At 31.8% G+C, this 144,179-nt stretch overlaps 2 protein-coding genes across 3 annotated transcripts; one reads left to right on the plus strand and one right to left on the minus strand.

Moving 5' to 3' along the window:
• Window positions 1–354: 354 nt before the first annotated feature.
• LOC129218639 (uncharacterized) lies at window positions 355–15,877 on the minus strand. Of its 2 annotated transcripts, none has more exons than XM_054853057.1 (9): window positions 15,808–15,877; window positions 8,661–8,847; window positions 8,314–8,505; window positions 8,083–8,154; window positions 6,345–6,407; window positions 6,102–6,209; window positions 4,624–4,826; window positions 1,755–1,914; window positions 355–610 (listed from the first exon to the last, which is right to left on the minus strand). In XM_054853057.1, exons 2-9 carry the CDS (start codon window positions 8,845–8,847, stop codon window positions 483–485), a joined length of 1,113 nt encoding a protein of 370 aa, XP_054709032.1. In that variant the 5' UTR covers window positions 15,808–15,877; the 3' UTR covers window positions 355–482. The 2 variants fall into 2 exon arrangements, with proteins under 2 accessions (XP_054709032.1, XP_054708963.1); XM_054852988.1 differs by lacking the exon at window positions 15,808–15,877 and adding an exon at window positions 14,258–14,315.
• Window positions 15,878–39,101: 23,224 nt separating this feature from the next.
• LOC129218792 (GTP-binding protein 2-like) lies at window positions 39,102–60,860 on the plus strand. The gene is made up of 6 exons (XM_054853147.1): window positions 39,102–39,294; window positions 40,201–40,388; window positions 45,515–45,869; window positions 49,033–49,235; window positions 53,811–54,011; window positions 57,866–60,860. Exons 1-6 carry the CDS (start codon window positions 39,102–39,104, stop codon window positions 58,454–58,456), a joined length of 1,731 nt encoding a protein of 576 aa, XP_054709122.1. The 3' UTR covers window positions 58,457–60,860.
• The last annotated feature ends 83,319 nt before the right edge of the window (window positions 60,861–144,179 follow it).

Raw genomic sequence — 144,179 nt, forward strand, 5'->3', positions numbered from 1 at the left:
AATAATTATATATGAAATTAATCTTTGAAAACTTGATTTTTTTTCATTTCTTACATATAAAATTTTGTTTTAAAAAAAATCGTAAGTGGAAATATTGAGACATTTTCGGATTTAGCAGAAAAAGTGCACAAGGTTTTATTAGAAAAAGTTAATGCAGAAGGATGGTATTACTAATAGCAAATCACTTAAATTAGTAGCAAACTAATTTTCTAATGCTTTTAAATTGTTTTATAAGAAAAAAAAAAGCATACATAATATGTAAAACCCAAAACAGTTCTATGAAAGAATATTGATACAATTTAACATTTAAAGTGAATTATATTTATGCAGCTTTACCATTTGTACTGTTACCAGTTTTTCATTTATTTACTTATTTTTTTATGATATCTGAAATAACTTCTAAGCTTTCCAAAACAGATACAAAAAATTTATATTAAAAAGATTTTTTTTTTTTAATTTCAATCACAATATACATAATTGATTCATAATAAATTCTTTGATGATCTTCCTCTGGCTATCCTAACAGGGGCATATTTCAGCCACTCCTTTACATAATCTTCCACTTCCTTGGCTACAGCATTTTTAGTGTTAATATTTTCTCGAACAGCAACTAATAAAATAAAAGAATTCCACATGAATAATTACCACACAAAAAAATAATACAGAAACGATTCAAGTTTACCTTTTTAAATTTTTTGAGAACTCTTTATTGCCAGCAGACATTAACATTTTTAGAAGAAAAAAAAATGAAAAGTTTCATTAAAAATTGATTTGTAGAATATAAATAAAAGCATTAGTCAATTGCCAATAATATATTTAGAAGGGAGAAAATATATAAAACCAAGCATAAAACTGGATTTTTAATTTTCATGTAACATAATTAAAAAATTAATTTAGAAATGAATACTAAAATTTGAAAAAGAAACCATCTTCCTGAATAACCTTGTAATAGACAAAAGGAATCTCTCATAGAATGAAAAATTCACATTTGATACATTCAAAAGCCAAACCAACTAACCAACCATTATTTAAAGTTGTGTAAAGGCAGTCAGAGAAAATAAAATATAACCCTAACAGAATTAATATTCTACTCATGGCTCTGGATAGAGGGGGAAAAATGGATATTAGACTTAAGAGTGAGATTTTTGAAAATTGGGCGAGATTTTAATCTTTTTATAAATAATATATCCTTATTTTACAAAATATTAAAGTTTAAAATATTTAATTTTGAAGATACAGTAACGATTACCACTTCTTGCATATTTTGGCTGATTCAGTGTTTGCAGACCTAGATAATTACTTAGACAATAGCTAATAGACCAAATGTGGAAGAGAATGAGTAAAGAAAAATTAAATGAAAAGAATAGGGTTCAACTTGGGCAAAATCAAGGTTTAGAAAATTGTTGGTTCAGCTTTTCCAGCGTTGTTATGCATGTAAATTTTTCCATCCCTCTTTCTTTAACTTCCTATTAGTGGTTCAATTGGACAAGCGTATCAAAATTGCAATACCCTACATTGATATTAATTTTCTGTGAGATTTCTAAAAAACAAGCACGATTTTAGCGCTTGATCTAAAACCCCCGCCTCTACTTATATTTTAAAAGGAAATATACTTGGAACAATTATTGTATGATCTTGGCATGTGAATTAGGCTAGGTTTTCTTTGTTTATAAAGAATAGAAGTTCAACACCAAATAAATATATAAAAGGCCACTTAAATACAAAATACTTAAGAAATAATAAAAATACACTACATAAAATAAGGTTGCTCATTTTTAGTTTTTTAAATTCCTCTTTATTTCCCCGTCTGGCCCAATTAAATAGGGCTGCAACTTCATCGGTGAGAAGGCACTGCAAAATGTTCCTGGTTGTTGTCTTGATATTGTGGCCCCCACGATGAGCTAGATGTCTAACCTTAAAAATGAAACAAATTTTTATCTGGAAACACAAGCTTCAAAAACATAGCATTTTAAAAGATTATATTTAAGAATGATTCAGGATGCATTAATACACACCCAAACATTTTTAAGAAATCATAACAGGAAATTAATTTATACACAAATACAGTATACTTTCAATATCTCGAAAATCTTGATATGACGAAAAATTATCTTCCCCCTCGATTTTGAATATATATATTTAATGTTATTTTTCATTCTTATGTTGAAGAGTTTTTAAACAAAAGCTTGTTATGCGCCAAATATTTTTCAAAGTCAAATATAATTTTTGCGGAAAAACCGCAGTTTATTGTCTCGTAGCAACTCATGGAATGCTTCCAAAAATTTCTCACTCTTCATTATTTCTTGCTGGGGTTAGAATAGGAATGATTGGGAGAAGCTTATTTGCTGTCATTTTCCATTCTAGAGCCCAGGGGTGTCAGAAAATGTAAATCCTGAGAAGCCAAAAAACCTACCAAAGCTTTTCGCCCCCTTCTCACCCCATTTTGTTGGACCTTTGACGCTATTTCCATCCCTGTAAAAAGGGATGAAGAAGTAAAGATAAATGGAAAACCCTTTACAGACACAGAGAATGGTGCAATCCTTTGTTCCACTTTTTTTGTTCCGGGGTGCTCCAAACTCGTTTGAAACCACTTTCTCTACCGTGGTAAATTACTATGTTTTGCTACTTCACTAGAGCATTCTTTTTTATTCTTTATTCTCTATTATTTTTGGCTTGGTTTTTAAAATTGATTTTGTTATCTCGAAACTCGGATTTTTTTACTGTCCTTCGACTTCGAGATATTGAGAGTATACTGTAGTCTTCTTAATCACAACATGTACATAAGATAAGCTAAATTCTCAATGAAATATAAAGTTTATTTTTGCAAAACCTGAAAGGATAATTTTCATCGAAAATGAAGGCTAGTTTTGGCATTTTGGGCAAAATGCCCATAATTCTTTTTAAAAAATTACTAAAAACAACCTGAATGAAAAACGTTATTGAACTACAAGATCAGGGCGGTCATTCCAAGCTCGTCAGCTTGCGAGATCGAGATTCTCGCTTACGGGATCCGTTGTGACGTAGAAATGTCGCAAAGTAGCATTTTAATCTACTCGAACTTAGCTTGCGGCTAGGTTCGAGTAGATTAGAATACTACTTTGCAACATTTCTACGTCACAACCGATCACGTGAGCGAGAATCTCGATCTCGCAAGCTGACGAGCTTGGAATGACCGCCCAGATTAAATGCGCTTGCATCATTACTTAGTAGTGTCTCAAACAAACTCTCTGTACAGATCGTCATGAATGATAACTTAAGCAAGTCATGTATATCACCTCAAAGCAACAGAAGGATGCAATGATGCCTCGATGGGAGGTCACTGAAACCTTCTAAAAATTTCTTTGTTCAGCAAATTTTGTCTGATGATTTGGCAAAATTTGGAGTTCCATTTGACAAATTGAAAGTTTTCACTCTTCCAAAAAATTAAGAGCAAGGCATCCCAAGTGGAATATCTTTATCTCATACAGGGTTCATACTCAATTTGGAAAAAAAATTTCCATGACTTTTCCAAGATTTTCATGGATTCATAAAAATTTTCATGACCTTGTTACACGAAGAATGTAGTACTATTTAATGTCGAACTTGCAAAATTTCAGAAATGGGCTTTAGAAAAACTTTTACCTGAATGTGAATACTACACACCAGCACTTACTTATGACTGAAAAAATATCAGTGCACAATGCAGAAACTAATAAATTATTCATATTCATCTTTGTCATATAAATTCAAGTAGAGAAAAAATATAACGAATACAATACACTGATGTTTAAATGTTAAATAACTATTTTATAAATGGGGCAGAATAGTAATGAATGGGACAAAAATTGAATGAGTTATTATCAAGTTTCAAATAAATTCACTTCATAAAAACATTGCCCTTTGGTGTCAATAGTGCTTCTAATCACTCATGTTATTTGACAGTATATTCGTTTATTAAAGCAAAGCCACGTTTTTCAGAAAATTCATTTTTCTAAACCAGATACATTTCAACAGACCACAAGGATCAGTTATGCAAGCTGTATGTTGGGCCCCTCCATTTTATAGTATTATAATTCCCCTATTTCTATGCTATATTGCCTGACTTAAGTCTTCATTTTCTAAAGCCTTCAAAATACTGAGATAAACTCTGATACATTAAATAATGAATTTTTTTGCTAGTAGTTGAAACGAACTTGGATGCAACTGAATTGCACTTTTTGAGGGGCGTGGCAAATTCAAGAACGTGCATGTCCACTACTACAAAAAATAAAATAAAAGAAGTGCCGAAAATAATGGTGAATTTAAAATTAGTGATGCCCCAGTAGTAAAATCACATTACAAAAAAAAACGCGAGCGGTTGTTACAGAAACGAATGAAATTGGATTCCAAAGCTTGAATTTGTTTTTGAGATAGTTTAATTTATACGAAAATATTACTAAATCACTCAACATTTCCAGTGCTTCAACTATCTGAATTTTTGATTATATGAATGAGGGTTTGGTCCTAACTGATTCGCATTACTTGAGTTTGCTGTGTATTCCAAATGTATACACTTTATTCGCATTATTTATCCTTATAATTTATTACCTCAAAAAGTTTCATGGGTAAGAATTGCAAACTACAAAACAATACATAAGTACTTACTGCTTTAACAAAAGTCTCTTCAAAACTTAAGGATTGATCAAACTCCTTCAATGATGAGAGGGTTTGCAATGGCAAGTTAGGGAAAACTTCCAGATCATTAACTGGCACACTTTCCTTCCTAACCAAATTATTGAGAAGTGAGACAATTTCTGTCAGTGTTGACTGCACAGTCAGAAGCATCTGTAATAAACGCTTTTCAATACCTGAAATCGCAGGAAAAAAAAAATTTTTTTTGAAGCATTTTTTAATTAAATCAGTAAAATATACAAACAGATTCAATAAAAAAAAGCCATGACGGAAAGTAATTTTCATGAACTTGATCAGCTTAATCTACACCAACAAAATAAGAATGATTGAATGAAATCGACATTTATAGCTATATAATATCACATATATGTATTTCTATTTAGTACTTATATTTAAATTACTAATCCAAAACCACTTAAGTCATTCTCTCTTCGAAACACATACGCGGTAGATGTCAGTACTGCTGTTGATATGAAATTTACCTCACTTAATGCAATAGCTCATAACAAAACCAAATTTCTCGAGAATCAAGGGCCAATACCCCCCCCCCCCCAGATGTAATAACTTTGGCTACATTTACTGGACAAGTTAAAAAAAGCCTTTTCACATTTTATTTTGGTACAGATGCAGCACAGTCTCATGCCCCCTGGACACTCTCCAATCGGTCTAACGTTTTCATTGGAGGATCTTATCTTCAATTTTGAATGAAATAAAAGACAAAAAATATGATTTTCTTAAATGTTAGACTAAGAGGCTTATCTCAACTCAAACAAGACAGAAATTTGCTTAACCTAGAAGTAAATTTCTTACTATGCTACCGGTAGATAAAACTCGGTTGAATCGACCACATTGAAATTTACAATGGTACTGGACATTTCAACAGTTGATATTACATTCATCTTACTATTCATGAAAATTAGAAGCTGACAAAATGCAGTGTAATTAAACATACCAAGTAATTATGAATTTGTTGATTTATTGATCTGAAAGCTGGCCCCCTGCCACGGGCCAGATTTTGTATGCTAGTTCAAAAAATGTCTTTCTGGGGGGAATTAGATCCATTTTTATAATACCAATTACAGTTACAAATACTGTATCATTTGAAGGAATAATAAAAAATATAATTGAATTTGTATATCTTACTGTACCCCTTCTTCCCTTACTTAAATAATTAAATTCTAGCATTATTACAACTTTTTGATTGATAACCACATACCCTTGAGAAAGTTTGCTGTTCTCCAAGGGGTACACATACCCCTGATTAATAACCACTGCAATAAACTATGAGATACATTTATCAATAACATATTAAGCCATAAGGGGAAATAATTTTGAAGATTCATTGGAGTTCAAATGTTTGGGTAGATAAAGAACTACTTAATTAAGGCAAGAAGGATCCTTTAAATAAATGACAAAAATGATACAACAAATGATTTTTAAAGCAAACTTACTGGTTGGCTCATCTGACACAATCCTCATGGGATGATCTGTCAATGTGTGAAGGCTTAATGAGTCAGATGATGCATGAGATCTGGGGCTTTGCTGATACCACGAAACATCTAAGCAAAACATAAGATTTGATTTAACATTAAGGTTTTTCTTTTACTACTGTATGGATATTTCTCTGAAAAGTCAAAGAGAGAGAAAAAAGCTCCTAAAAGTTTTTATAAAATGTATGAATTTAGATAACTTACCAGCAGACTCATTTACTTGCTGAAGTACAGCACGGCTTGAACCCCCAGAGAAACTTGTAAAATCTAAGGAAAACATAAGTTTGACTACTATAAGTTTATGGTTTTTTTTTTAATGTTAGGATATTTTTCTGATTAGTGAAAACTAAGTAGGTTAGAAACAGAGAGAGAGAAAGAAAAGTTTTGAACTGTGAATTGTGAAGAGATGGAGAATGCACTGTATATTCAGTTGATATTTGGTATACTGCATATTTGGCAAACAAAACAAAAATTTAATTCAGTCGAATACTTTAACATTCTGCAGCGATTAGCAAACATTTAAATATTAGTCAATAAGTAACAAATTTGACAACTAGTAAACCAACACAAATTATAAAACTATGAAAAAAAGTTACACAGTAAAACACCTTAATAAAACAATTCAAATTGTTACTCACTAATATTGTCATATTTAAACAAATTTTAATTTAGCAGATAACTCTCAAATGTAAAATTTGAAGGTTTATTACTTTTTACTGCAACATTTATGAGAGATTACATTATCCTTGATACTACTATTTCATTTAAATATAAAACTGAAACCAGGGGAAAAACACACACAAAATTACGATTATTATTATTTTTAATTTATAAGGTTATTTTTGATTAATATACGGGAAACATTTTAATTTGCAGTGTTATTTTTTGAAGTTTTGCACTATACAAAATACTAAATATTATTTAAAAACAAATTAAATTTACATCGTAATCAAAACTTAATAATAATAAACACTGTAGTAAGAACATTAGGCATTCTGCATTTTTAGGTTAGGGCCATTTCACGAAAAAGAGAAGCTTATCTTGTATGCTACGGTTCATGTATTTCATTAAAAAGTAATAATTTCAAAGGGTAATGTCAAAACTTTTTGCCTAAGATATCACACATTAGTTTTTAATTTGTAAAGCAGAAAAATTTGCTCATTAATATTTTAAAATACTAATTTTAATGACATATATGAGGCATCCTGGGCAAGACAAAAACAACCATGTTGCATGGTATTGCCCATTATAGCCTATCTCATATTTTGGTTCATAAACATTCCCTGCTTTGAAAACAGATGTTCACTACAAATATAAAAATTTTAAAAAACGCACACACACACATCAAACTATCCATTAACTACATAGGATTAGTTTGCTTTTTCAATGATTTATTCCATTTTAAATTAACCTTTGAAACTATTTTTATGTCTCCATCTTAATTCGCAGCTTTTAACTGAAAATGAATTCATAGCAAAAAAAAAAAAAAAAACATCACTCTTAAAAATGCACTCTGTCATGCAAACCATGAAACTAGCAGAAGTGTAGGATAATTCACTTTGTTTTGATTTTGATACATATTTATTTGTGAATGACAATATAAATGATGTATAATTAGTACTTGATTACTCATTTCAGTTAAAACTTAGTCTAAAGAGGAAATATACACCTGTAGTCTGAATATTAGTTGCAAAACTTGTGAAACTATTTATACACCAGAACCAGTATAACACAAAAATTGGTCCTGAGGTGAGAGTTATAATGGTCTTCTACTGTATTTTAAATCAGTATAAAAGAAATATGTTACTGTTAAAAGTATTAATCGGATATTTGGTATTTAGCCTAATATTTGAATTTCAATTAATTATTTGGTATTTGGGAAAATATGATGTTTAGTACGTCTTTCTTTAAAGTTAAAACATTTTTTTTTCAAATAACTCACCAGCAGGCTCATTAATTTGATGCAAAACAGCATGGCTTGTGTTAGGCCCAGAAATTAGAGAAGGACTAAAGCCTGTAAAAAATGTGATAGTTAAAAGATCAATATTAAAAATATACAGATTTTTACTAATTCAGTTACATTTGAAAACTCATGACTTTGAAAATAAATTGTTTTTAATTATGCTTCAGAACAAGTTTCAAAATAAATTTTTGTAACAAGAGAAAAAAATACCTTTGTTGGTGTAAAATGGCTTTTTAAGTCTAGAAGGTAATGGCAGGGAAGAACTTTCCTCATCAGAATCAGAAGAAAGAACAACTTGCTTTCTTCTTTTTCTCGATCTTTTCTCATCCTCGGAGCGCTCGCTTTCCAAACTTGACTTCTCCTCTGACATAACACATTTTCTTTTCGCTATTTCAAAGGTGTCTAAAAAAAAATTTTTTTTTTGTATAACAAATTAAACAACTAGGATATGCCTTCATCGAGATAAATACATCAAGAAATAAATTAGTAAACAAATTCTGAACATCGAGTTGTTTCATCATTTTCCATTAATCAGAAAACTTAAATAATTTACATACCATATTGGCCCATTAGCTTGATGGAATGCATTTCCCAATCTTTATCAGGTGTTTGTGCAGATAGGAGGGCTTTTTTCAGCTTGGTGTGCTTAAATGGCGGCCATGCACAGCAGCCTTCTTCAACAAGCCAAGCAGAGCTTACAACTTCAACCTCATTCGTAGCTTGAAAATGAACAACCGAAAACATCTATTGATTAAAAAAAAAAAAAAATGCAATTCTTAGTTTTTAAGTATACACAAAGATTATGAAGGTTTTCACATTTTCTAAAAATAACTATTTATAACTAGGTGTGAGAGTTTATTTACCTTAATGTAAATTATTCCTCTTCACATTCAATTCTTAATCTTTCAAATATGCCTAATAGCAACATTTCCAAAAAAAAAAAAAAAACACACACACACACAATGATCATGAAATTTATACATTTAAAGCATATTTTCTTTCTGAAAAAAACCTGCAGAAAACTTTTTTCAACCAAACCAAAATTTCTGGAAAATATATAACTTTCATTCAGATAAAATCTTTTTGTTCAATAATTCCTAAAATACACATTTAAATTAAAAAAAAAATACCTTGGCATAGATTATAATTTTAAAATATTGTACAAAAAAACAATGTTACTTTAAAAATTGAAAGTATATGTTAATCACTTTGTCAAAAGAGAACCTTATAAAATTAACTACTATTGTAAACTCCCAATTATCCAATTATCCGCGGAATAGGATGGTACAGTAATTGCAATTTAAAATGATGCTAGTGTATGCAATGGCTTAAAAAGATCAATAACATTTACATTATAGATGAAACAATAACAGTGTGTGTAAAAAATGCATGTAAATGCTAAAAACAGGATCGCTCATTTCTCTCAAACGGAAATTTCACACATAAAGGACAAATAAATTAATTGCCACAGTTCAAACTAGGTTAAGACAAAAGAAAAAAAAAGACAGGGCAGGAGAAAAGAACTTTTTTAAGACTGTTAAGTTCACTTGTTTACAAGTGTAAGTTATGTAGATTTAAACTACAATAAGTAGGATCAGTGGATCTAAAAATCATTATGTAGCGTAGATCTGATGCAGTAAGGGGCGTGATCTAAAAACCAGGTTTTGACAAATCAGATGTCAATGGCTTTGAAAGGTTTAATGTCATTGGAATGGAGGAGGAAGAAAAAAATAGGAATGTTTAAAAATGGATCTTGCACTGTTAAGTTAAAATGTGTACGTTTATATACATTCATTTAACCATCGCAAAATTTTATTTTCTCCTCACGTCTTTTTTTTATCCCAAGTCTTCATTTTTCAGCGAGAAATGTCATGGATAATTGGGAGTTTACTGTACATAAACATTGAACAATCTTTCTTAATTATTTTGATAAATTTTTTAAAAGATAACAAACATATTTGTTTTCCTTGGGCAAAAGCATACATTTAAATTTAACATCTGATGATGAACAACATCTTAACTTATTTTCTACATTTGAAACTAAAAAAATTCCTAAACTGCTTGAGGAACAAGGATAGTCAAAAAAATCCTCCTTTGACATAAACATTTGATACAATATAAAAATCTTTTTGTTACAAAGAACAAAGTTTCGAATCAATGCCACACATTCATTAGTTAAAAATACACAGTTATCAGAATCTTTTAAGTTTAAAATAAACATTGAAAAGTTCAACTGTTGATACTGTTGTCCTTTAATTCCATCAATGAGAGGCCCCATACTGTGTCTTCTCTTTAATTCTGTTCGAGGAGAAGTTGCAGATTTTTTTTGAAAAGATTTCAGTTCGATATGTCTGTAAGTAACTTGTTGAAGAGGACGATAAGATGATCTTAACATCCTCTTCAATTTACTCAAAAAATTTTCGAAAGCAAAGCAGCTAAAACCGTCAAGAGGGCCAAACATTCTAACATCCTCTGTTATGTGCAATAAATTATGAACATTATATGTCAGAAACCCCAGTCCATAGATTTTCATACAATGCTCAACAAAAATCTTTAACATGTTTTCTGCTAAGGACAGTTCAGGATTGGGATTGATCAGAATATGGACAGCAGCATGTAAAAGTAGGAAATTTTCGTATACTGCCAAATCAATCACATTCATCAATGCAACTGGGCCTGTATAAATTAGGAAAAGCCTAAACTCAGTTGCTTTCCACCTTTTGTACTCTCTTAGACTCCGTGGCCTTCGATTGAATTCTCTAGGAATATAAGGGATAAATTGGAGGCACAGATTAGAAATTTGTTCTAATTTCCGGGATGGGACTCGAACGTCAAAATTCCCTTTAAACCAGTGTGATATTATTTTTTTGGTTACACCTAAACAAATTAGGTGCATGTAGTCCAAAGGGAACTGGCTTACAAGGCCAACAGAAAGAGATGTTAGAGGGGATAGTTCATGATGATGATCCTCATCAGTCATGTTTAGAAAATTCTCATCTGTTCTTTTCACAAAAGAGAGCTTAGTCCACACAGTTCGGCAATCATATCTTTCACCTTCCTGTGTACATTTTTCGCAGCTAGAAGTTCCTGAATGAGACTTGATGCATTTTAAAAATGCTCTGGCAGGAGCATCGCAAATGAAGGCCCTGATAAGTGGCTTGAAATGATAATTGTTACACTGAAATCCATTCTTCATTAGATGTTGCATTTCAGTAATGAATGGTTCCAAATATTCATATAATGGAGTTGGCTTTCCTGATCCACAAAAAATTCCGATAACAAATATATCAGTGGTGTCTACGATTCTGCCTAGCAATGGCCAAAAACTAGTACCAGAACTTCGAAACAAAGGAAGGCCATCAATGTTAATATCGATAAACATTTCACCGTTTATGACATTCAAATCCAAAGCATTTTCAAGTCCATTTTGAATACCGAAATGAACATACTCACCATTATCTAAATTAATAATGTCAGGCATTTTTTTGGGTGTTTTTAACAATGTCCTTGCATCTTTTGGTAATGATGGATGATAATGACGTAAAACTTTTAACAGGTCATTAACTGCTGCATGAGAAACTTGGCTGTTCAAGGCCCAATGTTTGATATCAGTATTTATGTTATGATTTGCTTTAGCTTCCTCAAAAAAAATTAATCCATCTTGTTTTTCACTAGTTTGTGTTTGTACATTAATATTATTATAGGACAAATCAACATTACTCCTTGAAAATTCAGTTGCTGAACTATCTTTGTGAAGGATTTGGTCAGTTTCTTCCTTATTTAATGAACTACAAGAAACAGCAACTTCTAATTTTCTATTATAATCTTCAGAGTTTTGAATACGTTTCAACATGTTTTCAGTTTTTATTTCATTACAGAACTTCTTTAATTTTGAAGCTATCATACGAGATTTTTTCCTTTTTTTGGACTGTGAAGTTTGAAATTCAACATTCATCTAAAAATTAGATATAAGTTCAATTTTAGTTATCTGCTATTTAATATAATTAGTAAGATTTTAATTATTATTATGCATTTATATTTAAAAAAAAAACTGACTTCAAAATTGCACTAAAAAGTGAAAAATAATTTTATTTTTTAAACACCATGGGTAAGACTTTTAAACATAATTATTTAAGTTGGTACAAAAACAAAAATCCAGTGTAACCATGCTTCATTCATGTTTTTTCAGAGAATCATCCAAAGTTAGGAATGAAACATTTATATCGTTACTTACATATGGTGCATACAATGCATAATGTAGGTGATAGTGAAGAAAGTGGGCCTGATTAAATTTATAGTTTTAATTTATTTATGGTTGTGAATGATTTTATCTATCATTTTTGCGCCAACTTCAAAAATTATGTTTAAAAGTATTATTGATGGTGTTTAAAGAATAAAATTATTTTTCACTTTTTAGAGAATTTCGAAGGTTTTTTTTTTTTTTTTTTTCAAATTTTTTTTTATTTTGTTCTTTTTTGTGTAAATGTATTTCAGAAATAGTAAGAGGTTACCATCATGAAACATCACATTATAATAATTATTTTTTTTAATGCTCCATACTAAAAAAAAACTATATTTTACATTTCACAGCATACAAGTTGCTTGTGATGCAATCCTGTATCTCCTTACTTAGCCCAGATCATCTGTTATCGGCATAGATGATAACGATAAAAAATACTACTATAGTTAAGGTAAACCTAATTTGGTAGCATTGTGAAGGCTAAGCAGATTTTAATCATTGCATTATCTTGATTCCAGATTAGGTTTACACCCACTAAGCAAAAACACTGAAGAAACTTGAGCTTGCTTTAGAGAAGCCTACATTCGAAATAATCACCACAATAACTATTAATATTACTGTTGTATGGCACCAAACTTTTGTAACAATGGGTTTCATATTTAATCATTTAATAGGGAAATAGTATGAAATTTACTGTCTTTCGACCACAACTTTTTTTTGTAGAGAACAAATATGGTCAAACAAAGTAATGGGACCTAAGTTGAGCCATCCCTTACCCATTAAAAAAAGAACCATCAAAATCGGTTCACTAGGTGAGACGCTGTGAGTGGAGAAACGATAAAAAATAAAAATAATTACGGTATGAACAGATAACCGCCTCCTTTTTGAAGTCGGTTAATTAGTACATTACCCAATGAAACTGATATTTTACCAACTCATCTTAATCATATTTTAGCACCTATCTAAGCTTTACTTATAACAAGAATTGTACCTCTCTTGTTCTGTCTCTTGGAATGCATTTACACATCCTTAATCTATTGTAGATTTTTCCAAGAATGCATTTTTTTGCACAATGTTTTAGTGTATTATATTGATCTTTAATTTATTTGTTTTTCATGATAAACAAAAAAGAACATAAGTTAGGTACAATTTTGAGGCTCAGCCAATAAATAACGAGGCAGAGGCTATAAAACAGACTTTATTCGACATTCTTCAAAAATACTGACCAAAATTGTTTAAACACTTTTCCTTCTGGAAAATCAGTCGCATAATTCAATGCTCATGAAGTCTTTTGACTGGCCAATTACGCAGGCACTCCTTTACTACATAGTCCCAATGAAATTGTTGTCCCTAAAGTGCCTTCTTGAGTTTCCCAAAGATGTAAGATCATATGGGGATGGATATGGAATACAAGGGCCAAAGTTCAAGATTTCCCACTTAAATTTCCGCAAAAGTTCCTTTTTTGCATTGGCTCTGTGTGGTCTAGTGTTATCGTACAACAGGATAACAGCACGTGTAAGTTGACCGGAACCACACACAGTCAATGCAAAAAAGGTACTTTTGTGAAATTTAAGTTGGAAATCTTGAACCACCTCCCTTATAGTCCAGATCTATCCTCATATCTTTGGGGAAACTCAAGAAGGCACGTTGAGGACAATTTCATTCAGACAATGAAGTAAAGGAGTGCTTGTGTAGTTGGCTCCAGCTGCAGCCAAGACTTTCATGAACACGGAATTATAGGACTGATTTCCCAGAGGGATATGTGTTTAAACAATTTCGGTCAGTATTTTTGAAGGATTTTTAATAAAATTTATTTATAGCCTTTGCCTCATTATTTATTGACTGACCTTAATAGATGATATTTGTCATTAGCGTTGGGAAAATAAGTTCTTTTCGCAATGGGGATTGACGTACCCCACACTTAGTGCACATTGGTCTGCTTCAGAGTTCAGCTACAAAAATTAATTTGAAAGACTTAATGAATTGAACATTAAAAAAAAAAAGTGGGAAGGTGAGATACATTTTTTAGACTTATGTCAGAAAATTAAATAATTTTTTGATGAGAAGAAAGATGAAAATAAACCAATGTGTCTTATCTCCTCTACATTTCAACTGTAGAAAAGAAACTGGTGTTCTTACTTTACTTTTGAAAGCTGAAATAAGCCATTGTGTCATGTTTTATATGAGGGTTCACTTTTTTTCTTAGAGGGCTTTAATAATTAAGTTTAGAAATCAAATAATGTTTTGAACCACTGAATTTTGTAAAACCATACATGTTAAACTTATTTTATCACTAAAGAGCTGATGTGTAAAGCAGGGTTGGCAAAAACTCGGGTTTTTTTTAAAAAGCCCATGGACCCAGGGTTTTTTTTAAATAAAACCCAGCTTAATCAAGACATTTCTTTGAATTTTATGCTGCCTGTTTTTCTATTTCTGTGTACAGAGTTAGAAATATTCAACTTTTTCGTAAGATAATGAATATACTGTATCTGTTCTGTCGACCGTTTGAAAAATCTGTATTTCTAAAAAATATACCTTGTGTTTATTCGAGATTTGTGATGTGTTGGTTAGCAGAAAATAATTCACATGAAAGCCTTTTAACTAGATCAGTTTCCTCTGTACACATATTGAGAAATCAGACGTGACAGGACTTGGTCGAGATAATTTGAGTTATTTATTGACCAGTTCAAGAAAAAAGTTAAATACATTTATTTAAAATCTTTGAAGTATTTTTTTTAATGCTGTTAAGAGTTAAGAAATACTATTAAAGTTCAAAATTCATTTTTTATGTTCATTGTCTGCGGTAAAGAACAAATAAGAAAGAAGTTTAAATTGTGAAAGTATTTAAATTAATTATTTAAAAAAAAAATTCTCAGAAAATTTTAAAAAACCCAAAAGTGGGCTAAATAATGGGTTTTTTTGAATGGGTTTTTTCAAGAAAACCCATTGGGTCCAACCCAATTGGGTCCAATTCGGCCAACCCTGGTGTAAAGCAATCTAAATGTTGATCCATTTTTTTTTTTTTTTTTTCATAAATATATATGCTTTTGACACTTGCATTTGCTGAAATTTATTACTTTGTGCTTCCAATTCAACAGAATAACACATACACTCACACAGACAAAGGCCGCAGAGAGGGATCGAAATCGCTTTATTCATTGAAGGGATTTAAATCAACATATTTGTCATATAGAATAACGCCTTCAGTATAATAAAAATGTAAAAAAAGATAATAATTTTAATCAATACTATTTTTTTTAAATATTTTCACTTGATTCAAATCAAGGTGATTTAAATCAGAGTGATTTATTAAATCCCGGTGGTTGAAATCAAAGAATCCTATTAGGGTTACCGGCTCTAAAGGAATTTTCCAAGTACAAAATAATTATGTTTCCAAAACTGAAAATAAGATCACGGAAACGAGCTAAAAGAAAAGACGTTATTAAAAAGAAAAGATTACATACGTTTAAGTCAGAAGAATTCTCAGAACAATGCTACTCAAAGAATCACAAAACTTCACTAGCTAGATGGAAGATGGAACCCGACAGAGACAGAAGAAAGAGGTTATGATATTCCCGCTAAAGAAAAGTTGAGATGTAGCAAATTGAAATGCAGTAAGCAACGGTAAACAACGTGTTGTTGCGTTACTTTTAGCAACTACCTGTCAACGTTACAAGTATAAGAAATTTGCAACGTGATGTAACGTTTCAAAATTATGCTTTTTGTAACGAATCGGTAAAGCAACGTGATATCACGTTGAGTGGAAAACGGTCACGATGTTTCAACCAATTGCAACGTGATGAAACGATGACATAACGTTTCAATGTTACTTGGGCTCATAACATTACAACTAAAAGGAATTTTGAATTGAAATTTTGGCAACCTATTCTTGAATAGTTCTACTAACATTTTATGGCAAAAAAAATTGATTTTTTGACCCGTCTAAACTAGTTTTCCCCCTAAAAAAAAGAGATCTTTTGGAAGTTTTTAACCAAGAAACGTTGTAAAAGTATGATGAACGATTCATTTGGTACGAAATACTTATATTCGTGCATAAGTATATATAGGGCAAAGTGGGGGTAAAACCGGGACCCTAAGGTTTTCAGGCTTTTAGAAATCACAGTTGGTTAGCATAAAGGAACAAAATTTTGCAAAAGTGTGCACTCATCTATTAATGCAACCGCAGTTTCAAAAACATAAGAGTCTAAGTTTGTCAGGTTATGCAACCAAGTCTGTTTTTTTTTTTTTCTTTTTCTTTTTTTTTTTTTTTTTTCAAATTTTATTTTTATTTTTGGACAATTATAAATATTTGTTTTCTCTTATATGGGGGTTGAAATAGGTTTTTTGCAGATAAAATCCCAATAAACATCTTAATGTGCATATAGTAAAGTTCTAATCAAGGGAATTAAAGTTCAAACTTTACTGTCTGTTTTTCGCATTTATCCTTCTTTTCACGCAACAGTATTTTATCACCAAATTTTTTATTTATGCCTTTTGATTTTTTTTTTCAAACATTCCCATGGTTCACAGCTGTATTTTTGTCATAAATATCTGTATGAAAGTTACCTAAACAAATACTTTTGGGGGCACGGCAGTGCCCCCGCCAAGTCGAGCGCGAAGCAAACACTGCCGTACCATCTTTACTGGAACCATTTCGCCGCATTTTCGGGCCCCTATTTGAGAACCTTCTGGTGAGACTAGAACGCAGAAATTTTCGTCATCCAGTAAGCTATAATCACATACTTAAAATCCGAAATTTCAAGTCTGTAGGTCATTTAGTTCCGAAGTTAAGCGAAAGCAAAGTTTCGCATTTATGACACTCACTCACTCTGATCATCAAAATAGAACTAGTACTTCCCATAAACTCAGAGAGGTGAAATTTGGTACAGAGTTAGGGTTTGATGGCCACATAAAGGGAAAACTATAAAAACTAGGCTAATTGAAGATCTCGAGTGACCCTGATTAGAAAACACAAGAGCCCAACCAAACTATTCGAGATCGACATAACGCCTTTATAAAAAATATTCAACTTGGCGGGCCGCTTCATTTGATGTCAAAAATCGAAAGCTGAAGTATCTAATGAAGAACCCTCAGGTGTATTAGAGATATGGTAATGCCCCCTTCTACTATTGGTACATAAAAAAATCGACTGTCATTGCTAAAGTCCAGCGTAGTGGGACACATCTTCTAATTTAATCTAGCCTAACTTTAGTCTACTCGAACATTACACAAATTAAATGTTTCTACAAAAAGAAGTGAAATCCCACCAAAAACATTCTGTAAAAAACTAGCCAAGTCTCGATGGAGCTGCTTGTTTATCTCTAAAAAGTAGTGAAATCTAGACAAAGTCATGACAAGTCTAAGGTTCCTTACTGCGATTTCTTTATTATTAATGTTGTGTGACTTGGCCGTTAAAGGGTACACAAGGGTATAAAACCAGGTGCTCCATGACACCATTGCACCAATCTTTCGCCAGAACCGCTACCCATTGACGATGGAAAATTGCCACTTGGAAAACGTGTAAACAAAATTGACTTGTACCCACTAACGTATAATGTTTAACGGCCAAGTCACACAACATTAACTATAATAATAAAGAAATCGCAGTAAGGAACCTTAGACTTGTCATGACTTTGTCTAGATTTCACTACTTTTTAGAGATAAACAAGCAGCTCCATCGAGACTTGGCTAGTTTTTTACAGAATGTTTTTGGTGGGATTAAATTTACTTTGAGTGATTTGTAACTAATATTTAATGTCGCACAATTGTGGATATGCAAATTACATTTTCTTTCTCAATAGTAACTTGTCAATTCATCCTATGGCTTTTGGTTTGTGACACAAAAACTGTATCTCCCATTTTAATTTTATAAATGCATTTATTCTCAGTCAAATTATCATGAGACAGATGAAAATGTTAAAATTTACAGCAAATGCAGTTGTTTTTTTCATTGTTATGTACTGAATTTTAACTTTAAATCAATAATTAATTTATTTTTAAAATATCTTATCATGAAAAAGGTTATTTTTCCCATTTCCACTTCAAGTACTTCACATGCGATTGTGTCTAGATACATTGAGAAACGTGTGCTACCTTAATTTGAAAAATATCCTTAAATGAAAATAATCGAAATAATAATAAATTAATTTTAAGGGGTTTAGCATTTTTAATTATAACTTTCATTTTTCAGAAAAAAAAGTAGCTGGACAAAATATTTTCTCCGGGGCAGTTTTTCTTGGAAAGTAAAAAACGAGAACCCTGGTGCCAACGTACACCACCCTTGAGGACATTGGTCTGCTTCACAGAGTTCTGTTAAAAAAATCATAAAGAAATATTGAAGGTTAATGAATTGGAACATTTTGAGAAAATTCTTTGATGATGAGAGATATATTTTGAAACTGATGTCATGGTAGAAAATGAAACTGCTCATTAACTTTTTTAATAAGATGAAGAATTGAAAAGCGGACCAGCGTGTCCCATCTCCCCCCATTTATAGAATTGCAATAAACGCTTGTAAGCTTCAAATATTAATTAATATTGTACAATGATTTATAAAAATAATAAATTTCTTATAAGTACGTTGCTAATGTTTGCAATGAAAATTTACATTTGATAGATGTAAGAAATGTAATGTTTTTTTTTTTTTTAATTTTTCTTACATATGAATATACATTTTACGCAAAAATTTACTTTAAATAATATGTAAATCTAATATTTACAATCGGCTGGGAAATGTAGTTTTGTGATGTTTTAAAAATAAATTATAACTGATAATGATGTTGAGTATTAGATTGGATATTGACCATGTATCCTCAGTTAAACTGATTAAATATAATACATGTGCCCTTAAAAATAACAGAAAACTCCCACAGTAAGATATAGGGTTGACCGACCAGTGAGTGAACACTACCCAGTGAATGAACAGTGCGTCATTTTTTAAAAAAAAAAAAGCTCCCAAAAATTTTTTCCGAATAAATTCACTGCAAAAGCGTTCTTTATTGATATTCTAAGCTATCTGACACCTGATTAGTTACTTTGGATACGTATTTTTTTCCTGGAAAAAATTTGAAATTTTTACTGCCGTGAACCGTTCTTTCTCTCTTTCAAAGTAATAAGACTGGTTTCGTGCTAGCAATTGTTTTAAAACATATTATTTATATCGATAAATTTTATTTTTTAACTCTACGAAAGAAAAATTAAGTATACATATTTAGGCTATGGATTTAAGTTGTTTCAGTCAATGCAGAATGCATAGATTTTCAGGTAGAGGGGTGTTCAGTCACTGGATACGAAAAATTGCGAAAAACCCAGTGAAAGAACAATGGCAAAATTTCTTTTGATTTAAAAAGAAATTGGAAGTTTCTTTGAGACATTTTCATTTTCGTACTTTTTTGCAATGTAGATAGTTTTATATGCTTATTTATTTATGTATTTCATTATATATTTTATAATTTCTTTATTTTTGTCTTTGCAGACAATGCACTTTTTACTGAGTTTTATCTTTTATCTATCTATATCTCTATCTGTGTATTAACCTAACTATACCTACATCTATCTTTCTATATCTTTAACTCTATTGATAGATAGACAGGTAGATAGAGAGATAGAGAAATAGAAATATATATACAAAGAGAGAGAATAGACAGGTAGATATGTATGTATGTTTGTATATAGATAGATAGATAAATAGATAGAGGAAGATATAGAGATAGATATATAAAAAAAAGATATAAATAGATATATAGGTAGATAAATATAGAGATAGAATAGGTAGGTAGATAGATCGATCGATAGATTTATTGATAAGGAGATAGATAGATAGATAGATAAGTAGGTAAGTAGATAAATAAGTTTGTAAGTATATTTTATATATATAAGTAAGTTTTAAGTATATAGATAAGTATACATACATACATCCATCCATACATACATATATATATATATATATATATATATATATATATATATATATATATATATATATATATATATATATATATATATATATATATATATATATATATATATATATATATATATATATATATATATATATATATATATATATATATATATATATATATATATATAAATAGATAGATAGATAGATAGATAGATAGATAGACCTCAAAAAACTTAGTTTTTTTTTAATCAGAATTTATCATGTTCATTCACTGGTCGGTCTACCCTACATAAATATAAAATATGGTTTAAAGTTGATCCATGAAAAAGTTATTTGAATCCGTATGTTATGTTTGTAGAATTGTTTATTATAGCAATATGTAAAGTTTACATGTATTTTAGAATTAATATTTTATCTTAAATTTGTATTAATTTTAAATGAGTTAATTAAGCATTTGCTGCTTTACTCAGTTTTCTTTTGTTAGCTACTTTTACAAAATTATATAACTTAGAAATAAAAATACAAATTGGTCAATGCACAGCCGTTAGACATGTTAATTTTTCTGATGGACTTTTAATTTTTAGCTGTGAATTTTTAGTCTGTATTAAAAATGTTACATCATTTCATCATTTACAATTTTATAGAGATAAATAATATAATGTTCTTATTTTATTTTATGAATATAGCATGTTACTTTCTTTTGTTATTTTTAATAATATGATTACCACATATAATTTTTTAATTACAATTATCAGTTCCAACAGGGGTGCCCCCCTCAAGAGCTAGCGCACCAATAACTATTGCATCGATCTTCCCCCCAAAATACCCTCTCAAAACACCGCCCTCTCCGTCCCTCTAAAAATTACAATGGCGCAGTCTGTGTCATGATCCCCCTGGATGAGTATCCCTGGTTCAAAAAATACATATTGAAAATAGCAAAATATGAAGTTTTCAAAATAAATACCAAATATATAATGTGATTTAAATGAAATGATATAATATTGGCGAACCTTAATTCTCAGTACTCAGCAGCTAAGTTATGAAAATTAAAAAACGATAGTTTTAATGAGGACAGCAATTTTTAATTTAAAAAATGGTATTTAAATGTAAATTTATTTTAGGAAATTATTTAGTACTGCTGTACTTGTAAAATATGACCATATTATGTTTATATACGTTGTAAAAAGCTCCAGATGCAACATTGATAAAAAGTATTCGTCGTTTCTCTAGCATTGTCTTGACAGATTTTCAACAGTTTTTTTTTTTTTTCAACATGGTGCAGCTAGAGAATATTTACATTTTAGATTATTCAAATGTTATCATTATACCGACAAAAATCATTTATGACGGTAAGGTTTAATCCTTTAAAGAGCTATAACAAATTTTAAAATTGGTTAAGATTTCATCTCATTTATGATTGTACTTTCTCCCCCATATATTTTTAATATTTCTCCACTGTAAAATTGCTGACTTGATATTTTTAAGGTACCCTTGATTAAATTTCAAAGAAATTGAAATTAAAAAATGATCATTTATTCTAAAGACATACAGTGAAACCTGTGTATAACTCTACTGTGTATAACGATAACCTGTCTATAACAATATATATATTTTTTTTTGGCCCCAGTAAAATGTCGGCATGAATAATCAAACTGTCTATAACGATAACCTGTATATTACGATATTTTTTTTAGGTCCCAACAGTATCGTTGTAGACAGGTTTTACTGTATTGCGTTCCTTAATTTTAAAATTCTTCACATGTATCTCAATAGTTCCTTCTTTAAACATGACTAATACTTAGTAACTCAGTACTTGGCCAAATTGTTCCTTGGTGGGGCACTACAACTGCAAAATGCCAGAAAATTTTGTTTTTCTTTTTACCTGCCTACATTTATACTTATTTATGCAACAGTTTTTAAAAAACATTTAAATTTCATTTGAACTACTGTTTGTGTTTAAGAGTTTTATATGTGCTAAAGTAAGCGATTAAAAAGTTATGCCAGAGTTCTCAAAATCGACTTATTAATGAGAATGAAATTACTAAATCACATTTCCAAAAGCATAAGATGACTTCATTGAAGTATTTAAATAACACATGTTTTAATAATTGCTGATTTATTGTACGTAAGAATGGTTCACCATTTGATTTAGTATTAATCGTGCACACCAAATAGACTGGCAATTAACCTGAAACGAGCTGATGTGTGCATCACATGACTTCCTTTTACTCCAACTTAATGTCATTTCCCCATTACTGGCAATTTAAATGTGATTCAATAGTTTACTCTATAAATATCACCAACAATAGCCAAATTGAAACCAAATTTAAAAAAAAAAAACAGTGGCGTTCATCGCCAAGTGTCCGCCCAATTATAACACCACTTGAGTTTACATCGAAACTAACAATGATTTCCCCCCAAAAAGGGGCAAAAAATCCCTTTAGAAACACCCGAATGAAACCAAAAGGGGAGGATCACAACTAGGCCCTACTAGGAGTCTACGTACCAAATTTCAACTTTCCAGTACATACCGTTCTTGAATTATGCAACATACATACACACATACATACGTACATACAGATGTCACGAGAAAACTCGTTGTAATTAACTCGGGAAACGTCAAAATGGATATTTCGGGCTTCTATACGTTCTTAGGTACATATGTATGTGTGGTCGGGTCGAAAAAAAAAAACTCAACATTCATTTGGGGGTGAGAAAAATGGAAATTAAGGCCGATTTTTGAGTGAAAATTTTTTTGCGAATACAATACTTCCTTTTTTGTAAAAGGAAGTAAAAATACCGTGTCATTTACAGCCTCCTGCATGAGATATGATTTTAGTTTCCAGGCCATGTGAAGCGTTAGCCCTCGTTCGTCAAAAATTCGCGATCCTTTTTACTTCCTTTTGCAAAAAAGGAAGTATTGTATTCGCGAAAAAAATTTCACCCAAAAATCGACCTTAATTTCCATTTTACTCACCCACGAATGAATGTTGAGTTTTTTTTTTTTACGACTCGACCACACGTAGATAAGGGCCTAAGAACGTATAGACACGCGAAATATCCATTTTCACGATTCCCGAGTTAATTACAACGAATTTTCTCGTGACGTCTGGATGTACGTATATGTATGTGCGTATGTATCTCGCATAACTAAAGAACGGTATGTCCTAGAAAGTTGAAATTTGGTACGTAGACTCCTAGTGAGGTCTAGTTGAGCACCTCTCTTTTTGATTGCATTCGGGTGTTTCTAAAGGGTTCCTTAGTCCCTTTTTGGGGCGAAATCATTGTTAATTTCGATGTAAAATCGAGTAGTGTTATAATTCGGCGGATACTTGGCGATATATCGCCAAGTTTTGTCGCCAACTTGGCGACAAATTTGGCGATTTTTTTTTAAAATCTGATTTCAATTTGGCCATTGTTGGTGATATTTAGAGAGTAAACTATTGAATCACATTAAAATTGCCAGTAATGGGGAAATGACATAAAATTGGAGTAAAAGGAAGTCATGTGTTGCACGCATCAGCTGGTTTTTTTTTTTTTTTTTTTTTACTTTATTAGCGTCCTCGAACGTGTGCGCCTCCGTTTTTTTTTATGCTCCCTCAAACATGTGTGCTTTCGGTTTTTTTAACACGCTCTCATTAACTTCACCTGTATGTATGTATCTTGTAGAGCAGTGGTTCCCAACCTTTTTCCCCTTGCGAACCCCTTCCAATATCTGAAAGAAGTTGGAGAACCCCTTATGCAGTAAGAAATAAGTGAAAAGCAAAAAAAAAAAAAAAACACACACACATATACACACACACACACACACACACACACACAATGGGGTTGCTTCCATCACTCAAAAGTACTACTTTTAGTCACTGAAGTTGATAGAATGAGCAATAATAATAATAATAATAATAATAATAATAATAACATGGAACGAGGAAAAACTGAAATGATATTTGAAAAATGAATTAAAAGAAAAAAATAATAATAAATTGCGAAAACAAAATTATAATTTTTTGAGCTACAGTCAAGTTAAAAAAACCCCTTAAAATACGGTTTTTTGAAGAATAAAGAAGCTCATAGTTTAGCTCAATACATTACAATGCATTAAAAGTGCGGAATAAAATACACATATTGAAAAATAATAGAAACGCTTATTAACTCAAATTTTTCACTAAAGGTGTTTTTTCCAACAAGCATGTTTTTAACTTCTCACCAGTGAAATTTCCTGCATAATGATTCGTGAGTCTCTTTTTACTTCCTTTTACAACGAGCTGATGTGTGCATCACATGACTTCCTTTTACACCAATTTAATGTTATTTCTCTATTATTGCAATTTTAATGTGATTCTCTCTCTAACTCTCTAAATATCACCAACAATGGCTACATTAAAACCAGATTTTAAAAAAAATAGCCAAATTTGTCGCCAAGTTGGCGAAAAAATTTGGCAACAAAACGGCTACCAAAAGACTGGCGATATATCGCCAAGTGTCCGCCAAATTGTAACACCACTTGAGTTTGCATCGAAATTAACAATGAATTCCCCCCAAAAAGGGGCAAAAGTCCCCGTTAGAAACACCCGAATGCAACCAAAAAAGGAGGTGCACAACTAAACCTCACTAGGAGTCTACGTACCAAATTTCAACTTTCTAGGACATTACGTTCTTGAGTTATGCGACATACATACGCACATACGTACATACAGACGTCACGAGAAAACTCGTTGTAATTAACTCGGGAAACTTCAAAATGGATATTTCGAGCGTCTATACGTTCTTAGGTACATATGTACGTGTGGTCGGGTCGAAAAAAAAAACTCAGCATTCATTTGGGGGTGAGCAAAATGGAAATTAAGGCCAATTTTTGAGTGAACATTTTTTCGCGAATACAATACTTCCTTTTTTGTAAAAGGAAGTAAAAAAGAGTCACCACTGAGCTGAATATATGTTTTTTTAATCTCATTCTTATAAAATAACAAATCAGGAATGGCTAGGTATATTTGGCAGGAGAACAATTAATTTATAAGAAGCACAAAAAAAAAAAAAAAATCGTCGCCAAGTTGGCGAAAAAACTTGGCGACCAAAAGCTTGGCGATACGTCACCAAGTGTTTACCAAATTATAACACCACTTAAGTTTGCATTGATATTAACAATGATTTCCCCCCAAAAAGGTGCAAAAGACCCCCTTAGGAACATCCGAAAGCAACCGAAAGGGGAGGTGCACAACTAGACCCCACTACGAGTCTATGTACCAAATTTCAACTTTCTAGGACATACCATTTTTGAGTTATGCGAGATACATACGCACATACGCACATACGCACATACACACATACGCACATACATACAGACGTCACGAGAAAAGTCGTTGTAATTACCTCGGTGATGGTCAAAATGGATATTTCGCGTGTCTATACATTCTTAGGCACTTTTCCGCATGTGGTCGAATCGAAAAAAAAACTCAACATTCATTTGGGGGTGAGCAAAATGGAAATTAAGGGCGATTTTTGAGTGAAAATTTTTTCGCGAATACAATACTTCCTTTTTTGTAAAAGGAAGTAATATTGATAAATTATTATTATTATATTATTTCTAAGAGGAGATTATTGTGAAGTCAAACTTAATAACTTGCAAATATTTTACTATAAATTTACATCAAAATATAACTTATCAACATGGATAGAAATTTCATGTTAATAGTATTTTTTGTTGACTCTAGTTTTTTCCATGCCTGAGACTCTTGATTTTTTTTTCTTTATCATTATTTTTTAAAGATAGAGATATGTATAAAATTTCAGACAGAAAGAATATTTTGAACACAAAATTATTTTAATAAAGCATATTAGTATTTGGTTATGCTGTTTATCCAGAAATTTATAAAATGGATTACATTTAATCTTATGACGTTTTATTGTCAAAAACCACAATCAAAACTATTTTTTAGTGGTTGAATATGAAAGCAATGGCCTGTCGGTTTTTTGAATTTGCCTTGCAGCTCTTAGTTTTATTTTCTTTCAAATAATTTTAAATTTCTTGTGTTGAAATTGAGTTTGAAAGAAGTGGTGCCTTTTTCCTTACCATTATAAATTATTCAAAACTACTTGGGGTGAGTGAAATAAAATGTATAAACAAATTTAATGATGGTAATGATTTTTTAAAAACTTTTATACATGTTTTATTGATATTATTACAGTGAAATTCCGTTACAACGAATACTAATACAACCAAATTTCTGTTTCAAAGAAATACATTTTTACTCCCTATATAATTGCCATTACGTTATTTGAATTCCATTACAACGAAATTCCCATTGCAACGAACAAAATTTGCGGTCCCTGTCCCTTGAAGTTCGTTGTAACGGGATTTCACTGTATTATAATGTTGTTTAGTAGATTTTCAGTTAAAATATTAAAACTTGATTGAATTAAACAAATTTTACAAAAATAATAATTTAACTCTATGATTTTTTCATGCTCAATAGCTAGCTACAATGTTCTTAAGTTTGCAAAAGATCATGATTTAAATTTATTAAAAGCTTTTGTGGTAATTCTTTCTAAATATTTTATAATTTTTATTCTACATTGCATATAATAATTTATATTATATTTAAACTGAAGTTTTCACAAAGGGGGGTGATGAAAAAAGTGATAAAATGTTTTATGTGTAATTTATGCACATTTGGTAGAATTTTAAAGGTTCTACTGAGCAAGAAATTATTTGCTTTTAAGTCTTCAGATGTTTTCTTTAGTGACCTAATGTATCTTACCACAGGTCAGTAATTTAGTGGTGTTGTTTTTGACATTTGTATTGAGTGTATAACCCTTTGCCCTCCTCCTCCCTCCATGGGAAATGAGTCCTGCTTTTTTAATAATTTTAATTTACTGACATCTTTTTCAAGGTAAGAAATTTGAAATTTTGCATTAATAGTAAAATCTTTTTTTTCCAAACTGCTTGGCATTAAAGCATAAGAAAATTCAAACTGAATGTTCAATGCTACTTATAATTTGAAAAACAGTAAACCATTACCATAAGTAGATAAATATGACATGATTGCAAAATGCATCCCTCTCCTAACAGGGTAGATGTTTTCTTTAATGACCAAAAATATCTTACCACAGGTCAGTGATTTAATGGTGTTGTTTTTGACATCGGTATTGAGTGTATTTCCTTTGCCCCCCTCCTTTCTCCATGGCAAATGACAGTCCTGCTTTCCATATTTGTTACAGGAAGAACATTCTTTATATTGTCTGTGATATACTATTTTGTATGTCAGCATAGAAATTTCTTATTCATACCCTATTAAGAGATTAGTAGGTTAGATTCCCCACTCGCAACTTACATGCAAACCTAATTGTTTTTTTTTTTTTTTTTTCAGATATTAATTCAAAAACTGGCTTAGAAAGGAATTATGCTGAAGATGACAATTATTGAAGAACAATATTTTGTACTCTTGATTGTTTCTCGCTTTAACCTTTATTGTTGTAATATAATCTTGAAATAAAGTGATTAATGAGAATAAAGTTTATTTGTTGTTGATGTTATTTGAATTTTTATAATTCAGTAATTTCTATACATGTGTATATTAAATATTTTCTTTTGGAAGTTTAAAACAGTCATTTCCCAGGTTAACTTATTTGATGTTGCTATAAAATATTAAGCTTGATGTTTCGATGTGCAATTTTATTTCCCCTCTCTCTAAAACAGAAGATTTTTAATCAATGTCATGTTGAATGTCTATGAATTTTCTCATTGTAAAACCAATAAATTAATTTTTGACAATTTTAAAAATTCTTTTCCCTTCCTATAAAGGCAAATAAAATGTGTACTTAGAAATATTTATCTCCAAGGTTTGTAAAGATATTAAAGTGAAAATTACAGTGCATAATTTATTGATGTTGCAAAGCAATACTCCCCCCCCCTCATAAAAATTCATTTTTGCTTATTGTTTCCAGATTTACAGCTCTAATATTTTAACAAATAATTATGATATAAAATTTCAAACATGAAAAGAATTTCAATGTGATAGGCACTTTTATTATCATTAAATTCTAGGGCCTCTATTGTAGGCAAATTTTTTTACTGATATCTTTTTAAATGTAAGGAATCTGAAATTTTGCATTAATAGTTACGATCTTTTTTGAAAATCACTTGGTATTAAAACAAAAGAAAATTCAAACTGAATGTTTAACGCCACTTATAAATTGAAAAACTCTAAATCATTACAATAAGTAGAGAAATATGACACGTTTGCAAAATGCATCCCTCTCCTAACACAGTAGAACAAATGAGCCTTAGAAAATGTTTGAGAAACTAATTTGACAGTACTTATCTAGCTTTCATGTACTTATCTTATATGTTATTCCCTTCTCATTTTAAAACTTATCAGGCTGGCTAATGACGAAAAATAAACTTACGGTCGAAAAATCAAGTTTTCGAAAACGCACTTTGCTGTTTGAAAACCTTGATGCAGCCTGTAGTTCTTATGCATTTTTTTTTTTTTTTTTTTGCAAAGTTCTAATGCAGTTTTCCAATTTTTTACGTCACTTTCGGCAAAAAAAAAAAAAAAAAAAAAAAAAAAAAAAGAGCCTGTGTATGTGTGTGTGTGTGTGTGTGTGTGTTCATATTTTAATAAAGCTTAAAAGCACTGGAATTAGTTGTTTGGTTAAATAGATAAGTTTTTTTCAGTAGAGCGTTCGGCTATAAACTATCTGAACTTCGGGCAAGCTTCGGCTGTCCGACATAATATCAAATTTATATTAGTATTACGCATTACATGTACTCAAAACATACACACGTAATAAAATAAATGCAGTGGGAATGCTACTTGGTGTTTCTACTCCTTTATGCAAGCTACAGTTATCATTCAGATAAGTTGAGTGTTATTCGAAGGGTGATGTTCTTCCTTTTTTTTAAGCTCTGACTACATCCAGATCACTCAGCATACTATAAGCATAAAAAAAAAATTAGATTTACCTATAGGAAATCCTTTTTGTGCAGAAAAACATTTTCATTGTATGCTGAAATGTAGATGTTTCTAATAGCAGTGTTCAACCTTTTGTACAAATGAAAAAATACTACGCCAAATTAAAACTACGAGTTTCACCCAGTAAACCTTTAATTTTTTATTCGCGCAAATACTATATAAAGCATTAAAATTATTATCAACTTCATTAGCAAGAAATCATTTTCTACTCCTCTGCTTTCTACTGAAAAAAAAAAAAAACATTTTGTCTACGTTCGAAAAATTACACTTAAAAAACGGACTCAGTTCAACTGGTTTTGGTTTTGAATTTTAAGTGTTCGATTAAAAGAGAAACATGTGCGCGCATTTGAGCCGTAACGATTAAAGCAATCTTCTATGTGAAATAGTTCTATATTCAAAGATAAAAACACTTATTTTCAATCTAAATTATTACTTCTCTAGAATGCTTATTTCAATCGCTACGTGAGATCTTCGTCATTTTTTAATCAAATTCCATGCTTTACGAATAATTTTAAATCGTATCATGCTGGTTAATGACAAAATATAGAAGCATGATTTTATTTTCCATAAATTACCGCCCATTAACCAGAGCTAAAGCAGAAATACGTGAAATACACCGCCAGCTCAGTCATTTCCAGCCGAGGACTGCAGTTTCGTGCTTATTAGCACTCATCAGCCCGGCACAGGAAAGTGACTGAGCTGGAGATGGAAAACGGAATTCGCACTCTTGGCTTCCTTAAGAGGTTTTCCATCTCCAGCTCAGTCACTTTCCTGTGCCGGGCTGATGAGTGCTAATAAGCACGAAACTGCAGTCCTCGGCTGGAAATGACTGAGCTGGCGGTGTATTTCACGTATGATCTTATTATTATTATTTTTTTTGGCAAAAAACTTTTTTGCTGTTTTTTACCACACATTCCTTTAATGAATAGTTTTCGAAAAGGAAGGCGCAATTGCTAGGTTTGTTGGGGTGTCGAGCTGTTAATCAGAATGGCGCCAATTCGAATCCGTGCCAATAAATATCTCTTTAATGTTTCTTTTTTTTCGTGTCAGATGCTCACATGGGCAGGACTGTATTTGCCACAACCTGTTTTTTCACATGCACAAATATTGCTTTTTCACTAGTCACTACTCAGCCACTTTTAATGATATTTATGTTTGCATTGAAAATATGTACGGCCAAAAGGTGAGCGATGATCAAATTATCACAGCGTTGTATTTAACGAGGTTTTGTTACTGACGTCTTTAAATTACATGTCTTCTTTTCTGCGCTTACTTTTTTTTCGGTTCTTCTTCATAATGTTCTTCCTTTGAAATTTTTAAAAAGCGAAATGCCTTATGAAACGATTCGAAGCATAGTGCGGAGTTCCGCACGGGTCGAATAGTATAGCTGTATTGAAAAATACATTTGCATTGCAATATATATATATATATATATATATATATATATATATATATATATATATATATATATATATATATATATATATATATATATATATATATATATATATATATATATATATATATATATATATATATATATATATATATTTATATATATATATATTGCATGTGTTTTCAGTTTTCAGTTATTACATTCCAGAAAAATCATTAATCTGTAAGCAAAATATATCCTGTAATTTTTAGTTTAATAATAGAAACTGCATTGCGATCTATTAATGATTTAAAAAAAATCTTTCTACGGTTATCTGATGATAAAGGACAGCTAGAGGATCTATAAGGGATTTAAAAATATCCTGTAGGTATCTTATGATGATCAAAAGGACGGCCTGAGGACCTATAAAGGATTTAAAGATATCCTGTAGGCATCCAATGAGAATCATAAGGACGGCCTGATGATCTATAAAGGATTTAAAAATAGCCTGCAGTACCTTATGATGGTCCTAAGGACGATCAATGGATCTAGGAAGGATATCCTGCAAGTATCTTATAAAGGTCTTGAAGATGGCCAGAAGATCTATAAAAGATATCCTGTGGGTATCTAATAATGGTTCTAAGGATGGCCAGAGAATGTACGAAGGCATTTGCGACGAATACATTTGCATTGCAATATATATATATATATATATATATATATATATATATATATATATATATATATATATATATATATATATATATTTATATATATATATATTGCATGTGTTTTCAGTTTTCAGTTATTACATTCCAGAAAAATCATTAATCTGTAAGCAAAATATATCCTGTAATTTTTAGTTTAATAATAGAAACTGCATTGCGATCTATTAATGATTAAAAAAAAATCTTTCTACGGTTATCTGATGATAAAGGACAGCTAGAGGATCTATAAGGGATTTAAAAATATCCTGTAGGTATCTTATGATGATCAAAAGGACGGCCTGAGGACCTATAAAGGATTTAAAGATATCCTGTAGGCATCCAATGAGAATCATAAGGACGGCCTGATGATCTATAAAGGATTTAAAAATAGCCTGCAGTACCTTATGATGGTCCTAAGGACGATCAATGGATCTAGGAAGGATATCCTGCAAGTATCTTATAAAGGTCTTGAAGATGGCCAGAAGATCTATAAAAGATATCCTGTGGGTATCTAATAATGGTTCTAAGGATGGCCAGAGAATGTACGAAGGATAAAAAAGTGTCCTACGGTTGCCTTGAAGACGACCATAGGACGTGCTAAGTATTTAGAGGGTCCTGTCATTATCCTGCAGCTGTCCAGAAAAGGTCCGTTTAAGACGTCCTACGGAAGTATCCAGGAGTACTTTTGGAGAAGCAGCGGACGTCCTAAAGACGTTTTTTTGACAATTTTGGGATGTCCACTGGAAATCCCGGAATCCTATGAGTGACGTCTTCCGTATGTCCGGAAGATGTCTTTGTGTTATCTGGGTACGTTGCCTATCTTCCCGAGAACGAGACTTCCAAAAGTGAGATAAAAAATCCTCTAAAATCTCACCCTCCTCTATAAAAATTTCAATGGCGCATCCTAGGCCATGAACCCCCCCCCCCCTTCTTCGTAGGCACCCCTGACAGGTGAGACCCACCTCCAAAGAGCAAGGACACGCTCCTTCTAAATATTAAAAAAAAAAAAAAACCCAAAAGCAAAAACCTGTCCAAAGTGTGAGAAATATCCCTCAAAAACTACCCCTCTAAAATTTCAATGGCGAAGTTTGGTTTCCGACAAGGATTAAGCATTGTTAAAAGTGACATCTAGTGGCAAATTTTCCTGCTCCCAGCAGATCCTTGTAGGCTACGAAAGGACGAAGTGTTGCCACCACTAGTTGGCACAGTGTTTGCACCATGTTGCGTCATTTAGTTTCGCAGTGGCAGCATTCTTTTGGATTTCAAGTTACGTCAGGTTTGTTTATATTTATTTGTTGAAAAGATCTAAAATCTGTGTGACATTCGTTTGACACACACAAGCAGAATCCATTTTTTTGAAAAAAAGATAATTGATTATGGATTGTTCTAATAATGTTGAGAGATTTTAAATTTAATTCTGTCTAATTTATTTGCCTCCATCACATGAATTAGAGAATGTAGGTTGGTGTACTGAGCTTCCTGTTTTATGTTGGTTTCACTTTCTATTTGTATCAAATATGTTTCAATTAATTGTAAATTGATTTACAAAGTTCATTGATATTTTGTAAAGATAATGCTTTGAATTAACTGTGTGAGTCTCTTGGTTGACGTTTTCTACTGGAATTGGAAGTCTGAAATGAGCTCAAAGTGTTTCCTTTTTAAAAACCTTTTGAAAAAATGAAAGTCTGACTTAATGGAATCAGTTCCGATATTTTAGTGTCATTTGTGATGAAATTTAAAGTGTGTCACATTTTTTTCCATAATTATTTATAGTTATCGAAATTGTATAGCTTTATAGAATTGCATGAACACTGCATTGCATGATGCATTGCATAGTACATATCAAAACGAATGTGTATTGATCAAGAATCATGAAGAATATTATATTTTATTGCACCAAGCTTTGCTTTATTTTAATGAGCTGTCTTGATTTCACAGATGAAATAGTTACTGTTGGTTTTCTATGTAATGACTTTCATCGGACCACAAAAGATCATCCTTAGTAAAATGCTGCGTAAACATAATTTTTGTAAAAACATGGAAGCATTTCACTTTTTATGTTTAAAATGTCAAGATTTCTTTTTTTAATTTATTCTCCTACTTAGAATTTACGTTTATGTCTTGCTGAAATTTGTTGTTGGTTTGTGTACATTCTAATTAGAAGCAATGTAATATCAATGCCTATTCTTCGATCATTTTTAAACAGAATTTATTGACAATATCAATGAAATTGTGGTTATCATCTACACTTTACTATCATTTTGGTTTTCGCAAGTAGGGGCGGGCTCGCTGGACTGATTTCAATTTTTTAAATACTATTCCAGTAAGTTACCACCCTATAGCCAAGGCTAAGGCAGAAATACATGAAATATACTGCCAACTCAGTAATTCCAGCCGAGGACTGCAGTTTCGTGCTTATTAGCACTCATCAGCCCAGCATAGGAAATGACTGAGCTAGAGGCTTCCTTAAAAGGTTTTCCACCTTTAGTGCAGTCACTTCCTATGTCGTGCTGATGAGTGCTAGTAAGCAAGAAACTGCAGTTCTCGGCTGGAATTTCTGAAATGGCGGTTTGTTCTCTAATTTTAGCAGGGAGACACTTAAAACAGCAAAAATCAGAGAATTCTAATGCTGTGGTAATGCATATGGAGACATTTCAAGCTTCTCAGATTCGGGCATTTTTTCTATATTCTTAGCATGTATTAATTTTTTTTTTTCACATTTTTCATATTTTTTTCACATGCATTTTAAAATTCCTTTTCTAATGACATTATTTTTCAAAATCTTTTTTTTTTTCATTCTATTTTCATTATTAATTTTGTGATTAAATATCAAACCGTTAAAAATAAAAGGTTTTAATGTTGCCTTCGCTTGATCTTTAGATTTGTTAATCAAGTAGTTAAGTACATAGCATATATATGCATATATATATGTATAGTATCAAATATAAGTGAATAACTACACATATATGCAAAAAAGAAAAAAAAAGATTAATTTATAGCTCTTTAAAACTCACTTGTAACTTGTTGAGGTAAAGTTTTTAAATTTGTTCATTCTTTTTTGCTTTTTTTTCTTTTTTTAGCCTTTTTGAATATGTTTTGAATTTTAATTTCTACATCTTATGTCATTTGCATGTATATATGAACTACATAAAAGCAAACAAATTTTAAAAATAAGTATCAAAGCACTATAACTTAAATGTGCACTAAACCAGTGACATGTTTTAAGCTAAATAAATGTGTGAACTAAATTTAAATCAGAAGAAGTATAAGAAAAATGTAGAGCTGGATAAAACTTGTCTTTTGTACAAAATATTAGACAAAATAATAATAATAATAATAAACTTAATTAAGAGAACTTCAATTAATAGTTGGAGTTATGGTGTTTTTGCATCCTAAATCTCCTTTTTTACTATTTTATCACGTCACACATGTTTCTGTGTGTGAAATACATAGTTGCTCCAAATTGTGATACAAAATTAAATTTTTTTACTGCTGGGTGCTGCAAGCTGCTCCAAATTATCAATTTTACTACTCCAAGCTGCTCCAAATTGCAATTTTACTGCTGCAAGCTGCTCCAAATTTGCAATTTTACTGCTCCAGGCTGCTCCAAATTCACCGTTTTACTGCTCCAAACTCACCATTTTCCTACTCCCAAGATTGCTCCAAAAGCAAGTTTTGGTTGGCACATCCCTGTGATATTAAATTAAGGCTGTTCAAGGGCTCTTGCCTGTTTTTTTTCCTTCTGAAATTGAACTCTTAAAAACACGAAAACCAAGTTTTGGCAATTTTTGAAAGCAATTTTAAGTGATGTTGTCAGATATTCAGGGGCTTTTTCTAGAAATTTTGCAAAACTGACCATCTGGAAACAAAATTCGAGATTCTCTGTAATGCTATTGACGCCCGAGGGGGGGGGGAATTTGGAGGGAGGAGCATTTTGAAGACTTTCTTACTTTCAGATAAATTAGAAAAAAGAAAAAAAATGCCGGAAACCTTCAAAGATAATGTCTTTTTTTAAATGCTGTATACAAACTTCAACATTAAAGTTAATTTTAAGTCAAATATGCACTTTTCTTTGGTTTTTTATGTTTTCCCCAATGGGAGGGATTTAATTCCTAAAACCCTCCCCTTGGACACGGCCCTGAACTTGCATATAGGCAGTCTTGCATAATGTAGACGAACGCGCGAACGGCGTTCGCAGAAAATTTTTGGCTGTGCAGAAATTTTTTTTTCACTACTAACGTTAATAATAAAAAAAATATTAAAACCCCATATTTTATTTCTGTTTCTTCCAAATCTTATGCAAAATTAATCTAAAAAATAATAATTTTTTTTTGAAATTGCGATTATAGTATGCTAATTCCTTAAAAGACAAAGGAGTAAACGGTTGCAAGTCAAGTCGAGACCGCTCCTACTATGACTGTCTAGTTTTTTTATTTTACACAGCCTGGATCGCGTAAGAAGAAAATTCAAGTGCATAAAATAAACAACGTTACAGACTCCGGAATGATCTCTCCCGCTGTAAATTGAGTTCCAATGTATTGGCGTAGGGGGGGGGGGAGCACTAACTTAAAACTTTTTAAACAGAAAATATGCAGAAAATACGGAACTGATGTGATATACCCCACCCTTGGCAACTTTTTCCTGTTGGCGCCAAGAAAGCTTCGCCAAGAAAACGATGTATGACGACATATGTCATACATCGTTTTTAGCGATGCTTTTTTAGCGCCAACAGGAAAAAATCAGATTAAAAAACATGATCAAAGCACTTCAGAACACAATATATATAAAAACAACATAAAAGCACAACAAAAAACATCACGAATATATGCTTCAAAAATGTACAGGGCCGGGGTTTTTTGTAAACATATTAAAATACAATGAAATAAATTATTGTATTAATTACAAGTCGAAATTAATGCATTAATTTTTTTTTTCATCATTTCTCCGGGATACGAGCCCTCGGTCCGAGGTCTCGTTACGAAAGTACTATGAGACCTCTGGCTCGCCAGGACCTCGCTCCGCTCGGTCCGTTATCCCTCCGACTGTTAATATACATTACAGTCGGAGTATGGTCACAGTTATGTATATTTTCATGGAGACACCCAAGGGTGGCTCCTTCCGTTCAGTGTACAATAATGACACAGTTTTAAGTGTGAAATATGCACCATTATTGTGCAGATTTATTAATAAAATTCAGCATTTTTAAGAGTACAACCGAAAGAACTTTCAATTGTTCACATAAAATTCAGTACCTAAAGGAGGCACGTTAATGTCTAAATAATTCGTCGCATCGATAAGAATTAATTTTTAGAACAAAATAACCGTACTATTTCTGTAAAATTAATTTACATACAGTAAAAATAAAGTTAAAAACTACAAGAACCCCTCTAGGATTTGTAAAAACAAAGAATTTTGGAAGTGAGAGGTTTTTTTTGAATTCTAAAATAAAGAACTTACCTTTTTATATGGTATAAATATTCACACTCAGTCTAAAACAATACATCATATGACAATGGCACGTTACAGATACACACCACGTTGGAGTTAACTTTTAATTAACCTTCAAGTTTGAAGAAACTGGCGTTTTCTAATGTTTTTACTTCAAAACACAACTACTGAATTTAAACTAACACAAAATAAGCATTCCTGTAAGGTATATTGCACGAAACAACACCACATATCTCTCCTGCGTGAAACCCAAACAACCCAAGTAAACAAGTTTGAACAGATCTGTAAGATTGCCTTTGGGTTGCTAAACACAGGTTAGTTTGGCCAGGGATGCCATGCATAAAAAATTATCGCTTCATTGGCGAGAAAAATATTTTAATTTTGTGCAAAAATATCGAATGTCGCCAAATGGGGGGGGGGGGGGTATATCACATCTGTACCAAAAATACGGTATTTATTTTTGCAGAAATACTTAATTTCAAACAAATAAGTAGTTCTGTTGATTTGTGTACAAAATCAAATTTCTTCATAAAATTTTCAAGTAAAAAGCAGGTAGCTCATGTTTTATCAGATCTACATGAACGTTTTCACTGTAAAATGAAAATAATAATAATGATCATGTGATTCATATTGAGCAAAAAATAATAGTTTAAGCAGTTTTCTTCAGTTAGTTAAAGCAAGCATAAACTATATGTTGTTGCAAAATAAATAAATAAAAATAAATAAATAAAGCTGCCCCCCCCCTTTTTATATTTTTGTATAAATAAAGCGTGAATGAGGCAAAATAGTTATTTGCAGAAAATTTTCCAGTTAGGATTTGTGTTTGCAGAAAGCTTTTCATTTTATCTAAGTCTGCATATAGGAGTACGCACATCTATTTTCTTTAGTTATTAAAAAACCATTGAATATTTAACAAGGATGAAGTCATGAAGTGCACACATCAGATTTCTATCCTACATTTAATAGATGCATCATTTTTATGTTTGATGTTATGTTATGTTTAATAGATGCATCATTTTTTATGTTGGTGTCCTTAAAGCAGCACCTTCTTTTTTTAACTATCCTATTATTACAAAAATCAAAAGAATAAACAAATGAGATCAAATTCTGTTTATCATTAGATTTCACGAGAAATGTGTTTGGTAAAATCCTTCCTGAAACAAAAGTCTGGCTACGGCTCTGAATATTTACATAAGTATAGTACCATATTTTCCTGCTTATAATTCACAGATTATCTATTAAAAGAGGCAAAGTTTATGAGGTACGGATTATACACTGCCACGGATTATCTGTGATTTTTTTTTCCTTCAACATCAAAGCATTGAACCTCAATATTTACAGCACGGTCTGAATGTTCATTTTACAAAGCTTGCATGTTCTTTCTTACTGCCTGCCTGTATGTTGGTTATTTTACGTTGCTTGAATGTTCCTCTTTGGCGATTCAGGATATGTAAAATAAACAAGAATACAGTAAAGGAGGAAGCCACTTGCACAAGATTAGAGGATTTGCACCTTTGTCTTGACTCTTTGTTTTTCAATTAATTAGCATACTATAATCATGATTTCAAGTAGAAATCATTATATTTTAGATTATATTTCAGATTAATTTTGATTATGCTTACAAAGTAATTGTCTTTTCACGTTTTTAGTTTAGTTGCTCAAATAGTATGTTAAATTCAAATTTTATTTTTTTATATCTTATTGTTCGCAGATTATACGAAACTTTTTTTTCTTCAGGCCGATTTTAGGACCTGTGGATTATAGGCCGCCGGCAGATAATACGCAGGAAAATGTGTAACATGTTTGCTATTGAATCTTTATGATTGCTTAAAATTTAGACAGGCATAAGAAATTTTTGGTTATTTGCCAAATTGACTTTTTTTTAAAGGTTTTCTAGCTATTTTTGAGATTTATCCAGTTCTGTTAAGAAGCCATGATTGAAAATATGGGGCAGGGAAGGAGGTGGGGGATAGCTTTTAAATTAGATTTTATATTACTTTAAAAGAATTTTCAGTACTTCTCACCCAGTTCAGTTCCTGGCTTTTCCATAGAATTTTTTCAAATCTTCTAAGGGTCATAGTGTCTCACTTGGATTGTTTCCTAGAATGTATATGAGAAAGTTGAGCAGAAATCCTGCCATATTCCCCCAAGTTTTAGCCTCATATTAACTTATTGAAATATTTAAATCAAAGGATTATTTAATACGTTTGACTGCTGGTCATTTGATAACCATTATTATAACCGTGACAAATATTAAAAATATATGAAGTACCTTGCTTCATTCATATAAATAATGACTGCATATATTAATATATCTATGTATTTTATTTTAGCTTTTATCAAGTGATCCATGGATACTTTTGTGAGTTTATTTGATCCTGAGACTCAGGATGAAAATGGAGGTTCATGCCTATCATCTATTCCTGATTTCTTTCCACCAGAAGCTGCTGAGGGAAATATAGAGTATAAACTAAAATTAGTAAACCCATCAAACAGCAGATTTGAACATTTAGTTACACAGATGAAATGGCGACTGAGAGAAGGTAATTAGGTTTTCTAATTAATTATTTTGTGTGTGCTCTTTTAAGGGGACAGAAACCAGTTTAGAAAGCCGAAAATTTTGTGTTTTTTTTTTTTTTTTTTTTTTTTTTTTTTAATAGAGAAGAAATAATCAGATTTCTTTAAACTTGGAGGATATTTTATTCATCTTTTGAAGTACACCTTGTAATTTTTTGAAGTAATTTCCACCAGAACTAGTGGAGTTAGAAGCTACTGTCCATGTGCGGTTGCCATCAGAGCTTGTTGCTGGTGGGCATTACTGTAGCCACAATTTTTGTCTGTAATCATTACACAGTTTTTCTTTCTTGTAAACAACATATTTCTTAAGAATATAAACCTAATTATGATCAAAAAAAAAAAAAAAAAAAAAAGCACGATTTTGAGGTATTTGATTCCAATGTTACGTTTTTCTGCCATTTTTTTTTTCAAATTTCTTGCATTAAAAACAATATTTTTATTAATAACACCATCGAAGAGTTAGGTTCATATAGAGTATTGAATAAAAATTATTCATGCAAATTTTCAGAATGATTGCTCAATGACTCTTTGAGTTAGAATGCCCACCAGTTGAAAAAAAGTTGTTTCCAGAAAAACACATTAAAAAAAAATGCTGTGAACGTTTTCGAATCTCCACAGTCACTTTAAGTGCTCTTAGCATCAGAACTAATAGGAATCTTTCACTGAAAATTTGCTCTAACTGAATAGCATAAAAAGTGTTTACTTTATGACATATTTCAAGTGTTATCATAAGTTCTTCCAAAATTAGATATAATCCACTGCCTTTCTATCTTAGTTTATTTTTTAAAATGTCCCTCTTCCTCCTATTCCTTCAAAATTCTACCTCTTACTTATTTTAACTGTTCTCATTAATTTATGTCTTTGCATTACAGGAGGAGGCGAGGCAATCTATGCAATTGGAGTAGCTGATGGAGGCATGCTCATTGGTCTTGGTGACAAAGAAATGAAAGAGTCTCTCCATACCTTGTATAGGATGGCTGAAAAGTTGGGGGCAGATATTACTAGCCTAGGTGAAAGATATGTAGATGGCATTAATGGAGAAAAGAAAACAGTTGCCGAGGTATTTGTGAAATATTTGCATATTACTGAATGTGGAGTGATGTTAAATTTAGTTATATTAGATTATATTTCAGAGCAACTGCAACAGGAAATATGATGAATTGTGAATTAAATGTTTTAGCGAATAAGTAATACATAACGCCATGAAATACGGCTTAATGTGTTACAAAAGTGTCTAAAAAAAGTCAACAGGAAATGTATCTATATGCTAATTAGTGATGTTCCGGATGTTCGTATCCGTATCGCGGATATCCGAGGGAAAATAAGGATCTGTATCCATATCCGTTACTTTTTTGAAGGATCTTAAACGGATCTTTTCTATTCTAAAACTTCTTAAATATTTGAATTAAAGACTCTTAAATTCTGTTTTAATTAGGTTTTACTCCCTGTCTAAATTATAAGTTATAATTTCCGAAGCCAATTTACCCCCCGTCGCAAAAAGGAAGGGGTAATAAGTTTTATAAGTGTACATCTGTCTGTCTGTTTGTGGCATCGTAGCTCCTAAACAGATGAACTGATTTTGATAGTTATTTTTTTCGTTCAAAGGTGACTTGATCAAAAGTGTTCTTAGCTTGACCTTGGTTTTGTAGAATTTTAACTACCGGAGATATTAATTAAAAATCACCTTAATATTTTTTACAATTATGGTAGTAAAAACTTACCCGTAGGTTAAAAATATTGGCCCTAATTAAAGGGACGAAGTTTTCCGTGTTTGATTTTTATTTTTAATTTCCAAGTTATATACAGTAGGAGCTATAATCTTGTTAAGTAAATTTTAATGCTATTCTAAGTCTTTATACGTGTGATTGGTAGCGATTTCATAGTCGGAAGATAAAGAGAAAAGGCTCGAGGATTTAAAATTTCTATCTCCTGTTGGTTCACATTTGTTAACAATATGTATTCTGACCTGCGAAATTCATCTTAATATGAGGTCAGCTATCTGGGGAATGTTTTTTTTTTCCTTTCTAATTTTTAATTTAATATTAGTTTTTGTTATTGACCTAGGGTTTGTGTAATTTTTCATTTTGATTTTTATCGGCATCCTTCAAAAAAAGTGAGACTAAATTATCTATTTACAATAAGTTGTAAAGGTTTTCCCGGCTGTGTTATTTCGTCGGTCTTGGTAAGTTGGGTGGAATGGATCAGTGCTGCATTTACATTGAAATAAAATGCAAAAAATTATTTATAGCCTGTTCATAAGCAACTTTACACTCTTGCTCCTGTATCCAACATTTACCAGTCTATCTAGAAATAATTTTTCATATTCTATCTAAGCATTAATGTAGCGCTGACCCATTCCTTCCAATTCCACCTCAATTTAACGGAGATTTAAAGAGTAAATAATTGAGTCTTGTTTATATTTTCGTCGTAGATGACATTTTTTGAAGAAACTGCCATTACCCTAACGGGAATACTTTCGGTAGCAAATTTTACACTTGGGTAGTTAATTTGAGTTAAAAAAAATTTTGAGATCCGTATCCCTATCTGCGGATCTTGACACTAATGATACGGGTCCGGCTCCGTATTCAAGGATCTACTTTTTTAACGATCCAGCATATCACTAGTTAAATTACATCAGTAATTTTAAACAAGAATTTAAATTATATCCTCTACTGGTTACAATTTGCTTGTTTATAAGACAATTTTATGGTTAGAATTATTTTTTTTTCTTCTTGCAGTTTTCGTTAGTTGCTTTGTAATTAGCTATTGCTATAATTTTCAGAAATGCCTTTCAGATTGATTACTGAAACAGTTAATGTATTATCTGCTAGTAGTCCATGAAATTAAAGGAGAATGATATTTTGATGTACACACAAAAACCTACTCTTAAAAGTTATTTTTAACCGATTTATCAATTCTGAAGCTAATTTTTACTTTCTTCTATATGTAATATATAGAAGAAAGTATTGGATTCGTGCAAATTTTCGAATTTCGAATTTTGACGGATTCGAACGTTTTGAGGTGTGCTGAGTCCATTTCGACTATTTTTGGAAAATGTCTGTCTGTCTGTGTGTGTGTGTCACGTCTGTGTGTGACCAGTTTTTTGTGGCCGCTCTACAGCAAAAACTACCGCATGAAATCGAACAAAACTTGGTACACATATGTGCCCCTATGTGAACTTGTGCCCATTGGTTTTTGGCGCGAATTCCTCCAAGGGGGGGGGGGGTGGAGCAATGGGACGTTTTTTGAGTTATGCGTGATTGCTATTCCTCAGGAAGTAACTGGCGGAATCAAACAAAATTTGGTCCATATGTTGCCAGTAACAGAAACAGGTGCTGATTCAATTATGGTGTCAATAACTCAAACGGAGGTTGAGCTATAGAACGTTTTTTGTCGTCAATTGTGACTGCAGTATCTCAAGAAATAATGAACAGAATGAAAGAAAAATTTATCGGCAAGTAGCCCTTAGTGGGTATAAAAGCTGATTTTATTTTGGTGTCAACAGCTAAAAAGGGGGTAGCGCAATCGCCCGTTCTTTTTTTCCATTGTGAGTGCCCTATCTCAAAAAGTAATGCTACGTTCTGGTTGAAATTTGGAATATATGTGAATCCATATGTAAACAGGCTTTGGTTCAATTTTGGCGCCAATCGCGCCAAGAGGTGCTGATTTATTTTTATTATCATTATTTTTTAGCGAATAAAAATAGCTTTATTAGTGCAACAATAAGAAAGATAAATCGTAATAGATTACCGTCTGCTTATTTCTCGTGATTTTAATTGTATGGAAATGATCGGAAATATTATTTCAATGATTTAAAATTTTTAACTGTTGCCATCTTATGTTTGTTAACAAATAAAATATTTGTAATTAATTCAAGCAAGGCTTTTAAAATAACTTTCAATTTTCGCTCTTTGCTTTGCTTTTGCAATAATGCAGATATTGGGATGATCGTCAAGTTTTTTCATGTGTAATTTTGTTTTTGTTGGGAATATTGCTTCCTCGTCAAGCATGGGGAGGGATCAGAAAAAAAAAGAAAAATATAGAAGAAAGTTTCGTGATGGCCACAACATACTAGTTTCAAGATGAATTAAATCTTAATGTCCTATCAATGTAATTTAAGTATGTTCCAAGATGTCATGTACCTAGAATAATGTTTTTGATCATTTGTTATATGTTTTTGACTTGACCATTTTATATGGTGATTGCAGTTAAAGCTCTTATTTTCAAGAGCTGCTATATGTTATGAACTTTAAATTTTTGTTTGAACCAATTTTTTACGAGCATTTAGTTGTAACAAGCAAGTGTAAGTGAATTTGACTACTCACTTATAATGAGCATGAAAATACTACTATGCTGTTGATACAAAAAGGTAAACTTCTGCTGTTGATAGCTTTACTCCATTAAACCATCAAGGAATTGAAAATTTACAAAATTTCAATTCATTGATGCATTTAAGTTGAAGAAAATGTCTCACCTTGTTTTATAATTACAGTAGTGTCCCGAAAATCCAAGGTAATTGGGGCTCGCCCCACCTCGGATTACTGAAAACTCAGATTATCCAAAAAATTCTTTGGACTACATAAAGACATGCGCTGTTTACTTCCTTACGTTATGAAAAGGAAATATTGTCTCCTCTAAAAATTTATCACTGAAATATCAACATAAATTTAAGTTTTAATTAACCCTAAATGAGTTTTGATTAGTTTTTTTCTTGATATCTGCACGTACTTGTGTGTAAACTTGAAGGCAACCAAAAACTGCGCTTTGATCGTCCTCGAATAAGTTTTGATGAGTTTTGTCATGACATTTGCTGCTATGTGTGAGCGTACGTATGTACCTCACATAAAACAAAAACGTTAGTCATAAAAGGATAAAATTTCATCTATATGCTTCGTACAGTGTCAAGTTTTGCACTTTCCTTATAAATTGCAATCCAATATTCCAAAAGAGCTGTATGTTAGTCCTTTGAAACAAAACAATGTTTCAATTTCAAGTTATATTTTGTATCAACCTACTTTCTACTTTTCCAAGGCCTTAATCCATCTCTAACAGTCAAAAAATATTTCATGTCACTTGGCAAGTGTTATTGACATAAACCTTTCAATTTCTTTTCATTACCTTATCGTATATTGTTAGGGAAGTTGGAAAAGTTGTGCATAAGCAAAATATTTTAATTTTCAGATTAAAACATTTTTTGTCTATAAAATGTATACCTTAAAAATATCAACAAAGCACCTCGGATTAAGCGGAACCTCGGACTTTTGAGACTTGGATTTTCGAGACTATTGTATATAGAAAGTGTTACATAGAAGAATTTGAGTATTTCAATTACAAGGCGTTTTTTCCTGTTGATAATACATTTCTTCCCATGCATTGGTTAAGAGAAACTTGGCGACTTTCAGTTAATCAAAAATGCTAGATGGGAAATCCATTGCCAATTAAACATGTTTTCAGTATGTTAATTCCCTCAAGAGGTTGCATTGAAGTGTAAAAATTCTGCCAAAAAGTAAATTATGCCATTAAAATATATTGAAAAGTCAGGGAAGTTATCAAAGCGCTTATTGTATTTTCAAAAATTTCTTAACTATATCGTCCATTTTAATAGTTGGATTTGGTTGGTCATCAAATTTTAGGCTATAAATATTCTATGTCGGCGTTCTACATAGGCAAAGAGACTGAAAAGTATTAAGTGTTTCTTTATGACATCTAAAACCTTGGCAACAAAAAGAACTCACTAAACTGTTCAGATATTGAAATCTTTCCTAGATCACTGAAAAACTAATATAAAACACTTGACCCATTTTCAAATTTTTTTGCTAAGTAGTCTAAACAAAGTGCTTATGTCTGCTTGTTAAATATTGACAAAATTAAAAAACTGAAATGTAGAATTTAATGTATTTGAAATGAATAAAAAAAATTTAAAGAGTGTTGTAAAATTTGTGTAAAATTATAAATTTTAAAAGTATATAGTTAACACATGGCTGAAATACTTGAATGTGAATACTTATTTTGTAAGAGCTTTATTTGTAAGAAAGAAATAGAGCATTTGTTGTGTTTTATGAATTGTTTCATGATAGCAAGGGTAAAAAGAAAGTGGACACATTACAAATGATTTTAGTGATAATTTGATTGTAATTAATATTGTTTATTTTTAGATTACTGAAATTAATTGTTCAAAACATTTAGGTGCTTGTCAGGAAAGTACCTGATGATCAACCTTCCATTGAGTTTCGAGTTGCTGTTCTTGGGAGCTCTGATGTTGGAAAAAGTACTTTGCTGGGTGTTCTTACACAAGGAGAGAAGGATAATGGCCACGGCAGTGCACGTCTGAATTTATTTCGCCACTTGCATGAAATTCAAAGTGGTCGCACAAGTAGCATTAGTCACGAAATTCTTGGATTTGATTCTCAGGGTAGCGCAATGACTTACAGCACATGTCGTACTGCCGAGGAAATCTGTGATAGCTCAAAAAAACTGATAACATTTATTGATTTAGCTGGTCACCAGAAGTATTTAAAAACGACTGTTTTTGGATTAACAGGTATTTTTGTATCATTTATCTAAATGAAACAGCTTTGAATTGTTATTTGAATGTGCTTTGTAATTTCATTCTGAAAGGTGTAGATCAAAAAAGAGATTGTTATGCATTTTTTGTGTACAGGGTATAATGATTTGTAATTAATGCTTTTTTATGTATTCTTTAACATTTTGTTTTAAAAGTTTGAGTAAATACTTCCTGTTACTTTCTTTAAGAAAGAACCACTTTTTTTTATGATGAAATAATTGAAAAGTGTTTTCGTGCCAAATGAAATTGATAATTATTATTAGAGAAACAATTTTCTTACTTAGGGAAGTAGGCTCATTAAGCTTTGCACAAACTTATTCAATGTATTTGAAGGATAGGAATAAAACTATTAATTCCAAGTTCTTGTCCCCTCAAATCGCTTCAATGATATTGATTGCATTCTATGTTACGTTGCTTCAAACTACGCACATCAACTCAGCCTTTCTGCTGTGTTCACATTTATCATTTTTATTTATAATTTTACTTTTAAATAGCTTGTAATGATTAGCTTCATAAATAATATTATTAGAAGTTTTTTTTTTTTTTTTTTTGAACTATATCAAGCAATAGTGCTTATTGATCTCACTTCAACCTCAAACAGCATAAGTAGTAACTATTGTCTTTGCAATTGATCCAACCAATCGCATGACTAAGAATTAAAAATTATCTTTTAAAGTGAAGTTACTCTTCAATTTAGTTGAATATTTAATGCATAATTTTTCACACAAACTCAGCTTTTGTGTTAAGATTCAGGCCTGGATCTGTGTACCCGCAGACCCCGCAGTGCAGGGGACCCCACGTCCTTAAAGGGCCCATCAGCCCAAGAAATTAAAAAAAAAAAAAAAATTGAAAAAACTATCCCTATGACTTATTAGTGTGCAAATATACACTGCTGGCCTCTGGGGAGGGACCCAATTGATTTTGTTGCAGGGGGCCCAAAATTTATTGATCCAAGCCTGTTAAATTTCATCAGAAATTTAACAGAATTAAATTTAACCCTATCTATAGGCATAAAACAAAAATTTTGGGATAATGTCAAGAACTTCAAGAATTAAAAGAAAATAAAACTAAATCAATAAATAACTTTCAAACTTTACACGCACAAAAAAAAAAAAAAAAAAAAACTATTTCTTCCATACCAGAAAGAATGAATTTTCTTCTATAATACCTTTTCATCATAAAACCATCCAAGAACATGTATGATAACTCAAAAAATTGAAAAAATTTCTTTCTACCAATGGAACTGAGTTCAAAAAATACCTCAATTTGTTCTTTAGTTACAGTTGAGCCTCCATATATCAAACTTCCACACATCAAAATTTTCTATCTATCAAAATCTCAGCAAATCTCTATGTTCATTACATAGAAAAATTGTTTCTATATATCAAAAAAATCTCCATATGTTGAAATTTTTTTCGAGACATTCGTAGGTTTTTTTTCTACTTTGGACTGTTTGTCTCATGAAAAATGAAGGTTAGGGGAGAAAATTATGTTCATTAAAGGTTGCTAGGAAGTTCAAAAGCAAACTGGGGTTGAGTGGTGTGTAAATTGGTCGTTGTTCTATTCTGGAGTTCTTTAATTCCCTCAAGTTTATTTCAAATCTTAGTTGGAACCAGTAACACTATAAAATCAGTTTCAAGCTATCCCTTTTGTCTTTTGATTATCATTCCTAGTCTTTTTAGCTTCAGTAAAAAACATTCAAGTTAAGTAGATTGATTTTTTACTTTTCTCTCTATTACATTGTCAAAACAAAAACCATCTAATGTTGCAGATCAAGTTGAATTGCCGAAGAATGAAAATGTATGAAGGCACAAAAATATATGTAATTTCTCTTAATTTTTTGTTATTAACTTTCATTTAATCCGATGCTCATATCAGTTAGAAATTGGGTTTCATACACGAAAATTAACTTTAATTTTAATGTTTTAGGAGATTTTTATGATAAAATTGGATTGTTTCTATATATCAAAATTTCTATATATATCAAATTTTTTTCTGGAAAATTGCTGCTTCAATATATTGAGGTCAGACTGTAGTTTTAAATGAAATCAAACGTTTATAACAGAAGTACTATTTTATTAAAAAATCATTTATTACTGTGTCTTTCTTTTTTCAAAAAGACGACTCACAAGAAGCAAAAATGCTTGCGTCGCAGTAACGTAATTAACTGCTGTGAAAAATGTTCAAAGGCTCATGTCAATCAATGAACTGTTAACAGTGTTTAATCTGAGATTTAACAAAATTTCTGAAAAGGTAAACTAAAATTTTAGACAATTTTTGATTTCAAAAACTTGAATTTGTCAGAAACAAAATCATGTTTTGTTTTATTTTTATGTTTTTTCAATTCTGTAGACAGCATGGGGTATTTCTATTGAACTGCAATAGCTTAAAAGTATTCAAAACTTTAAAGAAATAACGTTTTCAAAAGTTTTTTCTTTTAGTTATGATTTAAACTATTACAGTAGGTTATTAAAATAATGTAGTGATTTGTTTTTCTTTAAATTAAGAAAGTAAACTGGAAATTAGCATAGAAGGTTTCAATCTCTTAATATATAAACTAAGGTAAACACACCAGTAGTGGCCAGTGCTTCAGTAGTGGCCACTTCAAGGTTTAAAATGCACTAATTTCAGCCACAGTGAAGAATCTTTTATTGTTTTTAAACTGTGTGTCATTAGCTCTCTTAAACTCAATGAGCGTATTACAGCCCAACTTTACCTTAATTATCCTATTTTTTAAAAATGCCAGAATTTCATTTTGTTCAATTTTTTATCATTTTCGCCCCAAACCTCAAATTTGATCTAGCAGCGGCCACTTCAAAATCTGAAAATTTCAGTAGTGGCCATCAGACATTCTCACAACTAATGAATAAAATTGATTCAATATGATAGTTACATTAAGTACCACTACATTAATCACATTATTATTGTTCATTTCTTTCTTCAAAGTATATAGGTAACCTTGAAGTGGCCACTACTGAAGCACTGGCCACTACTGGTGTGTTTACCTTTCTCATTGTTATAAAACTGGTAAAGCAAAGTACTGCAGTCAGACATTTTAATATTCTCTCATACATTAGTGTTTTTAATGAAAAAGCTTTCCCGAACATGCACATGTTAAAAAAGATTCCTATTTTTTTAGGACATTCTCCTCATTTTGCTGTACTTGTGATAAGTGCTGTAAGTGAGCTTTCTGGAATTGCAAAGGAGCATCTCAGGCTTGCAACTCTTGTTGACATCCCTGTTGTGGTAGTAGTGAATAAAATTGATCTTGCAAGTGAAACTTGCCTTCAGCGTACACTATCCCAACTGGAAAATCTTCTTGTAACACCTGGTTATGGAAAGGTTTGATTTCATTTTGTTTCATTTTTCATTCAGCATTTTATTATTTTGAACTTATAACTCCTAATACTTCTGTAATTGTTTATTATGTTTAGCTGTTTTTCTAAAAAATGTTTAAAACATGCATATCTTCAAAAGTTCAAAAGCTAAAAACTAATAAACTTTTTTGAAAAAATTATTTGAGTCATTGTTTTAAAATGAAATGGAATTTAACTTATTCTTTAGGGATTGTATAGATGTAGCTCTTTTTTCATAGTGTGTAACTTGGGTTAAGCTGTAGTTTTGAAAATGCAGAATAGGCATCTAAAGCTGTTAATAGATTTTGGTTATTTGTTAGAGACAATTGAATTTTATATTGCTCTTTCCATATTGACAAAATATCTAACTATGAGGTTGAGTCAGAAAATGAGTTTTCCTTGGCAACTGTGGACAATGGTGTGTATGAAAGTTTAAAAAATAGAGAGACATTAAAGATAAGCCATAACTTAATTTTCCCACATAAGTATCAAAGAAATTGGGAAATTCGTCGTACAATTTGATGAGCTTCAAAAAGCCCTACAGGAGAAATTCAGGGCTCTGCTTATGGAAGAAATGTTTAACAGCTATGTTCGAAAGAAGTTCAAAACAACTCCCTCTGCAGGTAAAGTGCTCCTCACAGTTTTCTGGGACCCCCAAGGAGTTTTGTTGCTGAACTTTTTGAAAGTTGGAACCATCAATGCTATGTGGTATTGGAATACCCTGTCAAAATTGAAAGGGATTCAGAGAAGCACCCTGGCCTTCTCAGATCTAGCTTTCAGATGTTGGATGACAATGCAAAACTACACTCAGCTTTGAAGAAGAATATTGGCTCAAGGTACTTTGTAAGCAATGCTGAAATCAAACAAGTCATTTGATGCTTCTTCTGTATATTAGGGGCAGCCAATAAATAACAAGACAGATGCTATAAAACAGATTTTATTAGACATTCTTCAAAAGTACTGTTTTCATCAAAAATAAAAGTTTGATAAATTTGATGTAATGTCACTTAAGAGTAGGATTTTTGTGTAGATTATACACCACATGTGATCCTTTTAATAATGAACTATATTTTAAAGTTCCACACATGCTTTGAATTTGACCAATATAGCCTCAAAACTATAAAAAAGTCAATAATTGTATAGCTCCGTACTTTGAGAAAAAGTATCAAAAGTCATTATTTATAAAAATGTGCTCTCATATTAATTAATTCTTACATAGATATCGAAAAAAAAGTAATAAAAGCATTTCTTGCATAGAGAAAGAAAAAGTTCATTTTCCCCTTAGCGCATAACAAAATGTTAAATTTACGAGTGATAAAGAGCCTAAGCGCATAACTTTGGTGCAAAATGTAAAATTTGCGTGTGATAAAGAACGTAGGTTAAGTACAAAAGTTTGAAAATAAATATCTAGCTTGCAACATCCCACATATGTTGCACCTTGAAGCAAAAGAAGTTGCTAAATAAATTTTAATGATTTTTGAGCTCTCAAACTGTAACCACATTTCACACAATAAAGCATAGTTTGGCTGCCGAGTTGTACTTATTATCTTGACTTCTACCAATGTTTGACCTTAGTGATGCATTGTGGGATGATATTTCTGAATATATTCTGACTCGAAGAAATCCATCTCTTTTGGTTAGATAACAAATTGTGGTTGACCCTTTGTCTAATTTTACCCATAGTCTCATTGTTTTAGTATAAACGTGAGGTTTTGTAAATCATACAATTCAGTAGGTACCGCCATCAAGTACCATTTTTTTCAAAGTTTTATCTGAAATTCCTATTTGAGGTGGAGGATCCGAGTTTTCCCACTCCCACCTATCAATGAGCTCGAGGTGGTCTCTCAGCATTGAAATCTGGAATTATGTTTTTTTTTGTCCAATTAAATTTTTCAACTTTGCCATCTTGCTCTCAGTTGTCATTTCGATCATCAACAATAATATAGTTCTGTACACTGGTTACTTTGAGAATCTTAAAAATATAGCTCTGGAGAATGCAGCAATGATCGTCATCAGAGAACTTGGTTTGCGTTGGATTACGAAGATAAATTCGAAGAATTTAACTAGACATTGAAAATTTACAATTTCAGATTTCAATTTCAAAGCTGAGAGTTATGAGGTCATTGATAAACGGAAATGGGGAAAACGTGGCTCCACCTTTCCAAAATGGGAATTTAAGATAGAACTTTGAAAGAAATGGTGCTTGATGGTGTACCTGCTGAAATTTATGGTTTTCAAAACCTCACATGTGATACTAAAGCAGTGAAATGATTGGTAAAGAAGCGCTAGCTATAGTTTGTTTTATAACCAAGAGAGATAGCTTTATTCAAGTCAAATTAGAATCCAGAAATACGCCACAATATAACACTAAGACCGAAAATTGGCAGAAGTCAAGTAGTTCAACTCGCACGCCAAACTATATTTCATAGTAATCAATGTGATTAGTTTGAGGGCTCAAAAATATTAAAATTTATTTCGCAACTTCTTTCGTTTCGAGGTGTGCAATATGTCAGCTGTTTCAAGCTACATATATTTACATTTTCAAATTTTTATACTTAACCATTACTCCCTATTGTAGGCAAATTTTACTTTTTGAGCTTACGTTATTGACTAAGTGGAGAATTATCTTTTTTTTATTGGATAAGAAATCCTTGTATTACCTATTTTGTTCATATCTTTGTAAAAATTAATTCATATGGAAGCAAATTTTTATAAATAATAACTTCTAATACTTTTTCCTCATTGTACGGAGCATCATGATGTTTTTCGATTTTGACGCTACATTTGTCAAATGCAAAGCATGTATGAAACTTTAAAGTATAGTTTATTATTAAAATTATCTTATGCAGTATGTAATCTATACAAAACGCTCAAGTAATATTACATCAAATTCATCATTTTTTTTGATGAAATTATTATAACTTTTTCCAGTTTTTATGCAATAATGGTGAACTTCTAGGCGCGGGCGAACCCTCAAGCTATTTTTTTCTGTTGAAATCCTTTTGCATGACTAAATATCTCTAAAAAAGGCAACTTTTCTGCACTATTACTTAACATATATCAGATTTTGATTTTTTTCACTCCACCCTAATATGCAATCCACACATTTTTTTCTTTTTAACAGAAATATACATCAAATTTTTAAAAAAGGTTCTCCAAAAGTACCAATTTATTCAAATCAATATTATACAAATCATTCTGATCATCATTCTACCATTAATTTTGAATGAGATTTGATTTTTGTAAATAGTTCAATGGTTTTTTTCAAACAGAAATTAACCTTTTTTTTTTGTGAATCAAGATTTTAAGCAGGAAGTTTTTTTTTTTTTTAAATTTTAGAGTTACATGCAATTATATATGTGTTTACATATATACACTCCATTAAATGAAGATAAATTGAAATTTTTACTTAAATCTGTCCACTAACTAACAATATTGATATACTGATTATATCATGTGTATACACAATAGTTTTTGAGAGGAAAGCAGCAAATAACAAGGTTCAACTGTGTTGTGACTTCAGTTGGAAAAAGATTTTTGTAAATCAAGCCTACAAAATTTGCACTTTTTCTGAAAAAAAAAAAAAAAATGTGTTGTGTGATAGTAAGCATCTCTGAGTTTATAATTCATGTAGAAGTGTTTGTAAAAAAGGCAAGGGATTTATCTTTTGTTAACCACTATACAAGCTTAAGGGGGAAACCAGTTTAGACAAGTCAAAAAATCCACTTTTTTTCAATGTCATAAAATGTTAGTAAAACTATTCAAGGATATGTTGCCAAAGTTTCAGTGAAAAATTCGGATTTGTTCTGATGCTATCAGCCACTTACGTGACTGTGGGGTTTTGAAAACGTTCACAGCAGTGTTTTTCAAATGTGTTTTTCTCGAAACAACTTTTTTTTCAACTGGTGGGCATTCTAGCTCGAATAGTTCTTCATTAATTCTTCTGAAAATTTGTGTGAATATTATTTTTTCAATTATACTCTATATGAACCTAACTCTGGAGTGATATTATTTAAAAAATATTCTTTTTAATGCAAAAAATGTGAAAGAAATGGTAGAAAAACGTGAAATTGTAATCAAACATTTCAAAAACATGCAATTTTCAACTTTTTTGATCAAAATTAAGTTCATATCCTTAGGAAATATGTCATTAAGGTAAAAGAAAAATTGTAATAATTACAGATAAAAATTATTGTTTTGGTAATGCCCACCAGCAAAAAGCTCTGATGGTGACCGCCCATGGACAGCAGCTTCTAACTCCTCTATTTCTGGTGGAAATGAGTTTACAGAATTACAAAATGTATTTCAAAAGATGCATAAAATATCCTCCAAGTTTGAAGAAATTCTGATTATTCCTTCCTTGCTAGAAAAATTTGTGAAAAACACTAAAATTTCGAGCTTTTAAACTGGTTTCCCCCCTTAATTACTGTCTGTTTTTTAAAAATACATATTAATTCATATGGAATGATTTTGTTTAGAATTATTGAGAATTTGTTTTTGGTACATTATATATTTTTATCTTTTGTATTGATAGTCTTTTCATTTTCTTTTCCTTTTGTAGATGTCTTTTCAAGTCCTCAATGAAGATGATGCCTTAACTGCTGCTAGTTCCTTTGCTACTGATAAAATAACACCTATTTTTTCAGTTTCTTGTGTGACAGGGAAAGGTTTAGATCTACTGTATACTTTTCTTAATATATTACCTCCTGCAATTAACCAAAAGGAAAGAGATAATCTTATGCAAAAACCTGCCGAATTTCAGGTGAGAGGCAACAATTAACTGAAGTAAAGTAAAATAAAAAGCTCTCTAAAAATGTTTTTTGTTGAATACAGTGAAACACTGTTTATACGTTTCTCATTTATATGTTTTAATCATGTATGCATTTTTTAAATTGCTTCCTGCAGAGTCTAATACAGTGAAATTCCATTACAATAAATACCAATGTAGCAAAATTTCTGTTTCAACAAAATAAATTTTCAGTCCCATTGTAATTGTTTTTACATTGCTTGAATTCCATTACAACAAAATTCCCTTTACAGTGAACAAAATTTGTTGTCCCTTGAAGTTCGTTGTAACGGAATTTCACTGTGCATATCAATGTATACCTATTATAGGTTTTTTCATTCATACACGTTTTTCAGACAGTCCCTTCAAAAACTTATAAACGGTGCTTCACTGTATTTTTCATGTACAGTAGAACTCCAATTATCAAATTAAATGGGACCGGAGCCCATTCAGTTAATCAAAAATTTGGATAAATTTTCTAAAAAAATTGTCTATTTTAATTAATTACTGCCCATATGCTGAAAATAAGGGAACTAAACTATTTTTAAAGGACAAGAGCTTTTAATGAATCAAATGAAAATACTTTTACATGCTAAGTATACTTACAAGAGTTGTACATTAGTACAGCATGTATGTATTGTACTTAAAATGAAAGTCATTGCTTGTTCAATATCTCAATCAAAGTAAGCTCTTTGACTAGCTTCACGGAAGGAATAGTACGTAAAACAATCATTATTTTGTGAACCGCAGTACACTTCCGCCTTAATTTTTTGAAATTTGTAGTAATTCCTCTTTAGATAGTAGGAATTCGAATAATTTGGTTTTTGGTGTAGCATATATGTTTTCCTGTCATTTAAAAAATAGTCTATTATAACAAACATTATTGCATATAAAAATTTTTCCATCAAGTGTGCATGCCTATTTGCCTATTTTACCAAACATGCCGGAACAAAAGTTGTTACTATTTTCAACTATTTTTAATTCTTCTTGCCATCTTAGCTATTTGATCAAATAGCAAGTTTGTCACAGTATATTGTCATATAAGCAAACTTTTGCAATACACTATCTTTGGGTTGCGTGTAATGCAATATCTTCAGAAATGATTTTCTAAGACATTTAAAGAAACGTGTTTAGGATTCCATACTAATTATAGGGAAATGTGGCAATTTGATGTTTTTTTTCGCGCTTTATTTTCAGTGGAAACCAAATGAGCAAGCTTGTACAGAAAAGCTAATGTGCAACAAATGACAAAAATTCAAAAAAAAAAAAAAAGAAAAAAGAAAATTTGCAGATACTGCCTTCTAACAGCATTATAATACTGACTTATTAACTTATGCAATAAAGAGGTAGTTTTTTCTTAAATTGGTTCTTCAAATGAAACTCCAAAACACAAAATATCCTAATTAAACTTGCAGCATTCGTTGTGTCTTGTGTGTACTTTTTGAAGATTTGAGTCATGATAAAAATATAAACTAAGGGTTTTAAAAAAATGTAGGTTGGGTAAATGATTAGTTATAGGGCATGCTCAGGTTTTTTTTTCAATTTGGATACAACTGTTGCATATCTAGTTAGTTCATGGAAAAAACATATTCTAACAATATTAGAGTTTTGGAATAGGGAAGTTTTTGATTTTTCAATTTTATTTTTATATGATAGAGCAACGTGTATGAACGTCATAGGTGAAAAAATTTTTGCGATATGATAAGTAGTTTTTTTTAAATTAATTTTTAAAGTTCAAGCGTTTGTTACGTCAAATGGTATAGATAGGTGCAGTTGGCTTCGAAGACGAAACGTAAGACTTACCTCCTCATTTAACTCCTCACATTTCTGGAACATTAAACCTCTCATCCTCTCGGAAATATTCGAATACCATTATTGATGTTACTGGAGGAAGATTGATTATTAGATTGTCTTTAACGAATCCGGCCCCCATAGTGTGTTCAAAAGGATTATTGAATTTCTAAAAAATAAAAATATCAGCGTGCTAAAAATGTCGTAGCGAAAACATGGGATCTTCGGTGGAAGGTTGCCCATTAGTGCCCTGTGACGTAAGCTCGTGACGTTTCACAAAAGCGCACTTTTGGGCATGGATTTTTAAAAATTCATTAAAAATCAATAACGGTGTTTTAAAATTCGGCGATGGTGAATTTTTTGGTTTTGAGGTTCAATTAACAATATCCAATAGTCAAAATATGAACATTTAATAGGTTGCAACTTCCCTATTGCACTCTATAACTGTGATAATTTCATGAGTTTTTATTGGAAACATATCTCTTTACTAATCATAAAGCTCAAAGTTTCTCTGGATATCTGAATCTCTGTCGGGATATCTGTCTGGATCTCTGTGACGAGTATAGCGCCTAAACTGTTTGGCCAATTTTCATGAAATTTGGTACAAAAATAGTTTGTAGCATGGAGGTGTGCAGTGCACCGAAGCGTTTTTTTGAAAATTCGATTTTGTCCTTTTTCTATTCCAATTTTCAGCTTATTTTACCGAGCAAATTATCATAACATGGACAAGTAAATTACCATAAGGTGGACGAGCAAATTGCCAAAGCGGGGACGAGCAAATTACCATAACATGGGTGAGCAAATTAACATAGCAAATTGGGGAGAAACTCATCATTCATTATTTGTAAATATACAGCAGAGCACAAAACTGGTCAGTAAAAGTCAGTATTTGTCAGTTTTTTCAAAATTTAGTCAGTAAAGTCGGTATTTTTGTGCAAATTTGCCGAAGAATTCATTTCAAGAAAAATATCGACAATGGTATTTTTCCTATTTTCCATATAAACTTTATAAATTGGAAAAAAAGTGAGACATTGTCAATACTGCAACCTCATTTTGCCTGCCTGCTAAAGTTTGCATTATTTTATAGGAATAATTTGCTGTTAGCTTCTTTTTAGTGTACTTTCCAGAAATATTTTAAAGATAGAACAAATATGTGCTTAATCTGTTGTAAAAAATTCTTAAAAAGAAGTAATCGTCAAATAAATAACTAAGATAATGAATAGTGCAAAATAAATTTTTTGAAAGTAAGGTATTGAGATGGGGAAATGTGTGTCTAATGGTCTGCCTGATCTTGACTTTCATCAAAAGTTCTTGCAGTATAAGTGACCTTAGTTTCTGTACGTAAAAAAATATTGGCTGAATAGTAAATAAAGCAATCTTCTAACTGTGCTCTGTGTTTTACTAAAACATTTTTTAATCTAAAAATTAACAGGATTAATTGTACAATTTATAGATATTTTGTATTTCCTGATGTCAGATTTTTTTTTTTTTAATTCTGTTTTCGAGTTCAAAAAAAAAAAAAAGTGAATGAAACATTGCTCTTAATTATTTAATAATATTTTGACCAGTTACAAGATCTCTTAATTTATTTTCCTAGTTTCAAAAAAGTTTTATTCATTATTCAGTAAATATATAAATTAAAAACGCAACTTTCAGTCAAAATTTGTACCAATTAAGCTTTACATTATGTTGCTGCACATTACGAATAAAGCTAGCATCTATTTCCTTAAGTATGATGCTCTTTTTTGTTGCGTCAATGTTTGCTAAGTTTTAAAATTTTAGTCAGTATTTGGTTAGTATTTAGTCAGTATTGGTCAGTATTTTTTAAATTTTGGTCTGTAAAGTCAATATTTTTGTCCCTCCAAACAGTTTTATCCCCTGATACAGGCAAACCAAATGACCTTTTAATTTTCTACTACAGGCAAAACCGTGCGGGTTCCGCTAGTGTCAGCATGAACTAGATCTTTTTTTTTTTTTTTTTTTGTAGCTCCAATAATTTGTTATATTTAATTTCATTTATTTACTTTACTTTTTTTCAGATTGATGAAACTTTTCATGTACCAGATGTTGGAATTGTTGTATCAGGGCTGCTAACCAGTGGAGTGATTCGTGAAAATGACAGCTTACTGCTAGGTCCTACTGATAAAGGGAGCTTTTTGCCTGTAAAAGTACTGTCTCTGCATCGACACAAAGTACCCAGTAGAGTTGTGAGAGCATGTGAAAGTGCAACTTTAGCCCTTTCTAGTCATGACAGCGTAAATCTCCGAAAAGGGATGGTCCTTATTAGTCGTGAAATAAGGCCACCTGTATGTTACTTTTTTCAAGCAAAGATTCAAGTACTGTTACATTCAATAAATATATGTGCCGGATTTCAAGCATCAATACATATAGGGAATGTAAGGCAAACTGCGACAGTGCTAGGCATTATGGGTAAATCTAGCCTCTCTGTCAATGATAAAGCTTCTGTTATATTTAAATTTATTCAGCGACCTGAGTGTATACATCCAGGCTCTAAGTTATTGTTGAGGGTAGGACAGACGAAAGCAATTGGAAAAGTGACCCAAGTCTTTCTCCTTGGTGATAATTTGCCATTGAAAACATCACCAATACACAACATATTAAAAGAGTGATGCATAGCAATTAAATGCTTCTGCAATAGTTTTTGCAGGAACTCACAAAACTTTGGAAAGAATACTGAATTTTAAACCTTTTTATATTTATTTCTTTCACTGGAATGTTGAATTTTAATATTGGGTGGAAAATGTTTCAGTAAAATGTTCAATATCAAAACTGCTTGGATTTTGTTATCCGAATTAACTTTTGAAGGTACTTGAAAGTAAAAAGAGAAAACTACTTCATAAAAATTGGTGTTAAAAATGTGGGAGGAATGCACTGAGACGATTTTATGGTTCTATTTAAAATATTCGTTTATTAGCTTTTTGAAATTTAAAATACTAATTAGTTTTAGAGTAATATATTGTTTTAGAAATATTTATCTCATATTTTTATCATTAAAAAAACTAACATTGATTTTAAGTTTCAAATTTCATAGTTTTAAAGTTTGATTTAAAATTAGTAATATTTTTAGAATTCTTTTGTGCTTGTTTTGCACATTCTGTTTTGTGATATTTTTGTTACAATTATTTTTGTACACTCTTTTACGTTTATTTTTGTTTGGTGTCCTATTTTTTTCTTATTTTCTGTGCTTTTTAAATATTTATTTCAGCATTCCTTATACTTTATTTTCTTCCACACCAGCACAGTGTATCATATATTTATTTTTATCGAGATAGGCATAATGATGTACTTAATGTATGTTAAGTATTGTTAGTGAAGACATTTTTTTTATCTGTCATAAAGTATCCAGTATGTTGTATTAGCAAGTATATGCTATAGTATTATATCAGATTATCTTCATTTTCACTTAAATTAAGTCAGTTGATAGATTTATCGACTAAAAAAAGTTTTTTTTTCTAATGATCACTTTATAAGTATTTCAGTAGGTTAGTTTGTGATGATAATCCTTCTGAAATTCTTGATGTGCTTATTCAAAAGCTAAATAATTGTTTCTTTTGCTGGCCATCTAAACTCTCCAGTGTATGAAAATAAAAACTTACAAAACTTCTAAAATATCTCATTAGTGAAATTACTATTATTATTGGTAAAAAAAAACTTGAATTGTGTATACAATTTTATTCAAAGTCTTTTAAGATATGTCAATGCCGAGTATGGCAACTGTACACAATGCCAGTTTTGATGTTGTCTTTTACTATTCATTTTACACTCAATTTATCATATATATACATATAGTATGTTTTTAACGAATAAATTGTTTAACATTTTTTTGAGGGGTGAAACTAAATGTTTTTCATGCTCTATGTTAGTAAAAGATCTGTTTTAAAAGTGCATACTTTTGTAATACAAACATCAATGTACAAAATTCCAGTACTGAATGTTCTTCATGTTATTCCTCAGAGCAAAGATAAATAGAGTGAGCATAAGCATTACTTTTAGACTCTCAGCATGAAGGCATTTTTGGCCACAAACATGTGACCATTTGGTAAATTGTACAATCTTATCAGCAAATGGACTTTTTTTGACTCTTCAATGCAAAGTCAATAAGTGGAAAAAATGAATTTATGCCATTTTAAGTAATAGACATAAATCTCTCATTGGTAAGGCTCATATTTCAGTAAGAAAATTATTTTAAAATATTTTTATGCTACACAACGCATGTTGAAACAGAAGTCATATTTCTTGCATGTTTAGTTAAAGGGGTACAGTAACCGAAGTGATTGGGTACAAACCACCTGCAGTAAATCATATTCTGAATTAATAGGTTACTTAAAAATGAATTTCAAGAGACTGCAGAAACTTTAACTCTGGATATAAAAATGTGATCATTTACAGAATAACTTAAATATGATGTTTTTAATTGCATTGCAATTATTATAAACTGCATATTTCTTCAAAAAGAGTTGCTCATGTCAGAAAATGTATTGCAGATTCAATAAGGCTTAATATAATAAACTAATTGGTAATGTGATATTAATGATGCAGTTAATTTTTATGTTCTGATTTTTAAATTTGAACCTAAATACCTTGCAAAAAATAATTTAATTGCAGGTTTGATTGCATTTGGATTCAACACCATTTTGAACATTCAAATTATCTATAGTAGTATCCCAACCATTTACTAAATAAAATAGATAAAAGTTCAGGGAAACCGACTATCGTTAAACAAGATTTCGCTTAAGTCAAGTTTTAGGTGATTGAGGTTCCATTCTACTTGAACTTCATCACAAGATCAGTAATAATGTTACAAACAGTACCCACATCCTATCTTGAACACAGTCTGCTTTCACCCTGAAAGTTGGTTCCTACCTTCCTCGATAAAAAGTGCTCTCTACACTATTTTTGCTTTGAGTTTTATATTCCCAATAAACTCATCAAAAATATCAACCATGTTTTGAAAAATCAATTGTAAATGTAAGAAAAAGTAATAAATGCCATGACATTTGGTTATTTTTCTGATAAGACTATTTAGTTAATGAAAACATAATGTGATGTTGACATACCTCATAAATCTTTTCATCTATGTATTATAATTGTGCAGGATGTATTTTACATTGAAAGTAAGAACATCATATCATTCATTTTTGACAAACAAGCAAAAGAAACTCTGTGAAATGAAGCAGAAATGTAAATATACATTTGTTTCCCATAATGTTTCAAGAAGTTAAACATTAATCTCCAAAGATGCAAAATTTTGTGGAGGCAAAAATCGATATCTGACATACTAATGCAACTGATCAAGAAAGTTTTTACAGCACAAATTCTACTACACATTCATTGTAAGTTCAGTAGTAATATCCAAAATTTATTTTACTACTATAAATCATTGAAAATTCATTCATTCATTAGTGTATCACATAATTAACAAATGAGTTTGAGCATTGAAAAATATTTGAATTTTATTCTCATTGAAATAAGGGATATCTATAGCTTTTAAAGCTTTTTATCTGTCACACTTTCAAAATAAGGAGCTCATTAAAGATGTCTATAGACAAAATTGCAATGGGACTAGATTTATGAATTTGTATCCAGTGGAGGTTTTCTTAAATTATTATAGTTTGGAAAAAGAGATCATTATTAAAAATTCCTCACCTTTCTTTAAGGTGACAAGTAAAAGCACTTACTAATTCACCCTTGTGCAAGCTTTATGCTTAGCGATAATTGATTCTTGTTTATAAAGGATTTCTTTTCTTTTTAATCTGCCTGACTAGGATACCACTTATGTGTCTGCAAGTGGACTACTACTTATGTGCCATGTTTCCCATATTTTAAAGGTTTCTTGCATGCAGTAAATGGAAAAAGCCATTTTTTATTTTCAATTTTTCTAAAATATTTTTACATCTTTAATTGCTTAAAGTATTTTATACATCCATGTTATTTATATATATTATATACAGATTATTTATTTACACATATTTTATATATGTGGATGTGTAAAATAATGAGCAATTTTGTGATTTTGAAAATCATGAATAATTATTTTATCATTTCTGCATTCAATTCAAAGTTTTGATGTAAATGGGTTTGTTGAAAGATTATTCATTGAGAGATGATTCAGAAGATGTTTTTAAGTAATTTTCATAAACTTTGTTTTACTGCACAAGATTTACATCCCTCATTCTTAACCATCGTGGGTCCCTCCCATTTCGGTTACACTCAAGACCCTTGGGGTCATATACGACCCCAATGTTTCCTTTAATATATTTATTATGATTATTGAATGTAACATGCAATTTTTAAGTTTACACACTTTTTAATGATTAAAAAATATATATAAAGAATGCAATCAAAGTAAAATTTAAATTTTGACTTAAAAAAAAATAATTTCAGAGCAAAACTTACAATAGCTGTAGATTTATTTACAACTGTTACAGACCTGATACAAATGATTTTTACAAGTGAATTTCAAACACTTATGACATTTATCACTGTATTTTCTATCCAGTTCTTTTGGACAAAAGTTGCAACGTCCTCTTTTTTTTCCATCTACTCATATTTGAATCTTCCGTAGGATCTATTTGTGATTTCTTAACAATTGCTGTGGCTGCTTCAGTTCTTGGGAGAAATTTTCTATTATGTAGTGAAGGTTTTATTAGTTCATAACCTAATTCTTCCAGAAAATACCTTCTTCTATTCTTTTTGTTTTCATGGTATGAAGGATTAATTTCACGCCAAACCACAAAAGCATTATTAGCAGATACATCAATTATGGTGTAAAAAAGAATTACTGGATTACTGGCCACCGAGCACTTCCTCTTTTGCAAGTGTAAGTTGCTACTATTTGATCTAAAGTATCAACAGCCCCTTTTGTCGAATTATAATCCAATATCATTGTTGATTTTTTATCAGATCTATTACTTATATCGCCTTTGTTATGCATAGTACTAATTAAAGTGACACAATTATTTTTTTTCGGTGTATATGCTACTAATGCAGTGTCAGTTGTAAATCCAAATATTGTGGTATGCACCTCCTTTCCCTTCGAATGAGTAAATTCGATGGGAAGTTTCGGCTTATTTTTTCTTATTGTTCCTAACATAGTTATCTTTCTTTTTAGCAGTAATTGGCCAAGTTCATAAGAGGAAAACCAGTTATCGAAAGTAACATTATGCCGGCTGAGGACCATAGGTCATATCCAAAACAACACGCGAAGCTTGGTTTTTCTCTGGTGGACCATCCTTTGGCTTTACAGTGTATACTAGCATATTCCATGCATAGGCACTTTTAAAGTCACAAACAATCCATATTTTTATCCCATACTTAGACGGTTTTTTTGGCATGTACTGCCGAAACGGACAGCGACCTCTAAAACCTACAAGTTGTTCGTCGATTGTGACATGATTTACTGGATTGTATAATTTAGGTAAAATTTCAACTCAAGTGTCCCACAATTCTCGAATAGCAGCCATTTTATCACTCAGTCGCCTTTCTGCTCTAGTATCTTTGTTGTCAAAACGAAGGATTCTAGATATCACTTAGAACCTCTTTAGAGACATTGCAGCTCGAAAAATAGGTCGTCCAAACTCTTCACTCCACAAACTTGTCAGAGCTTCGCCATGTTATTTAAAAACCCCAGCTAGGATTAGAAGTCCCAAATAGCAATGCAACTCATTGTAATCGAATTTTTGCCACTTATCACCAAATAACTTAGCACCTTCAACATTCGTCATATCTATAATAATTTTTTCAATGGTAAGTGGAAAGTACAACAGAAAAGAAGATTTTATATCTGTTGCTCTTGATGTTGCATATAATGCTCATCCCGGTTTTAGTTTTATTATATTTGCCAACGAAGTTCGTCCATGTCCTGCGTATGGAGTATCAGGCCACTAATTTTTTTTATTTTTTGAAAGCATATATTTAGGCGAACCACTGTTCGATGTAAATAACTGGTTATTGCCATCACTTGAATCAGAGTCTGATGATGATTCACTATTCAATGATGAGTCCGATGGGAAAAAATCAGCATCACTTACCTCAGAAGTGACTTCATCACTATCAGAATCTTCTAATAGAGCGAGCTGTTCTTTTTCACCTAGGGGGCGTTTTTTCCACACAGTTCTCCTCATAATCAATATGCATTAACAATAAAGAGCATAAAATTATATGAAAACAAACGCTTATCAAAGTTATATCACAAGCAACAACAGAATGGTCTAACCCAAAGTGAAATGGAGCAAACAAAATAAGTCTGCACTTCAGAGCAAAAGTAGACAATGTGCTGCCCCCCCTCCTCCACCCCTAGTAGTGAAAATATGAAACAGAAATGATATTTGATATTTAGTGTGTCCACTGACCAATTGTTGAAAACAAGGGCTTGGTAAGAACAGAGGAGTTGGTAAGCAAACCAAATTTTTGGTGTGAGGTCGCCAGTGACCCCAAGGGTCTTGTGTGTAAAAAATGTAAAATCGGGAAAAATAAAATAAAAAAAAACAATAGCATTGTTTTGTATAAAACACTAAAAGAATAAAAGTCACAAAATGCCATTAAAAAGAAATGGTTGATTAACAAGATATAGCAAACAGAAATTGCATTGCGAGGGTTAAAACACTTTCAGTTTGTTAAACTAATGTTGCTTTTGCAATTTCTCCACTTGTTAGTTGTTCACAGTATTAGCTTAGTCATCTCACTTACAAGATCCACTAACTGGTTATTTAATGAATTTACGTATTAGAAAACTTAGATTTCATGCTAATTAGAAGTTTGACCCTCTGTTCTTTTCCCAGAATCATGTAAGCTTTTATGATCTGTCATTACATTTATCAAGTATTGATTGCAACAAAATTCACTAATATTATTGATCTTATTAAGTAATTAATAAAAGCAGGTAACAATTTATCACACATTAGTTTAAATAATTGGTGGAAATATATTACTGAATGACACAGAAAAGCTTTCATATATTTTTAAAGGCTGAAACTGCTTTTTGAATGCTTTAAAATAATTTTTATTTACTTGGCAACTTTAAAAATAGTTTCTTCAGAAATTTATTTGAATCTGTAGGAAGCTTTTAAATGTTAATTGTTCATTCAAAATTGTTGTACATCAACTGTATGAATCCTTTATAAGCTTGTTTTTTTTTAAATCAAGTTTTATGATCAACTGTATTGAGAGTGATTGTGAGACAGCATTAGAGTACATTTGCAACCTGATCCAAACATAAGTTTTTATTAATTAAATGGTTACCTAAACGATTCCTGATTGTAAATAGAATATATTTTAAATGTATTTAAAAATTAAACTTGCATTACTGCTCATAAATTCATCTACTATTTAAAATTGTTTAATAAACGCTGCTATACCGAAAATTGCATTTATTTATTCTTTGATAAGCAACTTTTACAAGTAGAAGAAAAACGAGGGTTGCATAGTAGTGTACAAGAGGGGAACAAATTTGAAACTTATCTGGTACCCAAGTATTTTTGTGACTTGATTGTAGTTTTAATTAAATAATCAAACTGTCTATATGATAACCTGCCTATAACAAAATTTTTTTAGGTTCCAACAGTATCGTTGTAGACATTTTATTTATCTTTTTATTTATTTATCTGTTTACATTTTATAAAGTTTTTTTTTTTTTTTTTTTTTTTTGTAGGAATCATCTTTAACCTGTTAAAAGAGTGGAGGCACAAATTATAAAGCACTTGCTACAATTTTTAAAATTATTTTGTAATTTTTTCTGCAATTGCTATTGACAAAGTAAATTTGAGGGAACCGTATCCCTTGCAAATATAGTCCTTCCAAATATAGAATGAAATAAATTACATAAAACACGCTGTAATTAAAGACAGCAAAACTCTCAAAATTATTTAAATTTTTTAACAATCAGTAAATTGAAGCCTCGTGTGCTGGGTTGAAATATTTCGAGTGTAAGCGGGGGAAAATGGATATTATGAGGGTCATCCGGCAAGTAAAAAACATTTTGTGCCAGTGGGTGGGTGCATTCTCTCACCACAACTGTCTCATGATTATTGACCTTGGCATTGCTTCACTTCAGTCTGGCGTAAGCCGCGATCCTCTACTGCCGGTTATTGGGTCACAATTAATGATCCCCCCAAGGGTGAGGCTTGTTGTGTCATAAGATTTTTGAATGCAAGAAGACTGCAACCAATAGAAATTCACAGACAAATCATTGAGGTGACTTTCACCCAGTGACTTTTACTTATTCCCCAAGTTGAAAGACTTTTCGGTAAAAAGCGCTCTGGCAGTGATGAGGAACTTAAAGAAGCTGTTAATGACTAATGACTAGTATGAACTTGCAAAACGCTATAACAAGTGCTTAAATTTAAATGCTATGCTATGCAGAAAAAATGTCATGTAGAAAATTAACTTGGGTACCAATTAGTAAGTAAACAAAGATTTACTTTCTTATGTCAGTTATTAAAGTTCTTATACAAAATCGTTCTTTACTTTCTGGATGACCCTCACATGCTTTTTATGTATGTCTCTCCAACATGTACACACTCCAAATTCATTTTTATTAGTATAAATTGTAGGGAGAAAATAACATAAAAATTCGGACATACTTCACATTTTTGACATCTTTCACAGGATATAGATGATGTCTGGAAAAATTAACATTTTACAAAAATGTTAACCAGCCCAAGTCACAACCATTGATAGGCAACTGTTGTCACTGACACAAGTATCATTTTTTGGCTCCCACCCCCCCTGTCCTCACATAGCACTTGTGTGCTGGGAAAACATGAAATCGTCACTTTTAATTTGTGTTACAATTATTCTTTCTTTTCCTTTTTTTTAAAATAATTTCCTTTTATCAAGTATAAGACGCACATAAGTCAATTTTAGTTATTATTATTTTTTTTTTGTTAACAAGTTTTGTTGTTAATGTTTGTTAGATGAATACCGAGAGAATTTTTATTAGTCTCCTCTATACTCTTAAGGGTTTTATAAAGGAGTGTAGTGCAATAATTCAGTTGTTATTATGTTAAGAATACTTTTGTCTTTTGTATATTTGCAATGTTACAGCTGGAAACAAAGAGTCTGATAGTTTCACCCCTATTTTAGGTTCATTATTGATATTTCTGTTTCAATTTAAAGAAAAAGAGGTATGTTATTCTCTTTTTTGGAATGAAAGAAACAACATTGAACTTTTTAAACCATTGCGCTGTAATTATACTGTTGTGTTCATTATTTTAATTCCCACCTGAAGCATTAGATTTCTGTTTGATTGCTTTAGCTCCTAACATTTTTTATTTATAAATTGGGTTAAAATTCATTGAATTAAAAAATATTTTACTGCCAGAAAAAAAGTGTTTTAAATTATAAGCTAATATTTGATTATTTGTACAAAATGGTATGAAATTACTTGTATCATTGATAACTTTTACTGTGAAATTATCTTAAGGACTTGTATATGTTTTATATAAAATGCAATATTTCTGTAAATAATTTATTTCAGATGAATATGTCATTTAATCAAACGATTTAAATAAATCCTAAAGTTTTTAAAAAATTCTTCAATGTGTTTATTTAACAATACTTTTATGTTCAAATCAACATAACTTATCCCTGAGGATTGTATTTAGTTTTTACTTTCTTTATCTAAAGGGTATACAAGAAATTATTACTTGTATTAAAGTAAAAAAATTTTGATTTTCGAATTTTGAGGGATGAATTTTACACCATAGGTACTGAACACAGTTTGATCTGTTTCAAAAAATTACTGTCTTTAGTGTATAAGTCAAGAAATTTATTTAAAAAGAAGTGCAAAGATCTATACAAATTTTGGTGTACAGAGAGTTAGAACTGGTGCTGATTTTATTTTGCCTTAATTGCACCAGTGGAGGTGCAGTTGATCATTTTCCTTATTCGACATGCACATGATAATTGCTATATCAAGAACACTGAAAGGAATCATACAAAAGTTGGTGTACGGGTGAACCACTATACAAACTGTTTCTAATTTATTATAACACTGATTGCTTCAAGATGTGAGGTATTGTTGAACATCCTCCCCACCTCGTAAGCATGATTTACTTTATTCCAAGAAGCTATGCAAGGAATCAAACTAAACTTTGTTTATAAAATAATCTTAATAGAAACTGTTGCTGAAAAGTTTTTGACTCTAATCAGTCATTCTTCTCTTTAAACACATGACCAATGTACATCAAGGAGCGATGCAAAGAGTCCAACTAATTCTCTTGCAGGATGATTCTGATCAGTACTGATGCTAATATTAGTTAATTTTTGCTTCAAACTATTCAAAGGAGATTGCAACTCTTGATAATTAAAATAATCAGTGTTTATATGCAGGGCGAACAAGAGGACATGTCAGCCTAGTTGGAAACTAGTGGCCCGGCCGACTACGGGCTCTGTCCTGCCTCAAAATCAGAGTAGTGTAAGTTGTATGTGTTTTACGGGGAAGGGGGCCCAGAGAACAAACTAGCTAGGGACCCACTTTGTCTCTTGGCGGCCCTGTTTAAATGGTGGAAAAAAGAAGAAAACTTTGTAATGCCTGCAGGTTGTGCCGTCCCTATGTGCAAGCTGCAAGGTTGTGCAGCGCATGACGGCACCAGAGTAAAAAAGGCGCTGAGCTCTATCGATCAAAAATGCTCTACATGTAGGAAAAGTTTCCAACTAAAAAATTAAAATTGAAATTTTCATTATAGCTATTTGTGGTGGAGAAATTATGCTGCTCATTGAAACAAGATTTTCGTCTTGCTGCCAATCTATGGGGAAAAGTTATTGCCTTGTGTGTAGTGTCTGAACATGCTATTCAAAAGAGTAATCTTTTGCACTGAAAACGTGTGATGCTAATTTTTACATGCATTAACATTTTTCTTCCTAATGAGACACCGTGAATGCTATTTTGGTATGTCTGTAAGGTTGAGCATAGGAAGCGCATTACATTTCCTATTACCCATTTTGGTTCTTACAGGGAATACGTTGCATTAAGAGCCATTGTCTGTAAGGATCAGGCAGGTTGTGATTGTTGGGATTTTTAATTTTCTTTATTTTCACATAGGTTGTTTCTTATCATGAATGTAATGTAAATCCGAAATTTGAGCTTTGTCTGACTCACCGTTTTTGAGAAAACAATTTCTTTTGTTTAGGGGGCGTGGCACATTTTTGCTGGTCTTTCAAATTTGCAGATTTTAATGTGCTTGTTGCTTGAAGCGCCCTTATAATGACATGGATTTTTTAATTCTATATTACTATATGGTCTTGTTAGATACTGTTACAGCTGTCAAATCGGTGACACTACGAGGGCGACGCCCACAAACTCCGTTTAAAAATGACCGAAAAGGAATTTTTTTCTATATTCAAATCCAATTTTCTCAAAGCGCCTTCATGATGACACCAACATTTTTAGATCATTTTCTAGCCTCACTTACATACATCAAAAATATGTATCAAAATCGGTGTCACTATAAGGGCGCCAGAAGATATTGGAACTTTTATTCAATAAATTTCACAAAAACACAGATATTTAGAATCTAATTACGACTGTCGCCCTCATAGTAGATATCTGATACTACATTAGGTTGATAACCAACATGTTTGTCTAACATTTGCACAAAAAAAAATCGGTGTCACTCCTATTATTTTTGGAAATATAATCGTTCAAAGTTAGTACGTTATGGCGTTTTTTCATATTTATTTATTTAATCTTTTCACCCCCAGATAGTTTTTTTGAACATATTTATTTTTAATTTAATACAAAAATGTGTATCTTTTAACATAAATAGCTTTGGGCAGTAAGAGCGTCTTTTTCTTGAATAGAAAATGCCCGTTTTGATATAGGTACAGGCGGATGTATTGTGCATAATATGTCTAGATTGTCATACCAATACTCATCTTGTTTTTTCGGCCAAACAAATCTATTTATTCCAATTGTTCTTGACATAGATTTGACCTCAACTTGTAAATGGATTTTATACGAAAGATGTATAGAGAGAAGCTCTTACAAACATCTTATATAAATGCTTCAAATTTTCAACTAATAAATACCCCTGCATTGACAAAAGTTCAATTTAATGAAATTAGATGGGCCCTATCTTTACGAGCTCAGTTCAAGTTCACTTCAAAGCAGAAGGAGTATTTATAAGAACAATTTATGATTGATGAAAATACTGGGAAAAAACAACATCCCTGTCAAGTTGCACACTAGATGAGAAATGCAGTTTGTAACGGGGAAAAAACTGTTCGTTGCTTCAGAGTATTGTACTATGAAACAAATCCTATCCTTTTTTTTTCGATGGAAGAAACAAAAAAACGAATGCATTCTCAATACATCAAATGAGAATATTGAAGAATGCGAACATTCAGAATCTGAAACTGAATTTGAGGATAACGTAGACCAAAACGAAGAAAACATTAAGAATCAAATCAAACCAATTTCAGAAAGACGGTCATCTCTTATTGAAAACTGCTAATTTTGTAGCACTAAAGCATGGGAAAACATGGTATCCCAGAAAAATAGTAGAAGTTGACCATTTTCAAGTTTAGGTCAAATGCATGTCAAGAACAATTGGAATAAATAAATTTGTTTGGCCGAAAAAACAAGATGAGTATTGGTATGATAATCTAGACATATTATGCACAATACATCCGCCTGTACCTATATCAAAACGGGCATTTTCTATTCAAGAAAAAGACGCTCTTACTGCCCAAAGCTATTTATGTTAAAAGATACACATTTTTGTATTAAATTAAAAATTAATATGTTCAAAAAAACTATCTGGGGGTGAAAAGATTAAATAAATAAATATGAAAAAACGCCATAACGTACTAACTTCGAACGATTATATTTCCAAAAATAATAGGAGTGACACCGATTTTTTTTGTGCAAATGTTAGACAAACATGTTGGTTATCAACTTAATGTAGTATCAGATATCTGCTATGAGGGCGACAGTTGTAATTAGATTCCAAATATTTGTGTTTTTGTGAAATTTATCGAATAAAAGTTCCAATATCTTATGGCGCCTTTATAGTGACACCGATTTTGATACATATTTTTGATGTATGTAAGTGTGGCTAGAAAATGATCTAAAGATGTTGGTGTCATCATGAAGGCGCTTTGAGAAAATTGGCCTTGAATATAGAAAAAAATTCATTTTCGGTCATTTTTAAATGGAGTTTGTGGGCGTCGTCCTCGTAGTGTCACCGATTTGACAGCTGTAACAAGACCATATTGTAATATGGAATTAAAAAATCCATGTCATTATAAGGGCGCTTCAAGCAACAAGCACATTAAAACCTGCAAATTTGAAAAACCGGCAAAAATGTGCCACGCCCCCTAAACAAAAAAAATTGTTTTCTCAAAAACGGTGAGTCAGACAAAGCTCAAATTTTGGATTTACATTACATTTAAGATAAGGAACAACATATGTGAAAATAAAAAAAATTAAAAATGTCAACAATCACAAATGCTTTAAACTGCCTGATTCTTACAGACAATCCTTATATATTATTTCTGTAGCCTGTTTTTGGTTTCTACGCGAGCTTTTCCTCAATTCTTGATCAATTTCTATGATTTGCACCTTATTTTAAAGCTTATCGTGCAGGCTACTGACGAAAAATAGACCCACGGTCTAAAAATTGTTTTTTCGGGTAAGAAAACCTGTTTTAAAGAACCAGAATGAGGTTTTCGGTTAAATTTATAACTTTAACTTGCACTGTTACCGACAGAGCTGAATAGCTTGATCGGCAGAGCGTTCGAATTATAACCAGGAGAATGTGTGTTCGGGCCCACGTCCGGACAATCTGCATCAAAAATTAGGAAAATATCGCGCATTGCATGAACAATGAATAACAAATATGAGGGAATACGTGAGGTAGCAACGATCCGAGCTGTTTTGAAAACTTGAAGCAACACGGAGCTAAATTGATACTCAATTGTAAGGTTTTTTTTTTTTTTTTTTTTTTTAAGCTTTGGCTCCGGGAAGAAAATTAAAGCATAATGTAAGCGAAAATATAAGTATCAGGTTTAAGATTTCAGACTACATTGGAATTGTTTTTGTTCAGTAAAATATAATAAATCGTATGTTGAAATATAGAGTCTTCTAATGAGTTTTTGACTCTTTGTACAAATAAAAAAAATACTATCTCAATTTAAAGGTTAATATATATATTTTTCTTCTTTTTTCAAAAAAAAACAAATAGCGTATCACATTTTTACTGCAGTTGAAAAGCTACGCTTAAAAAAGAACTTAGTTCAAGTTATTTTGTATTTTAACCGTGCTGTTAAATGATGAACACGTGCTGCCATCTAAGTCATAACGGTTCAAACAGCCTGCGGTAACAAATTGAAAAAAAAAAAAAAAAAATAAAAAAAAAAATAAAAATAAAAACTCTTCTCGGCAAGAAAAAAAATTTAAAATTACCTGTGTTTTTTTTTTTTTGGTAGAGCGTTTGGCTATAAACTGTCTGAACTTCGGGCCAGTTCGGGCTGTCCGACATAATAGCAAATTTACAGTAATATTCCGCATTACATGTACTCATAACATACAACAGATAACACACGTAATAAAATTAATGCAGTGGGAATGCTATTTGGTGTTTCGACTCCTTTATGCAGGCTACAGTTATCATTCAGATAAATTGACTGCTAATCGAAGGGTGTTCTTCCCTTTTTTTAAAGCTTTGACTCCGTCCAGACCACTGAGCATAATGTAAGCATAAAAAAAAGTATTTGATATACCTCAAGGGAATCCTTTTTGTGCAGAAAAACATTTTCATTGTATGCTGAAATGTAGATTTTTCTAATAGCAGTGTTCAAACTTTTGTACAAATGAAAAAATACTACGCCAAATTAAAACTACGAGTTTCAACCAGTAAATCTTTAATTATTTATTCGAATACGATATAAAACATTAAAATTATTATCAACTTCATTAGTAAGAAATCATTTTCTACTCCTTTGCTTTCGGGTGAAAAAAAAAAAAAAACATTTTCTCTACGTTGGAAAAATTACACTTAAAAAACGGTCAGTTCAGGTTTTGGTTTTGAATTTTAAGTGTTCGATTAAAAGAATAACAAGTGCGGGCTTTTAAGCCGTACAGGTTAAAGAAGCCTGCTATGGGAAATTGTTGAATATTGAAAAATAAAAACACTTACTTTTTCAACCGAATTTATTACTTCTCTAGAATGTTTGTTTCAATCGCTACGTGAGATCTTCCTCATTCTTTAATCAAATTCCACGTTTTACGAATAATTCTAAATCGTATCATACTGGCTAATGACAAAACATAGACGCATCATCTTATTATATTTTTTCGGCGAAAATTTTTTTACTGTGTTTTATTACGCATTGCCTCAATGAATAGCATTCGAAAAGGAAGGCACAGTTGCTAGGTTTGTTGGAGCGTCGAAATGTCAATCAGAATGGCGCCAGTTCGAATCTGTGCCACTAAATAACTCTTTAAAATTTCTTTTTTTTCCGTCAGATGCTCACATGGGCAGGATTGTATTTGCCACAACCTGTTTTTTCACGTGCAAAACTACTGATTTTTCACGTGTCACTCAGCCACACTTTTAATGATATTTATATTTGCATTGAAAATACGTACAACCAAAAGGGGAGCGATGATCAAATTATCACAAAGTTGTATTTAACGAGGTTTTGTTACTGATGTCTTCAAATTACATGCCTTCTCTTGTGCGCTTACTTTTTTCGGTTTTTCTTCATAATATTCTTTCTTTGAAATTTTTAAAGAGCGAAACGTCTTATGAAACGATTCGAAGTACTGTGCGGAGTTCCGCACGGGTCGACTAGTGGCTCTTAAAAGTTGTGCAATATGTGTTTTGTTATTTTTAGCTATTGTTTGTAGTAATTCGACCGCTTCATGAGACAATTTTTTAGGTTTGACTTTTTAGATCCGAAAAGTAATGACTTGACCATGATTATTCGATTCCCCCCCCTCCGCTCTTTTATTTTCTCTACCTATTTGTGTATTAAATTAAAAAAACAAAACTATTAATATTTCTCAGGTTGCTGGATGTTTAAGCTAGTTAAACTGCTTTTTCAAAGACTACAGGGCTGAAAACAGATTTCAATGATATGCTTGCAGATAGTAAAGAACTAGCGTTTTCTTTAGATGTTGATACAAGTTGCCAAGAACATTAAAACCTTTAAAAATCAAAAAAGAATTCCTTACAAAAGTGACGATGAGCCTATTCAGAACGAAGAAACAAACTTAAAAGTAAATTGCTTCTTTGGAATCTTAGACGTTGCAATACCGTCATTAAGTAATCGATTTTATCCCCTACCTTCTCATTCAGAAGTTTTTAAAGAATATTTCTGACTAATAAATGCTCAGAGTAAAAACAACTCACTTTGTCAAAAACATTAACTAATAAAAATGTAATCGACATAAATAGTTTGAAGCTCATGCATAAGTTACAGCTTTTGCAAAGTTTTGGAGAAAATGTAGTACCGCCGGTGAGATGAAAACCCTGAGTTGTATCATTGTCAACAATTTAACTCACTCCTTTCCAAACATTTATATTGCTTTACTTTACGCTACAGCTGAGAGATCATTTTCAAAACTAAAATTAATTAAAAATTACCTAAGATCCAGTATGGGTCAAAAGAGGTAGGCAAATCTTGTAATTTTTTTTTTATCGAATGTGATATTTTACAAAAATTAGACATAGTTTACTTATAAATCAATTTGCTAAAAACAAAGTGTCAAAACCCGAAAAGTTCAATTCCTGTAATTAGCTTCTAATCGATGTTGAGCTTATTTTGGTTAAAATAATATTGTTTTTTTGTTCATTTTGTACAAGTTGTATGGTTTGTGATTGATCGAATGCGATTGTGTGGAAAGACTTGATGTGTTAAATTTAATACAATTTATCTTGAATGATTAATTAAAAAAATTATATTTGCTCATTAGTATTTATAAATATCATAAGATTTATGTTTTCCAACTTTGTAACATCTTACGTATTAAATTAAGTTTTTCCAAGCTTTAAATTGATAGTGTCAATTGGTTTATTTGGTATAAGATGTGTTGAGTATGCAGTATGCATGTATATATAAATTGACTTTGAATGCTCTATTTTTTAAAAAATACGAGTAAAAAGTTTTGTTTCAATAAATTTATTAAAAATACATTTTAACAAAGCAAAAAAGGCTCACACATTGTTTTTAATAAATTAAATGCCAAACGTATTTTTTAAAATATTATATTTTTCTACAAAACCACACTCCAGAACTATGTTTTCTCCGAACGCCATTGAATAAAGGCGCTCACAAGACATTTGCACGACGGCGCATATCAGACTTGGCGTGGGCCTGAATGCCTGTAACCATGGCTATCTGCAATCGACCGACCTGGTCGGTCAATCGCAGAAAGTCATGCTGTAACATTACCTTTTTTAAGCCATACAGAGGATTGAGATTTGCCATTTAAGTTTCCAATTTATGTTTGAAAAGTACCTGAAAAGAAGATGAAGTTCTCAGTGGGAGAAAAAAAAAACGTTTTACATTTTGCATTTCAAGTGTCAAGTGACAAATTGTAAGATGTGAATTTCAATGCATTATTTTCTTGTGTATTTTTAAAGAGGGGTAATTTTCCTTAAGCAGACCCTGAAAGAGTTTTAGGTTCCAGAATCATGAACGTCGATAAATTATTTAGTCAACTTTCGATAACTCAAAGTCCCAAAGGACGAACTGAAACCTTTAAGTTATTCGCAGTTCGAGTTATGAGCTGTCCCCACCATTTTCCGAACAATTCAAAACACAATTAAAACTTCAAGATGGAGGAATACTCAAGCTATTGCAAGTTAACTGTACCTTGAAACAAGTCAATTTTTACGTAAGTAGTCTAGAACAATTTTTCTTCTGTGAATCAAACTGGTGTAAAAGTTAATGTTTGTTGGTTTGTTTCTAAAATTTTGAGCTTCGAAATAAATTGTAAAAGTTAAAATGATTGGTTATATTTTACTTATATGACAATATTCTAATGCTTTCATTTTTCAATATTATCTAGAAATAAGCTACTTAAAAATACAGGGCTGCCGCTGGCGACTGAAAAACGACTAAAGCTTCTATTTTTGTTTAGCCAAAATATGGGCAAGAACGATTATTTTACAATTAGTTGTGAGAAAGACTACTATTTTAGCAAGTAAGCGACTGTAATGCATAAAAACTCCAGTTTTTTTCCTATTTTTAACGTTTTTACGTGCTTTTTTTTGTTGCTGAAAATAAGCGTTTTAAAGAATAAGAAAATGCAAAGTTACAAACAAGCAATATGTTATAAAGACAAACTTTGTATTGTAAACGCTAAATTATTTTGTGACTGAATGAAGACTTTGAGATTAAAGAGCATCTGAGTTATAATGCCTTTGAGTAATCAAGAGTCAACTGTATATGAACAATAGGACATAAATGAGGAGAAAAAATTATCACTCACTATGTTTCACTCTAATTTCCGTTTTAGTTGTGATATATGCCTATGTAGTTCATAGTGATCAAATAGAAGCGTCAGGTATCAAATAGGGGTTGAAAACGATTTTTTAACCTATGCCTTTTTACAGATTGTAATTTGAACAAGTGGTTCCATATAAACACTACGCATCGGACAGTAAATCTTGAAAAGGAAACTCCTTAAAAAAAAGGGGTTAAACTAATTGTTGTTATCTATGTTACCAATCAAACGAAATAGGTGTGGAAAATTTCTAACTTAAATCTTAAACTTCACCCAAAACCTATTTTTTTAAAGTTTTACTATGCACTCTACTAAAAATCAGAAAAACTTGCAACTTGTCCAAGTAATTACGATTGAAAATATCATTAACAGATTCTTACATTACCATGGAACTAAATTAATGAATGTTTCCAAGTACTAGCGGAAATAGCTAATTAAACAAATTCAGCTCGGATTAATTTTTGATTAGGAATATTGTTTCGTAGAACCTGTATAAAAATAAACTTCATTGTATTTAGCGTGAAATGTAGCTTATTAAGTGTCGAGTTAATTTTTCAGCTTAATACAAAGTTTCATAAGAAATTTTTTTAGTTTTATATTTTCTAACTATAAACTTTAAATAAATGCACATTTGAGACGCAAAAGTACTAAAAAATCAACAACGGGTAACCAGACTTCTATTTCAAGGAGGGTTTTGCCAAACATTTCTCGTGAAATCCGTATGATCAATAAAATTTGATTTAACTTCTTTATTCTATCAATTTTTGTTACAACATGTTATTCAAATGAGTGGCTGCCACTTTAAGGGCATCCGCATGAGCTAATTTAAAAAGTGATGCATCTATTAAATGTAGGAAAAAAATCTGATGTGTATACTACACATCAGAACTTGACCCCTGTTAAATAATCGATATCTTTCTAACTACCCACAAGAATAGATGCTTGTACTCATATACGCGCATTCGAAGTACGAACTACTTCTTAAATTCTTATTACCGCTTGGCACTTTCGAATTTAAGGAATTGTGGTGTGTTTCAGTAGAGGAGTTTAGGGGGTCCCGTACAGTTTTTTTGAAAGAAAAAAAAATCTTACTTGAATAAAAGCATTTTTGTTTGCTAAAAAAATTATACTGGAGTCAGAGATCAGAGCAGCCAAAGAAATTTAACTTACTGGTTTCGAAGTCAAAGGAACGTAATAGCACGATTTTACCGTCTATTAAATCTGTTATGGAATCAGTGATTAACATTTTTTCTTTTAAATGTGTTAAGACGTGCCTAGAAAAGTTATTTCAATCCAGGAAGCTGTTAACGAAAAAATAGATACATATTTTTAAATTTTTTCAGCTTATGAAAAATGCAAAATAAAATAAGTCACATGATAGTTTCTTGGCAAAACCATAATAATTATGGAAACGGCGTGTAGTGTGAAAATTTAAGAACAAACCAACAACTGCTTCGAAATTCGCAACGATGTAGCTTCTGTATTCTTCAATAAAACGTATACATATAATTTTTTTTATTTACATAATATTTTATAGTAAAAATGTAAGTTCATTTAAAAAAACTCAAATGAGGTAGGGATTTCTTTAATACCCTTGTCCTAATGTCATAATCATTGTCAGCGGCGTAGCGTAGGTTTCTGCCGCCCGGGACAGGCACCAAATTTGCCGCCCCTCTTACATTGTCCTGCTTAATGCCCCCCTCCCCCTACACATATACACATAAAAAACTACATGATTAATATTTTAAAGAACGAAAACAAGATTTTTATTATCAGAAACATGTTTTATATTAATCTTACTTCAATAGGGAATATACTGTTGATCGAAAAATTCTAATAAATATTTTTCAAAAATTATTGCATTTATGAGAGACAATATTTTAACTAGATAAAAACATTTAAAACATGATCTAAAACTGTGTATACTGGTATAGTATTTCTTAAACCTTTTATTGAAAAGAAATTTTAATTTTCTACTTTTTATCAACGGAAAATCTTTAACAACACTATCAATATCGATTGTATCAGTCATTTCTGTGAAATGTTGCATAAAATGTCGTTTTTTAAAAATAACCGCCAAAATCCAAATATGCAGGCCCGGATCTGCGTACCCGCAGTGCAGGGGGGGGGGGGGGCACGACCTTAAGGGGCCCGATGACCCAAGAAACTGAAAAAGACTTGCACTAATACTTATTAACGTTGCAAATATACACTGCTGGCTTCTGGGAAGAGGCCCTGCAGATTTAGTTGCAGTGGGTCCAAAATTTGCAAGTATAACCACTTTTTCCCCCTATAACTTACTCCGTTTTGGAGTTCTGGTGATCAACCTCCTCCCCCTCCAAATTTTTTCCAAGCCAAAATTTTTATTTGGAGTGGGAGGGAGCATTATATTAATCGTTAACATTCTTCTGGTGGACTAGAGAAAAGAAAAGTTTAGAAAGTTGAGCATTTGTAGCAAGAAGGGACCCTCTCAGAGTGGTACTCCCCCCTAAAATATTTAAAAAATCATCATAAAAACTATTTTTTTTCAACAGTTTGTTTTCGATTGTACTTTTTTATGCACAATCATTTACTTTTCGATGTAAAATCCAAGCATCGGCTTCACTTCTATGAGCCCCATGTCCGGAAAAAAGTTCAGGTTGAAAAAAAAAATACTAAAAATAAATATAAATAAATAAATAACTAAAATGAAATAAATATAAGTTTAAAAAAATAATAAATCTTGAAGCACCGTATGTTGCATATAAGTCGCATCACAGATCTTCAGTCACAAACCTTCCCGGATTATATATATTTATTGAAGCTACGATCTTACTGAAGATTATGAATGAAATTAAGTGTGCCTATAATTTAATATTAATATCTTCTTTACATAAATAAAACACAAAATCCAAATGTATATGTAAGGAGTAAATTCAGAAACTACCGGACCGATTTTGTTAAAATTTTTAGATTTGCAGGGAAGGTTTATAGACATTTTTGAAAAAAATTCGATGAATAGTTCTTTCTTTATTCGAAATTTACGTTTGGGACCCAAAAATGGATCTTTCTACCAGGGCCGGACTAGGTCCCCTAAAAGGGCGTTAACCTTGACCCTCAAAGGACGCAAAAAAAAAAAAAAAAAAAAAGACACAAAAGCGCTCAAGTTCAATGGGCAAATAAAAATTTAAAAAAGTCGCACAGGTTTAAGGGAGCAAAAAGAAACATGCGCACAAGTTCGAGGGGAGGGCACAAAGAAAAGAAAACGGAAGCGCACACGTCCCAGGGCACAAAAAAAAAAAAAAAAAAAAAAAAAAAAAAAAAAAGGACGCATAAGGGGCCATTTATTAATTACGTAAGGGTCCCAGGAGGAGGGGGGTTGGAAAAATCTCTACATACCCATACTTGGGAGTGAGGGTCAGACCCATTCTTACGTAATATTTTACAAGTCGATATTTTACATTAGAAATCGCGCAGTCAAGTGGTTTTACAGGCATCATATTTCATTTAATCCTGGAAGGTAAAAAACGTACTAGGATGAATTATTTTTTACTTGTTTCTCAAAAATGAATAGTGTAAAGTATAATAAAAGAATTGCACTATGTATGGCATGTCTTATCTTTAACTAGTATCGCATCATATACAAAAGATATTTGTCGAAAAAACATGCAATCTAGGTTCCTTTTAGTAAATATTTCTTTGCACAAAGTGTTTTTTAAAAAATAATTAATAATAATGAATTTAATAACGATTCCAGTGATCTAAGATTCGTTATTTTATTATTTTGAAAAATGAAATGGAATCTTACGTAAGATACGGGGGGGGGGGGGTAAAAATCTTACATACCCTTACATGGGGGGATTGGGGATCAAAAATAGTCAACATCATCCTTACGTAATCAATAAATGGCCTCTAAGTTTGAGAACACAAGGAAAAAAAAGATTAAAAAACCGAAGTCTCACGTGTTCAAGGATCAAGGATGAAAAAAAAAAAGAGAGAGAGAGAGAGAGAGAGAGAAGGCGCTTAGGTTTAAGGGCGCAAAAAGAAACAGGCGCACAGATTCGAGTTGGGGGGGGGGGTGGAGGGAAAAAAAAACCCCAAGGCACACGCGTTTGATGGCACGAATAAAATAAGAAAAAAAAAAAAACGTTTGAGGGCGGGGGGAAGAAACTCTCATGTTTGAGAGCGTAAAGGGGGGGGGGGAGGGTGAGCTCAGGCTCAAGGGCGCAAAAAAAGAAAAAAAAAAAAGAAAAACCCGAAAGCGCACACGTTCGAAAGCACAAATAAAATTGAAAAAGAAAAAAACGGTTCGAGGGCGCAGAAAAAAAGGAACTCAGGTACAAGGGCGAAAAAAAAAAAAAAAAAAAAAAACCCCGGCGCATAAGGTTTTTTAGTCCCGTCAAGTGACTGCTTGCAGAGGCGGACTGGCCTGCGGGCCGATGCGCCCTTGAACGTCCTCTGTGTGCTTTCGTTTTTTTTTTAGCTCCCTCAAATTTGTGCGACTTCGTTTGCTTTATTTATTTATTTTTGAAATTATGTTGGGATTAGTGTTAAATTGACTTGAAATATTAAATATATTTTACATTCACATTCAAAGTAGAAAAGTGGAAAAGTGCGTAGTGTTGATGTACTTAAAAGTAGATTAACTGACCTTAAGGGAGCCTGGCGAAAAAAAAAGCTTGAAAATAAAGTCATGAAATTTTGGCTATGAAAAATTGAAAATAGGGGGGGAGGGAGAGCTTTTCAATTTCTTGACCCTCCCCCCCCCCCTCCAAAAGTTATTTCTGTATCCGCCCCTAGTGTGTTTGTAGCGGTATTTAAAATTTGAAGCAAAACGCTGCATTGTTTTGTAAGAAATGATGTACACAATAACAACATTAAAACTAAATACTGCAGATAAAGCATTGAAATTGTATACTTCTTCAATAATAATTATTTCATTTTTTAAATGAAATTGAAAAGAAATAATTGTGTTTTCAGCAAAAAAATAATAATGTGCAGCATTTTTTGGAACAGTTTCGAAAAATTTCGGAGGGGGTTTGAACCCTGAAAACTCACCCTTTATATACGGACCTAACGGGTCACCAATTCATTTTAAAGTCAAAACGTGCAATTAAAAGTGAATACAAGTTTTCAGAATGACTTTTAACTGCATTTTATCTTCTAGTTTGCTAGACTATCAACTTTACCTGACAGCAAAATAATGCACTTCTAAAGCAATTGAATGAATTCAAAATCCTTTTTACTCGCGTCTAAAATTAAAATGAATTAGCAACATAAAGACGCTTAGCAAAATTTGCTACCGACCGGATTAATCTAAATCGGATAAGAGAAGGAGCTAACTATCAACATCTTTTCATCAACTTAATTGAATACCCTCTTTTCTTTCCTTCCGTGTTCCCCCTCGGGAGAAAACTCCCATTCTTCCTGGAAGCTTTTCCGTCTAATTGGGGGAAAAACGCCTCTAGTCTTCCACTATTCCTTGCTTTTCGCATGATGGAGGCTCATTGGTATACGTGCATGAGGGATTTTGTGTGTTGCATCTTTTAGGGCTCTTTGTTTTACAGGATACTTTCGGAGGATAATTCCCGTAGGTTCAGTCATTGAAATAATGTCAGTTCTGCATCAAGATGTATTCATAGCATTATCATTACGATGGAGAATGGTGGCGGAAATTTAATAATGCCATTAAAGTAGTTGATATTGACTTTAAATACGACACACATTTGCATTGCAAGTTGCACACATCTGTTTTGGAGTTTTAGCTGAATGCTATGAGGGGAGAAAAAGTTACTTTACTCACTTTTTCCTTTGAGCTTTAAGTGCAAAGTTTCCCAAGAACACCGATAAAATTTAACAGCACGTTCTTGTCTTAATAAAACATGATTTTGACAGCACAAGGAAAATGCCCCCCCCCCCCCGATTTCAATTTCAATTTTAGTTCAATTTTATTTTTACTAGTTGAAGAACATTACGCAGAGAGAAATGCAGAGAATAACTAAAACTGACGAAAAGGTGAAATCGTATTGCAAAAATTATTTCCTTCTTTTTTCCTTTTTTTTATGCGCTTTCCATCTATAAAAATTCTTTGAAAAAGTATGAAGAATCAAAGGCTGTAATTACTGAATGACAAGCTCTCTCCACTTAATAATAATAATAATAATAATAAAAAAAAGAGAAAAAGAAACTTTTGTGAATAAATGCAAACTGTTGTGATATTTCAATAGAATAATACATGGAAAGGACTTCGACTAATACTAAGAGGAAGGCTAAAATTAGTACGATAAGCTTAAACATGTCAATGGTTTGAAAACAATACACAGTTATGTACGCATGCATAAATTCGTACGTATCTATACACTTATATTAAGGAGAAATCTTATTGTAGACATGTAAATTCTCATATGAGATAAGAACGCTCTTTCTCAACTTAGTTGGTCACATGATCAATAAAAGACTCTCATCTATTTGTGATTTATCATGGAATAATCTCGGTAGATGTGTTACTAAGTGTGTAATAGTTTTTAATTTTCTTAAATTCAAACTTAAATCAGTTTATTAGCTGTATGATTATATTAAGTGCTAAAAATGTAATATTTTCACATATAATTTCGATGGAAAGGGTAAAGTTTCATTACAAGTTCCCTCACACGATTGAACAATAACGTGATAGTTGGATATTTGAAAGCTTGAATAGATGATTTGTAAGTATCTCAAACATTATTATTATTTGTAATGCGTGTAGAGATGCTGAAATAGTGCATTTAGTTGAATTTCTCTGTTTTCATTCGGATGCATTTTTCAAACTCGTCAATTTATTTGATATGATTTCTTTGCGAAAAAAAAAAAAAAAGTTGCAAGAAGTAAAAATTTTTAGTTGAGGAAATTTATTTTTATAAGTTTGAAAAATTATTTTTACATGCTTGAAAAAACATTACAAGTTTGAAAAAATTATCCTTATGTGATATTTTTTTTTAAGTTTGAAAAGAAAAATAAAATAACATGTTAGAAAAATATTATTTTTTCGTTTTGAAAAAAATATTTTTGCGGAAAAATTTATTTTTTGCAAGATTAAAAATTTATTTTTATATGATTTAAAAAAAAAAAATGCAAGTTTCAAAAAATTTTGTTTAAAAGAAATTATTCTTACAAGTTAGAAAAAATTTTCAACGAATTAATGTTGATTTGAAAAACTGCTGACATTTTCAATGGAGTGAAAATGCGACAACTTTGATTAGTTGGAAAAAATAATCTGAATTAATCATGTTATATGATTCACATTTGTAATGGAAATAAAATGTAAACCTTAAAAAAAATGATGAAAAGATGAAATATTGTTAATGATGTTGATTTGTCTTTAGAGTAAATTTATAGTGAAAACGTATTTTAAATTGTAAAATTAATAATTTTGCCTTGAGTGAGTATTAAATGAATTGGCATGGATGCATTGAAATCGACGCTAATTTAATCATGAAAAGTAATCTATGATTATCTGTGGAAGGAGAATACTAATGAAAATTCACTTAAAGCAGCAACTAATACAAATTAGCATTAGAAGTCGTAGATTACATATCTAAATAGTTTGCTTCACTAATTGGAATTGTGCATAATAATAATAATAGTAAAGATTATAAAATTAATTAAAAAGTTGTATTAATGTGCGAAGAAACACCGATTTGGAAATAGATATGCGAATAACCCGATTAATTCTTAAAATTATTCGTTTAAGGATGATTAGTGCAGAATTTCATGTATCCATTCGTTTTTGGAATGATGAAATAGACACGAAAATTATAAAAGGAATCAAAAATGGTGTCGTAAAACACTATCATTGTCTTATTATTTGATGAAAAATAGTTGCAAATGCAAAAATTGCTGTGTTTTTGGAAAAATAAGTAATTGTAATGCGTAATTGAAGAACCTTTTTAAAAAAATGAATAAGAATGCTTTGAAAATAATTCCTATAGTGAAATAATCATTGCAAAACAACCGAGTTAAAAAAAAATCACTGTGGTCTTTTTGAAAATGCGAAATGTAATGGTGGAATGTTTGTGAATAGGAAAAATCAAGTCTTCTCTTGTGTTTGCGCCAAAAACGAATAGAACAAACTAACTTTTGTAACAGTTCAAGTTCGGAAAAAAATGAACAAATAAATAAATCTCGACAGGGGTTTTGAAATTAATTATGATATTAGTTTCAAATAAAGATTTAAATCGATGTATCTTCTTTAAATAAGTTTTTGCTCAATGGGATGATTGCAAATCGTTTTGTCGTGGTACCTAATAGTTATCAGCGATAAAGTGGTCACGTGAGTTTACAGCTGTTAGTATTGAGTTGAAATCTTACCACTTGATTTCCATGACTCATTGATAAGATGAAATCAGAGAAAACAGAGATAAACGTTTTGCTAATGAGTCATTTGAGTGCTGGAGTTTGGTTTGCTAGCATGTAGACGCTCTGGAAAGAAGTTGCCGAAAGAAGGACTAGCGACTAGACCGAAATAACGCCGGAATGGTGTTACATTTTTTGGGTTGTTTTAATAATTCGATTCATTAATTGTAACAACGTTTAGCTTTTGTAGATATCTTCACAATGTGTGTGATCGAGGTGCTTTTTCCTGTAATAGAGGTTAGATTATTTTATTTTTTTAAAATTTTCTTCTTCGCATGATAAATTTAATATTGATTAAGGTCTTTTTTTCACTCGAATATTGTATGTTTCTGTTCCTATCTGTTTATGTTGATCAAGAACTAGCGTTAAATTAATTCCAAGTTTAATAAAAACTCTTAAAAAGGTGTAAATAAATAAATTGTAATAGGTTAAAAATTGTGTTAAGCAAACTTTAATTTTATTTTGTTGGGGATTTTCTATGAGTGTGTATATTAGTGAAATGATTTGAAATTTTGTAAAAATACCTTTTTTAAGTCTTAGTTGTGATGTGCGAGTGTTTTAATGAAAGCTTCTTTAGTTATACAAACTTGAAGCTGGCTAGTATGAAATATACGACTTCGAAATTATTTGCATGTGAATGAAAAAAATAAATAAATAAAACTGAAATTTTATAAAGTGTACTGAAAACTCTGTTAATGAAATTAGTTGAGTGTAAAGTAATAATTTAAAAAAACTAGTAAACTCTCGTCTTCGGAAATAACTATACTGAAAGTGTTGTATTTTGAATACAATAGCGGGAACATTTTTAACAATTCGGTAAAGTATGAAAAATTGTAAAACGCGTGAGAATATGGTTAAATAAAATAAAATATTATTGTGAAAATGCAATAGTCAAAGTGAATTACATTCTGTGAACCTAATTCATGAAAATTGTGATTTATTCCATCAAGAGTGCTTGTATGAAAAAATAAATAAAGTAAAAATATATGCGATAAATGGAAAAATAATTGTTAGAGTTAATTAAATGAAATGTGATAAATTAAATGAAACTTTTGAAAAGCATATGTAGTGATGAAATGTAACTTGAGTGCGAAATTTGCATACTGGAAAATATTATTTAAGGTGATTTTTAAAATCCGTGAAAATTTGTTAATGTTAAGTGTAAATTAATACTAAGAGTAAATTGATTTCAAGTTTTGAAATTAATTTCAGCAGAAGAAGTCATTTTTCGGTGAGTCTATTTTTAAAATTTATAGGACTGTATAAGTGAAGTCTTGATAATCGACTTATAATTTTAACACTCCTTGGGTCCTTCTTTGATGTTTAACTTTTTTTATGTGATGTGTTTTATTTCAGCATAGGAAAAAACAATTAAATTCACTTGATTTGGAAATGCATAAATATACGAAAATAATAAAGCCCGTGATTAAATGAACAAATAAAATATTGATGAAAAAGAGTAATCAGAATTAATTACTTTGAATTGATAAATTGATGAATTAAATATAAATTGCAAATGAGTTGCTTTGAAAACTTTGTATGGGTAGAAACTAATTATGATGGTAGTTTTAAATATATGTTAAAATCCGGTTAATGATGCTTGTTAAAATTAGTACTATGAGTAAATGGATTAATGATACGTGATTAATAATACTAAGAGTAAATTTATTGCAAGTTTTTAAATAGGTTGGCAGAAAATTGAAGACACGGTATGTAAGATAATGTTTGCAATAAAAAACAAATGTCCGATTCGTATCACTTATTGAAAAAATTGCTAAGTTCTAAAATGTGCGAAAAAACGATAAATTTAAAACAAGTGAGAAAAGAATCAAACTCATGAATAGAATCTAAGCCTGAAAATAGTGAAAAATAACCAAAGTGCTAAATGATAGGAAAAAACGTTTAAGTTCAAAAATGTATGAAAGAATGATGAAGTTTGAAATAATTGAAAATAAACTAAGTCAGAATTACTATGATGTTCGAAAGGTGCGCAAATAATCTAAGTTGTAAAAAATGATAAAATTCGAAATGCATGAAAAAATCAAAGTTCAAAATATATATCAAGTGTAAATATGTATAAAAATACAATTGAACTCCTAAATGTATGAAAATAGTTAAAGTCGGAAAAATGATAAAGTCAAGTACACTTGTAAAGAAATAAAAGATGCGAAAATAGTTAAAGATCCAAATGCATAAAAAAATTGCGAAAAATAATTAAATACGTTAAAATAGGCTATCACTATAACACGAAAAACTATTCGAACTCTAAAATGCATGAAAATAATCAAAATCGCGAAAAATATTCCAAGTTCACAAGGTGAGAAAATAATCTAAATTGCGAAAAGTATTCCTAGTTCAAAAATGTATAGAAATGATCTAAGACCTAAATGAAAAAAAAAAAAAGTTGATGGGGTGTATTGTTTTAATACACCAGGCTGAATGGTGGGACCATCAACTTAAAACCAAAATTTATTTTGTAAAAAAACGAAGAAAACGCGGGCGCGCGAAAAAAACCCTCACAACCTTTCACGAGAAAATGGCAAAGTCCAAAAACGCGCGAACAAACAATCGTAATTTTTCATGGTAAAACAACTACGTAGAGGAGACCGGGGCAGGTTTTCGCGCGGGGCACGTTTTCGATTTGACTTTAATTCGTTAGCGAGCCGTTAGAGCGAAGCACCGACCAGACCATTTGAAAGACAGCGCCACTAGACGAAAACTACGAGAGTTGGATGGCTGTTAACATCGCTGCATAGCGTCAGTTTCACTTGTTTTTATAGAGGTTAAGTAAATTTTGATGACCTCATTTAAATTAAAAACAAATATATACGTCTTAAGTTTTTGTCTGTTGTAATATTTCGGAAGAGCACAGTTAGGAGCTACCTGTGATGTGATAGTTTGTCCATAAAATTCTTTTTTTGACCGTCTGCGTGAAGTTTAAAGAAAACATGGCGACGGGGCACGTTTTCGAACGCTAAGTGGGGCATATTTTCGCATCGAAAACGTGCCCCGTCGCATCGAAAATATGCCCCGTCCCCTTCGATCGCTACTATTTATCGATGTTTATTATATTATTTACTCTTAAATGAAGCATAAATAGTTAAATACACATGGAAAGGTAAGCTTCTTATTTGACAGCTTATATTTTCAAACAGAAAACAGACAAAAAAAAAAAAAAAATTAATTTGAATTCTGAAATTTTGAATTCAAATTATGTTTTTCGCAATCACGAACTGAGACAGGACCCTACTCATTCGAGTTATTGTTTCTAGAAACGGCTCCTGTCCCCCCCCCAAGTCTGCCTCTCCTCCTGGGCGGTTACTTGCGCATAGTTGTGTGTGTGCGTAGACCTGTGTGTATGCATGTAGGTGTGTGTGAGTGTATGTGTGTGAAGTCGTGTGTGTATGTGAACGTGCGTGTGTGTAGGACATGGACGCCTCCAACCAGGAGAAGCGGATAGCTCAAAACCGGAGCAGCCGCGTCGCGCCGCGCCGCCAGCAGAGGACGGTGGGAGGTGGTGCTGCAAAGGCTTCTGGTCCAAGTTGAAAAAGGCATGGACACCAAAAACGGTCAAATGAGAACAATAAGCAATCGTGATTGCTCAATAAATCACAATCTCAATCATTCATGAGAGATCTGTGTTAAAACAAAATAGGCCTAAAGTGTTTATAAAAATAGCTTTAAACTGATATGTTCACAGAATGACTTGATTATAATGACTTGATATTGATCTGTGTGTTGGGTTTTCAGATTTGTCATGGTACGACACTACAAAAAGAAGTTTGAAAGAGGCAAGTGCACCATAGAGACTATGGTAGAAGCTGTCAACAAAGTAAAAGAAGGAAGAAGTATGAAAAAGCGGGAAAAAGCGGATCCGAGAAAACAGACAAAGGAAGAAAGAAGAGAAAGTCGGACATTTTGACCGACACTCTGATAAAAAAGCAGCTTAGACTAGAGCAGCAACAAGCTAAGCAGAGAAAACAAATGAAAAATGCGAATGAAAAGAAGGATAAGAAAAAATGTAAAAAAGAGTTTAATTAAGAGACAAGTTGGAAAACCTAACAAGCCCGAAGAAAATGAAGAATCAAGTGATGTAGAGGAAGAAGACTGTGCTTGCATTTACTGCTTATAATTGTGTAGTAAATCTAATACTAAAAAGATATGGGTGAAGTGCACTCGTTGCAAAAGATGGGTCCACGTGTCTTGCATCAAAGGAAACCCTATCTTCATTGTATGCATTAATTGTGACAGTGACGATGACGTTTAGTGTTTTTAACAGTCCTACATGTATTAAAATTATTAAGTAGCCAAGTTGGTGATGAGTTTTTTTAAATGTATATTTACTGAAAATCAATAAATAACCTACCTTCAAAATATTTTGTTTGATTTCCTAAATTATATTGATATAAGTGCATGCGAAAACTTGCCCCTGTCTATTAATAAGGTATGCGAAAACTTGCCCCGGTCATGGGGCACATTTTCGCACGTGACATAACGACACTTAAAACTGTTTTTCTGTAAAACAAAGCTTAATTAATTGATGTAAGTAATTCCACGTTGTAGCCAAGGTTTCTCTGAATGGTGTAGTACAGTTTTTTGAAACTTAGGCAAATAAAAAAAAAAAAAAAAATTAAAAAAAGCGCGAAAACCTGCCCCGGTCTCCCCTACATAACGAACCAAAATCTTCAAAACGCAAAAATATCCTCGTAATAGATAATGAGGAAAAAAAACGACAAAGTCCAAAACGGGCGAAAATATTCAAAAATGCACGAAAAGCGAAAAAACGCACCAAAATGTTTCGAAATTGAAACTAAACCCTCCTAATCTTTCACAGGCACGCGCGGAGGTTACACGCGGTGGAGAGGCGCAATGTGGGAGGTCACAGGCGGAGGTTACTGGCGGCTATGAGCCGCCTGCTCTGTCGCAGAACTTTCCTTTTTCCCCTACTCATGGAATCGTCAGAAAATGTTCCTTTTGTCACCTTACGTGGTTTAACCCCTTTTCTTGGATGAAGTAAAAACACCTGTTAAGTACTTAAACAGCAAGTTGAAACCTCTTAAATCATAAAATAAATTAGAAAAAACCTTCCCTTTCGAATCAGAATTCAAGATGGGGCATAGTGAGAAAGTCTCACCCTGCTCCAACTACGACTGTCTCACTGTACCTCACTCCGTTTTTTTCTTCTAATTCAACATTTTAAGTAGTTCGTTCAAAGCCTAACCTAAATGTTTTTAATGATAATTAACTGCATAGGTATAAAATGACAGTGATTTTAATTCATATAAGAAAATGTTATAAATCGATGAATACGAGAGTCAAGAAAAAAAAACTTTGCTTGCCAGAAATCAGAAAAATAACTATCATTTGATTGCAAACACATGCAACAACTTCCAATCCCAGTATCCACAAGGTCAATTGCTGCCGATTCATGGGTATCTAGCATCATTTACAGATTATAATTAAAAATTAAAAAAATAGCTTTGTTTCACTGTATCCCACGTCTCACTCTGCTCCACCCTCCCCTATATATATATGTCTTGGTACATTTTTATTAGTTCTATTAAAATGAAAGACAGCCAGAAACGAAAAAAAACCCTTATTTTTGAAATGTGTCATTGTGTTACTATAAGAACTTAAGCCAAGGCGCATTACATTTAAATTGAATTTTCTCGAAAAGTAGTGTTTGCAGATGTGACAGTGTTGTACTAGGTGCGCGATTTAAGTGTTTCTGTTTTAACGGAAAATCCTATGCTCAACTCAGTTCAAGCCCTTAGCTAAAGAGCAAAATATATTACTCGAGACAAGGAATTTGAAAGCGACTTTTCAAGCATACAAAACTGCCGCTTTGCAATGCTCAGGAGCATTTTAGCACCTATAGCTCTGCAAGTTAGTACAAGTTAGTTTAAAACCCAGGAAAGGCGTGCTTTTTGTTCCAAGCGGAACTGGTAACGCATTTTTAATTTGATCTTTTCTAACCGACTCACAATGGAGTATTTGACTGAAAATCCTGGCCAAAACTAGTTTGAAATTTTCACTCTTCTGAAGGCGACACCCTTGTGTGCGTTTGTGCGCTGTACGGCGAAGCTATCCCACTTATAGACATAAAACTTGATATACAAGTTGTCTGAAAGGTCTGATGTTACAGTTTGAAACTCGATTTTTAAAATTTGAATTAGAAAAGGAAATATTTAATATCCTATCCGCTGTTTAGACTTTTGCATGTTTACGACCGCAAAAACAATCCTCGTAAACGTAGGAAAAAAAAAAAAAACAATGTATCACTAAATAGGAACGAGCTGATGTGTGCATCACATGACTTCCTTTTACACCAATTTAATGTTATTTCTCTATTATTGCAATTTTAATGTGATTCTCTCTCTAACTCTCTAAATATCACCAACAATGGCTACATTAAAACCAGATTTAAAAAAAAAATAGCCAAATTTGTCGCCAAGTTGGCGAAAAAATTTGGCAACAAAACGGCTACCAAAAGACTGGCGATATATCGCCAAGTGTCCGCCAAATTGTAACACCACTTGAGTTTGCATCGAAATTAACAATGAATTCCCCCCAAAAAGGGGCAAAAGTCCCCGTTAGAAACACCCGAATGCAACCAAAAAAGGAGGTGCACAACTAAACCTCACTAGGAGTCTACGTACCAAATTTCAACTTTCTAGGACATTACGTTCTTGAGTTATGCGACATACATACGCACATACGTACATACAGACGTCACGAGAAAACTCGTTGTAATTAACTCGGGAAACTTCAAAATGGATATTTCGAGCGTCTATACGTTCTTAGGTACATATGTACGTGTGGTCGGGTCGAAAAAAAAAACTCAGCATTCATTTGGGGGTGAGCAAAATGGAAATTAAGGCCGATTTTTGAGTGAACATTTTTTCGCGAATACAATACTTCCTTTTTTGTAAAAGGAAGTAAAAAAGAGTCACCACTGAGCTGAATATATGTTTTTTTAATCTCATTCTTATAAAATAACAAATCAGGAATGGCTAGGTATATTTGGCAGGAGAACAATTAATTTATAAGAAGCACAAAAAAAAAAAAAAAAAGAAAAAAAAAAAAAAAAAAAAAAAAAAAACGTCGCCAAGTTGGCGAAAAAACTTGGCGACCAAAAGCTTGGCGATACGTCACCAAGTGTTTACCAAATTATAACACCACTTAAGTTTGCATTGATATTAACAATGATTTCCCCCCAAAAAGGTGCAAAAGACCCCCTTAGGAACATCCGAAAGCAACCAAAAGGGGAGGTGCACAACTAGACCCCACTACGAGTCTATGTACCAAATTTCAACTTTCTAGGACATACCATTTTTGAGTTATGCGAGATACATACGCACATACGCACATACGCACATACGCACATACACACATACGCACATACATACAGACGTCACGAGAAAAGTCGTTGTAATTACCTCGGTGATGGTCAAAATGGATATTTCGCGTGTCTATACATTCTTAGGCACTTTTCCGCATGTGGTCGAATCGAAAAAAAAACTCAACATTCATTTGGGGGTGAGCAAAATGGAAATTAAGGGCGATTTTTGAGTGAAAATTTTTTCGCGAATACAATACTTCCTTTTTTGTAAAAGGAAGTAAAAATAATTTTCTTCAAGAATATGATTTGTTTGAAGTTCTAACGTACTGAACTGAATTTCTAGGAATTTACAAAGGGAGGTCACTTTTTCAATTTTTTTCAATTATTCAATCAATGTAAACTAAAATTTCTGCATCCAATATTCTAATGATGCAGGAACTTTTTAAGGAAATAATATAAACACCTGAAACTGAAACTTTTTAAGGAAATAATATAAACACCTTACCTTCATTTACAGTGAAAACGGTGAAGTTATGTTGCTTCACTGATTTATAATGAATTTTTTTTCAATGAGTTGAAATAAAAGTTTTCAATAATTTTCACTCGATCTGAAATGGATGCCACAGTTGGCTGCTTGCTAGGGCTGTTCGACATATCGTCATATATCGATAGATAACTATTACCACGGTAACGATATTTAAATTTCTATCCGTTCGATATATCGGTTGAAACAGAAATACGGGACATAATTACGGAAAAATTGAAATACTGACTGAAAAATATATAACTTTTTATAGCTCTGTATGATGGATGAGTGCTTGAAATTTCAAGAAACTAACTGCATTCTTCAATCAGTTATTTTATTTTTAATTATAGTACAAGGGAGAATTAACAGGGCCGCCGAAGGTCAAGGTGGACCCGTTGTCAGATTGGTCTCCAGATCTCATCCCCCTAAAAAGTTTTCAAGAGCGGGACCCTTCTAAGGACCGCGCCTCTAGTTTCTGACAAAGCTGATATGGCCTCATACACCGCCAGCTTAATCATTTCCATCCGAGCTGTCGTATCTTACTAAACGGAGCGCAACTCATAACTGAATGAAAATAAGAGCTTTATCTTCGATAATAAGTTTTATATAATAAATTTTTATTCCGTTCATAATACGAGGCACAACTTGAACCGGTAATCCAATTTTAAAGCGTTATCGCCGGCAAACCTAACATTACCGTTAATGCTCTGACATAGTGTTTTTTGTGAAAATTGTACGCATTAACGTTAATGGGATGACATAGTGTTGTTTGTGAAAGTTGTACGCATTAATGAAGATGGAATTGAGTTCTACCATGCACGGGCATGGGTTCTTTGTGAAAGTTCTATGCATTTTCGAAAGAGTAAAAAGTACCATGATTGAAAAAGCTGAGCTTGTCGATTGATGACATTTATTGGATGGATTAAAAAGATTTTCTAAGACTGTCGGATGATGATAAAAAGTAAGTACAATTTTTAAGCATTTTTTTTATATACTAATGTAACATAAATGAATAATATACATAATTCGTCGATTTTAAAAATATGAAAGATTTCGTTAAAATAAAAAAGTCTTATAATTTGTTTAAAAACGTCGAGAAAAGAAGTTTACTGCATTAATTTTGATAATATTCAGATTTTTTCAAAAAAAAAAAAAAAAAATCCCTCGAAAATATTTAATTTACATATCAAATTGCAGTGCATTTTGCTGCATTCCTTAAAGATTTATTATGAATATTTTACTTAATCTTACTCAACTGAAAGTAAAAAGTCTTAAAGCAAAAGCTATTAAATGACTAAAAACAAACTATTTAAGACATCAGTACAAAATATAGTTCAAAGTACATTCAAATAATTGAGACTGCTCAAATTGAAAGATTTAAACAAAATATTTAATTGAATATTGAAAACTTTTTCGTTGCGAAGCACTTTTGTCATGCATTGAGTACGCCCTCCTCATCCCCCCCCCCTCCAGGAAAGTTTTGAATTAGAGAAATAATATTATATTTGGAAATGATTTTTGTTGTTTTTCGATTTTTTGCACCCCTCCCCGCCTCAAAAATATATCGATATATCGAAAATATCGATATATGCAGAGCGATAATATCGCGGTATTAAAATTCTGATATCGTCCAGTCCTACTACTTGCCAATAATGCTTAGACTAGTGATAAGTAAACATGTTTGATGCGAATGGCTGTTTTCCTTTCAAGATATGTAATCAAGTGCACTGTTCGAGGAAAAAAAAAGCGGCTAAAAATCCTAATATTCTGTACAAAACACTAATTTGAAACCAAAAAAAAAAAAAAAAATCAATTTTATTCTTTTCGTTTGGTTTCAATCATTAAAACCCTGAGTTAATCATGCACAAAAGGAATTGAAGACAAGGGTTTCGGGGTTACAAAGAACCTTTTTTCTATTGTAAAAAAATAAATAAATGAACTAGCATGTTATAACTGTAAAAACACTCGAAAATGGATATTCAAAAGCTCTTTGATTTTGAATTGTACTGTTGAATATTGTACTCGTACCTTGGGTCGATCCTTAGTTTTACATAGCGTGATGTGTCCCGCTAAAAATTGTACGAACAAAAACTTGAAACTAAAATTTTATATAACTTCAATTTCGCAATGAGTAGGTAAAATGTCTTAAATGTGGATAGCGAGTGTGTGTGTGGGGGGGGGGAGGTCTTTTCCTCCTTATGCTACTTATAAGGGGGAAGAGAGCTCCTCCCTTGGCACATTATTTGCAGCAATGATCTGAAAAAATATAAATATTTCATTATTTTATCAAAAAAATCTCAATTTTAAGGAAGAGCAAATTTTCTTAGCGAGATCACAAAATATTTTAATTTATTGACTCATTAACGTACATGAGAAAATTAACATAATTGAATGCAAACACATGTTTTAGGGGTGCAATGAATCTCTTTAGCGATGCACAAAGGTAAGTATTTCGAAATTAATTGGATGATTCTCATTCCATAGCTTACATCTTTATACATTGATGAAGCGGTTTCCCGTAACCCTGAAACTCGTGTCTGAAATTTTATTGTTGTTTGTGCGCTCAAATATGTTGATCTTTTCATTAAGTAGTATTTATGATAAGTTTTTACAAATTTATTAAATCTCTGTAGGTAAATTCAGTTTAAAATCATGACTTGTCACAAAACGATCGGATTATGCACATTTAAAAAAAAAAAAAATCATTTTAAAAACGGGCAGTTGTAGGCGGAAGATTTTTTTGCTGAAATTAGCACTAGAGACTTTGCCAAATACGATGCATCTTTCAAAACAGCCCAACCAAGCCCGACACCTATTTAAAAAGCTTTCTCTAGTTATAAATTAAGGCGAAGAGCCTTTAAAAATCTCACGTACCAAGTTTTTTATATTTTTTTCACAAAAAGAAAATAAAAATATTTTTTCTTTGATTTATAATTAGCACAAAGCTCTGATATTTCTTTATCCCGTAAAATTGGTTCGGTTCAATCCCAATCATTCATAAAGCCCCAAAAAAATCTACATTGAAACGTAATAATTAAGCTGAAACGTAAGAAAAAAGCCAAAATTCTTATAGAAATCTCATCTTTTACCGAATCTATGAGCAATTGTACGTGACTCAAGTTTCCAAAACAGATGCCAATCGATGCACCAGTTAGTCAACTATCATAGAATAAATTTTCAAAAAAACCGGGTAAATTTTTAATTTTGTACTTTTGGCCAGCATTTTCAATCAAATACTCCACTGTGCGACGACTTAAATCTTTGCGAATCAATCTTCGGGGTTGGTGAGCGTTAACGAGCGGACTCGTTAATTAGTTATTTAAAATTCAATGCTTGATTAAAAAAATCAAGCATTGAATTTGAAATTTCAGCAATATTGATTTTCGCAACGTCTGACGAGCAAATAAGCGCTTTGTTTTGACCAATGAGACGAAAAAAATTCAAAATAAGGCAAGACATATAACGGAAAAATACCACCCTTATCACCCATATCCTTGCTTTTGTAGGCTTTCGTTCTTCATAAAAGAATACCAACTCCAAAATCTTTTCCGCTGAATTTTATCCTTTCACGCTATTAAAATAGAATTTGCAAAATTATAAATAGGAAAAGATTGTGATATGATGCATTAAGAATTTGTATTTTAAAAGTGTTTAAAAAATAGCTTATTATTTTAACGGTCTCCACCTTTATTTTATATATATTTACTGGTACAAAATGGAGAAAACACTCCTATACTATTATAGTTATCCAAAATTAAGAATTAATTATAAAAACCATTTAAAATGGTACAGCTAGTTATCTTCAATTTTGGAAAAATAGAATGTTTCACTTTTGCTGAAAAATTTGTTTGAAAGATAACATAAGTAGGAGATTGTGGGGCAGAGTGAAATAGCGGGGCAAACTGAAATGGTGAAATATTTACTCTGCCTTTAATGACACTTATCTGGTAACACACTGGCCTCAAAAAGTTAAGGTACAACATGTTCTTCGAAACTTCTGTGCTCACAGACGAGTCCAGATTAACATCGGAGAGTGATTCAGGGCGGCTACTGATCTGTGGAGGGAACAGCGTACTAGACACCATGAATCCAACACTGTTGAAAGATACAATTATAGAGGTTTTGGAATCATGATTTGGGCAGGGATCTCGCTCGGTGGTCACTCTTACCTGCATGTGTTCCATGGAGGATCTCTGACTGGTCTGAGATATCGGGATGAGATCTTTGATCATATGTCCATCCATATGATGGTGCTATTGGTAATTTTTGTTATAAATCGTTTTTGCAATACGCTTATACAAATTTCTATGACGCATTTAATAAAAAAATATTTAATGCATATATCCTCTAAATTTTTTGTTTCTAAATTCATTCATTTGCAAATTAGACGCAAAAAACGAAATTTGCTTGTTTTTTGTTCTGCACATTGCACTACATGACGATATACATGCTTAGTAAGCGATTGGGAACGTCACATTCTATTTTTTACAGTCATGCCGCTAGATACTAAGCTTAAAGAATTCGAGAAAATAAAGTGATTGATAGAAAAACTTCACGACTTACTGTAAGTCAAATAACAAGAAATCTGAAAAGGTAGAGATTGATCATTTAGAGTTTTTTTTTTTTTTTAAATCTTGGCAAATTAGGACCACAAAGGCGAACAAGTAGGAAATCTTCTGCTTCTGTGCGCGTGAAACACTTGAGAATTAGAGAAGCTGGCTCCAAAAATCAAACATAATGAGATATTAAATGGGAATTCAAGTTACGATGTTGTTCTTGAATTGTTCAACAAGTTTTACAAAAAAAAAAAAAAAAAAATCAAATAAAACAAAAAACTCGACTACGTAAAAACCAAAAAACTAAAAAGAAAAATGTATAAGCCCTGTAGTTTAGAATGTTATTAAGTACAACTGAATAACTACACGATTTAAATAATTTTATAATCGTACACAGGTAAGAGAAATCATAAATTCAAAAACATAATAGAAGGATCAACAGTCGGGGCCCATTCCTTTCTGAATGAAGGAACCCCGTAAAATTTGAATGGGATCCGACTGTTGATCTTCTATTCTGCTTTTGAATTTATGATTTGTCTTATTGCCGGGAAACTAAACGACAAAAATCAGTGGAAAACTGCAAATTATGATAAGAAGATGCCACTTGGTAGAAATGTTGTTTATGACCCCCCCCCCTTTACTCCACTTATAAGCCACAATCGTGGCCACTGCTGTTGGGTACGTTAGCTGTAAGTATACTATAACAAATGTGCAGGTTCTAACGACTTTAGGTGGAGACATCAAAGGAAATAGTACTGCAAAAACTTCCCTCATTGATATTACTTGCCCTGGCCTAGAGGAAACAGGCTCAAGAGTGATACTGCATCTTCAAGACATTAGTAGGGGGGCATACTACATTCCGTGGGAAATTTCGTGAGGAAATTGTGAGACCAAGTTTAATACATTCCTTATGGTCTCTGTAACTATGCCTCACCGGGTGTTTTGCTTGAATTTGTGTCAGACGGCCTGTATGACGTCATCAATCCAAGATGGCGGCTTTAATGAGTTTTTGCAATTATGAGTTAATTTTTGGGTATTTTGTGATAATTTTCTGGTGAATTTACTTGATTAATACTAAATTCATCTTCTTATTATAAATTAAAAACAAAATAATTTAATTTTTTTGTTTATTAACTCATTTTTAAAAAAAATCTGATAAATCTTCTTTTTTCACATTGGCTCTCAGAATTAGCTGTTTTAAAAGTACCTCGGGTGAACTTTCGCAGTTAAAAATACTTTTAATTTTCAGGCTAAGATCACTAAACATTAGTACAGTCGAGCCTCGTTAATTCGAACGCGATTATAACGAACTACTGCTAAAGCGAACTACATTTGCGATCCCCGTCCTTCTGTTGAAAATCACTTAACACACCTAACACTATTGTTTTTCGGATAAAACGAGCTACTGTTGAGACAAATTCACTTTGAAGGTCCCTTTGAGTTCGTTTTAACGAGGTTCGACTGTATAACCGTTTAACAGAATTCTAACAACCTGTATACCCCCTGATCCCCTAAACTCTTTGAAATTCTTTGACCGGAAGTGAACATCGTACATCGGGGGTGCTCTTAAGGAATTTGTATGGAGAGTAGAAGAGAAAGCTTCTACGTAGAGGAAGTATTGTTTGTTGGTTCGTTGGTGAATAGTCTACAAATCTTCAAGTACAGTTATTTTTTCCTTAACTTATCACTGCTATTTTATTCACGCTCCCAGAAACTCATTTACAAGGTTTTTTTTTTTTGCAAGGATACAAATTAATTATGAACTATGTATTTTTTTGTCAGATTAAGAAGAAGTGCCAATTAGTTAAACCCATTGGTTATGATAAAGTGTTAGAATGTATAAGGAAGAGAGTAGAATGGAATGACATCACTCTCCGAGGTACTTACTGAACGATTAACGAATGTTACCGTAGAAGAATTGAAAAATGAAAACCGCATCATGGCATGCAGGATGCTAAGAGAAATGCACTCATAAAGCAAGCATGGACAGAAGTAAGAGATTTCACGAAATGGATAAGATTAAACTATATTGTTCTACTTCAATTCATGAAGACAATGTTGTAGGTTACACACAACGAGATCCAAAATTGTCGTTGGTGACAAAAATAAGTGGTTTTTCTGCCTCGGAAAAGGCGGTGGAAGAAAACCATTGGTGGCGATAAAAACAGATTCTGCAGGTCAGCAATTAAAAAAAAGCCATTTAAATTACCAAAAATGAAACTTTCAAAATTAAACTCAGTGACTGTACAGGTCCAGGAGACCCTCATGCAAAGAACATTTTACACCATAAATATTGCTGGGCAAAACATATACTTAATGTTTTACGAAAAAATTGCGATCCTGATGTAGTAACAAAGTCACAAGACATTATTTCTAATACAGCAACAGACGTAGAATTCCTGTGTGCATTAACCGATTTTCTTGTTCAGGGAAATGTTACTACAATAGCAGACCTTGAAATGAATTATCAGTCAATTGCAAATAAAAATTTATTAAAAAATAAAACGCGAAAAGAAATTAAAAATCTCATTCAAGAAGAAATTGATGATGCTATATTTAATAATCGAAAAAGTGTAAATGAGTCCCAACGCATATCTTTAAAGGAAACTGCAGATATTTCCCTATCTAATGCAAAAGATTATTTCATATACATTGGAAAAAATATGAGAACTATCTTTGAAGTTGCAAACATTTTACACAAAGCAGTTTTATCTGATCAGAAATGGACATTTACAGGATCTTTCGAACATTGAACAGAATCAGATAGTTGATGCCGTTCCAATCGAAGTTGATCAGTTTTTTAAATGGTGCTGCAACAGTAAATTCGAAATTAATTCTATTTCTGAGGTGCAGGACAATGTTGTGCTGAATAAAGCTAAAAGACTGTCACATATATTCATGTATAAAATACTGTCTCCGTACCAAGCTTCGAAAGAAACTGTTCATCGACACGCCCAAGATATGCCTTTGCAAGTTGGTGTTGGCCTTACTATGTACTCTGTTACCCGAAGCAAATATATAAGCGATTTTTACATGAACTAGGTGTTTCGATTGATTATGCTGAAGTTCTACGTTTGGAAACATAGATAGCAAATGGGGTAATAGGCGCATGAATGATAGTTACGGGATGTATATTCCTCATGAAGATGACAAGAAACTTGAAAAAGACAAGATTTTTATTTTGTGCTGCAGATAACATTGATTTCCTTGAAGACAAATCTTATGGAAAGGGTACTTTGCATGGCATTGTAATGGTACTTTATCAACAGAAAAAAGACTCGGATAGACAAATTCCACTTTCTCTTACCATACCTTCAGCATTCTGTTCCCTTTCGACATTACCTCAGTCCCTGAATGAAATAACGTCCTATAAAATTGCAAAGACAAGTAAGCCCAAATGTTCAGCATACGGGGAGGCATTGAAAGATAAGAAAACACAAAGAGAGATATTAAAGGCATTATGACGGCATTAGGACCAGAAAAAACTCAAGGAATATTAGGACTCCATACTCTATCAGGATTTGATACAACCTGTTCACTTGCTAAGAAGGAAAACCATCTTTCTGAAAAATTTATAAGACGGCAGACAAAAATACTCTTGATGCTCTGAGTCATCTAGGGTCAACCGAAGAATTTAATGCAAATGATAAAGTTGCTATTGAAGGATTTATTTGCTCCTTGTATATGTTACTGACTAAGATTTCAGATATTGGAGAACTTCGTTGGTTCATGTTTTCCAAGCAGTAGGCTCAAAATAAAATTTTGCCTCCTACAAGAGCATTTTTGTCCCCATATATTTTAAGAGCGCATTATTAGTAATGAGAGTGGCGTCTTGCAGACCAGCAGTACCCGAATTTACCATCACCGTTAGACTTCGGAGGAGAAAATAAAGACAACTTCTATGCTTCAGTTATGTGTACTTCCTTGTGTACCTGAATCCAGTTCGATGCAGCTGCGTAAAGGGCAAATGCAGTTCCATGCAACTGCAAATCTTAAAACATTGCATGCACTGAACTTTGTATGTGTGGAGGTGATGAGGACTTATGTGAAAAGCACAGCGAACAAAGCGATATTGATGGCACTTTAAGTAAGACCTGTTTGTTTACTTTTAAATCTATATTTTGAATTAAAATCAGAGTTTAAATAATTTATTTATTACTTATAGCACAAAATATGTAAATAATAAAATTGACATTGCTTGAAGTTGTAAATTTTTTCTACATTAAAAAAAAATGCTTCTTATAACCCCAAACACACGTGTATGCAAATAATTTTACAGGTTTTTTGGAATAACAAATTTGATTTTTATCGTACAAGCTTTCCAAAATGTTTTTAACTGCTATTTTTACTAAAAAAGTTCATAAAATCTGTATCGAAAGTCAAAAAAAAAACCAAAATAAATAATTTATTTTATACAGATAATTTGTTTTTAAATTTGAAATATAATAGTGTTAAAATATTAAATGTATAATAAAAGTTTAAAACATTTCATAATATGCCTTAAAATGAGTCAAAACCGAAAATTTTCATCAATATCTAGTGCAGCCGCCATCTTGGATTAATGACGTCACACAGGTCGTCTGACACAAATTCAAGCAAAACACCCGGTGAGGCATAGTTATATAGGCCATAAGGAATACATTAGAATTGGTCTCACAATTTCCTCACGAAATTTCCCACGGAGGGTCTTTTACCCTAAGTATGCAACTGGACTACATGGTAGAAAGCGGTTACAGGAATATTTTGATGTGCATTGTTGATACAGATATCTTAGTTTTAGCTATATCTTACTTTTTTTCTTGTCAGCATTAAATCAGGATAAACTTTGGATTGCTTTTGGGACAGGACACAACAGCAAATTCATTACAGTTCATGCCATATATGAAGCTATTGGCTCCATCTTCAAGTGGATAGGGTTGGATGGCAGCTGAAATGGTCGAGAGTTACCGGAAATTTCTGAACGTGCACTGAGTTTATTAAGTGCACCTACAAAATATACAAAAACAAGTGTAGCTGCAGAAGTGCTGGTCTGTCCTGCACACTACTATGCAAAAATTAATGCGAAGAATGCAGCAGTGTTTGGCTAACGACATAGTACTAATATTTTTGATTTTTGTACATATTTGCATTTAATATTTTTCCTACATTTATATTGGCACTTTGAAAAGCACTGAAATGAACATTTAGCTTATTTTCAACATACAAAATGAAATCTGTGAATTAAAAAGAACTCTAATATGGGTAGCCATTTTGAAAATGCCGTCATTTTGGTTTCAAACGGTTTCTGAAAGTGCCTCTGGGTCTTAATTTTATTTTATAGTCATAAGCAACATTCCTACCAAGTGGTATCTTCTTATCATACTTTGCAGTTTTGCATCAGTTAGCTCCCCAGCTATTATGTGTGTACGATTATAAAACTATTTCAATGGTGTAGTTATTCAGTAGTACTTACTAACATTCTAAACTACTGGGCTTATACATTTTTATTTTTAGTTTTTTTGGTTTTTACGCAGTCGGGTTTTTTGTTTTTACTTAATATTTTTTTATTTTACACTTTTTAGTTAATTTTTATTGACTTAGTTATTATGATTATAAAACGGTACATTTCGCAATCTTGTCATTTCATTGAGAGAGTTTGTACCGTGATGTTTATTAAGTAATTTGCGGTGGTCTAAACTACTGATAGTTAATCCCTTAAGGGACCTAACTCGGCTTAAAGCTACATGTGCTTGACCTTCAGCAAAAATGCGCGAACTTAAGTCAACCACAGCATAGCTATATATAAACAGCCTGTATAACTCATGATGACGCGAGCTAGCAAACATCGTCAGTCAAATCTTTCTCGCAAAACTAAAAAAGCCTATCAAGAAAGTACGCGTCACGAAACTCAGTCCCCTGAATCACGACAAAAACAAATGCAACATGTTAGAAATGGAAATCGAATTAGTAAATTTTCTTTCTTTTGGTGCTTATTGCACGGGTTTATTTTGATGAAGACTACAATCTGAGTGTCTCTCCTCCCTTACTCATGATATATTTTTTATTACAGTACAGAATATATGTAAACAACACATGAAAGAATTTACATCAGAAAGAGGGGAAAGTACATCCGGAGCAAGGGTAGGAGTCGAACCTACCACCTCAAGTGTAAGAAGCAACCGCTTAGACCACTTGACTACGGAGGCTCCAATCAGTAGACTTAAAAAAAAAAAAAAAAAAAAAAAAACCATGCAGCGAAAGCTACCTGCATTTGTTGCACGCAGTTAGCGTGCGACACGATCCCGAACTAGCAAAATGGTTTCTGGTTGTTGAAATGGTAAATTTTGATTACTGTCATGCGTTTAGTGACGCTGCCAAGGTTAAGACAAATCGATTGACGTAAGAATTACTCAAATTGGCCAAGGCGTTTAGCCTCTACAATGCCACATGGGAACAAACGTACATACATAGACTTATAAACCCATTACCCTCCTTTGCGTCGCGCACGCGCAGTCGGGTAAAAAGAGAAAAAGTTTCATGATGTGAAACTAATGTCCCGACTGACTCTTAAAAAAGTACATAAGAGACCAAGGGTTGAGCGTCCCAAAAATGTGTTGTTATAGATAAAAAGTGGGATAATGTAACCTTTTCTGATGAGAAAAAATTAATTAAGACGGACTAGATGGTATTTCCTGCATCTGGTACGATCTCTTTGAAGGGAAAAACAAGTGTCAAAGCCTACGTTTGAAGTGGCTCAGTAATGGTCTGAGGAAGTTTCGCAACGAACGGAAAGTGTACCAATATTTTTGTGCAGGGCAGAATGAGATCTGAGAGCAATGTTAATGTACTGAGCAATATTTTTTTAAAACAAAAACATCGTTAAATACGAGTTTAAACAATTTGTTTTAGTAGGATAATTCCTAATTACATGTTTCTTAAACCTTAAAATGATTTTTTCAGTAAGTTACCGCCTTATAGCCAGGGCTAAGGCAGAAATACATGAAATACACCTCCTGTTCAGTCGTTCCAGCCAAGGACTGCAGTTTCGTGCTTATTAGCACTCACCAGCCCGGCATAGGAAGAGATTGAGCTGGAGGTGAAATGCCAGGCTGATGAGTGCTAATAAGCACAAAACTGCAGTTCTCGGCTGGAATGACTCTGTACTGACCGGACAAAAGGCTCTATATAAGTTTAAAGGAACCTTTGTGAGTCATTCTGGCACCCGAAGTGTGGAAAAATTGTATTCAATATCGAAATAAACAAAAACTAAATTTCTCCACCGAAAAAGTCAGGATAAAAGATTCCAAGAACATTCTTCAACTTCCATGACATCAAAACTAATGAAAGTGAATGAAGAAAGGAGTGGGGGGATATTATTTATTACTGGGGGGGGGCGGGGGTTCAGAGTAAAACGCTAGTTGTCCTATAAGGACAACCAGTCCAGCTTTAACAATGACATTTTTCTATTAATCACGGTAAAACATTTATGTTTTGTATTTTCAAATATTCTACATTCCACAATGATTAATAGCATTTTGTGTAAGAATTTCACTGAATTATTGAAGAAATATTTTTTTATTGTGCAATTTTCTGTGTGTCCTTATAATTCTGACCACACGGTAGGTTTTCCTCCATTTTTCAATACACATACAGGATATATGGAATAATCAAAATAGATTACTTAATGAAATCTAAATACTCCAATTTTTGATTATCCGAAAAGGATCCGGTCTCAATTGATTCGGATAGTTCTAGTTCCCTTCTAAATGAATTGAAAATTCGGATTCAGCACATAGAATTACATAAAATCACATTTTTTACGTTAGATCACAGACCAAAAGTTTAAATTTGTTGGCTATTTTCTTTATTAAGTACGTTCTTGAGCACTAAAAATCACTATCTATCAAGATATTTAAACTATTTTAGTCGTTACGTCTAAAAAGGGATTTTTACTCTATTAATTCACTTTTATATATTTGCGTTAAACTGAAAAGGGAAAAAAATATCCTATAAATAAAACTTCCTTTGATGAAGTTAAATGCGACGTTTTTTTTCTGCAATATTTCATTAGTCAACTTCATTCAATTAACTTCTAAATGCATTGCTGCATTTTGATAAACAACGATTTCAGCTTTTATTGGTTCCTTTTCTTCTTTTTTGAAGTAATTAAGGTCGCAAACCAAACAAATTCTGCTTAAGCCCAGTTAATTGCGTTTTAGACACTCAGCTTTATAAACAAACCAATGAAAGTGACTGATAATTATATTTAGCTCACTGAAAATAGGAAGCGAAAATGACTAAGGAAAACAATTTATTCATTGATTTATAGTAGACTATTATAAATACTTTTTTCAAAAGCATGTAAAAAAGTCCACAACTAAAGCTTTGATTTGGGTTTTCCTTTCGAAAGGGTACATCAACTAACAAATAATGTATATTTCTTCACTATTAATTAATTTCAAAAAATATCATAAAATTTAAAATTTAGGAAATACTTTTGATTGCTTTATTTCTGTGTGGGACTTTCAAAACTAAATGAAAAATACTTAAGTTCTACAACAATAATTCAATGTCCCAAGTATAAGGAATTTTATTTAAAAATTATCAAACAATTATTGTGTCCAGAAAAATATCTGACTGAAGAAAATGTTTCCATACTAAGTGAGGAATATATCATGAAAATTGGTAGTTTTCGAAAACGTTAAAAACTGATGTATTATAGTACAGAATTCATAAATTTATTTTATGAGACAATAATTTAATTTCTAAAAAAATCACTTTATCTAATTAATTGAAAACACATGTATGCAATTTACTCTGCTTACAATGAACATGGAAAAAATGTTTTTTTCTTTATCATCTCAAAATGCTTTTAAATGTGACAAATGAAACTAGTTGAACTCAAGTGAAATTAAACTATCGAATGAAATAAATTCGATACAATATTGAGTTATCTATGGCAATAGTTTATAAAAATACAGTTGTGTCCTCGTACAAGAACGAAAAAATAAATGTCTTGTGCTACCTAGCAAAAATGAAGCTTTTTAGATTTTTAGGTAGTAAAAAAGTAAAAAACTAAACTATTTCTTAAAAGTGTTTGTATTTATTTTTACATTTTATTGTGCAGTATTTAATAAATATTTTTATAACGAAGTTAAATAAAGGAAAAACTTTCCTCTTGTCTCTGGGATTTCTCTATCAAGAGTCGTCACTATACTTTCCTCGCTGTAAATCGTGGAATATTACATCTACTGAAAGAAAGAATATCTACTGAAGAAATTGAGTTATTGTGCAAATTACCTCTTGTACTGAGAATAATGCTTAAAACTTTACTACCGAATATCATAAGGGAATTTTTGGACACGATTTTTTACTTAGAATGATCTAATTCAACTGCTCCTCGTTTTTAAGAAACAAGCTCATTACAAATATTTTTACGAATAATTTTTTTTTGGCTCCCAAAAAAGCGTTAATAAGTTGCAAGATTTAGCTACATTTAATTTATATATAAGATGTTAACTTATATATAAGAATAATAGCACACGCGACCTTTAGTTTAAACCTTATTTCGATTGTGAACTGTTACCACTTACTTAAATATGAATTCAGACGAGCTGAAAAACTAAAAAAAATGGAGGAAGGCAAATATTACAAGCAAATAAATTGATGTAAGCTTTGAAAGATATTCAGCAAGCATAAAATTGCTTGAAGACACTCAGCATGCTTGCATATCAATTTAGGACAACATTTGAAATTCGATCAGATAAATAAATTTTAAAAGTAAATGAAACATGCTCCACTTTTATTGTTTTTGAAAATAGCTACATGCTATTGTTGCTTTGTATTACCTTGTTGGTAGGACACGGGCCGCCCAGATCTTAACCAGGGCCAGAGCAAAATATAAACACACTCTTAAACAAAAAAAAAAAAAAAAAAAAAAAAAAAAAGAAAAGAAAAGAAAAAAAAGAAAAAAAAAAAAAAAACGACGCACCAGGAAGGAGTCGTCTGATTAACACGAAAATTGGTGGATAGGAAGACAATGTACAGAGTAGTAAATGATTAAAATCTCAGAACAATTGCATAATTTATGTCAGAGCTACAGTAACAAATTAAATATGGTGTTGACCCGCCTCTAGTCTGGATACTAGCTGAAGCACGGTGTGGCATAGAGTTGGATCATTAATTGCTGTTTTAAAACAAATAATTTAAAAGTCAAAAGTTCATTTCCTCTTACTCATTTGGAAAAATATTTCATCAAAGGAGGCTTCATCTTACGGAATGCAGCGCTCAACATCAGTTGCTCTTCTCATTTATCAAGGAAGAGAATTGATGAGAAAACTAATGCCATTGAAATCTCAGGAATCACTTTGAATTAGAAATATTACGTAATTACATGTTTCTAACTCTCCTCGCTTTGTGAAGAATGCTTTAAATTTTTGTTCCAGGATTTTTCGAAGACAGGAGAATTCATCAAACATTATTTCTATCCCTCCGGCCATGGCAAAAGTTACGTTGAAAAGTTTCACTTATTATGATTCGCTCTTTGTCAACAAAAGCTTAATTAACTTGTAATGGACTTGCTGGCGATGATCAAAGTTTGATGACTGCAATCTATTTCTATGCTTAGGTGTTTCAAAGTTACGAAAGAGCAAAACGTAATGCTACTGATTTTCAAAATTAACATTTCTGAGACGTGAAATTTCCTCAAACATTGTTCTTCATTTGATTTTGATATTTAATTTATATCATCTTGAATTTCATGAAATTAATTTTGAAAGTAAATTAGAAAAATACAAGGCAAACGCAAAATTAAATACGTTTGTATTATACTTGAATTCGAAAATTTATTTTACATTTTAAGAAGTGTGAGAGACACTACTGAACAAATCAAAACGTTAATACAGAGGTTCAGCTGCTTTTGATCAAGTGTTTATTGATTGATGACCCAGATAATCTCATTCTTGTTCATAGTTCATGTTATATATTCTATTAATATTAGCCATTTAAATATTTTTCTTTTAGTGTGATAATGTACTTCCATCGCATACACCTTCACCTTAAAGCAAAATTAGTTCTAAAAAGTCTGGAATCAATACCTTATTGTTAGAAATTCGTTGTTTAACCTAATAGCAACTATTATGCATGTCTTAAACTGGAAAAGTAATCGCTTTTAAAGGTTTGTAGTTTTTTTTTAAATAACAAAAAATGTCCTTTTGTTTTGTTGTCACTCCCTCGTTACAAAAGGATACTAATGGCTCTCATCATATTATTTAATCTTTGAATAGTTGGAAAACTTTGAATTGTCTTTTTCGAAAAAAAAAAAGAAAGAGCTTGGTGCTTTTAAGTTAAATATTAGTATTTTTATTGACTGTCATTACCCTGCTTCTGTTAATTATCCCAGTTCTGAAATAAAAGCTCAATGAGTGATTAAGCCTCGCTCGCATGATGTTTTCCCAGCTTGTTTAAATGATATTGATTTTTTTTGGAATTAATTATGATAATAGGCAAGTTAGCCCAAGTTTCCCTTTCATATTACTCTACTATCACTAGTTTTTGCAAATTGTGAAAACCATTGCAGAAATTTTCGTTTTTAGTTATTTCTTGGAATTGCCCCAAATAAACTCCTTAAAAAAAAGAAATATGCTGTCTTTTATCCACCATATTCGTCGAAGAGTAAAATGTGCTTTTAAATAGTCTTTAACACAGCTCCAAAATAATAATAAACACTAGAACAACAATGCATAATCATCTCGAACTAAACAAAATACTTTTCTTTTCGGGGACATATTCCAATACCTTCAATAATCACAAGTGTATCTAGCGGGGGGGGGGGGGGCAAGAGGTCATAGTCTCTCATAGATTCAAAACTAACACCAGAAAAAATTGAAATTTTAGACATCTTTAGTACTGCAATACTTTTTTACGAATTTTTGTTTATTCTATACTTAGATGATTATATACTCTATTATCATGTGGCATATATAGTGGGGGAGAAGCTTAGGGGACTGTAGCCTTTTATCACATCTGGTCCTAACTAACAGCAAATTAAATTGAGATTTGCCATGGCATAGAGAGCCTTGGAGGAAACTATTTTGTTCTGCGGATGAAGTCTTTCAATCACGAAACGAAACTTGATTGAAAATAATTTAGGTATTTATTCCACAGCTGACGAGTCCGGACTTTTTTTTTTGTAAAGGAGTGGAAGTCACCAAAACCTGTGTCTTAAAAAAAATATTTTATCTACTCTTCTTACTTTTTTTTAAAAACTAACACCCAGTTGGTTCGATTACTTATATAACTCTGCCTATTAATGGGAAAAAAATCTACCTCTGACAACTAGCTGGCTAGAATCTTAAAAACACTTTTTGTAATAACAGCTACAATAGACCAGTTAGTTTGCTTATTTTTAAAACATTTTAAACTAATAGCTTCTGTCAGTAAACAGTTTCGTTGCCTAATATTTTCAAATTACAGGTGGTTTTTTTAAATACAGTTATTACAGACAAATGTAAACAGTCACATTATTTTTTACTTCTTTCTCAGTTATAAAACGACAAAAAAAGAGAAAAAAAACCTTGTAAAAAGAAAGCACTAAGAATGAAAAAAAAATTAAATATAAAAGTTCGATTTTAAAGTATATATACAATTAGAAACTATATATCAGTAAAAATTCAAAGTAATTAAATGTTAAAAGAATATTTTATTAAAAATTAAAGCGAATGCACGATAATTTGATAAGAAGTTCTAGAATCAATAATTTTCCACTGGTTTATTTAACTTTTAAAGCTAAGTAATCCTCTTTTGGTTTCATGAGACCTAAGGGAGAGGAGGAAATCCTGGCTCCTGCTTCAGTGGCTACTTCGGAGTTGGAGGCGCAAATCCAGAAGTGGATCATGACCCACTTGATGGGAACAAAGAGAGCCTAAAACTGCGTTTTTAGGCCTGTAATTTCGAAACATTTTAATGGAAGAACTCCACTTCCCCATATGTCACAAAAGACTTAAAATTCCATTTTTAGGGCTTTAATTTCGAAAACTTCCTGGGAATAATTTGTTTGGCCAATTCACCTACTCTTATTCTCCTAACTTGGTTTGCTTCGAATACAAGGACGCTTTTGGTGGCTCTATTTCAAACAACTTCAGTTTGGGAAATTTTCCCATCTCTGCCATTTCTAAAGTCGAAATATTCTACTTAATACTTCATCTATATAAATGCAATGTATGTAAAATGCATCAAAATTTTCTTAAAGTAAATTTAATAGCGTGATTTTAGACCCATTTTCTCCCAATTGATCCTAATGAGTCAAAATGATACGTAATAACACAAACATTAAGCTTCAACAAAAGTGAGATTAATTTGTCTCATTAGTAAATTTTATCTTGTAATAATGTTTTCAAAACCAAATATGTAAATCATAAAATTGTAAACATTTCTGTTTTATTTTATTAATGATTAAAAAAAAAATCACTCAAGAAGGTTGTCTAGTAAATAATAAGTTTTAATATGGTAAAGTTAACTAAAAAGTTTGTAACACTCTAATTGAAAAAAAAAACCCTCTTGGCTACTAATAGTTAACTAATTAAAAAATCAATATTGGAAAAATCAAAAGCAAAATTACAGAAGTTTAAATTCGACTATCAAGTCGAAATAAAGAATTAAAACTATGTGCACAAAAACTTAAGTGCTTAACAATGGTGTCTTTACTTCATTTTTGCAAAATCCTTTGAAAAAACAAAAACGAATATATTAAGCGAAAGTTCACATAATTTAAGGAAAAAAATTATCTAGTGACACAAACTTCTAGGAAATTTTAACTAAATCAGAAAAAAATAAGCTGAAAAGAAAAAGGCGTTCAAATGCAAATTAAATACTCGTTATAATCTAAATGAGTATTTAGTTTGCGTTTCAGTTCACGAATACAAATAATTGTAATTTAGTTCAGCTTTCCTTCAGTTCTGTTTTTGTACAAAAAGTTGAAGTTATTTGACATTCAAATTATCTGAATAGTCGAAAAAAAAGACATATTTTGCATGAAAATAGAAAAGAAGTTGTTAATTGACAATTCATTAAATAGTTACCAGACTAATGTCAAGTCAAACCTAAAACAAATCGAAGAAACAGCATACGAAGCTTTTTTTCACCAGTGAATAAAATCTATGAACTGTCAAGGAAATAGTAATAATAAATTAATACTAATAGTTAAATTCATAATAACTCTTGCTTAAAAAGAAGGTAAACTCTTCTCAAAACGTGGTAGAATTTTTAGTTGCTAAAACAAGTTACCCTAACCAAATGTCATTCACCGATCAGAATAAAACTTTTTACACGATAGAATGCTTCATAATATTGCACCCTTGTTATTTTTAAGCAATTTTTCTGGGGCGAAATTTACCCCTAAATATTATGTCGTTGGCATAAGAGAGGGTAAAATGCATTCTTTTATTCAAAATTTTAATTACAAAAATTCAAGTACTTAATTACAATAGAAAAACAACTTAAATAAATTGACACGTTTTAAGATTTTTCTGGAAATGCTATTTATAGGGGTAAATTATCCCTAGCAATCACCATTTCGAGAGAATGGAAGATACATTTCAGAAAAATCCTAAAACACGCCAACTTTATAACGAATAAATAAATACCTTTGTGCTTGAAAATTAAATGAATTAATTAAGCACCTCGGATGACTTTTCATCCAAAAGTTCACATTTCTTTGCATTGAAAAAGGTGTTCCTTATAACATTGACACACGTGTCTGCTGTAATTTGCAATTTGTGTGCATCAAAACGTTGGTTCATTGATTCATTTAAGCTTCAATTTTAGTTTGTTTTCTTATTCTAAAATGCAACTCATTTGAATTTTCACTCCTTACTTGTATTTTTAGCAATTAAAATTCAAAATAAGGGAAGAATTTCTACCGGAGGGAAATTTGCTTCTAAATAATTGCTGGTATGCTAAAGGGTGAAATGCATTTTTTTATTTAAAACTTTAATTACAAACATTCAAGTACTTAATGATCAAAAATTTGAAAAAAAAAAAAAAAAAAAAAACAAGAAAATAAATTAAGTTGACTTGTTTTAGAATTTTTCTGAAAATACTATTTATAGGGGTAAATCATCCCTCGCAATCACCACTTCGAGAGAACGGAAAAGACTTTTTTAGAAAAATCCTAAAACACGTCAACTTCCGTTTGTGTTCTTATTCTATATTAAAACGGTTTTGAATTTTCAATCATTACCAGAATTTTTAGTCATTAATATTTGAAATAATGGAAACACACTTACCGTCGTAAAACTTCCCCCTAAGTATCGTGTTGTTGGGAAATTAGAGTGTAAAATCCATTCCTTTATTTGAAATTTTAATTACAAAAATTCCAAATAATTAAAAATTTGAAAAAAAAAAACCCAATAAGGAAGCAAATTAAAATTGACATGTTTTAGGATTTTTCTGAAAATTCTATTTATTTGAGTAAACTAACCACCGCAGTCAACCTTTTCGAGTGAATGGGAGAAATTTTTCAGAAAAGTCCTAAAACTCAACTTTAATTTTTTTTTATTTTTTATTTTTAAATAAAACTTTTTCGAATTTTCAATCATCACTTGAATCTTTAGTAATTTAAACTTAAAATCAAGAAATGTATTGCTACCTCCAATGTCCCAATAGCGCAATATTTAAAGGTGAACTTCACCCCCATAAAAATGTTTGTTGCTAATAAAAAAATATAGGTTCAATTTAGCAGTAAGTTACCACCTATAAACCAGGGCCTAAAGCAGAACTACATGCAACACACCAGACACTACAGTTTTGTTCTTATTAGAACTCATCAGTCTGGATTAGTGAATAGTCGAGCTGGAGGCATCTCATTGAAGCTGAAAATGCCAACAAGGTGGTAGATAACGTTAATTTATCTCACCAGCGAGTGCAAGGAACATGTTCGACTCCTGAATTAAAGGCAAAGCTTGGGTATTTAGCAGGAAGATACCACCCCTAGACTAGGTTCAATATTTTTAAGTGTTCTATTTATGTATTAGATCAGGAAAGAAAAGGGTGAGATCAAAGTCAGCCATTGGCTCAGCAAAAGTGGACATAAAGACTCCATATCACGTGACTCAACAGCGACGAATGGTTGGCACGTTTTGCGTGAAACAAGCGAAAGAAACCTGATCTCTCCCATTGCTTTGCTTTAAAATCTGTCACGTGAATTGGGGTCTTAAATTCACAAATGAAATTCTTCACTCCCTCCATTTTGTCTCTTCTCAATGATTTATGTGCAACATTTTATTACGATCGGTGAGGGACATTTGGTTATAGGGTTACTTGCGGATTAAAACATCTGGAGATTTTACTTGTCGCTCTAAAAATAACTGTAACTCCTTCCTTATTATTTAAACGCATTTAAAATCTTAAAAGATATAATGCATGCAAAAGTTGATTTGGAATATTCCGTTATTCATTAGTATGACTAATGCAAATATTTTTCATGAAAGAAAATGGATTTTTCAAAATGAAAACGTTTTCAGTTTCTGCTTCAAAACCCATTCCTTCGAAAATATTCTTTACTATTTAAGTACTCTTAATAAAATCTGCGTAGAATTTTGACAGTTTAATGCAAACTTCATGTTGGGGTTTGATATGAATTACATTAGCGCGATAATCATTTGACAATTGTTTAAAATGTTGAAATGCTCCGATGCAAATTTATTGTGTGAATTGAGATTTTAAATTAGATTTCTAAGCATTTCAAAGTCAATGTCTTTAATAAACAAGGTACACATAAAACTTGGGTCGTCTAAGGTACGTTTAAGTGACAGGTTTTCGCATTTAACTTAATTATTATACCCTTAGTTCAAAGGTTTATCTGTCGGAATGGCAATGCTTTTTGAACGTCAGTGTTATGGCTTCCCAAGCGGAATGACTTATTAAAAGGAATATCAATTCCCTGCAAAATGAAACCTTACGGCTAACGAAGGTAATTGCTTATTGTGGTCGTTAAGACTTGGGAATTCATTGTTGAAAAATTTCATGCAATGCTAATTTTTATGATAAAATGTTAGAAAGAAAACAATTCAGTTTGGAAATTAAAAATTATTAAGCCGGAAAAATATATAAATTAATCACTCTTTTTCGATACATCATTCGGTTGATAATCTATCTCTCTTCCAAATTTTAAGCCTAATTCCCCATTAATTTAAAAAATATTAAAATTTTCTACGCTTTGTAGCTCAAAAAAAAAAAAAAAGGACAGTTGAGGGTGAGTAGTTAGTTTTGTCTTCATTTTAAAGCATTTTCTCAATCATAAATACATTAATTAATGATTGTATAAAATTAATTTATTACAGTGAAAGATAGGATTGAGAGGGAAGTACAGTGGTACGGTGGTCTTAAGGCATGGGATGTGATGCCCTACTTCAGGTTCTAATTTTTATTGTTTTGCTATTGAAGATGAGACAGTTAATTTAAAATAGAACAATCGATTATAGAAAGATTTTTTTTCCTTATGAAGGAATTAAAATTGACAAGTGGTGCAGTGATTTTACATCATTGCTGTTCAAATATTATTTTAGAACACGTGAAATGTGTGCAATACCTTTTCTTTATCCACGTTATACGTCATCTAAATAATTGTATCGTAGCTAGCATTAAATGTATGTGAGAGAATTTTATTCCAAAAAAGTTTCAAGAAACCGTGAATCAGAAATATTTTTTTACACTAACAATAAAATAAAAATATAAAAATTTGTCAACTGTATTGCTCATAACCAAGACTCTATGTACGTTATGAGAGAGAAGTAAAATGTATATTTCTGAAAATATAATCAAGGATGAATAATGTTTACTTAAATGAATAAAAGTGAAATTAAGAAGAAATTCTTTTGCCGTAAAACTTGGACGTATGCCTTTTTCATATTTCCAAAGACTTGTTTATCATGAAAAGTTTGGTTTTTATGGCTTCCTTCCTTCTTTTGAAATCGGCAGCCACTTTCAGGAAGAAAGGTCGAAATGTGTTTTTCAGAAAAAGGAGACATTCAGTTCTGAAGTATTTTTAAAAAGGAATTTGTTAAAAATAAAAGGGAAAATGTCACAAAAGTAGGCTATTCTTGCAGTTTTAAGTAAAAAGTTACGATACTGTTCCGACTTTCATTTGCAATTCATAGAAAAATTTCCATCTGCATAAAGTTCAAATCTCAACATTTTATTGAAGCATATAAAATTTAAAATGCATTGCACTAAAAATCTGCATGTGTTTAAAGAAATACCTATGAGAATTTTTGAATGCTAAGCACATATTTTAAAAAATATTATAGATTCATAAAAAGAGAATATAGTATTCATTGTTAGTGCTAGAGGAATGATCAGTTTTTACTTTCTTCTGTACGTAACATACAAAAGAAAGTAACGGATTCGCAAAACTTTTCCTGTTTTGAAATACTTACTTGTTTTGAGGTGTACGGAATTCATTTCGAACATTTTTAGAAAATATCTCTCTGTGTGTGTGTGTATGGGTGTGATCGCTCTATCGCAAAAACTACTGTTCGAAATTGAACAAAATTTGGTACACATATGAGGCAGTGAGAAGCAAAGGGATTCAAGTGGCAAAATTAAACATTTGGAGATAACCAGTACATATTGTAGGTGAACCTCTCCTCTGTCTTGGGGCAATAGATGGTACTAGTATCCCTGGTAGTTGCTGCTATACAGCATGATTTAGAAAAAAAATTCAATGAAAGCCTACCTAGGATCTAATTTTTAAACGCGATTTAATCGAAACTTTAAACAGTCCACTCATATCCCTTTGCTTCTCATTGCCTCATATTGTGTTTAATGATTACTTTAATTGTCATTTTTATTAGTAATTTTTAAAAAAAATTCTCACTTATCGAAATAAAATGTTTTAGACAAAGAGCAAAAAAGTGTTTCCTCATTTTATTTTGTTTGCTTTCAGCTGATATTAATTTTATCTCTTAAGCAGTAAATGGTTTGCAAGTAATGCGAAACGAGTTGAAATTTTTATAGCAATTTTTGCAGTCAAAACAGTTTCTTCACATGTATTTCTCCACTGGACTAGATCACTTCAAACGCGTTTTACTCAAAACTTCAAAATGTCCACTTACACCCCTTTGCTTCTCACTGCCTCACATGTGCTTTGTGCATACAGTGTCATGAAATTTTTGTGGCCACTCTCGCACAAAACGTACTACACAAATTCAAAAGAAAATTGGTGCACACAAGCACTTCATGTGAATTGGTGCTAAATAGTTTTGGTCCCCATTCCTTAATGGGAATGGAGCAATCAAACGTTTCCTTCGATAAGCTTGACTGCCGTATCTCAAGAACTAATGCAAGTAGTCAGATAAAATTGTTCAAAAGGGCTGGTTCGATTTTGACACCAATAGCTCCATGGCAGAAATGGTGAGGGAGGGTTGAGCAATCAAACCTTTTCTTCGTAATTTATGACTGATATATCTCATGAAGCAATTCAAGAACTTTGAAGAAAAAAAACTGTGTGTGTGCAGGTAGACTCGCAGAAGGGGGAGGTGTTGATTCGCGTTTTGACACAATCGAAACTTCCTTCTCGTGAGTTGGGACTGATATCGTCTGTTACTGCTATATCTCAAGAAGTAAATGTGATGACATTTGTTTAGTAATTTTAAGTTAACAAGAACTGGAACCCTTTTTCAAAAAAATGTAAATGAAACTCTTAGCATTTCGGGCGATTAGTGGATAGTTTTTTCTCGCAGACGATCTAAAGAAAAAAATTCAATGATTTGAAAATAAAACCTGCCTCCACTTTTTATTTTTAAACAAATAAAATTCTTGCATTTGATATTGATACATAATCTGAGGCTTTTCAAACGATTTTCAATTTTTCTCCATGATTTCCCTTTCGCGGCAAACTATTTATTTTCTGCAAAGACTATCGATAAGGGCATAATTCCATTTTGAATTTAGAGAGAGAACTTAAAGATTTTACCATCATTCTTAAAATTTGTACACAAATAACAAACTCTGCCGAGACAGTAAATTGTTGCAATCTAGTAGCCATGATTCTCAAATTTGAAATCTGCGAAGGTGGCCGAATTTGGTAGTTGTATTTATATTTACGATCCGAGCCTTTACACTAACGATATAGAAGAAAGTTTCATTCATCATACTAGTTTGTTATATTTTCATTTTCTTGACACTTATCATTATAATCCTGCATTTTATGGCAAGGAACTTATTAAGCTGTACACTGGTAAACAAGAAATTTTTTCTTGAGAATTTTTAATAAATTTAAGTTGTCTTATCAGTGGAGTTACCAGTTTAAAATGCTTTGTTTTATCAGAAAAATGATCATGAAAGTGAGTGATAGGTGCCATTTAGACGAATTAGGTCTGACGCAATGTTGCAAGCTTAATTTTATTGTGAACTCGAAAGAAGTATTTGATTTGCGTAGTATTTCATAACGTAGGAAAAAGAACGTTTTTAAAATGAATGTTTAAGGTGGATTTGTGAGAATTCATAGAGGAAGTATGAATTTGTTTATTAAAATTTTCCAATAAACATTATTTTGGATACCAAATAGGTTAATAAAAGTTCTCAAAATACAGTTTTAGGTTATAATTGATCGATTAAGAAAGGGGGCATCACATGACTCCATGACCCCCCCCCCCTGGATCCGTGTTTGGGTAAAATAAACTTATGACAACTTGAAAAAATTATTACTTGCATTGAAGTAAGTTGATTTCAAACGGGAAAACTTGTGCTGACGAAAATGAAAAGTAATATTTGTTTTTTCGGGAAGCAAAGGTTGATGATTACTATTTGTTCATCACGAAAGAACTTTTAGAAATAAAATACAATTAAACGCAGGTACTAATGTACTTGATTTAATGCATTTCAAATGTGTTCAGCTGTGTAAAATGTATATCAGTACACTGCAGGTAAATTAAAAGTGTTAGAGTCAAATATCAGACCTAATGTTGTTATAGTTGTTAATACGTACTTTCCATTTAAAAAACCAAAACAAGTTAACATAACTTTTATCATTCTTTAAATACTTAGGAGTGTATTTGACAAAAATATTACCTTTACGTTTCAGAAAAGAATAAAAGGTCAATTTTTATACACTAGGATAGACCGGGGCACGTTTACTGTCTGACCCCGGAGTGTATGGAAAGACAAACATCCGTTTTACAGCCGGAAATGAACGAATCTGTTATTTTTTTTACCGATGTTAGCATTTGCAGAAGCAGAGTCTCATTCAAATAAGCGGAATATGCGCATCAAATTTTTACTTTCGGGGGGGGGGGGTCTTCTTTCGTGTGTGTGTGTGTGTGTGTGTGTAAATTTTTTTAATATTAAAAAAATAAGACGGAGGTGAATCTTGCATACTTTGGAATAGGGTGCCCCAATTCCAATACTTGTGTCAAACAAAACAAAAGCAAAGAATTTTTTATTTTTTTAATGTTATGGAAAATTCAACTTTTTTTTTCTTTTCCCTCCATTTAATTTAAAGTGAAATTTTCTAGCAACGTCTTGTCAAAACCAGTCTATCCAAATCAGGGGAAAATCAAATATCTGATGAGCGTGTTCCGTTCATTTCAGTGTGACTGCTTAATTTAGAGGCTAACACACATTTACAAAAGCTGGCATCCCTAAAAGCTAATAGATGCTTCCATTTCCGCCTGTAAACTGGATGTTTGACTTTCAATCTCATCGGTGGTCAGACTATAAAGATATTATATTTATAAAGACATATCTATAAAGATATTTATTTTTAATTTTATTAGCTGCTTTAGAATTTACATAAATATTTATTTGAGAGAGCAACAGCAATTTTCGGGTATTATAAACTGAAGTATTTTTTATTTTCTACTTTTTAATCCGAACCAAGCTAATAGAAATAATCTAGATTCGTTTTTAACCATTTTATTCATGTAATGCTATGCAGACTGTACTTCGTTTTCTTCAGACGACGTTAACTTTCTCTTTTTAGAGCAATCCTTTTCATCATTTTAATTTTTTTCGTGTGAGTTGAAAAAAGCTTGTTATCAGTCTTGTTCGTTTCATTATGCAACAACTTTCACTTAGAATGTACTACTTTAAACAGACTGTACGTTTCCAAAAGAATACGCAGTAAATACTAGCTGAAGAATCAATGTGATTGCAATGGATATTCTGGTTAGCAAAGGTAGTTTTGACTATGACCTATGACACACACGAGACCAGACCAACAAAAACCTCTATCGTCTCAAATTCCGGTTATGCTATTATTTTCGGATTCGAAGCCCAATGATCTTCAAAGCAGCAAACAAAAACATTTTCTTCAACTCAGAAACAGAGGAATTGTCTTCAAGAGCTGAGGAGGCAGTAAAAGCGTTCCACGAATAGGCTTTCCAGGAAGATTAACCGAAGGACAGTCGTTTCGCGCACTTTCTTGGAAGAAGAGTTAAGGGGTGAAATTCACATGTTTGGCATGTTAAGATGAACATTAAAGTTCATGGTTAAAGGTCATTCAAGTTAAAAGCCATTTCGCTCTGTTATCTGGATTAGTACTGTTCTTTGGTTGCTCTCTTTCTTAAAATTGTGATTCCTTAGAAAACCGAAATGATAGGAGTGAAAAGAAAGTATAAGTTTTTTTTCAAGTGATGAAAAAAGGAAAATCGTAGACTACTGGCCAAATTAGATTTGCTGCAATTGCTAACCTCAAGAGGATAAATAATGAATCCAAAAAAAAAAAAAAAAAAAAAAATCAGGGACCAAAAAGCAATAAAAGACTTTTCTTGAAAAAGATATGCTTAAAGTTTCTTTTACTGTCAAAATGATTCCTTAAACTCGCAATAAAGCACTTAATAATGTAATAACAGAATAAATACCTAACAAAACTAATAAAGAGGAATTTTAATCAAGAGCCCATATTGTCTTTAGTATTGATTTCAAATTTTCACCATCATATTTCAAATTTCTATAAAAAGTTTCTTAAAGCCTCTGTAATTCAAAACCTCTTTATCTCGATATTTTTAAATGTGAAATTCGAAATATACAGATTCGACTGTATGCACTATTCCCACTGCGCGGCTCATAAAATTAAACATATTTAACAATTTGCAGAATCTATGACAAAGAAAGGCTGCCTATACATGAATTTAACAAACAATCTCATTTCTAAAGCGAAGTATCAAATTTCACTCAATTATCAAAAAATTGTCGCATCAGAGGGAATCGTCTTTATACTTGAGGGTCACTCCTGGAGCAGATTTTCAATGGCATTGGGGGGGGGGAGGGGGAGCGAAGTGAATTTTTGACCTTTGTTACACAGAAAAAAGTCGTAGTGATTTTTTTATTTTTTTCTATATCTTCTCTCTTTTTTTTCTCGAGACTAACGTTTCGGGGGGGGGGGGGGGGTTGTCCCCCACCCCCCCTCCTTAGCTACGCCCCTTGTATGCGGATTTTTTTCAATGAATTTTCTAATTTTTATGTTTTAACCTAGGAAATTTTAGAGTGTGGTTTTATGAAACAGTTAATGAAGACAAAATTCGAATATTCAATTGTTGCTCAGCTTGTGTTTTCAACCGTAAAAAAAACTTTTTTGAGTCCAAGTAGATTGCGTAATCTTGCCCCGATCACGGGGCAAGTTTACACATCGAGCGGGGGACGTTTATGCATATTAAAAATGATACCAAGGAGTAAGTGAAATAGATATTTGAAGAGCAAACATTCAAACCATGTTTTCTCCTTCGGATACAGTTTTTCAGGAAACACAAAAAACTAATATATTTAAAAAAAACTCGTATTAGACCCCAATAATCATTTTTTTAGTTGTATTACTGATTACTAGTAAGACTTGTAGGCGTACTTTACCTAATAAACTTAAAATGAATTAGAAAAATGCATTTGAAATTTGGAGAAATCATGTTTTGACCGAACTCAAAGGAGGAAACGTGTTTTGAATGTTTTCAATGTGGATAAAACACTTTTTGAATGAAAAAGATAGTAACTTAAATTGCTACGATTACATTTTTTAATGGAATAAAACTAATTAATGACATAATAAAACTGATTGTTATAAAATAAAGCTATAAATTTATATGTGAAAAAAAATTGTCCTGCATAATCCTCATCCAAACAATCGCACACTACTTCCTCCGTTTCATCATTGCGTGCAGGTAAATTATAAATAATGTCTTTGTACCTATTAAAATCAGGTTGATTTTGCCACTCTTCGCCATACATTAAGTTTAAAAGTTTCTCTACGTCTCTTTTCTTTTCAACTGATATTCCATGGCTAAGAGGAAGAGATTGTAAGACAACACTTTTCACAATGTGCATCTATTATTTCTTCCATCCCTAAATTAATAATAAAAAATTAGGTAAAAGCACACCGCTCTAAATTAAACAAACCAACATAGCACCAAGCAAACAATAACATAACCTCTGAAACACTAGACACATTGGGAAATAGCTGGCTCACGTGATCAGTAAGAACAGCTCTGATTGGTTGACTGGAGGAATCACTGTTTGACTGGAAACTGGCTCTGGAGGAAACACTTTTTGAATGAAACCTGAATTTTATAAATAGGTTTATAATGGGAAAAAATATGTTTTGGTTGAAAACAATAGCATATTTTTGTACCATTTTATGTTGAGTTCAAAGAAAAATCACTAACTCATTTTTTTTTCATTTTTGGAGAAAACACTGTTTGAATGTTTGCTCTTCATTTAAACAAATTTAAATGTTCTATTTATTTTAAAACACTTTAATAATATGAAAATTACAAATAATTAATTAAAGAACATGTTATAGGCAAAACTAAAATCATAAATCTTACTGCTAATCAAAAACAGAAAATATTTAGTCATCTTCTTCATCACTGTTAGAATTTGCTAACAAAAATAAAGTATTTCTTTGCGCGTACTTGTCATGGGACCACTTTTTGACATCTAAGACATTGAACCCTGATTTGTCCTTTTCTGGATTGGTTGTTTGCTTTTAAACAATAGATACAAGCACAATTTTCTACTTCATCATCAGAATCGTTCACTAATTTCCTTTTTGCAGAGTATACAAACCTTTTTCCAATCGCAGCTGTTAGTGTCATGCTTTTTTCCTTTTTATGTTCTATTTCTGCTTCACTCGAAACTTGTAAATTTTAAAGTGGTTTCTCCTTTTTGTTTTATTCTACCCATTATGTTTTTTTCTTTGTAGCTTTAACTGCTCCTGTCTGAGGGCTTCTTTAATCGGAGTATTAGTTAGGATTGCAGGCATCCTCTTTTATTTCCTTTCCTGGTTCCTAAACTTTGGTAATACTTTTTCGAATGGTCTCAGTTGGGGTAGTCCATATGTGACGAAGTGGAAGGCCTACTGAAGAAATACTTGGACTATCGATATGCCTTTTCATTATTTTGACATCTAACGTGGTTCTGTTAATGTTTCGAACGTAATGTCTTAGCATCATTAAAATAAAGTAAATGTATTGCAGGCTGAATAGTGTATAAAGTTAAAGTGGAACAGGTATGAAGACAACACTATATAATTGTAAGCTAAAAGATACGAATCTGTTACTTAATTAAAAATGAATCGTAATTTTCAAAACTAATTAACCTGAAAATACTAAAGGTTTGAGACATTACGGAGTGAAAAAAGCGTCAAGGGCACGTTTAGAACTGAAACAGTGTAGTAAGACACAGTAAGAACGTTTGTAAATGTGCTCCGATGTCAATGCGTAAACTTACTTCGTCGCCAAGTTTAGATTTATCTTTAACGTGCAACAAAATTTTATAATATTTCTGTTAATATAATTACAAGTCTCAAAAAAGATAACATTCTGCTCATTTTCATATATTTGTTTATTCTTAACTAAGTATTATTTTTGAACTATAATCTTCAAAAAATTCAACACAAAATTTACTCAACTTTATAAAAAACAGATTATTCTTTCCGCATGCTAGACCGAAGCTCGACCGATGCTCTAAAACTTGTGAGAATATTTACTAGGGAGCAGCATCAATCTGTTATGACTGTTGGCTCTCCAGTCATAACTCGTTTTAGAATAAGGGCACTGCGTAATTGTGCCCCGGTCTACCCTACTGTTTATAGACATTGTAATTCCGAAAATATTGTTACTTCACACCAGTAAGACTTCTATAAATGTACGGTAATGTGGGGGAAATAGTTCCGATAACTTACCTTTTCAATGTGAACAAGTTGTAAATTTGCTTTGAAAATTACAAATTTTTGTTTTTATTCAAGTTTTTATGTACTTTGTAACAGTACATAAAAACTTGAATTTTATAGTGGAACTTGCATTGAAACATTATTTTTAATTTTTTCTGTATAGAATATTTCCAAACAAGAGGGTAATTTTCAATCAACCCATTCCGTGATGTTCGAAAAATTCATTTATTCAATACGTTGATATAGTATCATTATTACCAGTTTGGTAAAAAACAATACAAAATACATGCAATGCATCGAAAAACCGATTATGAAATCCAGAGACAAAAGTTTCGTCCTTGATATGAGCTCATCAGTCTGGAATAATCAATAACCGAGCTGGAGGCAGATGTCCTCTCAATACAAAGTACAGCTAAAAGTATTGTTACAAATTCTGTAAATAGTAATTATTTTTGTGATCAATTTGTTGTAATCTGGCTAAATTCGGCGTTTATTCCACTATTCTTCATTTGGAATGATTGTAGTAACTTAACCTGTAAATAGCTTTTTGTAATGAATATACAGCCCCCGTACATTCGGCTGAAGTATACGGTCCCCTCATTTCTGAATGATAAAATTTGTGAATGGAAAGAAATAAGAAAGTGTAGAACGGATTAGGATTTTCTGGAATATCTGAGAAGCTCTCTTTCGACGTCTATAAATAGCCGTGCCGCATGATAAAAAGTCAGTCTCGATTGAGAATTTGTACTGAGAGTGTATTAGCTTTGTTTATTGCGAGGCATTTCGCTGTGTTGTTTTGCGTATTTGGATGTAAATACGTGTGCCATCGTTGAGTATACGGTGTTAATTGATATTTGCCTAATTGCTATGGTGAATTTAGCAGTTGTTAACGATCTTTCCTGTACATAGTGTAAATAAATCTCCTGTGTTTTCTCAAGAACTGTGTCGTCATTTCAAGAAAGTTTGAAGCTGTTTCACGAACTTTTAACAGTATTCTTTAACCGTTTTTACTGAATTGCTTCGAGCTGTCTAATGCGCACAAACAATGCATCAATTACGAAGTACATTATTCTGCATTTTGATCAAGAGGGAACAGAAATCTATGACGCACAATGGTTCCTTGAATGCTCTGAAACTGACTGCTGTTAAAACATTTTAAAGAGCACAAATAAATTGTTCAGTGCCCCGACTTTTAACAGTTTTCGCTAAAACTGTTTGCTATCAAGTCAATTAAAACTAGCGTTGGAAAGGAAGGGAAAAAACGGGACCGGGAGTTTTGGAAGGAAATTTTGAAAATTCCCCAGAATGTTCACAAAATGTAAGGAAAGATAACTTTGTTTATATTTTAACTTTTTTCTTACAATATTTCCAAATTTTAATGCTTCATACTCTTGTAAATTCAAGTTACGTAACTTTTTTCTTATAGAAAATATACCAAGTAGACTGTTTAACTACTCTTAACTCACTATTTTTTTCATTGTTTCGTAGTTAAATATTTAACTAATTGTTTTGAATGTTTAATATAATTTTATGAACACTACTAATGTACAATTATATTAATGATTCCGCAATAAATGATTTCAGAGTTAAGTTTTCAAAGCAGGGCGAAATTCCTTCCGTAGTGTTACTGTTTAACCGATACAAAATTGTCCCCCCCCCCCCGGCGTCATTGATGAAAACTGAATGATCTTATTATTCTTGAATCAAATAATATTGTAATTGGATTGTTTGATTTTGTACGTTAATCATTAGAATAAACATGAATCTTTTACGTCCAAGTTCCTCAGTAAGAGCTTATTCCGACTAAGGTTTTTTAATGTGAACCAAGATCTATATTTACCTTACATTTAACCGATACGCTAATGTTAAGTTTTTTTGAACTGTTCAAAATTGAACAAAAATTCTTCAAATCAAGAAGTGAAATATGGGTATGAGGTGCCCCCGTCGTGATCTTTCGAACAAAATATGTTTGTTCGAATCGGACTATTCACTCAAAAGTTATTAAAGAGAGGGGAAGGGGACAAACCGACAGACCCACATTTTCCCCATCTCAAAATCCTATGTTAAAATTTTCAATTTTCCAATCATTATTTCATTACTAATTCTATTTTTGATTTTCTTTTTGCTTTTTGCAATAATTTAAAGATACATAAATCCGTCTTTCCCGCTTTTTTCTCCTTTCGCTTACTTTTACGGAAAAGTTAGCCAAAAAAGGTCTTTTTTTATTTCCAGGAATCAATATTTCCAATTCACTAATTAAACTATTGAACAAGTGATTCATTTATAAAACTCATATTCGAGACTGATTATCATTTCAATTATTTTGAGCTTTCAAATTTAGCAATATGATAATCAATTTCGATTCAAATATCTTTTAATGCACCTTAAGACGTTGCGAAATAATATGTATAACTTAGTTTATTCAAATCATCGAAACTGAGGCATTTTAAGTTTAGTTACTCATTGGAATTTGAATTTAAAATGGAATAAATGTTCATTGTGTAACGTGTTTTGATTGCTCTGAACATGACAAATGCTACACAAATGATTACCATGATATTATAATTTATGTCAAAATTGCTGAATTTAAAGCTTGCAATTAAACTGTTGAAATTCAGTTGACATTTTATCGAAAACAGTTACTAATGCATTGTGCTTTTGTTACGAATAAATACGTTTCTCAAAGGAGAGGAAAGTGATTTTATTTTGAATTATTTCATTTTGTAAGGGAAATGCTAGTTTATCCTTTTATATTTCCGATTACTAATGATTATTTTTGACACTTCCGTGTATTTGCTACCATGAAAGTCCGAAATCTGGTAAATGCCGTCAGTTACCGGTGAATGTATAAACATTCAACGGTGAAAGTCAATATTATCTAACTTTAGTATTTTCACATAACATATACATTAAAAAGAAAAAAAAGTGTGTCGTAAATACATGGTAGAAGTTGAACTTTTATGTTTTCTTTTTTTACATGATGAACTTTCACTTTCCCAGGAAGTTTTCTCTAAACAATAATCGAAATCCGCTTTTAATTGTTGCCAAAAACAATGAAAAAAAATAGTGATTATCAAGTTCATTTGTCAATCAAAGTTAAAAAGCTGAACTTTTATCTTATCTCTTTTTTTACATTCTGAATCGTCACTTCACCCACGCGTTTTCTTTCACGCCACGCTCTTGTTATTTCTGCACCTGACTTAAGCATATTTACATTAAAATTGTATATTTTAATGAAGAAAACATATTATAAATAGCGGGAAAACTAAACAATACTCCACAAAAACAATGAGAAACAATAGGGATAATAGAGTTAATTTGTTAATAACAGTTAACAAACTAATTTCAAGGCTGAACTTAAGCAATGTAGATTACGCTTTTAAACTGATTACTTGACTTGAATCAGAGCAATCTTCGAAAACCTGCTTTATTTTAAAAGTTTTAGCCATAATCGACAAAATGCCTTCTTAAATTCAGACTTGAAATTAATTTATTAAATATATTAACAAAACTAACCTTATAATTACTATTAGTTTTCATTGTTTTTGTCAACAATTAAAAAACGGACGAAACCCATAGAGTAAAGAAATTACAGAGAGACCCAGCTATACTGAGAAATGTAAGCCGAAAGTTGCACCGCTGTATCCCAAGATTCTTAGCTTCTTGCTAAATATCTTGAGATACAGGTAATTAATTATCTTAATAATGGAAACACTTGGTAAAAAAAGTTTGGGAATCGCTACTCTGCCGTAAATGTTCTCTTTATAAAGGTGCCCTTCTAACTTTAATCGCTCACACTGGTGCCTCTATATGGTGATTGAGCTCTGCGGTCACTTTTGCTGCTGTTCGCTTTTTAGACATTACAATCCACTTCAATACCCGTCGGTTTATTTCACTGAGTTTCTCTTTCCGTCCACTATTTTGCTTTGCCGAGCTTGTCTTACCGTGCTCTGTGTACGCTGTTATGACTTTAGATACCGTACTTTTAGATGCGCTAAAGAGTTGAAATGTTTCAGTTACACTTGCTTCAGCTAGACGCGCTCAACAATTTGTCCTTTTTACAAATTTGAGAGGTCCGGCATTTCACGTGCTTGAAAAAAATCCAAGGCTTCCAGAACTTCCATTATATATATATATATACATATATATATATATATATATATATATATATATATATATATATATATATATATATATATATATATATATATATATATATATATATATATATATATATATATATATATATATATATATATATATATATTCAAAAATTTCACTGTACATTTTGATCAAAGCATTCCGTTACTAAATCATCTCAATTGGTTGTTCATTTAAACTTAGATATTGTTGCAAGTTTGTAAGGCACGTTTTGGGAATTGCATTACAACATGAATTAAAATGTAAACCAATCCGGCAGCTACTTTGATTGTTATCACAACTCCGCCCATAATTCCACCGCTGTATCCCATAATTCCGGCTTCAATTTCATCTCCTTTTTTATCATAGACGGAGCCTCTCTACTTAAATTTCTTTACTCTATGACGAAACCTAACTTTATGATTGAGTGCTATTACTTTTAACTAGAAAGTCGCTCGTCAAGGTATGATGGGTGAAAATTGTTTCTACTCTTCTACATTTGAACGAAGCCATTGCCTGTTTGGTGATATTTTGATAGTTGAAATTTTAACCCTAACACCAGCAGGAAGCGTTCATTGTTCACCATTTTTTTCGTTTCTTCATTCCCCTGAAATGACAGTCTTACCAGTAAAACAGTTAAGTTACCAGATCGAGTTCAGCCTTGTCACAATAAAGCCTCTCCCTGCATTTTAAACGTTACCAAAACATGTTATCAAAATATCATGCCGTGGCGCGAGTTTCATTGTTGAAACCCGCAGGTTACTCGATCATCGACTATTATTTATATAAGTACTGGTTTTGGCGTCAATTAAAAAACTGCTGCGTCATTTCCGTCACACAAAAAGCTTGTGGATCAAAATTTCAAAGTTTCTCTCCAAAAAGAAACTTATCAGAAAACAAGGGCAACTGAAAGTAGTTGAGGAAACTTTTTTTTTCTAGAAGCAGCGGAAGGGTCTGCTATAATGTAGTGTTGAGGCGATTAAAAATCAGTGAATTTTCTCTGCACTTGCCTTAGCACGTGCAAAGGAAAAATGCTGAAGATGCGTCAACAAACCTTTTGTTGCCGTTGCTTTTGATTTTAGGATTAACTAAATGTTGTGAAATTAAGGAAGCACTCCTGTTGTAAACCTTAACCCTTGGAGGCATCGTGGCTTCGTTTAAAGTCAAATAGATTAAACATTAAGGTGTTTGAGGCTATACTAAATGCTGTGAAATGGACACAAGAGAAAAAAGAAAACACTTCTATTGCAAACCTAAGCCATTGAAGGCACCGTGGCTCCGTTTAAAGCCAAATCGATTAAACATTGAGGTGTTTGAGACCATACTAAATGCTGTGAAATGGACACAAGAGAAAAAAGGAAACACTTCTATTGTAAACCTAAGCTATTAGAGGCATCGTGGCTCCGTTTAAATACAAATCAATTAAAGATTGAGGTGTTTGAGGCTGTACTAAATGCTGTGAAATGGATACAAGAGAAAAAAGGAAACACTTCTATTGTAAACCTAAGCTATTAGAGGCATCGTGGCTCCATTTAAAGAAAAATTGATTAAACATGAAGGTGTTTGAGGCTATACTAAATGCTGTGAAATGGACAAAGAGAAAAAAGAAAACACTTCTATTGTAAACCTAAGCCATTGGAGGCATCGTGGCTCCGTTTAAAGCCAAATCAATTAAAGATTGAGGTGTTTGAGGTTATACTAAATGCTGTGAAATAAAGATAATGGAGAAAAGAAAACACTTCTACTGTTTGACCACGTATTGTATGTAATTTAGCAATCGGCCAAGTTAAGACGATTCCATCTGAATGAATCTCGCAGGGGAGAAGGAAAACTAGTGATGGGATTTTTATGCACGTGTTTCATAATCTCACTAGGGTCTTATTTATTTATTACCTTCATTGAGGTGAAAATGAGCGGAAACAAAATGAGTTTCGTTGGAAACAACAAAAAGAGAAAAAAAATGTTTTCATTTCGTTCGGAAATTTAAAAGCGAAATCGTGCTCAAAATTATGTTTTAAACTAAATAAGTCAATTAGTTTTTGAGTGAGAATATATATCGAATATAGTTTTGATTTAAACATTATTGCAGTGAATAAATTGTAATTAAAAAAAAATGAGTCGAATTAATTAAGAAGTAAACGCACACATCTATCAAAAAAAAAAAAAAAAAAAACCTACTATGCCTGAAAGGTAATAGACGCGTACACTTCCGCCTGAAAATCGGATATTAGTCTTTCCATATAATTGATGGTCGATATAATCGATCGTAGCCATTGGCATCGAAGCTTCGTTTAAAAGGAAATAGTCTTTTACTTTTCTGGCCTACTGTCGAAGAGACTGACTGGTCAATTGGCTTATTTTTCATAGCCTAAACGAAAACCCTATTCCTCAAAGCGTCAATGCTTTTCTCACTTAAGAAGGAATTCAAGTTTTGTGTTTTAAATTATATAACTATAGCATTAAACAAAAAGTATATTTGTTACGTAAAATTTAATGCTCTAATAATAAAATTCCTTACTTATAACTCGAGGCAACTCAAATGGTTCAACAACTATTACATAACAGCTTTAGCATATTTATACGTTATTATAGATGCGTATGAAAATAATGAATTTTTTGTTCAAGAAAACGTTTTTCTTTCAGGAATAAAGCCTCGTAAAATGAATGATTTTTTGAAAGTAGATTTTGATTAAGAAGAAAAAATATTTTATGGGATTTTTGTTTCACATTTAATTAAAAATGGATAAAAATGCGTACTGAAAGGCTTTTTTCTCATTGAGGATAAATCTTAATTCCTCTGACAAAAGAAGTTAAAAAACTGAGAGAAACAGTAATAATAATCATGCTTATTTCTTGCTCTTTTTCTCTTTTTGATTAAAAAAAAGGAAATTATTTTAGGAAATGAGGCGATAAAAAATTTAATATCACATCACCAAGAAAATCTGTCAAAAGAAGGATTTGGAGGGAGTTTTTTTTAATAGAGAACTAGATTAAAAGTGCAATTTTGGGAAACAGAATACATTACCTTATATTAAAACGAGTGTTAAACAAGGTAAGATTTTATTGCAGTTATTTCTTGAAATTATGGTATGAAGTAATTAACTGCAAAAACATAATAAAGTATCAAAAATTAAGGTGTTTAAACTCTTTTCACGCACAGGACGTTTAAATCTAAGGCAGTTTCTTAAAAAATCTGATTAAGAAGTTTATGAAGAGGTTTGACTTCGGGAAAACGAATGAAACACACACTAGAAGGAAAGCATGAAATTAAAATTAAAGCGAATTATTATCGTTAATATGGGAGATTAAAAAGTAAGGCACATAAGGCAACTGGTGATACCTACTAAGGATAAGGATGTTTTAGCTTCTTTGATTTCTTTATTTTTTTCGTAAAAAAACTCATCTGCAAAACGTTGCCGAATGATGAATTCCTACATTTTATTAAAGTTTATTTCTTCAGTTACTTTTGCTCTTATAAGATCTGCAAATTACGTTTTTTAATTGTTGAATTAAAAAAAATAAATAAATAAAAACACGAATAAGGGAATTACAAACTTGTTAAGAAAGATAACAAATTAATTTCACGACTTAACTAAAGCAAGCATAGACTTGTGGATTCTGGGTTTTTGAAGCCTGTATTATTTTTGCTCCACCATTTTCATGCCTTTGGAAACTTTATTTGGTTCAAGTCGAGTAGTCAGTTCGATAGCGCTTGTAAGCAGAACTGTGGAATCAGAGTCCGAGTCGAAGAGTCGGACACGGACTAATTTTAGGATAAAGGAGTTGGAGTTGTTAGAAAATATGCCGAATATGAGTCCGGGCTTCTTCTTTTCCTTTGTTTTCTCTGACTCCCATTACGTTTTTTTTTTTTTTAAACTGACGACCAATTGGTTCGATATCAGGTATAAAAACCTACTAATAAGAAAATAGTTGCCATTGGCAATCAGCTGGCTTGATTTTTTGTAGAATTTTCTGTAGTAGCTATCTGCACCAAGGACATTTAATTTGATTATTTTTCTAACTTTCTTTAACTAATAGCTACTGTCAATAAACGGGTTTGTTGCCTAGCATTTTCTATGTAGAAGTATTTTTTTGATTTTCAGTTATTACTGTTTAATCAAAACAATAAAATATTTTTTACTTCGATCTCAGTTATAAAATAGTAAAGGAAATGTATCCTAAAAGCTAAGCAACGGCAACTTCAAAAGGGGGGGGGGGGTAAATTCAAATAGGTTCTGGTGTGAAAGCGTGAAAACTTCACAAAAGGAATTAATATTTCGATCTCTGTGTAGGGTTTGTTTTCCCTTCCCATGAGGGATCGGGGGGAGGGGGGGGGGGGTAATTGCAAAAAATAGCCGGAGTCGGAGTCGGAAGTTTCAAATTCCAGAAGTAGGAGTCGGAGTCAGCCATTTTCTTTCCGACTCCGCAGTCTTGCTCGCAAGAGCTTTTTTTTCCCCACAGACCATTTTTCGCCGCATTAAAAAACTGACAATAGAAATATGCAGTATACAGCTTTGTACGAATAAATTTTCTATGCCGTCTATATTCTTCTCTCAGTTTCATTGGTATGTTTGTTACGTGGAGTTGCCCTACACTTGTATTAATTATCTAGATGTTTTAGAGACAGTAATCGTTGAAAATCAGACAAGCCCTTACTTTTTCTTTTCCTGAACTTTTGTGCTGCCCTTTTATTCCCAATTTAATGCTTGTATTATACTCCTGTTTAAAACGCATGGTCAAATTTCAACGAAAAGTTCGTCGTGTTTGATGAAAAGGATTCGTAAAAAAAATGCTCCAAGTAACGTTTCGTTAAATTGATGAAAATTTTGTGGAATTAAATGTGAAATTAAATTTGATCATGAGCTTCTGCCCCAGAGAGGAAAGAATCGTCTAAAACGACGAAATTTGACCAATGACACTGCGCGGCAAAAAGCCCCTTCCAAATGCTTCGGACATCATTCTTGCTGATTCTCACGTAAACTAACTTCCTGAAAACGAATATGACCACCGTATCCCCCATCACTCCTCACTTTTTTGGAAATGGTGCACCCCAATTCTTTTTAGCAGTTTCATAGCCGTTATTTTTTTTGAAGAGAAAGGAAGCATTATATTTACCACTAGCCACCTGCGGCGACCAGCTGGTCCGCCTTTTAACGCCATTCGCCTTTTTGCGCCAGGGATGGCGCCTTCGGCGGCTGCTTGGACAATTTAGCAACGGTATTAATCAATGTTTTTCTCTATATTATCTATATTATCATTCGCTTTCTTACGCCAATGTTGCCGCCTTCGGCGGCTGTTTAAATAAACTTTGTGGCGGTATCAATCAATCTATATCTATCTGTATCATTAGTAGTTTTAATAAAATATTTTCTAGATCTATCTCCAGTTCCGTCGTTTGGAATATTATTATAGGAGGGGGAGGGGAGACACAAACGGCGTACTCTTCATGCAAATTTTGTCGAAAAATAACAAAAAGCACTTCCACTTTTATGTGAAAGCATTGTTTTTTCGAAGTCATGGTGTGTATGTGTGTGTGAGGGGGGGGGGCATTGACACCTCGTTGAAGTTTCTTAAATGACGGGCATGCCTCTTTCTTTGCTGTCCATTTACAGTATCGACCTCTATATTTGTTTATCTATCTATAAGATCTATGCATATCTATCTCTGACAGTAATTAACAATCTTTTTTTATTTATATAAGTATTAATTCGAAAAAGACATTTTTTGTCCACTAAATTTCAATCTCTGTGTCTACCTAATGCCGCCTTCGGTGGCTATCTACCTTAACGATCTATCTCGAAGTTTTCTTATCCATCTCTATTTATTTTAACTTCCCCGCTCATTTCCTAATAAAAACAAAAAACCGCTTTTTTTATTTAAATAGAGCAAAAAAAAGTTATCTCCAAAATTTCCTGTAGTGTGTAAAAAGTAACGAAGTAAAGTAAGTGACGAAGAAAAAAAAATCTTGCTGTTTTTATTGAATTAAATGCGCACATCTAAGAAATGTAACGTAATATAGATACAGCAAAAGGTCCAGCTTGGGGGGAGGGAATGGAAAAAGAAATAAATGCAATCCCTAAATTAAACAAAAAAAAAAAAAAAAAAAAGGAAAGAAAAAAGCAAGCGCTGCCGGAAAAACACGTGATCATCACGCCATAAAATGTAGAAGTAAGCTATATAGCAAAAAAGAAATTAACATTGTTTCCGATTAAGATTCCGTCGTAAATATCGAAACGAAATCCAAATAGTGACGTCAGAGGCATAAAAGATTGAAGAACGCCTTTTTCGACCGATGCGTAGAAAGACATGATGTGTTCAGCATTAAAAAAATTGTAAAAAAAAAAAAAACTACTGCGTATTTTTAAAAACTTCTTTCTTCTGAAGAGGTCGAAATCTTTTTACTATTACCAACTTAAATTTTAGAAATTAACTGTGATAATTCTCGCAGGATGATATTAGAAAAATTTAAAACCCAGGAAAAAATGCAAATTGAAGATTTTTTCAAAAATTCATAAAAAATACAAAAATTGCTCTATCTTCATTCATTGTATTTAAAATTAAATTTCCAACACTACAGTACAAAAAATATTTGTGTGGTGCGATTGGTTCGGGGTCTGTGAGGCAAAAAGTACTAAAAAGTGCAAAAAAACACATAAAACATTAAATAACTTTTTTTCTAATTAAAATATAAAAAATCGAAGCCCGAGGTGCACATCTTCGGCAGAAACTGTACCTATATACCAAATTTCATCTTTCTAGGCCTTACCGTTTTCCCGGGAAGCGCGCCACACACACACACACAAACATCTTATTTTATTATATGTATAGATTAACATTCATCTGTTGGGTTAGACAGGTGAAAAGCATATAAGCATGAACATTTGTGCTAAGTTGGGAGACTCATGGGGTATTTCTCCCCTCAAATGTAAAAACAAAAAAGAAAGAAAAAAAAACATCAAAAACATTTTTTTTTCTAGGGATTTGTTACACAATTTTTTCGCTCTTTCTCGGAGCAAAACCAGAGCATCGGACTTATTCTTATGAGCCTCATATCCAAAAAAAGTTCACGAGATAAAAGAATTGCTTGGAAAAATCTTGGAAGCACTTCAGATTGCGTGCAATTCTCGCACGGCAGATCGTCAGTAAAGAAACTTCCCATACCATTTATTTCAAGTTATAGTCACAGATACAATTAAGATTAAAATGAAATCAAATGTGCCTATTATTTCGCATTTAAGTGTAATTATATTTTTGGGAATGCTCTGCCACCACTGTTTGTTACTACATCAAGAAGTGATACCTACATGACCCCCCCCCCCCCCCATCCCTCCCAACTTGCTACGAGTGCTTTTGAATTTTTGCCTTCTCTAGCCCTTAGAACAGGGTTTCCAACTGTGGGTCACGACCCCAAGGGGTCCCGAAGCATTCTTAGGGAGTCGCGACATTATCGCTACATTAAATAATGTATTATTGAATAATGTAAAAATTACAAAGAGCAAGAGGAAAAATAGCACCATTTTAGAGTTGTTTCAATACTTGAGCGCAGTGGCGAATCCAGAGGGACACTCGGGTTACAGCACCCTTCCCCCATCCCTCATATCAGAGTACCTGATCCCCCAAAGTTCTCTAACATTATGTTACATTTTTCTTTAGGGACATCTACAAATTTCAGCGAAAGTGTACCGAATCCACCTCCCTCTAACATCATCTAAAATCGTCTAAAATTTCGTTTTTGGAACTTCAATTTCGAATGATTTCTGCGAGAGATTCTCTAAACCCCTACCCTTATTCTGAAAGATGCCTTGTAATAGCGTGTTTAGGTTATATTTTGGAAATATTCCTCCAAGAACCCCAAATCCCATCCCGTGCTTTAACTTCATCAAAAATAGTCAAAAAATGAGTTTTTAGAATTTCAATTTCGAAATTTTTTTTTCAGAGAAGTCACTTCTGTCCGCTACACATAACTAAATACCATATAAAATTTCGTTTCTAAAGCTTAAATTTGAAAAAGAAAAAAAAAAAAAAATCCGGATGAGGGTCTCCGATTATTTCGCTTTGTCATCAAAGATAATCTACCATTCTGTGTTTGGTACTTTAATTTCCATGGGAGTACCCCCAATCCTCTCTCCCCCCACGTTTTAAAATTTGTCCAAAACTTCGTTTTTGGACCTTCAATTCCGAAAAAAATCTGGGGAGAGGCTCCGAATCCAAACTGTTCCCCTAAAGTTTAGAAAGATAGCTTATAATTGCGTTTTTAGGACCTCAAATTCAAAAATTTTCCTGTTAAAGCTTGACCGAGCCCCTTCTCTTCCCTTAACTTCAACAACAGTGGCGCCGACTCCATAGGGCTTGAGGGGGCCCGAGCCCCCTCAATAATTTTCTTTGGGGGGGCAGAGCCCCCTCAAAAATTTAAGAACATTATTTGTCATATTATGGTTTCTAAAATCACAAAATTATGTTGTTATTTTTTACTTTCTCTGTTTGAAGATAGTTACATAGTAAAATACATTCAGTAATGAGTTAAAACAAATAACTATTGCGGTAGTAAGCAGGTTAATTGAAAACGAAATGTGTGAATAATGATAGTGTTACGGTGCTGAGAGTACTCATAGAATTTGTGTCCCAGTGCGTGAACCTTCGGGTGAAATTTTGTCGCCGGCGGCACTCTCATCTAATTGTTGCTGATCTGGAAAAAATATACAGTGACTCCCAAAAGTGTTCGTACACTTTGAAATTTTTTAGTAAAACCAAAATAACTCGAAACTAAATTCGAATATGGAGTCCAATATATTTTCACATCATTCCTATGTCATTCTAAATACAACCTATTATTTTTTTAAAAATATTAACGGATCTACTTTTTGAAATGGGTCAGAAAACGAAGAGACAGAGAAATAACACGCCACAAAAGTCATCGTACACTCAAATATTTTCGAATAAATTCATGATTAAAATTATCATATGCCGTTTTATTATTATTTTTGCATTGTGTTGACACTTATAAGTCATTTGGCTTTAACTTTTTGCTTATTTATCTCTTAATATTGTGCTTATTGCTATAAAATCGCTGGTATTCGTAAAAAACCACAAACACCATTCAAAATTCGAATTTGTTTCCCACAGTTGCGGTAAATTGGTTTGAAATGACTCTAAATTAATTAATTTATTTGTTTGTATAGTAGATTGCTTGATAAAATGCTTTAAACAAAGGAATCGGACCGAAAACAAGGTAAGAAAAGGTCAACCGGCAAAGTTGACAAAACGTGATCAGAGATTTAAAGTTGAAAAAATTATAAAAAATACACATTTGAGTGCTGTAAAAGTTTCTACAGAGTTAAAAGAAAAATTCTACGTTTAATTTTCACCTAAAATTTTTCGCCAAGTTCTCTGATTAGCTGGATTAAATGGGGCCTCTTCCCGCAGAAATTTTCTTGTTCGCACGAAAAAACACAAAGCTTACGCTTTTCGTCGCAAAATCAAGGATAAATAAGCTAAAAACGTTTTAGAATTACGTCTTGTTTACAGATAAAAATGAATTCAACATTTTTGGTTAAATTCTTGCATAATTGTAAGTAGAAGAAAAAATTAAGAACTTAATCTTAAGAACTTAGTTGGATCAGTTAACCACGACGATGGAGGTGTTCTAGTGTGAGGGTGCATATCAGCATCAGGACTTGGTAGTTTGGATTTTTATGATGAAATAATGAATTATACTGTTCCTTTAAACATTTTAAAAACCAATTTTGAACTCTTAGCCAAAAATTTGGTTATTGGAAACAACTTTGTTTTTTATCAAGATAACGATATGAAGCACTCGGTTTTCAACGTTTGCGTCTAGTGCATCAAAAATCGTCCTAAAATTCAAAAAAAAAAAAAAAAAAAAAAAAACCCCTCAATCTCCAGATTTGAACTTAATGTAACGTATTTAGAGATATCTATAGGCTAGATTACGAAAATACGGCTTTAAAACGAAAATAGAGCTAGAAACAGTAAGACTCGAAGTGTGGTTGAACACTTAATCAGAAATTACGCAAAAAAAATAGAAAGTAAAAGAATTAAATCTATTCCCAGACGTTTAAAAGGTGTTATAGTACTGTATGATATTCTACTAATTAATAACTTAATAAAAAGTTAGATTATTCAATAATAAACATACATTTTATAAAGTGTACAAAGACTTTTGTGACATAGAATTTCCAGCACTTTTTTGTTTTTGATTTTTTAAAAATTAAGTTTTAATATTTTTTAAAAACTTTTCATGTAGTTTTGGTAAAAATTAATCATAGATCTTATAATTAAATACCTATTCCGAAATATTAATTCTAACCAATGGATTGGGGCCTATTTCGTTGAAAGTCTTAGGTGTACGAAGACTTTTGGGAGCCACTGTATCAGGGTTTGATTTGTACATTAAATGGTTTTCTTCAATTATTAGAGTTAATAAAGTAATCTGTATTAACTTTTTTAACTCTATTAAAGCATTAATTTTGAGACATTTAATTTTTATTTAATGAACTGAGCCTTATTCAAAGCAAGCTTAACTTAGTTATTTCACTTATAGTAATCAAAGTGCGACAGCAATCTTTTATGCTTTATTCTTTTGAAGATAGTTTAGATTTATTTAAATATCATTTCAATCTTTTCAGAGCTATATATTCACTGCTTTTTAATAGATTAAAAGCATAATTATTACTGTAAATTAAATTAGCTTTTAACGAAAATACAATGCGTGTTTTTCTTTTTTCAAAGCCAAAAAATGTGTTCGCTTGTCGAGTTTCTCGGAGTGTCGATTTACCGAGAATCGAGTTTTTATCTCAAATTTAGAATATTTCCCCTGGCAAGGCCCATGGCACCCTCCCTCCAATAGTTGTTATAAATTGGTGCCACTGGGAGTGCCTTTCCATGCAAGTCAAGTGCACTACCTTGTATAGTGCTGTAGCCTAGCTATGGCACTGCACGGTTCCCTACAAAATGGAACTGTAAAATTGTCCCTCACTTAAGGCAAGTGACATGATCTAATTGAAGCAGAAAATTTGTGTACCAATTTTTAGATTGTTTTACTTGAAAATGCCATGTCACATATTGTTTGTATAAATTATACACACCAGAAAATATATAAGTTGGCATTTTCAAGGCACAAAAATCTGAATTTTTTTCGGGGGGGGGGGGCTCTGTGCTTTAACATACTCCCTAGACCCCGGTGACATCCGGCCTCCCCAATAATTTTTCCAAGTCGGCGCCCCTGTTCAACAAAGATGGTCTACAACTGAGCGTTTTTAAGACGTTTCATTTTCGAAAAATTAGAAAGCATACCTGATCCTCCTCCCCCCTCTCTTATCGCTAAAATCGCCTGAAACTTCATTTTAAAAAAATTTCTAAAGTATAGTCTCTGAGCTTGGACCGTTCATAAAAGTACCTGAACCTCTGATCCCAACATGACCAGAGATTTTGTAAACTGGGATTTTAGAGCTACAATTTCAAGCATTTTCCGGGACCTTAGCGAATGTTAGACTTACGACTGTAGATTCATATTGTTAATTCTCTCTCTCCGCTCATATAAAGCAATTATCTTAATTGCTCATATGCTAGTAATGACATTCTTTAATCCTCCCCTCCAAGCAAAAATCTGGACTCTCTGCTATATAAATGTTTGTGGCTGCCTAAAGCCATCCTCCCAATTTTTTGACTGTCATGTAAGAAGAAATTGTGTTTATTCACTTCAATGAAATTTAGATATATTTAGACGAGTATATAAGATTTTTATGACCTTAGCTCCTCCAAAAACCAAATCCCGCATTCGCAACTGTTAGGATGCAACTTAAAAGAGACATTCAAAAACTTGAGCCGCTTAACGTACTGTGAGTCATTCTATGTTTCATCCAAGTTTTTGTCGCCTCTATGCCGAATATTGCTGGTTTGCCAGCTAATTAATCCCACATAATTTTCAGGTTACCAGCCACATTTATAATATCATACATTTATATATATTTATATTCACATTTATATATATTTAGAATGAATGCAGAAGACACGTATAATGTTTATGATAATTTTTTTTCCCATACTTTTTTCTCCAATTTTACTGTGTGTATTTTTCAACTTGAAAAAATGTTAAAATTTTTTGTTGTAAAAAAAAAAGAAAAAAACATTGATTTTTTGAAGAAAATTATAAATTTTAGGCCTTGTGTGGGACACTTAAATATTTTTTGATTTGGATAAAATTTTTAATGGAATATGTGGGTCGGTAGAGGCAACTTTTTATCAACTTTTTATCATCTTGACGAATTGAATTTCGAAAGTAAGATTTTTTCGATACACCCTAGCGTGTATGTGCGCGCGCGCGTGTGTGTGTATGTGTGTGTGTGTGTGCAGGTGTGTGTATGTATGCAGGTGTGTGTAAGATATAGACGCAACCTGGAGACTGTTTTCGCTGGAGGAGTAGCATCGGGAGGGGCCGGTCGATGGTGGTGTTGCAGAGGAAGGCGGGAAGAAAATAAAATCATAGGACCTCAAAACAGTCAAATGAGAACAATAAGCAATGTGATTGCTAATATATATATATATATATATATACAGTGGCTCCCAAAAGTGTTCGTACACCTACGACTTTCAATGAAATAGGACCCTATCCATTGGTTAGAAGTAATATTTCGGAACAGGTATTTAATTATAAGATCTATGATCAATTTTCCACAAAACTACATGGCATTTTTTAAAAAAATAATAAAACTTAATTTTTTAAAAAAATCAAAAACCAAAAAGTGCCGCAAATTTTATCTCACAAAAGTCTTCGTACACTTTAAAAAATGTCTATTTATTATTGAATAACATAATTCTTTATTAAGTTATTATTTAGTAGAATATCATGCAGTATCAACAACACCTTTTAAACGTCTGGGAATAGATTTCATTCTTTTTTTCTTTCTTTTTTTTGCGTAATTTCTAAGCAAGTGTTCAACCACACTTCGAGTCTTACTGTTTCTAGCTCTATTTTCATTTTAAAGCCATATTTTCGTAATCTAACATCCAGATATCTCTAAATATATTACATTAAGTTTAAATCTGGAGATTGAAGGGGTATTTTCTAAACTGCAGGATTATTTTTGAGACACTAGACGCAAACGTTGAAAACCGTGGTGCTTCTTATCGTTATGTTGATAAAAAACAAAGTTGTTTCCGATAACCAAATTTTTGGCTAAGAGTTTAAAATTGTTTTTTAAAATATATAAATGAACAGCATGATTCATTATTTCATTAAAAATTTCCAAACTACCAAGTCCTGATGGTGATATGCACCCTCACACAAGAACACCTTCACCGTCCTGATTAACTGGTCCTACTAAGTTCTTAAGTTTCTAATTTTTCCTTCTATTTACAACTATACAACAATTTAACCAAAAATGATGAATTTATTTCTAAGTGTAAGTAAGACGTTATTCCAAAACGTTTTGAGCTTATTTATCATTGGTTTTGCGACGAAAAGCGTAAGCTTTCTGCTTTTCGCACGGCCAAGAAAATTTCTGCGTGAAGAGGTCCCATGTAACCCAGCTAATCAGAGAACTTGGCGAACAATTTTAGGTGAAAATTAAATGTAAAAATTTTCATTTAACTCTGCAGAAACTTTTACAGCACTCAAATGTGTACTTTTCATAATTTTTTTAACTGTAAATCTCCGATCACGCTTTGTCAACTTTTCCGGTTGACCTTTTCTAAACTTGTTTTCGGTCCGATTATTTTTTTCCGAGCATTTTATCAAACACTTCACTATAGAATGGAATAAATTAACTAATTTAGATAATTTTCAAACCAATTAACTGCTAATGTGAGGAAAAAATTCAAATTTCGAATGGTGTTTGTGGTTTTTTACGAATAACAGCCATTTTAAAGTAATAAGCACAATATTAAGGAATAAATAAACAAAAAAATTAAAGCCAAATGACTTTTAAGGGTCAACACAATGCAAAAATAATAAAAAACGACATATGATAAATTTTAATCATGAATTTATTCGAAAATATTTGAGTGTACGAAGACTTTTGTGGCGTATTATTTCTCTGTCTCTTCGTTTTTTGACCCATTTCAAAAAGAAGATCCGTCAATATTTTGAAAAAACTACAGGGTTTTATTTAGAATGACATAGGAATGATGTGAAAAAATATTGGACTTCATATTCGAATTCAGTTTTGCGTTCTTTCGATTTTACTAAAAAATTTCAAAGTGTACGAACACTTTTGGGAGCCACTGTATATATATATATATATATATATATATATATATATATATATATATATATATATATATATATATATATATATATACTAGCATTCCCGTACCCGGCATTGCTCGGGTAATGGAATTAGCAGGGGTTAACAGTGCTTGGTGCATCTAGTTTCGAAAATCCCCTATAATAATTACTTATTACCTATAACTTTTTCAAATTTTGGGAAGATTCCGAGACCCCTGGACTCCTTATATATATATGCCCTTGTCCTTAACCGATCTTTAACTGTTATTAACGATCCTTTTAAAGTATTGATTATCTTTGCAAACACAGGTCATCCACATTTTATTGTTATACCTATGTTTAAGCTAGAACTTCTTTGTATACAACATTTTTAGTTTTTTTTCTGGTGCTAAAATTATTAAACTGTTTGATGAACTGGCTTTGGAGCAAGCTACATAACATTGTCGTGTGAAAAAAAGCCATCTCTTAAATCGATCCCTGCTACTTTTAATGTCTGTCCTTGTGACTTATTAATGGTTATTGCAAAGCAAACTTTAACAGGAAACTGCACTCTTCTAAATTCAAAAGGAAAGTCCGTCTGTGATGATGTTCTTTTAAAAAAACTTCGTTTCTAGTTTTGAAAAAATAAAAGCAAAAAACAGAAACATTATGATTTGACTTGAGAAAAGCCTCGAAGAATCACGTGAGAAATAAAAACAATATCAAATTTATAGTTCGCTATCAACCAAAAGTTGAGATGAAGTACTGAATAATGATTTGAATGGAGGAAAGCCTTCGAAAATAAGGGATTTGAATTTCAATGACAGGTTTTTAATTTCGCAGAAATTAAGGGATTTTAATTAATTTTCTCCCGAACTAATTGAGATTTCAAAAAATTCCTTTCTTAGTGGTTACTTTTGTAATCATGCGGACATGCCTGCCAAATTTCAAGTCTGAAGCTTCAGCGGTTTCGGCTGTGCGTTGATATATATATATATATATATATATATATATATATATATATATATATATATATATATATATATATATATATATATATATATATATATATATATATATATATATATATATATATATATATATATATATATATATATATATATATATATATATATATATATATATATATATATTCTTTTTCTTTTTTGCAATCACAGTAGAAATTAAAAAAAAACATAAATAATATATCTCAAATCCTTAAGTAATTATGAAAAATATGCGCAATGTCTCCGAATATGCAAACCTTTCATATATATCTATATATGTATGTGGGACACATAGTGGGTCGCAGGTTGTTTAGTTGGTGAAAAGGGGTCGAGAAATGAAAAAGGTTGGGAACCACTGCTGTAGAAGTACATCAATGGCTGATCTAATGGTTCCTTCTCCTCCAAATATAACAGTGGCTGTAAAACTGTTGAAAACTGGGGAAAAAAAGGAGGGGGGGGGGGGGAGGGGATTAACGAAAATGGGGTGCGATGGGGGAAAACGGTGGTTATTTTGCATAAGGGGGTTATCTTATATAAGAATCAGCAAGAATGGTGCTAGATGCATTTTTAAAGTTTTCCTCCCCCCCCCTCTTAGAGTGATTGAAGTCTTCGAAAGTAAGCTATTTATTTCTGAGAATGTTTCCAAATATATGTTGACCTGCATTAAAAGTTGAATCATAAACACTTAGAAGCAATTTTGAAATAATTCAGTTATTCTTGAAAGCTACAGCATGGTAAAAAATAAATTCATCCAGAACTAAACGAACCTACTTCCTCATAAACAACATTAAACTTTTTAATTTTGTCTCTCTTTCCTCTTTAGTTAAAGTTTTGAAAAATTTGCACTTAGTATTAAATCAATCCCTTTTAAGAAAAAAAAAAAAAAAACTGGAACTACCTGTTATATAAAGAATACCAAGTGCCAAATCGGTCGATTTGGATCACGCGCGCAGGTCCGGAGCGTGGTGTAACGCCGAAGATCTGTAGTTTCCTCCTAGGAAACTAGGCATTAGATTTCAGTAATGATGTTTTTTGTTTTTGAAATGAAGCAGGATCATAACAAACTCTGAAACCGAGTCTCTACATCCTGATAAGGGGAGGAGCCGATACGATTGAAACTGAACATCATACTGGTAGTATATGCTATGTGGGTACTTGTAAAATATTCCAGTCCAATGCCCAGTAGCAGAGGTGCAATACTCACTCAAAGCTCACCCTGTACTTGAAAAACAAATTATGTTTAGCCACAACCGAGCGTGCCATGAAGTATGAGGTAATGTCAGAAGTGCCCATCCCCCTAAGGACAAGAGCGCAGCCCCCCTTTAATGACGCGAAGACCCCCCAAACACAAGAGCCCCCTAAGAAAGAAAAAATATCCCTCAAAACACACCCTTAAAAATTTCAATGACACAGTCTGCGCCATGATCCCTAATAGGTGGGCACATAGGGGAGTAATGCCCTAGACTGGCACTTCCGCTGTCACGAGTTCAAGGCTAGCTGACTTATTGTTTAGTTTGTTCGGTTATTTAATTATTTACAAAACCAAAGCAGTTGTTTTACTTATTTATTCTTTTT

This window comes from Uloborus diversus, chromosome 1 (assembly GCF_026930045.1).
Source record: "Uloborus diversus isolate 005 chromosome 1, Udiv.v.3.1, whole genome shotgun sequence".
Taxonomy (NCBI): Eukaryota; Metazoa; Arthropoda; class Arachnida; order Araneae; family Uloboridae; genus Uloborus; species Uloborus diversus.

Excerpts from the sequence above, each read along its gene's own strand:
- LOC129218792 (XM_054853147.1), top strand. The coding sequence starts at position 39,102 with ATGGATACTTTTGTGAGTTTATTTGATCCTGAGACTCAGGATGAAAAT. Across the intron at positions 45,870-49,032 it reads GACTGTTTTTGGATTAACAG|GACATTCTCCTCATTTTGCT; the intron begins GTATTTTTGTAT and ends CTATTTTTTTAG. Across the intron at positions 49,236-53,810 it reads TAACACCTGGTTATGGAAAG|ATGTCTTTTCAAGTCCTCAA; the intron begins GTTTGATTTCAT and ends TTCCTTTTGTAG.
- LOC129218639 (XM_054852988.1), bottom strand. Across the intron at positions 6,408-8,082 it reads TCAAATTAATGAGCCTGCTG|ATTTTACAAGTTTCTCTGGG; the intron begins GTGAGTTATTTG and ends TGTTTTCCTTAG. Across the intron at positions 1,915-4,623 it reads AAGAGACTTTTGTTAAAGCA|GTTAGACATCTAGCTCATCG; the intron begins GTAAGTACTTAT and ends TTCATTTTTAAG.